Genomic DNA, 118,812 nt, shown 5'->3' with positions numbered 1-118,812 from the left:
AGAGTTGCAAGGTGGGTTTCCCCGAAGACAGTTAATAGGATCAGTTAAAGCTTTTAAACCAGCACCAGCTGGAAAAGTCTTGCCATACAGCAGCTCGCCCGAGTGACGTCAGGTGCCGTGCATGTGTGCACCCAGGGGGTAGGACGGGGAGAGCAAAGACACCACAGCGGCTCACAGGGATGCGATGCACCACTGCTGCCTAAATATATGATACGAATTGCCCCTAACACTAAACAGCCCTTCTGCTCACTCTCAGTCAGCCAAACAGAAAAGGAAATAATTGAATCTGGGTGCAGCTGCTCGGCGGGCTGATGGAGCTGCTCTTTGCGCTGCTCGCGGCCATGGCTGTGTGCAGTGAGCCTTCCTGTGCGTTTCTGATGCGGGTCCTCGGGATCAAAGTCCTGCTGGCTCATTTCTCCTGCTCACGCTGCTCTGGGTGCTGTGTCCTACCTGTAAGCACCAGGCAAGCTTCAGCAGGGACTCCTTTCTGGCATGCCACAGACCACATTTTTCTTATCACTGTTATTGAGCTATTTTCACTAACAGTACTGAGAGCCGCAGCCCGCTGGGTTCATCCTACTCCATAAGACTTCTCTTGCCTCCAGCTGGTGAGGCAGCAGGCCGCCAATCTCCAGGCAGCCCAGTTTTTGGGAACCCAGCACAAGGCTCGAGTGATCGTGGCATGGGGTCCCAGCTGGAAGAGGTGACAGTCCCCCCTTGGGTTTCGGCCATGCCTGCTGCATGGGCTCTGCGACAGGAGGGCTGGGCAGTGCCGTGGTGGGCAATATGTCAGGTGCAGGCTGGTATCAGGCTGACTGGGGGATCTCCAGTGGGATTTGGCAGGTTATTGCGGTTTGGTGCCAACGTGGAGATGCTTGGCAGGTCTGCAGTGAGCTGAGCACACGCAGGCATACCCAAGTGCAATTACAGCATCTAGAGGCAAATGACAAATTTTAAACTGCTCTTTGCAGTTTGGAAAGCCACAAGCTCATAGAAGAGTGTCAGAAGTCTAAGAAGTAACTAAAAGAAAGTAATTAATAAGCATATACAGTCTCATTTGCTGCACTCACACTGGGGGGGCTATAACAGTGCTTTCCCGTGAAATGTCAGTCAGGGGTCAACATCCCTTGAGGAGCAAAGCAATGCTTTAACTTCCCAGTCAGTGATTGCTAGACACTCCTTTGTGATGAAGCATTCTCATTAACTAGAATCAATCCATTGCAGAACTAAATCTGGACGTAACTTGGTGTGTTTGCTCATTACCATTTGGTGATAGTATATAGGTCAGTGGCAACGGACCTGCAGTTAGACAGAAGAGAAATTGGGAGAGAAGAGATCCCCAAAGAAAGAGCCTGTGCTTGTGCCCAGGATAGAAATATGATCCTTTGCTTCAAAGGAAGATGAAATAGGACTTTTAAAGCTTTGCCATCTTCCTGAAGGTTGCCAGTGAGGTACAGATAGGAGAAACAGCAAATGAGGCACAGATAGGGCAGAGGCACACAGCAGTTTGCATCACCTGATAGTCTGGTTGCTGTTTAAAAATGTGGACTTAATGCAGCCAAGTTCAAATCCAGACACCTGAGGAGACAGGGTGCAGAGCATCCTTCTGGGGGGAAGGGCACTGCTTCCTCCCAGGAAACTGCGGCAGACTGGAAAAGAGCTGGAGGCCAGGCTGAACACGAGCTGCTAACCCAGCCTCTGCCAAGTGATTAAAGGCAGGGGAATATTGTGTGGGAGTAAGTAGGATATATTACCTCCATGCTTGGCAGCAGCACACTGGCCAAATGAGTCCATTTCTAGTGTCAGCAATTCAAAGAGGATATTGAAAAATTGGAGGGGATTCAAATAAAAACTACCAGGATGACAAAAAAATGGAAAACATGAAGACGACTGTCATGGTTTAACCTGGCCAGCAGCTAAAACAACCACACAGACGTTCACTCACTCCCGCAGCTCCCAGTGGGATGGGGGACAATCAAAAAGAAAAAAAAAAAAGTAAAACTCATGGGTTCGTTGGTTGAGATAAAGACAGTTGAATAGGACAGAAAATGAAGATGATGTTAATCATGATAACAATAACAACAATAACAACAAAAATAACTATTATTATTATTATTAGCTATATATATATATACACACACAAAAGTGCTGCACAGCACAATTTCTCACCACTTGAAGCTGATGCTCAGCTAGTTCCCGAGCCATGATCCCGCCTCCTGGCTAGCTTCCTCAGTTATATACAGAGCATGACGTCATATGGTATGGAATATCCTTTTGGTCAGTCTGGGTCAGCTGTCCTGGCTGTGTCCCCTCCCAACTTCTTGTGCACCCCCAGCCCGCTTGCTGGTGGTATGAGAAGCAGAAAAGGCCTTGGCTCTGTGTAAGCACTGCTCAGCAATAACAAAAACATCTGTATATTAACAACACTGTTTTCAGCACAAATCCAAACACAGCCTCCTACTAGCTACTATGAAGAAAATTAACTCTATCCCAGCCAAAACCAGCACAAAAACTCAAGGAGAAGAGTCTGTTTATCTTATAAAAAACAAGGCTAACGCAGCCTGTGAATATCTACAGAGGAAATAAAAAATTATTAGCAGATACATCTTCAGCCAAATAGACAAATATATAGCGTCATCCATCAAGAAGAGCCAAAGACAGGAACACTTTAGATTAAAAACAAGGAGCAAATTTCTAACAATAAGAGTAATTAACAATTAACCTAATTAACAACCATGGTAGGCTGCATTTCATTCCTGCTGAAAGAGATGCTCTGGCTCCAACAGGGGTTCACATGAAACTCCGAGGTCCACGATCCACAAAATATCAAACTAAATGATCTCAGTCATGTTTTCTAGATCTGCCTTTCAATCTTGTAACATATTCTGTTTCTAATTCAATATGGGGAAAAGGTTTCATTTCAGTATCTTTAATTTCTACCAAATGCTTTTTGCATTCATCTTCCAGTGTTTTCGATTTCCTGTAATGAAATTTTGGCTGATCTTTAGGTCTGTGTGCATAAACATTGCTGGCAGATAATGGGTAAAGATTTGTTTCACAATCAGGCTGCAATATGCAAAGCTTCGTAGGAGCAGTCCATAACATAGCAAGTAATTATGAAAATAAATGATTAAATTATGAATCTGCTCCTGTGTCCTGAGGGAATTTCAGCTGAAATCCCACCCTTTTTTTTTAAAAAGAACAGTCAGGCATTTTACCAAGGGTTTGCAAAGTGAGGACTGAAAAAACAACTGGTTGAGCCCCATATATAAATGTAACCAACCTATAAACATATTTTATTGTAGTTGTATGTTGCAGATACATAATTTAAAAAAAAAAATGATTGCTGGTTTGTGTGAGATTTTAATTTTTCAGAGCCTTTAACTCCCTTTCTTGCAGTAGCCACATTTTTACAACACTGAAATTTCAACACAGTTTTCCAAAGCTGCAGGATTTCTATGATTCTGTGCTTCTGATCCAGACCGGTACCTGGTACTGCAATGAGCTGAAAGCGGGGTGCCATCAGGAGAAAGAGAGGAGCTAAAAGAGCAAGAGGGGATGACAGTAACAGCTGTGCTGGATACTGGTTTGCCTGCTGGCGCATCAGTCCTGCGAGTGCTGCAAGGGGTGCGCTGTGAAGGTCCCCACGGCTGCGGGAGGGCTGCAGGCACGCAGCAGCTCGCGGAGGCTCGTGACAGCACGTGGCATCAAGGCCTGGTGGCATTTTTTGACGTGACGTGACACCTTGTTTAAATGTGTTGCTTGCTGAAATCTATCTCTCTAACCTGGTTTTGCCTAGCCTTGTACACTGCAAAGTACGTGCCAGGTGGACGTTAAAAGCTACTGAGCTACAGGATTAATATTTTACATTTGTTTTCTGAGGGAGGAAGAGCAGGGCAAGTATCTGAGCTCGGTTATTCTACTGCTCACCACACCTCGTCTGTGCTTTGTGTTTAAGAGAACTAAAATTTCCTTTTTTGAGGGATTTCTGGCTTAGACCATTTGCTGGTTTTAGTATATCATTGTCACCATTTTATTACAATGACATTTTAATAATTATTATTGTAGGTATTACCCAAAGAGTTTACAAGGCCATGGCATGTGGACACATAATACATAGCATTTATATCACCATTCATTTATGATTTGACCATATGCATATGCTAAAGCAATCATAAAAAAGCAGCTGTGTTTAAGGAGATAATGTTGACAAATGCTGCAGGTAAAATCTGAGGAAAGAAGATTTTTATTTGGGTTAGTTCAAGGTGTTGGGTTAGTTTAAGATGTCTGTTCAAATTACTCGTACAACTCACTTTTCTACGCCTGACGTGAGGTAGTCAGAAGCTCTTCCAGTTTCCATTTTTAAATAGCCCGGTATGTGCAGACACAGATTGATAACACAAATCAGGCTGATGAATTGGGGCACTGAACTCGAACACATTTGCTCCCTGAATTTGGACGGTACAGGCTGTCGTGGTTTAACCCCAGGCAGCAACTAAGCACCACGCAGCCGCTCGCTCACTCCCCCCGCAGCGGGATGGGGGAGAGAATCAGAAGGGTGATAGTGAGAAAACACTTGTTTGACCAGTTAACTTTGTCATTTCTTCAAGCAAAGTGAAGAAAGTAGAGGGAAAAATCCAATGCAAAGAGCACAGATTACAGGCTAGACTTTGAGGGCACCGACAAAAGGATTTGTTATTTACAGGGGTTTAGATCCAGTGTTTCAGTGCTATCAACTCCATTATTAAAGTCAAACTTTGTTTTCGGATTTACCATGCACAAACACGCAGTTAATACAAACCCTCTGTGTTTAAATAACAATAATTTGAGGCACCAGTTAGCACAGACAAATTCTACTGAAAAACCTTCAGACTATTTTCCATGTTTGCTTTAGAAATCACCCCAAAGCCTTGGCTCAGACTTGCATTTCTGTTCCTCTGAGAAGCCTCAAACCTCACGTGTTCAAAACACGCACACCCTAAACTCAGAATTTGAGGGAAATTTGCTGCACAGACACGTGGGGGCTGAGATTGAGTCCTCTGCCAGAAAAAGATGAACAAGTTTGGTTTTGTTGGGTGAGTAGCCAGTCCGGTCTGGGTTACTCAGCCCTGTCATATGAAGGCAGACGTGGTTTTGTTGTTGCTTCCGTTTCCTTATTTTTGTTTCTTTTCTTTTTTTTTTTCTTCCTTTTTCACAAAAGGTCCCTCATGTCTACGGCTGTATTTCAAAGCAACACTCCCCACTACAGGTCATCAGTGAGAAAGAGGGAAAGCCACGGCCATCCTGTGAGGAAGGCAGGTAATGACTGGGAGTTCTTCATCAAATGTTCTTTCCCCTGAGATGACTGACACATTGGGGACTTAAAATAAAATAACTAAACCAGACAATTCTGTGCTCTTATAAATTAATAACCGAGCCAATATACTAGTAAACCTTTTCTAGGTCTAATTACTTAAACATTTTTGAGTTTTTAAGACTAAATTAAGGCTAAGATTTGGATGAGCAAGGCTACACAGCAGCATTAACAGGGCTAAGGGCTAAAGTCAATAACTGCCTGTGTTCGTTCTGTAATTCATCGAGTTTTAAATGCTGAGCTCCGCATGAGAAGCTGCTCATATTTCTGAATATGGAACTTGGGGAGGTGTAATTTCATTCTCAGCCTGCCTTCCAGCTGGCCTCCCTGCTTCTGGTCCTGGGGCAGTCAGCAGCCCTTTCAGTGTCCCTGTTACGGCAAGCGGCTTTACGCCGACCGCTTTTATAATCTTCATAATGCGATGATAAGACCCGCTTTGAATTTGAATGTATATGAGTCATTAGTCCAAAGCAAACATGTATTTGGCCGCTTGCATTCGGAAGAAGAAGAAAATGCCGGGATGGGCATTTCCGTAACTGGTTTTTGTATGTTCCAGCCACTGAAATGTGAAAGCAGGAAGAATAGCAGGAGCAAACAAAAATGCTGACCCAAGAAAATCCATTCTGAGAAACTCCTACAGATTAAAAATAGGAGTATTAATGATTGTATTTTTGAGGTATGACTTTGGACAAGACTTTGTTCTGCACACATGCAAGTCACTAAAATTCTTATCAAACTTTCTGCTGGAGACACTGTCATTTGCTGTGAGGGTACCCACAAGAGGTAAGTATTTCAGCCCCTTTAATTCAGCTGTATCTTCCTAAGACTTGTTAATATCTCATTTAGGTTAGATGTATACATGATGAAGGGGGGATTATTTCACCAGGGCTACCACTTACTAAAATGTCCTCTGTGAATCGTGGAAAGTGCATTTAATGCTCCCTGGTGCTTCACAAATTGGTGTAGGAGTATGAGAACCAAAGTAAAGATGCGGTTGAGGTTCTGTGTCCATAAAGATGTGGTTAAGCTGTTAGTAAGAGGGTTATACCTGTTAAAAACAGACAGAATTCAGAAACACGGCTTTGCTCTGTGTTTGTGTTTGTGTTGAAGGAGGCTGAGGTAATTCACAAGGAGGCTTTATTTATCCAGTAATGACTCAAGAAAAAACCCGATCTTTTAATTACACGTCAGTGACAGAAGAGTATGAAAGCACTATTCATGATACCCTGAAGACTGCATGATATCTTGGTGGCAGTTGTTCTGCCCAAACAAAATTATATAAAGGAAACTATTTACATTTTGTCTAAATACAGTCCTCTGAGGATTAATATTTACAGGGGCTATGAGAAAAATTGGTTTCATATCAATGCAGATTATTTAAATGAGAAACTGGATATCATAAATGATCCCAGAAAAAGGCAAGACCAGCAGCCCTGTTTGCTGGGAGAGGGAAATGCGGATGTTGGGAGTCAGCCTGGAAACCTGCCTCTCAGGGCTGGGTTTTAGCTGATGCTGCCCCGGGTGAGGATGCAGATGTGGTATAAGCAAAGGTGGCCAGACCCCGGGGAGATGAGGGACCGTGGCTACCTGAAAGAGGATGATGCTGGAGTTTTTGCAGTTGCTAGTTCAGTAGTGTTGCCTCATTCCTTTGTTTGAGAGAAATTAAGACATTTTGAATGTATATATCTGAAAACCTGCAGCTCAGAATTACTGGCCTGTCTGGCAGGGAGCTGCAGCAGCCCACAGAGATGGGCATTTGTTTTGTAACCGGCAGTTTTGGTCACACACAAAGCTGATTGTCATCATAAGAAAGAGAGGAAAAAAATGATCGGTGTTATCTTTTATGTTCCTTATTAGGTTTGCATCCTGCCCTCTGGGGGTTTTGCACCTTTTTTTGGCAGGACTGGTCCCTGCTGCAGGCAGGGCACTGCTCTACAAGGAAAACAGGGGTGAGCTATTTCGGTCATTTCCCATACTTAAAATGTATAGCTTTGTCGATGTGATTTTTTTTCTAAAGTCAAGGGGAGGGGGATAGAGACAACCACAGCCTTTCAAGGAAGGAAGGCCAGTGGGAATTTTTGGTGTGCTCCCAAGTCATTAATTAATATCAGCTGATGAGTCAGAAAAATGTGGCTGGCTGCTGACTTGTAACGTGTCTTAGTAACAAAACAGGTTCCTGTAGCAGCAGCTCACCATCACTAGTGCAGAGCCAAGCCCTCTGTCGGCCCCAAATCCAAATAAAGGGCTGCCTTTTGCTTCCCGTTTGCTTGTCCGATCTCTTGGTCCCCTACCGACCTCTGCGGGTAGCCTCATGAAAGCAGTGTTTCTACAAACATGCAGCATGCTGTATGTAAATATATATATGTTCAAACTGAATCAATAACGACATTAGATTGTGCCATATTCAGTATGTTTAATAAAATAGTATTCTCCATTTTTAAGACTGTTTGACCCTCAGTGCTGAAAACTGCAGGGGGTTTACAAAGCAGTTTCAGGTCATGCTTGCAGCAAAGCACTCGAGGCAGTTGCTGAAGGCATCCCTTACCCCCTGCATGACGTGCTCCCCAGCAGCCTAGCGCTGCTTCTTACTGCCCAGAGAAGAAAGCAGCTGCACCGGCTGGGATACACTGCTGCAGGGACCCGGCTGCGTCTGCTGCGAGACAGTTTGCTCCTCAGGGTCAGCTGTGAAGGAGCAGAACTAGGGAAAGGCAAAGGCAGATGGCAAATGGGCTGATCCTGCTCTGAGCGGGAGGCTGGGTTACAGCGATGACCTGCTGAGGTCCCTTCCTACCTGAATTAGCCTGTCATCCTCTAACCCACACCAGGACCCCTCAGGATCACGAGTCCTCACACCCACTTGCCTGAGTCAAGCATTTGGCTCTCTGGCTGGTCTCCAGCCTTGGCTTTTGGCCACACATTTGCATCTATATCATCAATTTGTGACTTAGAAATCTGCTTCCCTCCTCTACCAATTCTCGATGTGCTCCAAAAGAGCATTTGAGGTTACAGAAATTATCCAAATCCATGTTTTCTGGTGGATTTTTACAGCTTGAGATCCAGACTTGCTATCTCCTACCAAAGCTGAGAGACAGGATTGTCCTAAGAAACCTTAGGAACATGCAAGAGTCATGCAGGGAGCCTGAGCTGGCAGCCGCTGGCGTATTTGTCCTCTACGCTTTGCTGCCTGAGATACAAACAGTTGTGGCTACCCTCTCCTGACCAGAATAACGCTGTGGTAATGGTGCTGTGAGAGACCAGGCATGAAGGTCCTTGGGATCACAGCAGAGCTCCTGGCCAGCCTGGGGACCAGCGGCATCGCACCCTTCCCTCCGCGGTGGCTGGGAAGCTGCACAGCCTGCTTTGGCAGGATCCACCGTCTGTCTGGTCCAAGCTCTCGCTGCTTGTCCCACATGGTGGTTTCACTTGTCTTCATTCCTCTCTACGTGCTAGAAGTAACACATGAAATCAGGTAGGCAAAACTAGGAGAGACCACATGCACACAGTGTTGAAGGATCTCAGCACTGACAAAAAGCAAAGAGGAGGTCAGCCCCTTCGCGCTCAGGGGCTGGGATCAGAGGAGTACCCACTTCAGGTACAATGCAAGTCCATCACTCGTTCTCTTATATTCAAGTAAAACAAGATGACAACCTCTGCTTTGGCATCACTCCCAGCAGTCACAGTTCAAAAACACACTAGTGTTTGTTTTTCTCGCAAACAGAGGACTGAAAGGGGCTTGGGAAGGCACATACAAACGCATCGTTTCCTTGCAGCTGCTGGTTCATCTTCTCTGCTCCTTCCCCAGAAGTACCAGGATAGACCTTGTTGAGCAGATGGGCTGGTGCGTCTTCTGAGCCATTCCCCCAACACCAAAGTTGGCCAGCAGCTGTGCAGCTTGGGGGCCAAGAGCTCTGACTGCCCATCTCCAGACTGATGTAGTTGTTCCTCCTCCCAGTGGTTGCCTCACGGCCCTTGGCTGCTGGCGTGCTTGGTCCCCAGCGTGGTGCCTGCTGTGGAGAAACAGCAGCTGGGACTCACCAGGAATGGCCACCGTGGAACCAGACATCCCCACTCATGTGGGAGGACACAGTGCCCGCAGGAGTCTTGCTGCGGGAAGAGTTGGCATCCACATCCAACGGCTGCTGTGTTGTCAGGGGGATGAAAAATCTTATTTTCCTTTGCAAGTGACTTTTAGACATATCAGCATCAGGGACTGATGCTGACCTTTAAAGCCCTTTTTTGGGACAATCTCTGGAGGGCTTCCCACGGCTCCGGGAGGCAGTGGCTCTGCACTGATCACCGGCTGCTGCGGGAAGGGCAAGGGGAAGGGGAACCACCACCTGCCACCACCGCCCGTGCCAGGAGGCATCTGAACCATCCCCTCCTCATTCTTCCCGGCTCAGACACATCCCCACCAGTGACAAGGGCTGCAGGCAGCTCACCACCCATCACCCCATGCGTGCCCACTGTGCCTCCTCCTGGCCACCAGCCCACGGCAGGCTTGTGTCGAGTGGGGAGGGCTTCGGTCAGCGGCTTGTCTCTCTTAGCCCAACCCGACCCATCTCCTCGTGGAACCATGTTGCAAAATGAAACCACCTTGGCCGGAGTTTGATGGGGGGGAAAAAGGTATTTCTAAATGTTTGTCGACATGGTATGACCAGTAGTCTACAACATCTGTATTTCACACTGGGATTTTGAACTGCAGTGTCCCCAGTCAAACATAGGCATTGTAAATCCATTCACTCCTTCATATACGGTAATGACTGCATGTGAATTATCTAAATTAGTTAATAGCTCTGATCAAACATGTTTGTCTGTGGTAAATGTAGTAAATAATTGCTGGGCCACAGCACTGTATAAGTGATCGCTTAGCAAAGGTAGCTGGGTTCCAGGCACCTGCCAGTCATTGCTAATAGGGTTTTGAGACATAATTGACAAATGAAGTGTTTTTTTAAAGTGAACTGGGGTTTTTTTTGCTTGTCTGATTAGTGTCTGATTTTCTTCCTGGTGAAATCCTTGCTAGATGAAAACCAGTTAAGCTAAAAAATCAGCTCATGAGGCTGTTCTGTTTAGCTTTACAGGTTTATATCTTGCTTTTTTCTGGCTAGCTGCATATTTTTAATCATTCTTGTTTGACGATCTCAAAGCTAAGGACTTAACTGCCTTTTATTCACATTCAGTGGAAACTCAGGCACATTTCAGTTTAATCATGATCACTGAATCGGGCTTTGAGGAAAAAGGCTGCTCAGAATACGTACAGTGTAATGATATGTGCAGCATTTCCCACAAATATAAAGCAAACTAGGGGAGAAGGTAGGAGAGACACAAATGTTTTGACAGAAATAGACAGAAAAAGCATTTTTTCTAGTGGTTAATTTTTGAAATAGAAATCCCATGGGATTTCAGAATAGAAATCACTTCTACATAATTAAATCTTTTGAGAGGTTCATCTGCATGCTTGTCCCTGCTGTGGGACTGGTGGTTTGCTGTCCATAATTAGGCACAGTTGGTCCCTCCTGCAGCTCCCCAGTGAATTGGTGGTACGGTCAGCAGTTCCTGATGTGTTCGCGGGGGGACACGGCTGCAGCTCCAAGCCACCACGTGCCTGGGAGGGAAAGGGTATTGAAGATGACCGGCTAAAATAATGAGAGAAATTATCACATCCTCCAGGGGCCAGATTTTCAAAAGTAAGCATGCAAGTCTCATTTCCAACAGTGTTGCATGTGTAGGCAGTATCATCCACCCAGTCTTTCAACCTGGAAATACATTATCTGAATGTAAAGAAAATGGAAATGATGAGCTATTGCAGAGATTCATCCCTCTCTCTGCATGGACTCAGGGTGGGGGAAAAAATACGCCTGCAAACATGAGTAGTACTCCGCACTAAAGATAACAGGGTAGTTTTTGAGCAGACTGCTTTTGTATGTGCGTGTCTCCTGTTCCTTTCTGTTTCTGTCATTAGGCTCCACGGATTTCTCCACACAGCAGAGAACAACAGCCTGTTGTCTTTCAGAGTGCCTCCACGTTTAGGACCTCAGCTGCAGGTTTCTTGGACATAAATTATCCCAAAGGCACCATGCCCTGCAGAAGAAATGAAAATGTCCCTAAGCTGAGGAAAGCCGGTGTCGGGGTGAGGTGGGAAACTTCTTGCTCCCAGGGTTGGGGCGACTGCTGGCAGGCAGGCCTCATTCCCTCTGCAGGGAGGGGAACAGGGCTGAGATGTTTACAGGGGGGTGGCAGGACCCTACACAGCCAGCTTCCTGAGCACCCCGGGAAACACGTGCCATGCTTTGGGAGCGAGGTCAGTGCTTGCAGGGAGACTGGGGACAGGGGAAGCAGCCCCCTTGCCCAGCACACTCTCCTGAACGAGCCTCAGACTTGGGGTGAGCTGCTGCAGGGGAGATGGTGGCTTTATTTATGTAAAAATACACAAAGTGCTTCCTACTGTGCTGGCCATTGAACCTCCCTGAGTGGAGAAGGAGGGCCCAGATGCCACCGAGGTGCTGATGTTCACAGGGCTGTGCAGTTCTGTGGGGCAGGTGAACATCAGACAGCCATGGTGTTGGAAAGCTTTCCACCATGGGGACGCCCCAAAACAGTCCCGGCCCCCCTAGGTGTCTTTCCCTGGTGCAGCTCTGCCAAGGCAAAGCCCCACCAGCAGCACCACATGCTGGCTTTGCCCACTGCCCTCATGGGTAGGAAGGAGCTGCCTCATCTCCTCGCATCGAGGCAGGGCTGATTTTCACTGGTGCCTTTTACGTGCTCCGGGAGCTTAGGAGTAACAGATGGCAGCATTTATTGCATTGCAGTGGCGTCCCCTGCCAGCTTCGCATTGATCCAAGCCCAGCAGTACAGGACAATCCCCCTCATTCATAAAACCCTGGGATTCTTATTGTTCCTTTGCTGCCCTGAGATGCTTGGGTTTTGAATGATACTGATTTATGCCCCTGGACGTCTTAGTGATCTGTGAAAAATAACACGGTGGCATCAGGTCAGGGGCAGGGAGGCAAAACCATTTTTCTTTTTGTTCCAGTTCTCTCCTGAGCTGGGTGTGAACTATGTCCTGCAGTTAATGATGAAGTGCTGAGGCTGCCGGGACATTCTGCTTACCCAACAAAAGGAACAAAGCACATCTTTTACCAAAAGCAATATTTTTTGTATCTATCTGAAAGACCGATGATGCCCGCAAAGCACTGAGGCTTTGAAGTTGGTATTCGGGGGAAGGTTAAATGCATGCGGCAGTAAAGCTAACTGACAGCTTTAGAAGTAGGGACATCTAAAAACCTTCTCAAATAGAACAGCAATGCATATAAACTGTCCTGGATGGGGCTTTCATCTCTTCACATGCTATTATTTTACTGTTGTATTTGGATGTCAAGCTTACAAGGAACAAAATGACTTCTGCCACCATTGCTTTTCAAGCAGAAATTAAAGATTATATTAACCATGTGTACCAAGTGTGCATGCTCATTTCGAGTGTTTTCTCAGAGATTGCTTGAAAGAAAAACGTCCTCTTCCACAGTGCGTAGGTCTAATTCCTGCTCATAGCTGTAGTTACAGCTGAGAGTAAATGACTGTCAGAATAAAATGCTGTTATGGTGCGGTGTTTACATGATCGCTTAGGCAGCCACAGTACAGTTATAACCTAAAATCCTGGTGAAAGGGGACTGTAAATGTCAAGATCCTTTTGGTGATATAATACAATTTCTCAGTACTACAGCTGCGAGTCTGCCCTGGATTTCATAAACATATGAATTAGTATCTTCCGGCATGGTAATTCAGAGAAATTCTAGGCCATCAGGCTTCTCAGTGGGTAGTAGTAGCCTTGGATGCAGCTGGTGTCCCCTGACGTGCCCAGCACCTTGCAGGGAGGGGGACTCACTGCCCCAAAATGCCTCACTCCCCTCCAGAAGTGCCCTGCCTCAGAGGTGGGACAACTGGGAAAGCTGCTGCCCCCCACAACACGATAAATACCCGTGTCCTTCTCATTCAGCATCCTGCACGTGGTCCCTGCCATGACTGTCACTGCAGATCTGATCCTCTGCTAGCCAAGCGCTGTCCTCCCCCGTTCCCTCAGCACGCTGGGTCATGAATTTCATTACACGGCCTCAGGCAGGTGCAGCGGAGGTACACAGCACTGTAACGCCGACCATGGAGGGATAATAAGTAAAATTAAATACAATTTATGATTTAAACAAATATGCCATGTTGCTTACCAATTATTAAATATAACTTTCAATTGTACATTTTGTCAAACTCACATACTACTTTTAACTTCTTTTTTTTTTTTTTAAATAAGTATAGATTTGAAATTTAATTCACAGTCATGATGGTGTTTTTTAAGATTACCATAGGGTATTAAAATAGCATGAACTGAATAAACACTGATGGATAATATTCAAATAATACTTGTTTGCTCTCAAAGTCCTTGAGACAATTTGTGCTGTAGAAGAAGGAGATTAGCAGCTGACCACCTTGAACTGGGGTTTTACCAAGGAGATGTACCAGCTTTCAGCAGCAGCAGCCTTTTCTCCAGATACAGAAGGAATATCCGCATTGCTTTAAAATCCTTGACTATGGGTAAAGCTTTCAGTAACCACGCCATTCATTTCCAGTGAAAAATGTCATTTCAGAAGAGTAAATGATACATATGAAACAAATTTACCATAGTATTAAATTTCTGCACTTTCATTAAATCCCACTTTCCATCCAGAAACAGCAGGATGCAAAAATGCTTTGGGTCTTTCAGTTTTTATTTGCTGTTCTCTGTCATACAAAATGAATAAATAATAAGGGTATGTTAAGTTGTGTAATGGCTTAAATATGTTCACCATGTGTCCTCCTGCATAGCAAAGACAAACGCCAAATTCTGTGTAAAGACCATATACAACTCCAACGTATCTTCGTGGCTAGTAATCAGTGAGGTCTACCTCTCCCTTGCAAAAGAATCAAAAGAAGAAATGCAGAACAAGATTAAAATAAATTATTTAAAGGAAAGTGTCTTGCTGCTACTTTATATTGCAATTAAAGCCACTGATTATAACCACTTTGGTTGAAACGAGTCTAGTCGTGTGCCCCATCTTCTGAAGATGCCTCTCATTGTCTCCTGCAGCTAGAAGTCACAGATCTGGGTGGACAGAAACTTTGAAGAAAAAACAACTGCCTTTGAGCCCACTGTGGCAAGTGGAATAAATCTGAAGACCAAATCTGAAGCAGGACCTGATGGCTAGGAGAGGTAATGTTCTTGTTGCAGGAGAGGGCAGGCATAGCCTAGCTCTCTTCTCCTACTTTAAGGACCAGGCATGAAAATGTTCCTGCATCAAAATGTTGTCCCATTGCAATGTATGCCCTGACTTTACTTCTCTGAGGCAGAGATAAGAGCCACAGTCCCGCTGGAAGGGATGATTGAAGGGGTACGTAAAATGGCCTTGCTGCTCCTTCTCATGTGCTACACGAATTAATCATGATGTGGTATCTGCTCTAAGTTTCCTCATTCCCTGCAGAGATGTCACAGCCTGCTTGTTACCAAACACAGTCTCACAAATTATAAAGAGAGAAGTTTCCTCCTGGATGAGAAGGAATAAATGATGCATTGTGGCATTCAAAACAGGAGTCTTTGTAACCATGCCGAGCTTTGTCGAACGGGCAGGCGTTACCTCGCTGAGATTTCATAAAATCCCTCTAGCAACTTGGGGTCCCTTTTCTGACTTGCATTGCCTATGGAGAAACCACCCCACCCTGCTGCTTTGTTCACAAAAGACAAGGAAATGCCAAAGTACTCTGGAGACTTTCAAGTGATTGCAGAATACTGCTGGCTCTCAAGAAGACCATTTCACCTGACCTGCCAGTATTTCCCATGGCGTTTATCCCTCTGATTTTGCAGTCGCAATGACTCCTGATTCTCTGGGTGTCTGCCGTGAAACACGATGCTCTCCTGGAATTTTACCTGGGGCACCACGAGCTTTGCAAACTTATTCCAACTGTTGAATTGGTCACATCTGAAATCAGAAGAATTTTGCCTTGGTTTGGGAAGTAGAAGGCGCTTGTGAACATTTTGGATAAGGCTGTCTGTAGAAAGCCATGTTTCAGCCAAACTACTGAAGGAGAACTTTTAAAACTTAATTTTCCCTTTAAAACTGATGAGCTGAAACAGTCATCACTTACAGTTCCTGGTGAGCTGCTCCTTCGGATACTGAGGAAGCAGCAAGAGAGAAACTGCTGGGTTTTGTGACTTAATGGGAAGTGTTGCCTGTTTGCCAGCAGTGAATAAGGAGATCCTTAAGATAATAGGAGAGCATCAGTCCTAAAGCAATACAGTACTTTTCCCTGCACTACAATTTTCTTTTTTTTTTTTTGCCCATCCTTCATTCAGTTCTAAGGATTGTCTTATCTAAATAAACAGTTCAAACTATTTCACATCTTTATCCCATTCCCATTTACTCTTTGGTATAAGATATTTTACATGTTTAAGTATTTTTTATCAGTGATGTAGAGCTATCATTTAGCCATTCAGCTTCTATCATCTTTTGACCACCACCCAATTATGGTCTGATTATTAGATTCCTGCAGGGTAGATTTTGTTAAGTATGTTTGACTTTGCTCATTTGAAAAACAAACCTCTCTGCAATATTATCTTCCTTTTTTTTTCTTTTTCTTTTTTTTTTTTTTTTTTGGTGATGAAGCAGCCTGTGGTGTCAGTACAAATGCTGTGACATTTATAGCAGTTCAGCTGGGAACATGCTGCCTGCCTGTTCCTTTTATATCTAATTTGCTGATGATTTCCAACAGTGTAAGAGCACAAGCAAGCACTCTGTTTGATACCAGTGTCTGCCGGTGCCCTTTTTTTTTTAACCCTTATCTAATTTTGGCAGGACCACAGTTCCTGCTTTTGAACCTGATAACAGGATCAGCACACAGCCTAAACCTACTGTAGAAGGCTTTGAGGCCACTTAGGCAGGATGTCTTGGTCCAGCACGTGCTGAAACGAGGTCATTTCACCCATGAGATTGGCAGTGTCCTTCAGTCCCAGTGAGCTTGCTGGGTGCCCACGGACCTAATAATCCCAGCACTTGCTATTGGTATGTCTTGTCTTTCTTGCCAATCCCCTTTGTTTCCACTCTCCTGATTTGAAAATGGTTTCAAATCCTAAATAAGAAGTGCTGCTTAACCACAGTGATTTACAAGGACATTTTCTACCTATTTGTGGTTTCCATAGTGCAAGCCTTAATGTGCAGAGCAATGTGAGGAAAGAACTAGGAGGATCACAGATCCGAAGGCAAGAAAGGATTATTAGATGTAGTACAATCACCTGCAAGGAACAGATTGTTAAATTTTGTTTGAGTGTCCGTATATTGAAACTAAATAACTTGTGTTAGACTAAAGCATATCACCCAGAAAGGTATAAAATCTTCAGCTGATGCCATCAAGAAGTGGAGAAACCATTTATATTTCAACCCTTTGATAATCAGCCTTCTTTTTGAAAAATGTACTTGGGTAAAAAATGCATTTCTTAATATTGCTACCTAAACCTGATAATTATTATCTATTGATAATTTGAATATTATCACTGAATCCTTTATCTGAATTAATACCTTCTTAATACTAGGTATTGAGACCATATAGAAGCATTCTCTACAGATTTTGACAAGCAAATGACATTTTTTCTGGGAGCTTTTGCAATTTTCCTGTCTTCCAATTATTTGGAGGGTCTCTTCTGCAAGTTAATTTTATTCTGTAAGAAATGTAGTCGCTAACTTGGCACAGGTTTCCAGGATCACCTCACCAATGTTGTATATGAGCATTTGTGTCACTGTGTTGCTCACTATTTTCTTGCCCATATACCCATATATCTTTTTTTTCTATGTCACATATATCTTTTTTTTTTTTTTTGTCATATATCTATTTTTTTTTGTTCTGAGCACTTGTACTGCTTGTTCTCTTTTAATTCCCAAACACTACACAGAGTCATTTCTTTCCAGGGTCTTATTTCCCCCTGTGCGGATCCAGCCAGCACTTCTCTTTCCTAGATGTTTGGTTTTGCATTGCCTTGTGTTAAAATACTTCTTGTCTGGGTGATTTGAGCTGAGCGCGTGCCCCAGCTCACTCCGCATGACTGCCATATCATAGCCTATTTCCTTTGCAACCTGGGCATCTTCCACATATTGGCTTTGCAGTGTTCTTGTAATTGCTTCCAGGTGCTCAGCAAAAACACTGCCTTGGTCCTACACTGATTGAGTCAGAAATCTGGCAGTTCATTTCATGACTGTTCCTCATTGTTAATCAGCAAGGTCTTAATCCACTGGTTGTGTTCTGTATTATGTAGTGGGGTTTTTTCTTGATGTTGGTGGGGCTTTTTTGAGATAACACCCAGCTGGCCTGTTGCAATGAGTATGGGTTAGAAGTCTGTCATGTGTCCACAATTGCCTTTATCAGCCAAACTGGAAAAGTGAAAGATATGTTAAATAATGCCAGTTTGCTCTTATAAAACATTGGTGTCAGTGATTAAATGTACATCTTCTTGATCACTGAATTGCACATCAAGCTTCTCCATAGTTTCACCTAGGATGGAAATCAGCCAGCCAGTCTACAGCTTTCAACCAGTGACCTCCTACTTGTCCTGTTCGATTAGCACATCACCATCTTGCCTTAAATTTTCTGTAATTCCCTGGTACTTAAGAAGCTACTGAAAAATCATTCCTTTCTCAGCCAGCTGTTTTGGGACTCTTGGGATGCACAAGATGCACTCTGCTCCTGTTACAGGAGCCAGCATCCTGCATCTTCCAAAAGCAGAGAAAAAACACTTAACCGAATGCTTCAGCCCTTTCTTCATCTCATTTGAAACATACTTCTAGCTCCAGCTATTGGAGGTCCTCACTTACTTTCAGTTGTTGTTTTGAATATAATTACATTTAATAATTGTCCTTGAACAAATGGTAGATTCACACAGCAAGCAGATGCATCTGTCCTGCATTGGCCATGAGATGCACTAGAGCCACCAGGATGGGCTGTATTGTTTTGGTGATGCTCTGCATGGAAAGCTGTGTAAGGTCCCCCCTTCCCTATAACCTAGCAGTTGTATTAAAGGAGGCTGGAGCCTTCTGCACCCGCTGCCTGTCCCATGCCTGCCCGCTCACTCTACTACTCATTTTTCTTCGGAAGCTGCATCAGCAACTTTGTGCTTTACAAATGTGAGTTCATTTGAGAGATTTCCAAAGCACCCTGCAGCTTTTCCAACCTGCTCAGACTTGGAGTCTCCTGGTATGACAGCCATTTGAAATGGCCACAAATATGTTTTCTCACTACCCATTCATGTATTAAGTACTCATCTCAATGATGAAATGCTTGCCCGGGTCTCTCTTAACGAACAAGTGTCAGATGTTTAGCACCAGTAGACTTTACTGCTCAAAGGCACAGGCTTCTTGGAGCGACTCTCAGCCACTTCCAGCTCTGTCTGACTGAAAGTAACGGGGAGGGGGTTGAGGGAAAGGAAGAGGCTGTTCCTGTCAATGGGATTCCAGCTGGTTTGTATATAAAATCTTTCCAGGACACCCAAAATGCTTCATTCACCATTTGGACGTCACATCCTAAATAAAACCAATTATTTGGTTGACATCTACAACCCTGCTGAGGTATGTGATAATGGTGCCCCTTGTCTGCTAAGACAAACACACGCATTCTCCCCGCAGCAAGCAGCCAAGCGGCCCTCGCCAGCCTCGGCGGCGGAAGAATGCACCCCTATTCCCCGCCGCTTTCTCTCTCTGGCTGCCTGTCCTGGCGAGCCAAGCCTGTGAGAATACCCTGGCATAACTTCCTGGCAAGAACCATAATTTTTATGTTGCTTTTGGGTAAACTTCAATGACTCATCTTGTATTCATGCTCATCTATGGTTGGCTTTTTTTTTTTTTTCTTCTAATGTTCTGATCTGCCAAGCTGCAAGCAGTTTGCTTCACAATGTGCAACGCTTGGAGAACAGATGGGCTCTTTTCTTCCTCCCGGTGGCATGCAAAAATGAAATTTTATCAATCAAACTTCAGCCTGTGACATTTTATGTGAAATGGTTGTTTTAACAGCTACTTTGCCACCCACCAGCTCTGTTGTATTTCCTTCCGCATCGGATGTGTCTTTACGATAAACTCAACGTTCAGCAGCCAGCAGTCTGCGTTGCAGCTGTACCTCGCACAATATCATCTCAAATTGCCCTCCTGTACAAACACATACTTAGAGAAAGTTCCTGCCCTTGAAAATGTATAGTTTAGGCAAGGAAAGTGGTTGGTCAAGCTTAGTAGCAGCTCTTGTAATGGATACCCAGGTCCTCAAGCTCACTGTGGGGTTGACTACACTGTCTGACTCTCCTTTGTCAGGTCTGGTGCAAGCTTACTATTGTTCAACCTATGAACTCTACTTATACCCAGACAAAACATTTGGGGGAAATAAAGGTTTGCTTTTCCATATGCCATTTCATGAACAACTGACCAAAAAGATGAGTAGCGGGAGAAGGAATGCTTCACGCTCTGCTGCTCCACTTGTTCAGAGACCACCTTGCCAGAGGGTGGACTGGTATAATTTTTTTCACTGAAACTGTGTGCTACCATTAGGAAATAAAAAGAACATCAAATGCACCCTGCACAGCTACACAAAATACCGAGGGGAACAGCTAAAATCAGAGCTACCCTAGGACATCGCGACTGCTCAGAAAGTTAGGTCTGGGCCTGCCGTGGTGACTGTATTCCATACGCTCAGCCCAAATTGCTCTGGAAGCCTTTATTGCTATCTGTGCAAGAAGAAAGGGTTCACTTCTTGGCTGCCTGAAAGACTTATTTCCCTGTAAAAGAAAATGGATGTAACAGCTTGGACATTCTTATATGGAGCTGGCGGAGCTTGCGTTCTTGAAGCTGTTGATGACTGGCACAATGCTTGCCTAGAGCAAGATCAGCACATGGACATGCTAGGCTTTTGCAAGCTTTAAAGATGGATTAAAGCAGAATATTCACAAAGGCTAATTAAGCGACAGCAGCTGCTCTTCACAGGTTGGTCTGCAGGCAGTGGAGGGAGGCAAGCTCCCATGGGAGCAACTCAGAGCACCTCCCTACATTAACTATTGATCTGAATCACCTCCTGGGACAGCATTTGCTCCCCTCAGGGATGCCCCTCTCCACCATTTCACATCGTTCACCTTTCCAGCTGGGTCCCCTGGGCTCCTCTGCTGCCACTGGGGATCCGGACCAGGGGAAATTGCTGTAAAATCTATTGTGAGTGGAAGAGTAGCCATATTGTTAATGACTTCACAGATTCAAATGAGGTTTGATCTTTCCAATTCTGAAACACAGCTTGCTAAACCCAGGGTTTTGAAACACACTGCTAATATTTTAAAGTGAAAAACAATAACCAGATGGGATTTAGCAAGTCACAAGCCAGGTTATGATGAGCTGCTTGGTTTGTCAGTTCCCAGCTGCTACTTTGATAAATCACCAGGGGATTTCCTTGCTGGCTGGGCTGCTGGCTATCCTGGAGTGAATACAGAGAACAAGAGGTTTCATATTAGATTTTATGGGTTGGAGCCTTCAGCGTGTCGAATCCCCTCTGAGCCACATGAATGTGAACCAAGGACAAACACTGCTGAATCCCTGCATTTACGAGGAGAGAGCTCCCCATGGGCACAAAACTGGTGGAGACACTGTTCCAGCTCTGCATTTCAGACACGCGTCCTCTGGCACAGAGAGGTAGGAGGAAGGGAGATATGTGGGAATAGGGTTCCTCTGTGTCCCATCCTCTGCCTGCTGGTTTCCTCTGAGCCTGAGTTACAGCTACAGCAGAAGCTACAGGCTTATAGCTGCTCTTACCACTCCTAGGGCCAGCTGGCCGCCACCTACAGCTACACATAAGCACGTTTACTGATATATACATCTAACCAGGAGAAGAACCAAGGTCTTACGTGCTCTCTGGCACAGAAAGTGAGAGAGTGTTCTGGTGTGAGCCAGCCGACTGCTATCGTGCCCTTTGCCCAAGAAAGCCGTATCAGACTTTGTCCCTCGGTGTGCCAGGTGCTGTCGGCAGCAGTGAGCTTGCCTGCAGAGCCTGGACGGACTCAGCACAAGGAGCAGCCGTGCAGTCGGCTGTATGAAGCTCTGTATCTCAAAATTAATTTGTCTGTGGTTCTGCTGACACCTTCTGATTATGCTGCTATCCCAGTAAAAACAAGGGCATGCTGAAATCAATTTCCCACCCCCTACTCCACTGCAGATAGAAGACAAAAGATATATTGCTAATTAAAATGTTCTTATCTGCTGGAAAGCAGTTTGTAGGATTGATTTGAATAAAACTGATGATGCAGCCCACTCAGATCGCTGGGAAATGACCTCTCTATTATAACATCCCAGAATAACATAGCAAAGCAATCTTGATTTCCTAAAATCTATCAAAGGAAGAACTTCTCAGTTAGTTACAGCATATAATATGGATACTCCTGAAATGTCCTCTGCTTAATGAACAGCTGATATTGGCTAACCTCGTGGAAATAAGAGAGAATTAGTACCAGCTGCAAAATGCATTCACTGGATAGTGAAACTGGCAGTTGGTATTATGCCTGCTATAAATATTTTTAATTAAAAATTGTTTTCTGTCTCTTCAATTGGTATAATAGCGATGATGCTTTCTGAGAGTTACTGAAGATGTAATAGGATTCCCCTTCGTGCATAGCAGAGCTATTTATTCTGCCATAATTTTGCTATAGTGGAAATCTGCATAATAATGCCCAGATTCTAGTACAAGAGAAAAATAGACTGAGGGAGTGTTTTATCTATGAGTTTCACAAAAACACACATGATCATTGTTTCAAATTTCTAAAGAAAAGCTGTGCTCAAACTCTGGTTGCTCAGGTATGACTTGAAAATTATTTTAACAACCTTTTTTTTTTTTTTTTTTTCAAATCCCAGCTTCAATCCACAGCCCCATGGCACCATATGCCTTTGAGAAAGGTTCTGCTCTTTGCAGGTTTACAGGGAGCAGCACAGCAGATCCCCTTCTGCAGCAGAAGGGAATCTGCCCCTTCTCCTTTCCCCATGGTTCCCCCAGCACCCACAAGAGAGAGGCCAGGAGAGGTGCCAGTGGAGGGGACCTCAGGTGCTGCCCCAGCCACAGCAGACCTGTGCCTCCAGGTGACAAGGGACACCTCCCGCTTTGGGGAGTCAAGAGCCATTAGAGTAGCACTGCCCTGGCAGGCACAGCCCGTGTTAGGCATTACCTAAATTGGATGGCTACTGAGACAGCTGGAGAAATCTCTGTTAGCCTTCCCTGCTGCGCCTTTGGGAACGTGTGATTGCTCTCCGCACTGTGTGGGAGACTTTCTAAAGCAGACAGGAACGATTGCTTTCTAATCCCTGCTTGACTCCCTTCCCCTCAGAGGCTTTGGACCAATACTCTGATTTAGGCATTTCCTTCCACCGCCTTCCTCAGCCCCCTGCCTTCCTCCTCCCCGGCTTCCGATACATCTACCCCTGACCAGCACTCACCTTCACCCTCCCATTTTTATTATTCCGTGTATATCTCAGAGGTCCTGGTGCAGCTTGCCATGGTGAGGTGTTTGTTTTCTGACAACTCCCAGAGGCTCAAGTCAAGACAAAAGCCTCATTCTGTCAGTCACTGTACGAATACATGATGAGGCACATCCCCTGTTCCAAAGATCTTTTGATCTAAACCTGCTGCTTCGATTTCATAATGATACTAAATTCCTTTCCCAGTTTGGCTCTTGTCCCTTTCTTGTCCCCAAATTGACAATAATTTTATTGCAAGCAAGTCTTTCCCCAGACAAACCTTTTTTACCCATTGGTTCTTTCTTCAGGTTCTTTCTTCTTATCCCAGGTTCTTCATCTTTGCTTTGGTTTTCCAGCTAGTCCTTTCAGATGCTTTTATGGTTTGCAGTCCTCTCATTTTCCAGCTCTTTGTTCCTCTTAGGGTTCAGCACATGCCCTCCTCTCAACTCTCTTTCAAACGTAAGCCCTTGCTCTCACAAACTCAGCTATGCCTCAGCTGAGATCAATTTATGATGGCCACCGTGCCCTCTTCTTTATCTTTTCATGCCTAGCTTCACAAGCGTCTTCATGGTAGTTACATCTGAAAACTTTGCTATCGAGTCAGTAAAATTCCTCTCTATTTCTTGAAAAATCTTCCTGCTGTCTTTCCAGCCTCAAAATATGAATAGATATGTGACTGTTTGCTTTTTTACCAGGTTTTAACCCCACTAACAGTGAAGGTGAGTTGTTATTCTGTCATGTCCTTGTGCTAAGTTGCAGATTTGTTATCTGGTGGAAAGAGAGCTCAAAAGGATGGGAATTGGCATATGATCCTGTGACGATAGAATAAAGTCTCTTTCTTTTGAAATGAATGTTTTCAACTCCCACTTAACTGTTCTCACCTATAATGAACTCTGCCTGCCTGGGCATTTCCCCAGCTCTTCACGGAGAAGGCAGCAGCACCACTGTGGTGTGGTTCTTGCCTGACCAGGTTAGCGATGGGCACTGTTACCTCCATCTATCAGCATCTCAGCAGATCACTGGATTCGACAGCAAAGACAAGAACAAAACAAAAGCAGAGAAGTGACTTACACTACTGCCCAGAGAGAGAAAGGGAGAGGGAGGGGGAAAAGAGAAATAAAGACCCCAACCCCATCCGCCCAAGGGCGCAGAGGTCATGTTAACCAAATGGGGAATGAATCAAAGGGGACTTTTCTGGAGGTGGCTGGGCAGGGGGAGTTTCTGTTTGATTACTTTAATTCTGCCAGGCTACCTCCCAGTGTCGGGTCACTTAAAGACATAATTTTGTTCCAATAATGAAAGAACTCTATCTTAAGAGAAAAAGGACAAAATATTTGTGATTATTTTTTCTCCATCCAGTCCAATGAATAGGTTTTGGTGGCCAGTCTGAACTGTATTTTGATCACTTGAGATATTTTGTATGAAAGAGCTGATAATTTAAAAGCCAGTCACACCAAGAGCAGCTCTTGCTTGCCCGTGTGCCTGTTTCCTGCCCTGTTATAAACTAACAGAATTAAGAACACCCTAAGCCAATTAAGAACACCCTAAGCCAAGATAAATTTGAAATACAATTCTCCAGTTATTTGAATCAAAAGGCAGTATTGATTATTTAATTACGTAGAAATGATCCAGATGCTGAGCATTTACTACAGATTAATGACTGTCCCAGAGCAGTTAATGGTCCTTCTCGCTGCCATCAACACAAGCTGCTTATTAATCCCTGGAAAATGGCTTGCATAACAATCATAACCTGCTGTTAAAAGTTTATAAATAGATAAAAGTGTCACATGGATTTACGAGTGCTGAGGCTGAATGGGATCTGTGTGGCGTTTCTAGTGAATGAATGCCATGTGCATGAGCTCATCTGCTTGAATTATCACAAAATCCCAAGTTGCTCTTTTGGATGGGAAAATGGCATGCAAGAAAGTGCCAAGTGGCTGGAGTCCTATCTACTGACTGGGAAATAATTACTTTGCTGCATAATAAAGAGGCACCTTCATTCTAACAGCAGTGCTCTGCCCTTTTTATCATATAGCCTGAAACGCACGTAAGGGAGGCTGGGCAGCTGTGCTGTTTCATTCCTTTGCTTTGTTTTTAACAGAAGAAAACGCTTGCATGTATACACACTCACAGAGCTGACCCAGGTCCCTCCAAAGACCAGCAATGGGTTCAGCAGGCATAGGGGTCTTGCTAGGCTGGGATCTGTGCTATTCAGACAAAGGTCCTCAAAGGAGCCCTTTGCACCTGGGTCTCTCCATCCCACACTGGGCTCTTATAACAATGAACATGGTACGTACTGCCAGTGAAATCTGCTTTCAGAAAGCACGTTGCCTGTTGGTGCTGGCAGAGCTGGGAGGGTGCACAGACCCCAGAGGCTAGGATGGTTGAGGGCAGGGAATTGCAGCGGCGCTGTGTCCCACCGGCCATGGGGTTGCTGTGCCCTGCCACCACACAGGCTCTTGCCCTGCCCCTTCTGCCTGGGAGCTCAGCTGCCAAGCCAGTGTGCGGGGGACCCTGCTCCTGCGGAGACGCACCATCCCTGCCATGGCACAGCCCAGCGGCAGTCACCTGGGCACCAGCCTTCAGTCCCCCATCCTCTTGGCAGCCACGGTCCCCCCTAGTTAGCTGTCCTCACCCTCCTAACCCTGCCAGACGAACAGTGGCTGGTTATTGCATTTCAGTGGTGACTAATAAAAATTATATAAACATGCTGTTGTCTGGAGCCTGAGAAGGCTGCGCAGAGGAGCAGAGCTGGTCTGTGGGAGCATCCTGTCCCTACTAGGAATTAGGGAAGTGGCTTCTCCATATCCAGCCAGACCACAGATCCTGAGGTAAGAGGGAAGATGAGAAACTACTGTCTCCTTCAAAGAATCAGACAGGAGGGAACATGAGGGACCTTCCTGAATCACAGCTTCCAAGTCTGTTAGCACGACTGCCTCTGTTTCCCATTATTTTTAGTGAAGCTGTCTCAATTGGGCAAAGACGCAGTTCAGTGCAGCACTGCACTAAAGAGGGTTGTCCATCCTTTGAATTGGAGAAGTTGGGTGCCATGAGGCCCCAGTGCCTTGCCCCCTTACACCATGCACCGTGCACCTCTCTCCTTCTCCTGCTCAGAGGCTTGGAAGGCTCGGTGACCCCCATGCAGCAGCAGCCAATGCAGGAGAGGAGCGGGCACACGAGTGGGCTATCGCTGCCACTGCAGAAGTGTGAGATGTACACCCAGAGCAGGCGCACTGCCCAAGAGGTCTGCAGGTTGGAGAGAAAGAAGGTGTATCTCACCAGAGACCTTTCCTCTGACCTTCAAAACTGCTCATAGACAGAGAGTGCACTGCTGCAAAGATCCTTTGCCTCCCCCATCGCCTTGGCCATGCTGTCTCCCCCCCCACCCCCAACCTCTCCCTTGGGCTCCCGGTTCTCTCTCATGGCTGTAATTTGTCTTTGTGCTCTCAACGCTCCATGACCTGCAGTGTTTCTACATCTCCCCTCTCATCCCAGTCAGGAAGCTGATTCCCACTGCTGAGCGCTGCCAGCACGCCCCTTCCACAGCCCACTCCTGTGATTTTTTTGGTGGGCTGCATCCTACATGTAGGGGGAGCCAGGCTATAAACAAGTGCTGAACTAAACTAATTATCCTCCCTCAAACTCTTCCCAAATCTGCTTTGCTGCGCTTTCACAATACGTGGCCAGTTTTCAGGAGAGATGTGCACCGTGCACTTCATGCACTACCTCCCAGAGCAGAAACGTCTCCCTGGGACCCTCAGCCCTGCCTTTGCAACGAGCGGGTGCCTACACCCAGGCAGGACCCCATCCTATGCTCACAGGCTGCCCAGCGCAAAGGGACACCAGCCCAGTAGTCCCAGGAGACTTCTGCGCCCAAGAGCTCAGAGAAGCAAATTTGCCTCCCTGTGCTCGTTCAGGGGCACTGCACCTTTCTGTCAATCGCATACAGCATCCAAAGCTCGGCACCAGGCGAGGCAGGAGCAGGACCTCAGCCTCTCCAAGCAAGGCAGGGCTGCGTGGGCAGAGGGGAACGCGGTCCTCATCGCCTCCATCTCTCCCCCTCTCCTCCCTCGAGCAGAAACCACAGGGCGGACGGCAGCTCCGTCAGGGATGCTCCACTTAGCGCAGCGGTCACTGCCATCTAGCGGGGTCGGGGCTGGATAACCACCCACGCCGGACGGCCGGAGGGACCCACCAGCAGCCCTCTGAAATTAAAATAAATGGCTAAAAACATGCATTAACTGGACGGCAAACTTGCAGGCGGAAAGGATCATGGTGTCCTGTTTGTTGTGGGAGACGGAGCTGGCACGGGGCTGGCAGATGGAGCAGGCTGGGAAAGACAGCAAACAGTCAGGTTCAGAGAAAAGTTTGGGGGGGTCAAACCTGCTTTTTAAATTCATATTTTATGTCTAGATCACATGATAATAATATCTGTCTTGTCATGATGGTAACTAAACACACCAGAGTGCAGGCTTTTATGAACAGGTCTGACAAATACCTGCCAAGGACAATGCCATCCTGCCTCAGAGATGCAGGTGCTCCTGCTCTTACAGGTCTCTCCCAGTTTGTCACTCCATTGGCTTTTCACGGTCCGCATAAAAGAGAGTGAAGGAGGCACACTCTTCCTTTTTTACTGAAGAAAATACCCAGGTAGAGGGAGGGGGAGTGAGGACGATGCAGGGCATCCCCAGAGAACCTTAAATTACATTATTCAACTGAATTATTAGGTGCCATCAGGAACATGTTTTCTCTGGTTATAAGCACTGAAGTACTTAAAGTATTTATCAATATACTTCAGTTTACATTTTGATGATGCTGGTTCTTGTTTCCTTTGTGTTGCATAACACCGATAGAAAATTCAAAGCTGACGAATGTGGGTAGAAAAGATGTTTCACATGAAAGAGGAGGAAAGAAAGAAGACGCTTGGCATATGCCTCTCACCTCAACCGCAGCGTTAGATGTGTTAGCGCCTGTGCCTGTAACCACGGTAGAAGCGCAGAGTCGAAAAGGCTGCGGAGCCACTCTGGGGAAGTGAGCGAGGTCTCCAGCAGCAGCACCACCCGCCAGACCCTGTCGGTTTGAGGCACACTGGGACACCTTCACAGGAGCCAGTCACTCAGGTCCAGACACACCTTGAGATAAAGTAACCCTGATGGAGAGCTGCGGGAATTCTCTGTGTTCACAAGCAGCAATGAGATGTTTAGACCTGACGGGCGGCCTGCACTACCCCTTGCCTGAGCACCTTCACCGCCACCCACACAGCAGAGGCCGCCACTGCCCCTCGCTGGGAGGCAGCGCAGGCATCCCTGCCTGTTCGCGCCAGCTTCAGTTCCAGTTTTTTGCTCCCAGGGAAGGACAACGCCGTAGGAAAACAGCTCTGAACACAAAGGTCAGAGCCGCTCTCAAAGCCTTAGCACTCCTGCCCGCCGCCAGCACCCCGCCGCTCCCCTCAGGGTCTCCTCCGCCGGGACTACCGCTCCCGGCGTGCACCGCGCCATGCCCCCCTCCGGCGCACGGCGCTTCCGGCGCCGGGTGAGCGGTGGCGGCGGCGCGCGAGTTGACATGGCGGATTCTGCTGAGGCGGCTGAGGCGAAGCAAAAAGAAAAACAAAGAAACAAAACCAAAAAGAAAGCGGCGACAGGTGGGGGCGGGGTGAGGGTCCCTGCAGGGCCGGCAGCAGGCTCGCCGGGAAGCCCTCGGGCTGAGGGTCTCCCTTCCTCTAGCCGCGGGCCTGCTGTCCCGTCCCGGCGTCGGGGGTCCGCCCGGTTTCCTAAAACAATGGGGGGCTGAGGAGCTTGGCCGCGATTTCGTATGAGCGGAAAGTCAGCGTGAGGAAAGCAGGCTGCTTCCCGGCCTGCGGCAGGATAGCGGGGGCTGTTGGGTGCGAGGGGCGGGCGGCGGCGGTGCCTTGTGGTGCGCCCCTCCTCACAGGTGCCCCGCTGCTCGCCTCGGCCTCTTCTGTCGTGTTCTTGTGTAGCGTCCTGTCCACAGCGCACATGTCAGTTATGGAATTGTTTTGTTTTGTTTTTTTAAAAATAGCTTAAAGCAGTAACTTCTTTAAGGTCAGAAGAGATGCAGAACGCATTCAGGAAAGTATTAAACAGAACTTTGTGTCCCTGCTTTCACTTGCTGTATCTTTTGTAGTTAAACGAGGAGAAGGAATAGTCACTGATGACAGAGGAGGAACAAACCAACTTTTTTTTTTTTTTATACCTGTAACAGTTGATGAATCTGAACTTCTCACTGTGCCAGATGGATGGAAAGAGCCAGCCTTTACAAGAGAAGATAATCCCAAGGGGCTGCTGGAAGAAAGCAGTTTTGCAACGTTATTCCCAAAGTATAGAGAAGCATACTTGAAAGAGTGCTGGCCACTTGTCCAGAAAGCCTTGAGTGAACATGTATGCATACTTACTAATTGTGATACTATGATTTATCTTTTGGGAGATACAGTTGTTACTTAAGCTTATAAAAATTGTGCAAGTTGCTTTTCTGACACTGTATTCGTGTGTGTTTCTACTGTGCTTGCGTTTAGAATCGGTAGTGTCATTTTTTTTATTGGCATCAAAATCAGTGAAAGTCTGTGTCGCCAGACTTGCAGTTCTTTACAGATGTTGTCAACAAAGCTCTTTGCAGCAGTAAGCATCTCATCATCCAGATGCTGATGACTGTGTTGCGCCTGAATTCAAGGAGATGATGAAGGTGGTGTTTCGGGCGTTGTGACAACGATGTTCAGTCTTTTTTGTGCGTGTCTGTGAATTTCTTTAAGCTGAAAGTCACTTCAGGAATTTTGGAAAATGAATTTGCATTCAGTACATAGCATTCTGTTAGTTAACTTCTTACTGCCAAAGATGAATTCTGAGGTTCTTATTTAGAGATTGATTCACGCTTTCTTTTCAAATTTTGCAGTATCTGAATGCAACGCTGGATCTGATTGAAGGAAGCATGACTGTCACTACCACTAAGAAGACTTTTGATCCCTATGCAATCATCAGGGCTAGAGATTTAATAAAACTTCTGGCAAGAAGTGTTCCATTTGAACAGGTTTGTATTAAATCCTGGAAGTTTGTATACAATTCTATCAAAATACATATAAAATAGTATGTTTTCAAAATGGGGGATTTTCAAGTGAGTCAAGTAAAATAAAATACGTATTTAAAGTAAATGTGTCTGAAACTGAAGTGAGAAGAATAACCTGCAGTATGCTCTTGACTTCTGAATAATACATTTGCATTCAGATGATATTTCCTGCTTTATGTCTCTTTAGGCAGTTCGTATCCTTCAGGATGACGTTGCATGTGACATCATTAAAATAGGGTCTCTGGTGAGGAAGAGAGACACTTTTATAAAAAGAAGAGGACGACTTCTTGGGCCAAAAGGATCTACTCTGAAGGTATTTCCAATAGGTGCAGTAACCAGAAAATTCTTACACACAATTTTGTGTCAGGTCCTCAGCTTACACTTACTTAATTTCCTTTTTTTGGTGTAGGCCCTGGAACTGTTAACAAACTGTTACATTATGGTGCAAGGCAACACTGTTTCAGCTCTTGGACCTTTTAGTGGCCTCAAAGAGGTAAGGGAAAGCAGATGAGCAGTTCGTGTAGCATACTTCTCTGCCCAGCTTGAGGGCAGACAAGAGGCAAAATCTGGCAACCTCAGGAGTATCTCACTGACGTTTCAGCTATGTGTTAGTAACCTACATTCACATGAATGTCCATAGCAGATAAGATACTAACATTGAATGTTGTTTAGACTCTGAGATCTTTCTCTCTTGGAAGTAAAAAAGTATTTGTGAAATACTCTCTTTTTTGCAAGAATTTTTGTAGTTTCAAATAAGAGGTATAAGAGGGAAAGTAGTGCACAGTTAATGATATCTAACATTAAGGAACATCTGATGTTTTTAGTAACTACATAGGAGAAGGATGCTTGTCAAAAGCAAGAGTTTCTCATGACATCACACAATCCATAGTAAGATGAAAGTAATGTTTGTGGGGCATGCTGGAGTCTATTAGAAACATGACAATGCTTTTGATATTTCTGAAGTGGTGTGCCTTCTAGTTAGCCAAATGCGTTAGCTATTTAAATCAACCTACTTTTAGGGGCAGGAGGGAGAGGAAGCATGGTAGTATACCTAGTATTTTAATTGATTAGAATATTAAATACTTGCTGATTTTTATGGGGTTTTTTTGTTTGTTTGTTTGTTTTCATTAAATACAGGTTAGAAAAGTTGTTCTGGACACAATGAAGAATATACATCCCATATATAACATTAAGGTTAGCGTGGTCCACTGTGCATCTTTATTTATGAGAAAGTACTATTTCTTCTTAGAGAGTTGTATGTTAATAATTTACATGTTTCTGTGTGGTAATTTATTTTTCAGAATTTCTGTAGTGTGCTTCTTTAAAAAAACCTTGTCTTCAATATCCTCCATTTTACCTGGACACAGTGCCATAATACCATTAAAATTACCTAAGAAAACATCAAAGGAGAAGCGTTTATAATCTTTCCTCCATCTGATTGTTTGCTTGATACTTGCTCATTTAAACTGAGGTACCTTCTCCAGTGCTTTCTGTCCCCATTTGGAGACATACCTATCTTTCTGGTTCTGCAGTTAGTAATTAAACCCCCTCTACTCTTATTGAAGTGGGAGATGGAAGGTTCGGATATAGCATATTCACTGTAAGAAAGCCTAGTAAAACTTGTAGTTTGGAGGTTTTGGCTACTACTGCAATATTTTTTTTTTTAATAACTTCTTTGTGACATCCTAAAACTACTGAAGACTTTGATGATCAAAAGGGAATTATCAAAAGATCCTGAACTGAGGTCACAAAGTTGGGAAAGATTTTTGCCTAAGTTCAAGCGGAAGAACTTGAAAAAACGCAAGGAGCCAAAGAAGAAAAATACTAAGAAGGAGTACACCCCATTCCCACCTCCGCAGCCAGAAAGCCAGGTAAGCTGAAACCTTGTTTGGTTTTGCACGAATATAGCATGACTTGAAATTGTGTTCTTGTTAACAAGAGGTTGGAAGGCCTTTTCTGTCAAGTTCTGATTTCCTGATACTATACATGTGGCTTATAATGCATAGTTATCTAAAATTTCTCCGTACGTCTTACGCAGATTGATAAAGAATTGGCAAGTGGTGAATACTTCTTGAAAGACAGACAGAAGAAACGAAAGCAAGTGGAAGAGATAAAGGTAAAGTTGTTCTAACCCACTGTTCATTTAAAAAACATTTGACTGCTGACTTGGAATTATATTTTTTTTTTGTCCCTTTTGCCCTGCTATACTGATACTTGACCTTTTTGTTGGTAACTCTAGGCAAAGCAAGCAGATGCAGTTAAGAGAAGACAAGAAGAAAGAAATAAAGCTTTTATCCCACCGAAGGAAAAGCCAGTCGTGAAAACAAAAAAAGGTAACCTTCCCCCCCCGCCCCGTTCTAAAACCTTCTGCTGTTGATTCCTAGGCTGAGTGATTTTGCAGAGATACAACTGTAGGAAATAAGAAAGGTCATATGAAAAAATCCTAGTGGTTAGTTCCATGCCTGGAGTTGCCAGCATCAGTAGAAAGATCATGCAGCTCATAACTCTGTACCTATGAAACGACAATTCTCTGTAGAACGTTTTCCTGATGGAGATACTGGGATGGCCATCTCAATTGTTCTGGCTACATCAAGTTTTGGCTTTCAGTCTTGTAGCGAAGCTGCCATAACTTTTGCACTCAAATGTTTTTTTTTGTTAAGAAAAAGAAGTCCAAAAGCAATACTTACTTGGAAACTTATGCCACAAGTAAGTATTGGTATAAGATAGAATAAATAGCTTTTCTAAAAGTTAACTGCACTATATGCAGAATAAGAACTTTTGTTCTCAGATGATTTGGTTTTTACACACTAGAGAAACAAGTCTTCTGTTTCCTTGGATTCATTGATTATACTACATATTCATTCATTTTATTAGATATACACTGTACGTTTTGTATTAGATATACTACCTACATGTTATTACACTATACAGTGCACAGTTTCTTATGAACTGAAAAGTTCATGTTTTTTGAGAAGTGTATGTGTTCTGCAGCGTTGATGTAGAACTTTTTTGTGATGGCAGTAAATATTCAGTAATCCTGCTATTGACTGTACTGTATCTCAAATACTGTGCTTTTCTAGCTGCTGTGTGTTTTGACCTGAAGTCCTTCAGTCTTCCAAAAATAAATGACAGCAATAGTTTGTATGTAGAGAAGAACCAGGATCCAAGGACAGTTGGTACCCACTGTGAGATGTAGGAATGAACTGTGTGAGATAGGGGAGTGAGATCCAGACTCATGACTCATGCCCAAAAGAGAAAATACCATCACCTTGATGACCATAAGAGTAGGTTATTCGTGTTGCTCAGTATTAAGTGTTACTTAAGAACTCTGGTACTCTCTGTACAAATCTGTTACAAAGGTCTTCCTGTAGGGATCAGATCAAAGATCTGTATCATATCCCCTCAACCCACCCCACCTGTTCCTGGCCAGGCAAAGAGCATGAGGATGGGACAGGCACGTTTGGGATCTTACCACCTTAGTTACACACTGAAAGACAAAATACTATGAAAGCTTCCCCAGGTGTAAGAACTCTATAATTAATTTCCTCTCTTCATATGTGAGACCAACCAAGCCGATAGGCCTATGTTCAGGAGAGTGTGTGTGTATTAATTTCAGAGGAGTACATTTATAGTCTGAGACGTGGGTGTTATTAGTTTGTCTGTGTGCAGAGCATGGCGTCTGTGTTCAAACGCAGTTATATAGGATTGTTTATATGACTGTTCTCCTTTGAATTCTGCTGAAAGAGGTTTGTGAATAACACTAGTTTCAACAACAACGATTATCAGAATAGTTTATAAAATCATCAGTGAACGTAAAATGAGTCCTAACCAATGGCACAAGATGCAGCTTACTGTGTTTACATATGAAGTCATCTTGTAGACCATTACAATTTAGAAAAGGTGAAATTAATGTCTATTATCTTTGCGGTTTTTTTACTATGTAGTCTCCACTGAGAAAAAAATCGATATTGAAGCCATCAAGGAAAAGGTAAAGAATGCAAAGAAGAAGAAATTAGGAGCACTTCCTGTGGAAGAAGTCAAGCTAAAAATGGCCGCAGATGAAAAGAAAAAAAAGAAAAAGAAGTAATTCACCACCTGAGATGCTCACTTTTCTCCCACGTTAATGAACATTTTCACACTTGGAAGATTTGAGAGTTCTTGCTGTCAGTAGAATCTGGGCAAGAAACAACTAGGTAGAAAGGCCATTCTCTTTTCAGAAGTACACTTTAAATAGTGGACCTGAAGCAGCTATGCAAAATTGCCGAGGTTGGTAAAGAAAATCTGTGTTGCTATGTTGTTTGAGAAAGTATGAGAGTGTATTTGGATAATATCCATCTGTCTAAAGGGAAGGTTTCGTAATAGAAACATTTAGGAGTTTGATGCAGGATGTTAAAACACTGGGGTCAGAGAACTGGGTGGGAGTTTAAGGTACTTCTTACGTGATAGACTACCAGGCTACATGCAGCTTCAGTTATGGTGATAACTTCTGCAAAATGGGCAAGATTTATAACTGTATTACGCTTTTGTTTCTTAAAAGCTGATTATTTTTGTGTCTTGTCTTGGTCTTAATAAACTATTTTAATACATTGTTCTTAAATCCTTTAATTAGTCAGTTACTGCACAACCTACATCTTGTTTTCCAGGAAACAAGCTCACAGCTTCATGTGAGAATTAGATAAACCATAATCTTAATTGAATGCCATTAATAAACTGATTTATTAGCATTATGCTGGAGGCTCTTAGAATGTAGTACAAAGCAAGTGTCTTTCCACACGGAATGTGCTGCAGGGAAAGCATAAAGTCTGGTTATCTTTCTTTAAATATATTCTTAATTTATTTCTTGCTTGCAAGAAAGTCATAAGAAATTGTGTTCCTCTTTTTTTCTTTTTTTTCCTTTTTTCTTTTTTTTTTCCTTTTTTTTGAAGCCCTTCCTTTATTTAAAGGAAGTTTAAATGGTTTTAGTTTCCTGAAAATGCAAATTGTGATGAAATAAAATTCACCAGAAGAGATGCTGTTGCTTATTTCATACATCTGAGATTAAAGAAGCAAATGTAATTATTAGGACGTGATAGAGCCACACCAATTTCGTGATTGTGTTGGAGTGCTTTTGTGTGTGCAGTGAAATGATTATGCTAGAACATTGCAACTTGCTCCTCTTAGACTAGTGTCCTTTTATTTGAAACTAGTAAGCAAAACCACAGCCATTTCCTTTTGTGCATAGATAAATAAGAATTTAGACTATATGTGGTTAAATACTCAGTACATGTACATTGAGAAGTAGCCAAGATGCTTGCCCTTTAGGGTTGGGGACAACATTAGCCTTCTTTGCCTTTCAGTTATGTGATCACTATTTGGCACTTAATTGTTAAGGAAAAAAATGCTCTCAATCCTTTCAGGGACTGCATTGTTCATAAACAGTTTATTGCAAAATCAATCAGGAAAATACTACTTCAACAGATACTTCACTGCGAATACGGTAAGTTACAAACATCCATCTCAGAAACTGCAGCGAGCCGATGGGTTTAGATACCAGCACTATGAAAAGCTTTTTAGGAACACCAGTTGTTTAGCAGTTGATGGTGTGCAGGGGTGACCTAAGTTCAGTATCAGGTATTTCAGACCTCTCAGATAGAAAAGGGCTAATTTCAACAGGAGGCACTGCAATAGTTGAGTTTTAAATGCCTGTTCTCACAGTGTGATCCCACGAATGAGTGCTTCAACAGAAGAGCCTGCAGAGCTAGAACCCAGTGAGGAGAGGTCTGTAGCCCGGGAAGGAGTGTGAGTGTCGTAGGGGAGGGAGAGTCCTTGATTCCAATCTGGGCAGGACGAGACACCTTTCACTGCTGAGGATTGGCACAGGTGTTCCTCTGTTGTTTAAAAAGTTAAAAACAAACATGGGGTTTATTGCCCTGTGCTGGTCTTGCAGGGTGGCATTTCCTGTCAGGAACTTGACCTAGCTGAAAGCACCCTACAAACAACTGATTGTTTTGGAGCAGCACCAGCTAACTGCCTGGTTGCCTGAGTTGCAGTGCAGGACAACATAGCGCAGCTTGGTGGCAGCCTGGCCTTAGATTATATGTACTTCCATACAAGTGTGCATCCGAGGCGTCTGTGTGGCTCTTGCATCTAATCCCTATCCATGGTAAAACTCTTGGCCACCTGTTGTTATGTGGTGAAAAGGTCTGCATTATGTTTAAGCTTTTACAGTTGTGGTTGACGGGTCTCAAGGATGGTTGGTTGGACATTAATTTACTGGAAAATCAAGAAAGTCTACTCATATTCTTGTAGGCAAGTTAAACCAAAGGATTTGTCCACTTAGAGTCTGTTATCTGAATTGTAACTGGGTGCGTGGGCTCACTGTTAGTGCTTTTTGCACCTGTTTTCTCAGAGAATATGGCTATACAGTTCTAACGCTTGTATAAAAAGTAAAGAATTGAAAATGAAGTGGATTTGGAAGGGTGAACAAGTGGCTTTAGTATTTTCAAAACAGTTTAAACTATTACAAATTATGTCCTTAAACTTATTTTAGAGTTTACAGACTTGCAAAAAAGTACCTGAAGGCTGTATTTGTCACAAATGCAAAATTTATATATATGTGTGGTGGGTTGACCCTGGCTGGAGGCCAGGTGCCCACCAGAACCGCTCTATCACTCCCCTCCTTCTCTAGACAGGGGAGAAAAAGTATAACAGAAAGCTTGTGGGTCGAGATAAGGACAAGGAGAGATCATTCACTAATTATTGTCATGAGCAAAACAGACCGAACTTAGAGAGGAAATTCATCTAATTTATTACTAAGCAAAACAGAGTAGAGGAATGAGAAATAAAATCAAATCTTAAAACACCTCCCCCCACCCCTCCCATCTTCCCGGGCTCAACTTCACTCCCGGCTTCAACCTCCGCCCCCCTCAGCGGCACAGGGGGACGGGGAGTGGGGGTTACGGTCAGTTCATCACGCGGTGTTTCTGCTGCTTCTTCATCCTCAGGGGGAGGACTCCTCTCATCGTTCCCCTGCTCCAGCGTGGGGTCCCTCTCACGGGAGACAGTCCTTCACGACCTTCTCCAACGTGAGTCTCTCCCACAGGCTACAGTCCTTCACGAACTGCTCCAGCGTGGGTCTCTCCCACGGGGTCACAAGTCCTGCCAGCAAACCTGCTCTGGTGTGGGCTCCTCTCTCCACAGGTCCTGCCAGGAGCTTGCTCCAGCGTGGGCGTCCCACAGGCCACAGCCTCCTTCGGGTGCCTCCACCTGCTCCGGTGTGGGGTCCTCCATGGGCTGCAGGTGGAATCGCTACACCCCCTCATCCTTCCTCCATGGGCTGCAGGGGGACAGCCTGCCTCACCATGGTCTTCACCACAGGCTGCAGGGGAATCTTGCTCCGGCGCCTGGAGCACCTCCTCCCCCTCCTTCTGCACTGACCTTGGTGTCTGCGGAGTTTCTTACATCTTCTCACTCCTCTCTCTGGCTGCAAAAGCTCTCTCTAACTGTTTTTCTCTTTCTTAAATATGTTATCACAGAGGCGCTGATTGGCTTGGCCTTGGCCAGCGATGGGTCTGTCTTGGAGCCGGCTGGCATTGGCTCTGTCAGACACAGGGGAAGCTTCTAGCAGCTTCTCACAGAAGCCACCCCTGTAGCCCCCCCACTACCAAAACCTTGCCACGCAAACCCAACACAATATGGAATTCATGGGCATGTGCTATAAGATAAATGTGGACAACTCAAAGTGGTTTGATCATCAGGAGTTAAATATCTAGATTTTTGGATGTCCTTAAAATGAGATGCAATATTTATTTAGCTTTCACTTCAGGACTTTCAGGCTTTTTTGTTTGAAAGATACCTGTTGTAAAGTTTGTGTGGTGGTTTTTTTTTCCTAAGCCCCAGTGATTTACAGGTTTTTTAATGAAGCTTTTTCTATGGTATTTCCTTAGAGCTGATGTAGTATGCAGTTAAATGACAGTGCTGTGAATGTTTGAACTTCAAGGTCTCTGTGTTGTGTTTATTCTCCTGGAGACCAAGCATAGATTAAACTTAGCAGAGGAGAATTCCTGCTGAGCTCATTTTTGCTCCCTGGCAAAAGTGGCAAAAAGACAAGTGGGGAGGAAAATAGCTGCTCTTTTTAACAGGTAGACCCATGACCTTGCTTTTGCGATGTTTTTGGGTTTTTTTTTAACACTTTAATCTTGGACTTGGCAGTGTGAGGTTAATGGTTGGACTTGATGATCTTAAAGGTCTTTTCCAACTGAAACGATTCCATGAATCTATGATCTGCTGTGTTTGGAAAACAACTGAGTTTGTCTCTCTCACAAGTAGGACCCTGGGACCCTGGTCACTGGAGTGTGGAAAAGAAACTGCTCATCTGTTTCCAAGTGTGATGTCTTGGCTAGGGAGGTTCTGGTAGCCAACAAGCTAAGTATAAAGATATACGAAGGGCAAAGATGTATCAAGGAAGAAGTTCAGAATTCTGTCCCCATCCATATTTGCATTTTGGAAAAATGATTTATTCAGGAAATGCTGTGAGGCCGAGATGATTTGAGTGCAAGCAGTTAACTACCTGGAAGTATAATGTGAGAAACTTTGGGTCCTGGTTCCAGTGTTTTCAGTGCAGATCCACCCCAGCAGTGGGGCTGGGAGTGGATATGCAGGAACACTGACAGGTTCTGCAGGGGCAGTACCCCAGAAATGAAGCGGGGAGGAGAACTTCCCAGCCTCCTTTACAACTCTGTGTTTGTGCCCTGCAGAGGGGCATGCTGCACAGGCATCTAAACCAGCCTCTGAGTAGATAGAGATCGCTCTGGTACAGCTGTGAGCTTCTGCAGCTGTGCTCCTTCCTTCCAGCCTCTGCTCGAGCTGAGCAACTGCAGTTGGTAGAGGATGTGCCCAGCTGAACACAGCAGCTGTCCCTGCTGCCTTCTGCATGCTCCAGATGTGCAGGTGCCAGGAGACTCATCCCTTGGCAGCTGTTGATCCAAAGGCATAACTATGGGCACAGCATGATTTTATTTGGAGGTTTATGCTGTCTTTCCCAGCATCATGTTCCTCAGCATTGTACAGGTTGGAGCTGAACGTGGAGTTTTTTTGTGCACAAGCGGTTAAGCTTAAGATCATGTTGCAAATACATGATTGCCATACGTGGGAAGCAGGAAATAATGGTTTATTGTTTGAAACGGCAGTCAAAAAAGCTATGCTCAGAAAAAAGAAACAAAAAACAAACCAGGAAAGATTGCAGTAATAAATAATCATGTGTAAACACAGGTGAAACTGTATCTTGGCACAGACGATGTGTGTTTAAAACCAAATTCTAAGCAGAGAGACGTATCAGTGGCCCCAGCGCACTGTGAGACTGGGAAACACACTGCCTGCTCCAGCATGCAAATGCTAGAGCTCACAGGGGTCCCAAAATTCTTGAAAAAAATGTTTAAATGAAAAACCTGTCCAGGCTACTCTGCATCTTGCTGGAGGAGTGTCCAAGGAAGGAGTGCAATAGGAACGAGAGAGGTATGTGCTCTGTCTGGGGCCTCGGCTGGGGCTGGGGCCAGGCTCCTGGGCTGGGCACCCTCACCCTTCCTAAGCAAACGTCATGAGCAGCTGCCTGCGCCTCAGTGTGCTGCCTGGGTGGCATGCTCACTTACCCACTGGATCCCACTCACACCACTCCATTTTGAAAAAAACAAAAAACAATGAGTAATTTAAAACCAGTTACTGGTTCTGAGCAATGAGAAAGCTGCTTATCAGCTCTCCCAGCTGCTGCCTGCAATGAAGATGGTGTTTCTGTACTTCTAAATCACCTGTGGATGCAAACAATGTCTCTATGCAATCTTTGTGCTGCCAGGGACTTATGTGCAGGGAATGGATGTGTCGACGTAAGTGCTTTTGTGGTGTTCTGCACGTGTGTCACTCACTGGCAGGTGCTATAGACCAGTATTTTGGTAGGAGCCAGGTGGCCAGAATTGTCAGTATAAGGAGTAATGGCCTTAAAGCAATAATGGTGATGCAGTACTCATCACATGCAGGTCTGTCCCAGTCTGGACGCCACTTGGAATCACCTGTGAACAAAACAAATTACTTGTTTTCAAGTATAACTGCACCAAGGGCAACAAATGGAAGCAGTAATTCTGGTGGTACTTACTAATGACTTTGTCACGCTCTGCGTTTTCTGCAGAGATAAAAGAAGTAAACGTCAGCAGACTTATACATTGTAAACAATTTGAGTCTAAGCAAAAGGGAATGAAGCGTGAGCCTCACAATGGCCTTGCAAATGCAGCTATGGGGGCTGTGTTTCTTTCCAGGAAGAAGCAAAGACCTGCTGACTTTGGGAGAGCCCTTCAGCAACTCTCGGGGCTTTGCTGAGGAGCACTTGATCACACTGTGTTGACTTCTCCCCCCACCAGTGGCTGGCATAGAGAGGACTCGTCCCCCCAGGAAGGCCTCACAAGATCACTTTGGGTTTCGCCCAGCACCTTGCATTTAAGATCCTCAGCCTGTAGCTAACATTAAACGGCCCCGTGAGTCAGAGACTCCCTCTCGTTCCTGCTGGTGTTACAACGCTGCCTTCCCACTCTGTTAGTTCACCCAAGGTCGAGTGCTGGGGAGAAGTGTGACCGTACCCTCAGCTCCCCCTGGACAGACGTCCACAGCACAGTGCCTCGTCAGAAGGTCTCCTCTCCACCTGTCTCCATCTGGCTGTCGCAAAGCCAAGTGCAGGTGAATCGGGCAGGCTGCCAGGGGCTCAGGTGAGCACCACGTCCCTGTGAAGGGCTCTCACACCGGTGCGTGTGCATGTCAGCCTGGCTGTCTCCCGGTGCTTAGGGGAAAGCAGATGGCCTGGCCGATGTTCAGTGGAGCGAGCAGCTTTGGCAGTGCTGTGGCATCGTTACCCCCCCCCGGCAGTGGCACGGTGGGGACAAGGCTTGCTTGGACCTGCACCAGCTCAAGTTGCAGTTCATGTGCCAAGCGATAACCTGGAGCCCCTGGGAGAGGACGTGTAGCCCCTTCTGTGCTTCCCATTTCTGCAGGCAGTAACTTCTGGGAGGGTAATAGCACCTTAAACTGCAGCCAATGTATCTCCTGTATTTTACCCTCCAGCACTTGAAGAGCAGACCCCATCCCGTCACTCCCCAGGGTAGAAAACACTCTCTTTCCACCCTTCTCCCCTCTCTTTGTGCATCACTGCTCACTTGGCTTCTGACCGCAGTTTTTCAGACTATATTTAGGAACAGGAGAGTGGTGTGCCTGCCTCCTGCCAGGATCTTTTGTGTGCTCTTTCCCTTTCTACTTGTGCTTGGGTAGGAGGGCTGGTTGTCTTCTACTTACGACACAGCTGGCTGGCACACTGCTCGCCATTGCAGTCGCTGCACGCTGCTCCCGTCTTGTATGGGCGCACCGGGTAATTCCCACTGCGAAGGAAAGTACCGCTGCTCTCAAACCACCCGGGCTCTTGGCTCTTGGCCTGGTATTACCTGCCCACCTCTGATACTGCACCAAATGCAGCTCAGTGCTTCTGCTTTGCTTGGTGCACGGCCAAAGTGAGATTTGCAGCATGCCTCAAACTGCCCATAAACACGCTGAGAGGGATTTTATATGCATGCAGTCTCAGCAGTGCTTAAACTTTGTGGTAAAACCTCATTACTTTCAGCAAGGTGAGGCTTTCATTGCTTCATCTAAGCTGAAGAAAATCCTTTGAAGTATATTCACTTTAGGAATTGAAATTGCACATGCATCTTGCTTTGACCCTTGGCAGAGTTGCAAAGAGTTGAAAATCAGATAGATAAAGAACTTATGTTACTGCTTCTCAAAAGCAACAGCCAGAAATGACATTACCCCACTTTTTAGTATGCAACAGCCTGTTTGCGCCATCCTCACCCAGCAGGGAAGGGCCCAGCTTTAAAGCCCTCTCTAGAGCCCCTTGCCTCCCAGAGAGCACCCTTCCTGCTCTGCTGGGTGCTGCTGAAGGTTGAGGGCACCCCTCCCCTTCCCCATGGGGTCCCTGCTGATGCAGGGCAAGCAATCCGGCATGATTTTAGTTGTCTGCATGACACAGATACTGGCTAAGGGGCAGAAGGAGGAAGGTTTGGCTTGTGTTTTTGGGAGATCCAGGCATGAGGCTCAAGGGACAGAGAGCACCTCCTGGCAGCGCTGGCGTACTGCTTGCCTGCGCACAGGGTTTCTACACCATCTAGCATAGTGGGGTGCATAGCAAGTGCTGAGAAGGGAAAAGGGAGGCTGCCCTGGGTGATCAGTGGCTTTTGGATCAAGAACCAGCAGAGGCAATGGTCCCTCAGCCTGTTTGGTTGTGAGGCTTCTGGGGAGAGCGGTTCTGTTGCTTTGGCACAGCAGCAGCTGTGTCATTTCAAGGTATCTGGTCAAGGGTACAGATTCTTCAAGGATGAAGCATGGGCAACTGGAAAGCCAAACTTGCTCAAGTTCATGGGCTGGCATGGCCTTGGCCCAACATGGTATGCATGTAAAGCTTTTAAAGCTGTGTGTAGATTGTGGTGGCTTTAATTAGCTGGAGAAGGGTAAAAACTAGATGCAACAAATACCCTAGTGACAATGCATATGAAGGATCTCCAGATAAACTTTTGCCTTGAGGAGCCTCAGCCTCAGAGGCAGCCCTCAGCCCCAAACTCTCATGCTAAAGCTAAGACTGCAGCTGCAAGCGTTCCACATTTTAATATTTATCCAAACCATTGACCTAGAGGCTTAATTCTGCAGGCACATGTGTAAATATTTTCAGATTTTGGACTTGCACCTTGGCAACCGCCTGGGGCTGTCTTGGCACTCAGGAGCAAGGGATTGGTGTTCCAATGATCACTTTAGTATTTTCATTTTAGTATCTTAAATTTTACCCTTTCTACAAGTGCCACTGCTTTTTGGCTACAATACATAGCCCTCACCTAGCCCAGAAAAGCTGGTTGGACAAAGGTGTATCTCCTTCTCTATTTTGGGGACCGTTTCCTCCCACAAAACACATGAATGGATGGACTGATCTAATAAAGTTGCATGTGGGAGGGAAGGGATAGGACCCAAACCCTGTGAGATATTTATAAGGAAAAACCTTACGCCGGCCCATAGTTGCAGATGAAGTGTGCTGCGTTGGTTATGGAGGAGTACGCCACCCTGGGACAGAAGTGGACAGCACAGCCGACCTTGTAGCTTGTAGCCCAAACAATCTGCAAAGACAGACAGGTGCACCAGTGACAAAAGCTTTGCCTCAGCATCTGAAGCGTTATGGAGAAGACCTGCCCTCCTCTGTTTCACAACAAATTGGCTGAGGAGCACTCCTTGGGCAGGCTTTGTTGGGGAAAGCAGCAGCGATGGATCTTGAAATCATAATTCGTTCTGGAAAATGCCTGATTGTTTTGCCCAATTTACCACATATTTGTTGAAATGACTCTGAAAGAAGGAATAACTGGCTGTAACAGGTAGTTTTCCTTTCTTGCAAAGGAGAAGGTGAAGTTTGTCTCCTTTGCTTCAAGGTAATCCGTTAGCTTTCTGTCTTTCCTGCTGGGGGGAGATCAGATCAAATCTGTGCAGAAAAGGCTGCGTGATCTGCTACAGCTCCCATGAGGGCTGATTGCCCCTGTACTAAATCCAGCAGGGATGTATAGGCAAATTGCCAGAAGGCACTAGTGTTATGGGAGGAGCGGGAACAAGGAGCATGTCCGGGCTGCGGTCCTGCCTTTTAGTGTCACACCCATAACTAAAATAATCTAGAGGTGAGGGCATCATACCATCTAGAGATCCTCTGTCTACCAGGAGCCGTTCAGTTCGATCCAGCATCCTATATCCAGCTCAAAGACTACAGCGCAGCCAAATGCTGCAGTCCTGGAAAAATAAACCTCGTGACAGAAGCAGAGGGGTACCCGGGGGTGATACAACATTGCAATGACTGACGACGTGGGAGATGTGGAGACATCCCGGCAGCACAGGAGATGGAGAAACACACTCGCACCTCCACCAGCTCAAAGGGAAGGCCTGGCCGTTTCTGTCTGTGCCTGTTTGGTGCCAGCTCGGGGAAGAGGGGACAATCCTCAGGCCCCTGAGGGTGTTGTCAGTGCAGCGGCAGAGCAGAAGCTGCTCCCGATGTCAGCCATAGACAACTGCATCCCCCAGGATGGTGAAGGACCCAATGACAGGACCCTCCCCATCCCAGGCGGCCACTGGCTGAGGCATGTGCTGGGGATGTGGTTGTGGTAACTGCAGTAATTGCACCCAGGGGAAACTTCTCTTCTTCACAGGTGGGAAGAAGGGAGAGGAACGAGGGGTTCCCCGAAGGTGCAGTCCCAAGGATGCCTCCCAAAGCTGGCAGACACGCAGATTCTAATTACAGTCACTATCACCACTGATTCCAAGTAAGAATAATCTTATTTTCTCATTCTCCCCCATGCAAACACCTGGGCTGCACCTCTAGAAACAGCACGGCAAACAGCACCGCGCCTCAGTGCCAGGTAAGGTTTCCAGATGCTAACTCTTGCCGTGTCCTTGTGAGCAAGGTCAAAAAGCAACACACTGTCACCTCTCATCGCTCCTGCACCCAAGTATCTTCTCTGCACGCAAGTACCTGTGTGTGTCGTTCAGACACCCCACCAGCTTCAGCTTGTCTCTTCAAGTCCTAAATGCATACGTGTATCTCCGCAAAAAATATTAAATAGCCTCAGGTCAAAATGTAATCCCTAGAGCCACGGTTGCAAGCAGTCCTGCTCTCCCATAGCTGTGGTTAGCGATTGCAGGGTTGCACGCCAGTGGCACTCCTCTCCCTCACTTTGCCCCCTTTTTCTGGGAATTGTGGTTGGGAAAAATGTGCATGTGATGCTTGCAGAGCTGTAGACATCTCTTTATGTGCCAGTACTTCCCCAGCCCTTGGCATGCAGAGGCTGTCTGCCAGAGCTGGGACCTCGTCCCGCCATGCAGCCCACAGCCATTGCCGTTGCCTGGTTTTTGGCCACTGCTTGGCTAAATCTGGCTGCTGTCTTGTTTTCTTCCTGGGAAAAAAATACAACTAGCGTATTTAAAATAATAATGCAGTGACTCTTTTCCTCCCTAAAATGGGGACAGGATAACATCTTGTGCGCAAAGACATAAAACTACAGCACTTGGAGAACAGTTAATCGAATCTTCAACAGAATTATAGAGTTTCTGTGTCAAAATGGCAATGCTGGTTCATGGTTTAGATGGAGAAATGCAATGCCTACCTGCGTATAGTGGCCGCATGCTCCTCTGCACTTATTGGTGGCATAATTGTAGGCGCTGACCTCGTTGTACCAAGACGTGATGGCTCCTTGCACAGTAAACACAGAAAGTGAGCCAGTCCAGAGGTTTTCTCCAACAGGGGTAAATTTGGGGTGAGCCTGTCCTGGATCTTTGAGGTACGTATTATGTTTAAACAGGCACCTCTTTGCCCAGGCTTTCGCGGTCTTTGCCAAATCTGGATCCCAACTCTGCAAGATAAAGACAACTAAAAATCACTTTGGCATCTTAGCAATGCAGTAATTCAGAGCGACTTTCAGGAAAAGCTGGGTCTCGGTAGCGTACGTGCTTTGGGTTCATTTGGTTTTTGCTTCTGCTGAGACAGAGTTACATGGCAAATTGGCTTGTAGGTTCATTTCTGGTTTGAACTTAGTTACACATTAAACTTGAGGAAGTTTTTGGGGTGGTAGGTGATCTTGGCTGACTGGTTTGTGGAACACCAAGAGCTGTACATCAGTCAAATACAGTGTTTGAGGCTCAAGGTGGATTTCCAGGCTGTGCCGGCCATGAGAGAATGTTAATGTAATTTAAACAGCAAATTTACAGGAAATCTGGGGGTTGGGAGGTATGCTCACTGTACCAATCAGACTGGAGTCTCGTGCAGGCTCATGCTTTAAGGCCACGGCTTGCCAGTCAGTTCACAAGCACGCTGGGATTTTTGGGACAGTTTAAACTCAACCCCTTGCTCTGCATCTTTGTGTTTGGTGGCTTCAAATGTTTGTGGAATCACTCATTCACCTGCTGCTCAACCCTACAGAAAGTGGTTATTTAAGCAATTGTGTTATATAAACGTCTCTTGTTTGCACTGAAGGTGGTGTCTGGTTTTGCTGGGTTTTCTTATGCACACAACTTGATTCAGCAAATACAGTATTGTATCTCCTGGAAAACGCAGTATCAGGAGTGTATGCCTGTAGTTCTAGTTACACTTTGTGTCACGTAAATAAGGTTGTTCAGCATTGCTGAACTATCTTGGATTGGACTTTTTTAAAAAAATAAACTTTTTTTATTTGTCCTTTTCTATATGGATTAAAATATCTCAGCTGCTTGTGCAAACAATAGAATCACTAGAGAAATTATTTTGAATGGATCAGTAACAGTGACTAAGGAAAAGGTGTTTGTTAGATTTTGTGGCTATGTTTTACATAATAAACTTTTTTTGTACCATAGATAAGTCTGAAACAATTTGTGTATTGTTTATGCTACCAATAAGTAGTTAAAAATTGCAAGATCATACCAAAATATATCTACAGAGATTTGAAAATATTTTGTAACCTATGTCTTCCATTTCTTCCTATGGCTGACATTTGTGAGGGGGTGTATTTTCCCACAAAACTAATACATAAATAATTTTCCTAGGAACTCAGTGTATCGAATATTAAAGGTAAACTTGGGGCAGGGAGTCTTATTTCAAGTGAGCAGTTGATATTTCCTTAGATGATAACTTTTAAGGACAGTGAACAAAATCTGGCATTGTACAGAAGTTATATTCCAGTCCTAGCACTACTGCAAGGTAAGACAGAGGACATTTACATCTTTGGCAACGCTCCGAGGTCACAAGGAGAAGACCATGATGAAAGATGTATGACAGTGGTGGATGCACCTTAGTGCTTTACGATCTTGTTTTTCACATTCTGTTTTTCAAGAGTCTGCACATGTCTTTTCTCCTTCATCCAGAATAGTATTAATAATAAGTTTAAAGTTCCATAAAGGTATACATAATAATAATATTAAAGGTAAATTAGCAATTATAAATGTACTTTCCTTTTTGTGTGTGAATGCTTAAGCTGGCTGCCAGTTGAAAAAGCAATGTGCAGTAACAGTTCAGAATGATCTTTAATTTAACTATACTTGTACTCCTTATTTGCATATGAAACTGCACTTACGCAAAAAGATCAGACTAAACTACATTGGCAAAAATGCACAGGACAGGGAGGTTTGCACATAGATATCATTGCTGTTTGAGAAAATAGTAATTACAATTTTATTTTTTTTTCCCTGTGAACTATCTCTCAGTTTTGATTTTATAACTCAGATGAGTGGCTTGCTGATGCAGGGAGGGAAAATTGAATGTGTGGTAAGTGAAAAGTGATGCGAGGCAGCAGTAAGTCAAAGACGACTGTTGTGCAGCCCTGATGAAACTGGTGACACTCTTTCTGCTGGTTTTGAAGAACCTCGGAAGAGTTGTAAGCAATGCTTTGGGTGAATGGGAAAGGGATCACATTTGTCAAGTAATGTATTTTATAATAAATGTATTACAAATATAGATAGTCAGGCTTTGTTACTTGCAGTTAAAGGGGTTTCTGTCTTGTGTTTTCTGTTAAAAACTACTTTTCCAAAAGGTGGAAATGCCCTCATAGTATTCATTTTTACACATCTACGTGGACAGTTATCTACAGCAAACAGAAATTCCCTGTGAAATAAAGAAGTCATCTGCTTTTGCTCATTTTTGAAGTGCTACATGCCATTCAAAAATGAAGAAATATGCTGGTTTCAATTCCAATGCTTTTCTTTTCATAATAGGTTTTATTATGTATTGTACTGCTTTTTCCACATTAAATTCTTGCTGGGAGAGGTCATACTTAAGACTAGGGGGTTTGCAGTGTTTTAAAAGAAACTTACCATGATTTAGTTCTTGTTTTATCTGTAATAATCTTTGTTTGTTTGTTTCTTAAGCCATTTCTTTTTCAGATTTCAGTTCAAAAGGAAAAAATAGACACAATTTAAAAAGATGAATACTGCTCTTTTAGTACACCATAGCAAGATTTTGTTAGTGCAGGACCAGTAAGCAGGGAAAATAGAGTCTGGAGCAATATGTACTGGAAGTTCAGTATGTCTGGCTGAAGAAAGCTGAAGTAAAAGATAGATCTAGAAGAGGAACTAATTTGTTGCCTGTCAAGCTTGCAACTTGAGCTTGCTCACTTACTTAACCCTCCCTAATGGGCACATCTCTTCTAGTGTTTGACAACCAGAAATGGAGAATAAGTCGGTTGGTTTTGTTTGTTTGTTTGTTTGTTTGTTTTTTAAGAACTTTGGTTGGGGTGTTGCTAATTACAGACATGGTTATGTCCTCTTCTGGTGGTGACTATGTGAGATGATTGATAGTAAGAAAGAGGAGCAAAAGGAAAGAGATCAGAATTAGGACTGATCCATCTGAGAGATCTGTGGAGATTATCCTGAGAAAAACCATGCTATCGCAAGTATTACCCAGTCAAAGCACAAAAGGTGATGGATGTTGCAAGAGGCAGCTCCCAAGCTGCTGGAATTGTACGTCATCTCACAAATCAGAAATGGGCTTCTCAGCCATAAGCCCAGCTTTGTGCATGCATTTACAGCTTCCTCCTTGCTGGGTTTTCCGTGTGCCACCCAGCAGGCAGACAAGTGTCACGAGCCACCTGAAATGAGAGGCAGCCACGTTTGGGTACATTTTGAACCATGACAGGCTGCCTTTTGCACGGTGGCTGCAGATATTGCCCCCTGATGTGACCAGGGAGAAGGCAGGGGGGCAGAGCGGTGCGGGACCTGATGCCTCCAGCACTCGCTCCTGCTGCACTTGCTGCTTCTTGGCTTCCCCTGCAGCCCCAGCACCTAGGAACAGCTGCTCTCTTGGCTCAGTCCGTGAGAGCCTTGCAAAAAAAAAGCTTAGAGAAAGCTCTCCAACGTCGTTTGGCAACGGTCTCTGCCCTTGCCGACTCAAGTATGAAAGGTTGTGCTTAGGTCTGCACATAAATTACACCCCGGGCTGTTGAGCTGCGGTGCCTTGGAATGAGGAGGCTTTTCACAGCACAAACCAGCAGCATTAGGATGAGGTTTCAAATGAGGAAATTAAGCCAGGCAAAACTATACACGTACTCAATTGTATCAAGCCATCTGATAATCAGAACCTTTTTCTTTGCTTTAAAAAGAAGTATCTCTTATAACCACAGGAAGTCGTCAGGTTTTTCTTTTATCTTTTTGTTTTGTTTTGCTTCACATTTGAGCACAAAAACAATCTTTGAGAATCGTAAATGCCATCACAACGCTACACACTTGCACGTTTAGTTGTGAAGATCCCCTTACCATGTAGAGCATGTTGCTAGCTGGTGGATTCACTCCAGACCGGAATCTGTTATGGGTTTGCACACATTCCTCAATAAACTTTGGATCTCCAACGTCAGGCAATGTCGGTGGTTCATAGGAGCCAGCGGAACGACAGACGTGCAGTAAAGCCAGCATACAAGCAGAAAATCGGCTTGCCATGATTCTCAGCCTCTGGTCTTCCAGCTTTAAGAGCAGAGCGTTTCAGCTGTACGGGGTTGGTTTAGCTCAGGCAGCAGCGTTTTGCTTGGAAGGTTTGTGGGCTGGGCTTATCGCAGCCATGGTACTTGAATATGGCATTGGTCACAGGAAATGAGTCATATTTCAGGACCGTTTCTAAGAGAATAGGGAAATTAAGCTACAAATTCACATCAGAGCTGTGGCAGCTTTGTCTCTCTCTTTTTTATTCTTTCTCAGTTGTGGTGGGCAAGCTGCTTCTCTGCTGGCCTTTGGGCTTCTTTGGTTTTGTTTCTTTGGCCCCCACCATCCCATCCATAGCAATCACGATGGATTGCAGTAAAGTTTTGGATAAATTTTCTGCTTTTCATGAAAATAGCATTGCTGTTAAGGCTGTTACTCTGAGCCAAAATGCTGTGAGAAATAATTTATTTGAACTATGGCTTCTACTACAGTATGAACAGTCACTTTGGTTGTACTGGAGGGGTAAGTTTAGCTGAGAACTGCAATTTAAATATGCTGCAGTTATTGATGAGTTTTTCCTGTGATCACACACTTGTGCTATGTGTTCCTATCAATTTCTCCTTCCAGGCGTTAGCGAGTTGTAATTAATTCTCCACAACCCAAGCCCCCAGCAGAATTGGGTGCTATGAAGGTTGGTGCTGTCTCCTGCTGGGTGCCCAGCAGCCACGCTGGGTTTCATAGCCAGGATTTGGGAGCTGATGTCCCATGCATGTTGCTTGAGGTGCCCAACACCCCCTGCTCAGAGCCACCACCATCACTACCCTCTTCCTCACACTGCCCATAAATATCACCTGTCCACCAAGCTCAGGCCCTTTCCCACAGTCCCAGCCTGGACGTCTCTGTGGGAATGAGGTTGAGTTTCTTCCCACTCCAGATTTTGTTTTAGGAGTCTGCACCCTTTGAATACCTGGATGTAGGTCCCAGTTATCACTTCTGCACATGCAGTCCTGTAGGTGCTGGGGTTGGTGGCAAGGCCACATTCAGGTTGGTGGTCCAAGGGTCACACTGTGAGCCTGCAACAGCAGCCCCACGAGCACACATTAGGTCCTGTGGGTCACACACCTCCAGCTATTCATGAGGAGACTGCTTACAGGTGAGAAGGCCCTCTGAGGGAACCATGGATGAGAAACACCATGTTCACAACTCCCCTACAGACCACTTTTTAGAGCAGAATAATGTGGTGGTTGACTTCTGCCAGCAACCAAGCACCCACACAGCCGCTTGCTCACTTCCCCTTCCCCAGCAGGACGGGGGGGGAGAAAACAGGAAGAAGAAATGAGAAAATTCATGGGTCAGGATAGAGGCAGCTTAATATGTGTGGAAAGAGGAGGGGGGACAAAACCAAACAAAACCCCCAAGTAATGCAAAGGCAATCACTCACCACCCCCAATGGCAGACTGATGCCCAGACGGTCTCTGAGCAATGGCCACCCTGGAAGCCAGACCCCCACTTTTCTTCTTCTTCTACCCCAGGTTTGGGTTTTTTTGCTGAACACAATGTTATATGGTATAGAATATCCCTTTGGTCAATTTGGGTCAGCTGTCCGACCTGTGTCGCCTCTCAACCACTTGCCTACCCCCCAACCTACTTACTGTTGCTACATATAAAAAATGGCAGCAAACAAGAACCGACAACTGCGAAATTAAATCTTCTTGCATTGTGACATTTTGCAGCATATGACAAAGGCCCAAACATTTGGGGCTCATTCTTATTCTGTGGGATGCCATGCTCCTTCAGAGCTGCAATGTGGCTCAGAATTTGAGTCACTGTGTTCTCAAAATGTTAGGACTAAGATAAAGGAGGAGAAACAGCTTTAAATATTGATAGCACAATTATGCATTGCTAATATCAGCCAGTATCTCTTAGTTTGAAAGACAGGTTTGTTTCCCGTACTAAAATGTGTATAGGAACAATAGGGGTTGAGGGCTAAATGTCTCTAAAAACAAATGGAATTCATCAATGGTTTGCCTTTTTTAATGAGGCTGATATCTTCCATTTCTGAACCAGAATTTGTCCTGGGACCATTTAATCTTCTCTCTCCTGTTTTTCCCTCCTTGCTCCTCCCCTTCCCCTGCCTGCAACCTCAGGATGGCTGTCATCTACTCTGCATTTCAGATTTTGTCACCATCTCACATCCTAAAATTCAGGTCTCCCCACTGACACCCCATCTTAATCCTTGATCTATCAACTTTCCCTGATATTCTTCTAGCTATGCAGGACAAAGCTTAACTCTGAGAGAACAACAGAACAGTACGAGTGATGATAGAGTAACTTTAATGGAGACTGATACACATAGGCTAAACATGGGAAAGGATAAGCTTTACTCCTTCTGTTCATAAAAAGTAATACATACAGTTAAATATCCATTATCTGGGGAAAACGATGTCTGGAATAATTGAAGGTTAATGGCAATGAGTTATTGCTTCTTTTGGATACAGTGTGCTGCTTTAGACATGTCTTTGTGATATCCCAGGTTTCCAGGAGGCTCGTTAGCATAAATAGTAATATATAGTCTACGTGGTCCCTCTAGCAATCTACCCCTGAGCCAGAGCTAAGAGCCTTGTACTGGCATAGAAGCGTGTTGCAGCTACTGCCAATAAATCATACTAATTCTGTGCACAGCCACATCTATCTTGCCTTGAGTGAAGAAGCCACCTTTTCTATGCTGGATAAACATCACAAGGATAACAGAGAGATGACCAAGTGTTTTTTTTTTAAATGTGTGCAATTCTCTGAGAGTAATACAGAGGTAGGATCACTATCGGTATCTTAATTGATCATTACTTATTAAAAAATGTGTGTGGAAACCGCTGTTGTAGTAAAAGAACAGCACCAGTACTCAGTACCAAAAACAGTGGCCTTAAAATTAACACAATAATACAGTATTGGTCACAAGAGGGACGCGGATGCTCAGCAGGTGGGATGTACGGCGGTGTGGGAGGCCTGGGGGGACGGGGCTGTGTATCCCAGTCCGGATACCAGTAGGTATAATCTATAAAACAGCGAAGAAACAGGTGTTCAGACCCATCAAACTTAGCCATACTCATAGGAGAGCAATTAAGAACAATTTGATACGTACTTATCAGCTTCTCACGTTCTGTGTTTTCTGTAAAGAGATCAGAAGAGGGAATAAATGTGAGTATCATTCAGTGGTGGTGCTTAATGTAAAGAAGTAAGGCATCGCTGGTGCCTGGCTGATCGCACTGACGATACCAGTCCGTGCCTAGAGCATCCTGTGAGGGGGGAGCAGGCCAACAAAGGCAGGTCCTCAGCTGGTGTGGGGCTGATATTTTTTATTGAATTGAAAGAGAAGCAGAAAAGAAACAGCTGTATTAGGAAGAATTTGTGTCATGGGGAGGAGGGAATAGCAAACAAAAACAAAACATGGAAATTATTTAAAATTGATACACAAACCAACAGACAGACAGCCAAATATAACTACTAAATTTATCACAGAAGTACACCTTTACTAAGAGCTTTGATGCATTTGCAGGACTGCCTGTGTGCATCCAGTTGGAATTGCTCATGTGCTTATTTGCTCATTGCTCATACAGGAGAATATGGTAAAATGGGTTGTAGGTTCTAGCACTTAATTTTTAAAAGCTCTCTTCTTCCTCTCCCTCCCCTTGTCTTTGAGACGTTTCTACTTTTCCTGTGATGTGTCAGTCTGAGACTTCAAGATGAGTCAGCCAGAACATCACAGAAGGAAATAAGAATACCAAATGCTCAATTATTTCTACAGCTGAAGCTATCTAGAGCCTGGCTAGTAGAGACCATCCCCATTAAAACTCGGTATAAAATTCATATTTGATTTAAGACAGTGTTGCATGTCCTTTGATCTCTGTTGATTTAAAACACTATTTCTGACTAATTTAGGACTAGGTGTAGTGACATAACAGTCCACAGCTGCAAACTGCTGTGGATAAACAAGCTCTCACGGCTGTATTTCAGAAAATTGCGGAAGTTAGAAATAAGTGTGCTTTTCAGTGTAGTCTTATTATTGGTTCGGAACTTAAGGTTTCTGGAAAACGTGAGAGAACATACTAAACAAGGAAGAAAGCAGAAGTTAAATATACCATTTCTGCTAGGAAAGAAGAATCAGATGGGGAATATTTGTTGGGGCTAAAGTTTTAGATTTGACTTCCTGATCTCACAAAAGGCAGAAAGTAGTCAAACTCATACTTCTCTTCATCAGAAACTCTGGCTTCTACCTCTGAGAGCCTCCAACAGCAAAGTATTTCAATGAATTCCTTCTCATACTATTCTTACCAGGGTTTAGTATTGCTGTGTGGTGGGCTACAGACCCGCTATGTACTAAGTGCAAATTGACTCACTGTTATATTTCCACTGATAATTATGCCACTTTTATTTCTATGCAGTTTTCTTAGTTGATCACCACAGAGTGATCTTGGTCTTACCGCAGAGCTTGTCTATGCATTTCTCATTACTGCATCCACTGCATGGTTGTCCTGCTTTATATGGTTTCCTTGGGTAATTCCCCCTGCAAAACAGAGGAACAGTGTTTTGTTAGCTCAGTTATTTGAAAAGCAATTTAAATACATGGTTTCATTACATTGTTAGAATAATTTATCATAAAAACCTACTGGGAGCCAGGGGCAATCCCTTTATCCAAAAATTGGTAATTGCAATTGTTTGAAATTACTTTTAGATCAGATTAAAGCTCCCACTGGCATGAAGAGCAGCTACCTGGTGACTCTCACCACTTGAAATTGATACTTCTCAGGCAATACTGAAGATTCAGTGTAAGCATACTAGAATCTGCCTCTAGTCCCTCATTACCCACTTGTATTTGAAAAACAAATCTGCAAAACGTAAGTCTAGAAATTGCAAGGTATGAGATAAACTAGAGGGCTGCCTTCCTTTTATTTCTTCAATTAAATGTCTTGGTTGAAGTTTGGGTGGGGCCGTAGAGAGATATAATCTTTGTTAAGGGGAAAGCTTACACCTTCCCCACTTTTCCTGCAGAGACTGAAGTCAAAACAGATCTTATTCTACTATTCTTGGTTATGGTGAGTGCTCTCAGCTAGGATCTGCTCGCCTGCTTTTTTAGGAAGGGATTTTCTGCAGCTCCAACTATGTCCAGCAGCTTCTGCTCTCAATGGCTGCGGGAGGTTTCCCTGGGACCGGTGATATGTGGTCATGGCTTCTCCTGAAACTTGTTACGACTGCTCCCATCACTGTTGGCACCTGATAACCAGGTCAGTTACAGGATATTTAAAAAATAAAAAAATCTAAACCCCAAATGCCATAATTAACTTACGCTGGCCCATAGTTGCAGACAAAATGTGCTGCTCCGGAGACTCTTGGAAAATGTTCAACTGTATTGCAGAAGTGAACTGCGCAGCCAACTTTGTAACTCTCTGCCCAAACGACCTGAAGGGCAAAGGGAAATATGTAATGCACCTGCTCAAAGGCTGAAAAAGCAACAGCGTTAAGGGAGGAAGGAGAAGGAAGGATCTTGTGGAAGTTTAAAACAGCTGACACAGGAGCAACATCGACAACCCAAAGGGCAGCTTATGCAAACAACTGATTGATAGTCATTTTTGCATTTATTATCTGGCTCCCCTGGAAATATGAAATTGTCAGGGGATAACCCCTTTCCAACATTACTGAAAATAGGACTCAGACATCCCTGGGGCTCGGAGTATTTATTTCCAATCTCATGCAGCAATATACCAGTGGGTGAAAACCCTGCTGTAATTCCTGTTCCACAGCAGTCTGTTCCAAGCCTGTACTTGGATTTTCTGTGAAAGCATTACGTTATAAACCAGTGGGCATGTAAGACTCACCTGGGTGTAGTGACCACACATGCCAGAACATTTATTAGTGTGGAAATTATAGCTGCTGACTTCATTAAACCAGTCACTGAGAGCTGTGTCCACAGAGAAGATGGTGGCTGTGCCGGTCCAGATGTTTTCTCCCACAGGAGTAAAGGTGGGGTGGACCTTCCGTGGCACTTTAAGGTAGATATTGTGCTTAAACTTGCACTTCTTTGCCCACGCTTTGGCAGTCTTGGCTAAAGCAGCATCCCAGGACTGTAGAAAAGGAAGAAAACATAATGTGACTTAACTGAATTAAAACATTTTTAAACAGAAACTTGTAAGGATTCTTTTCCCCTTTCCTGCTTCCCATCCCTGCAATCAGTTGATTTCTGATATGACATTTCTATTCCCACAGGAATTTTTTTTTTCTTCTTTCTCCCTTAGATACTGCAGGACACGTAGTATCTACCCACTGTCCTGTGGTATCTGACTTGTTAAAATATTTAGAGCTGGCTTGCTGTCTTTAAGCTCCTACACCTGAGAGGAGGTAACTGGGTGAAACCTCCAGCCTTAGAGGGGCTTGAGGGACTTTATGCCTAGGAGCTGTTGGCTGTCCAGGGATTTGCACTTTGCAATTATGACTAGACCAGATAGGAATTCTGTTCTGCTGGCCAGGATGGAGAAGCAAAGAGTCACAGCTGCTCCCTTCCCCAGCCCCTTCTGCGTCTTTGCTCTTCTCCCTCCTCAGCGTGTGGCCAAAGCAAGTAAAAGGCTCACTCACCTCTGCTGGGCTGGTGAGGAACCGTTCCCATCCTGAGTGGCACAAGTGATAATTTGAGAAACTGGTCTGTGAGATTTGCAGAAAGATTTTATGCCACTGAATGACCAGGCAATAAAATGGCAGGTAAAATTCAGTACAGAGAAATGTATGTTAAGGTATGTGAGGGAAAAAAAAAATAAAAATTGACTTTGTGTTCATAATGACAGGTTGGAGATGGCTGTTACCGCTTGTAAATCAATGTTTAGTAGTAGTCTAAAAAGCAAATAAAGTGTTAGGAATTTCTTGAGAAGGAGTGGAGAATAAAACCATATATATAATTACACCACTGTGGAAGTCCTGTTAAATGCAGTGTGCAGCACCCCACTTTAAGAAGGGGAGACTAGAACTGGAAAGGGCAAGGAGAACATGGAAGAGGATGATCATCCTCAAATATCAAGGGCTTTCATAAAGCAGCAGAGAGTGCTCTGCAGCTTTGATCAGAGACAGCTGGACATCTTCTGTGAAGTAGGTAAATAAGTAATAATTGCTCCTTCCGATACAGAGACCAGAGAATCAAATGAAGCTAGGAATTAACAAATCAACTGCAAAGAGATACTTTCACATGACTTATAGTTGGGCTGTGCAGCTCTTGCCACATGGTGCTAGGGATGATACAAACTTGCATGAGCTCAAGACTGAAAAAAAATCATGCAAGAAAAATCCATCAAGAGCTTTTAAACACAATGCAACACTTATGATTCAAGAGGTTTCTCTATATTTGTCCTGCTCTTATTCCAGGCTTGCTGGATCTTTGATCTGAGCTGCTAAGTTTGCTTTGGGACCTGGCATTTTAAATTAAACATTGGTGGTTTTTTTTTAAATGGCAAAGAATTAAAATCATGAGTAGTCTGAATTTTGCCCCTTTAATATGAACTTCCTTTCATAGAAATGATTCAGGTAGTGCATGCAGTTAGGCATTTAACTTCCTTTCCAGTCATACGATGCTGCTGGAGGGCTCAGAGTAATGACATAAGCTGACTGGGGCTATCTCCCCCAGCTATCTACCTATCTATCTATCTATTGATCAATCTATCTATCTATCTGTCTATCTACCTTTTTCCTTATGTATTCCACCGAGCAAGCTGAGACCTACCCATGGCCTGTTCTGATATCCATTGTATTTATGGGAAGCTCTGCTTTCCAGCCCAGATATTAGCATCCCTGCTACAGCAAAAGAAGATCAGGTATCTAAATGGCTGTCCTGGCAAATCCCTTTCTTCAACACATGTTCTAGATTGGAAGAAACAAGGGGAGATGATAGATTTTCAACAAATCATGTTGTGCAGATTGCCTATTCAGGAACTTTTTCATACCAAACAGCTTCCCTGTATGAAACCTGGACTAACATAAAATAGATTACTATCTCTCTTAGAAAGAGGTAAATGAAATAATGCTGAGAACTGAACACTATTTTCTGCAATACAGCCTTTTGCTCTGGCTGAAGTTCAGAGTAGCAATCTGTCCCTAAACAAGGAACTCCCAATTATTAAAACTGAACAACACTGTAAAAATTAATGTCTTTTCTATTTCCTGTGAACTAACATATATAGTACAGAAATCATTGGCAGAAAGGGAAAGAAAAGCACAAAGCAAATGAATAATAAGATGGGCTAAATCAGCAGCACAATCTATATTAATTTTCAACCCGATCACGACCGCCTCCTTACCATGCGAAACATGTTGCTGGCTGGTGGATTCACTTTGGATCGAAACTTGTTGTGAGCTCTTACATAGTCTTCAATGAAAGCTGCATCTTCTGTGTCAGGCAAGGGATATTGTGGGTAAGCGTGACAGCAGGCGAAGAGATCCAGTAAGAACAACTCAGCAAAGAAAAAGGTGATTTTCATAATTCTTCAATGCTTTCAGTATTTTTTTTTAAGTTTTTAAAAGAAAAATCTTTTAGGTGGAGATAATACTGGCAAGTATCTCTTCAGAGATGTTCCTCTGGGTGTGAAAGCACTTGAAATTGTCAAAGAAACAGGAAATGAAATTGCTTCAGAAGGTACAGCTCTATCTGACATCATAGCTGGCTGTCAAAGGGTAAACTGTGAAACAGGCATCTGCCATGCATATTAGCAAGGAGCAACACTCCAGGTATACTTCTGCTTTTTCTTTGAGTGTGCTGCATTCTGGTTGACTGCCAAACCATTCTGTGATCATAGATCTTATCTGAAGAGATACTGCAGAACAGCTTTCCTAAAACCTGTGCCAGCCATAAAAATCGTAGCTTTGACAAAATAAAAATCCTCTGTTCAGCTGATTTTCCTACATGTCGTGGTTTTGCCCCAGCCAGCAGCTAAGCACCATGTAGACGCTCACTCACTCCCCCCAGCAGGATGGGGGACAGAATCGGAGGGTTAAAAGTGAGAGAACACGTGGGTTGAGATAAAACCATTTTACTAAGAAGTAGAAGCTGCGCATGCAAGAAAAGCAAAATGAGGAATTCATTTACCGCTTCCTATCAGTGGCTTGGTGCAGAACAGACCTTCTGACCTGCTTTGGTGCGTAACGAAAGTACGAACTGGAAATCCCAAGCTTGAGTATGTGTTGATTCTCTCCTTCCTTAGCCATTTGCCATTATCTGATAGCCTGATATCACTGGAGGAGCTTCCTGTGCTCCTGGAAAGAGGGCGGCTATCGGGTTAGCACTCCTGGTGTAACATTTCAAGTCTGATCACTTCTTGGGAAGGTGAGATGAGCTGTGTTGGAATTTGTGTTGTCTCACCAACTGCTCTACAAGCTGGTTGAATTTTTTCAAACCTAAACCAAATTGTATAAACATGCAAGAGCATAAGAACAACCCATATGTCTTAAGAGCTAAGGCCTTGAAACTCAGATTTAGGTAGGTTTACAGAGAAAATATGTTGTAGATTGAAAACAACATTCATGGGTTTGATTCCCTGCTCAGTTTTGCAGGTCAGGCCTCATCCTGCTAAACACGCGTGGGAATTATCATTCTGGTGTTGCCTTCTCTGTTTGTGTGATGGCTTTTCCCCCTTAAATAACACACTTGATTTGCTTCAGAGTCTTGTAACAATCTGTACACCTAATTCAGATAGGCTGAAGGAGCTGTAGCCCTCCAGCACAGTCACAGCTATACCTATGTAGGCTATTAACAGGAGGCATATAATTAAATATTTCTCTGTGTACAGATGTCTGCTCATTTCTAACTCTCCACACCCTTCTCCAAGCCCTGCCATGATTTCTTGACCAATTTCAGGAAGGTAGGGGCAACTGTAGGGGGCAACAAAGTGGAATAGGGACCTGCTGGTGTTTGGGAAAGAAACAAAAAGGTGGCCCACAATTATTCTCGTTGGACAGGCTTAACACAGCCCTTACCAATAAACAGCTCTCAGAGGCACAAGAGACCTAGACAGAGAGGGAACTGAACAAGTATTATCTTTTTTTCTTTTTTTTTTTTTTTTTAAATAATGATTGCCTGTGCTTTGAAACTCTCCCATTAAGATCACCATTTTTTTCTCTAATCAGTTACTTCTGTTTAAAGGAGACCAAGCTGAAGCAGTCAGTGAGAGGAGACCAGCCACTTTCCCTTTCTCTATGGGCACAAGAAGTTGGGTGCAAGACACTTTTGGTCCTGTCATGCCCTTGATGAAAAGATGCATGAGGCACTACCAGTCATCTCAAACCCTCACCTCCCTTGGCAAGTACAGGGAAGTAGGAGGTGAGGCACCCACCCTGACACAACCCCAGCCCAAGGCGGTAGTCACACCTGCAGCCCAGCCATTGGCTTTTAGCTCTAATTTCTTTACCTGTTCCTCTACCAGAGGTTGGCTGTGGCTCCATCTGCCTCCAGAACATGTATGCAATGGGCATGACCTCACCTACGTTTGCTAGATCCACCTGCTAACTCTGCCTCCTGCTGTGCCACCAACGGTGCCAAGGTTGCTTGTCTAGCAGATGTAGTTTCTGTTCTCTTCCACTCTCATGGTCTATCCCAGGAACTGTGGGTGGGCATTGGCAAAGGTGATAAGGCCCTCAGCTGTGGTGGAACATTTTAAAATGTAGGGGAGGATGGCCTTGTGCTGGCATTGGTCACTGCTGGGATGGTGAAGGGGATCTTGGGAGGGAGGTTTCATCCTGTGGCTGCCATTACCTTCTGTCCTACCAGAGCATAGAGGTTGGTCTCTCCTGTCAGCTGCTTGCTTCTGGGCTACAAAGACCCTCTGATCCACCACGTGCACTCCTGAAGTCCACAAGGTACCATCCATGTGCCACTGGCAGTATGGTATGTGTGTGGAACACCAGGTAATGGAGAGATCCTTTAATCAAACTATGACAGGTTAGATCATTATGGTGAATGGCCCTCTCCTCTGCTTCTAAACTGAACATAGAAGGCCTGTCCACTGCTTTGTTCCTTCCAAAGTCATCTTGCCTCTTTTCTAAACCAGGACCAACTGAGTTCAGTTTACAGCTGAATATTACCTTGAAACTAGAAAGCAAGTATGTTTCTTTTTCTTTTCTAATAATGCCCATGCAATCTATGAGAATCTAAAGCCTTTGGTCTGCTAATATAGAACCAGGATTATATTACAACTACATGCAATTTGCACAGAAATTATCATCACACTAAAACCTGCACCATTAATTTAGCAATGCAGCGATCTTGCAGTTATATATATGCATGCAGTTGAAATTCTGTGCTTGGAAACTGAACTGAGATCTTTATGAAGCTGGAAATTTTGAGATAGTCCAGGTTATAAGATGCTTTCCTGCAGAGATGACTCTGGCTCCATCTAGTGATTCTGCCTATAATTAAAGCAGAAGTCCAGCCTGCCCTCAAGCATCTATAGTGGATGTTTCCACAAAGTTATAATCGTTTGCCAGCATTAATCAGTGGAATGATGAAAATTAAGCTTTGGGATTTAGATGTCACATTGTATTTGTCTGGACAATACAAGCATTGCCTGTCCCTGCAGAGATTTCAAGTGAAATTCAGCACGACCTGGGTATGGGCCAGAAGCTGTACAGCCCAGTGGTTTTGAAAAAATCCCCATTTTTACATCTCCCTTTCTCACTTCCCACCTGTTTTCCATTTAAGATGTCTGGAAACATAAGACCTAAGAAACACAATTTTCTTAGTTTTCCCCTCATGGACGATTCCGTCAGAGGACTAACAGCTGGTGGATTACAGACCGTTACAGAAATCCAAGCTGCCTTGGCATCTGTAAAATTAATTTTGTCCTCAAATCATCTACTTCTTCAGACTACTGTTGTATTGGGGAGAAAATGTGTTCGTCCTTGACTTACTAGGTTCAGCTGAACAAACAGGGGTGGATCTGCTGGGTTTTCTTGTTCTGTCCACAGGATTAGGTAGCTGCAAGATTACCTGGCCTTCCAGACCTGGGAATAAACTAATATTCTGACATGCATTGCTACTTCTATTACACAATTTCACCTCAGGGCAGAAAACAGATGAATTCAAAGGATGGTGGTGGTACCAGATTTCCACAAGAATTATTTTGTAATAATGTATTTTGTGATTGTTCATTACAATTTTAAAAATTCTTCAATTATTTTGTAATAATGAGACTGTAAACAGTCTCACAATCAACAGGGGAGGCCATCACTCTGTGGTTGGACTGCAGGTAGTTTTACTGTAGTTTTGGTTAGGGGAACTTCTGCAGTGCTGCTTACTGCAACTATCCCCCTTGGCCTGCCTGCGCAGTATTGCGCTGCACCGCTTGCTGCGTTCTCCGAACAAAGCGCTGGGACCTCACGCAGACCAAATTACAAGCGGTTGGCAGGTGTTCTCCTCCTGTGGTGCCTACCTCCTGCCCGTCAGCACGGCCCCTCATCACATCTGCTTTGCCCCTCAAGGACAGCCGGTTTCACTCCCTCCTCTCAACCAAAGGGTAAAGGAAGTGTCAAACTCTTACCGAAGGCTGTCTGCTCCCGTTGGTGACACCTCTGCTAAAGACTCTGAGGGGGAGGTGGATAGGCAGTGGTAACACTGCACAAGACAGCCATCTCTTCAACCATATAAACACCTGAAGGGAAGGTGTATGTAAGACAGAACCAGGCTGTTTTCAGTGGTGCCCAGTGCCAGGACCAGAGGCCCTGGGCACAAATTGAAACACAGGAGGTTCCCTCTGAACATCAGCAACATCACGTTTTACTGTGAGGGTGACCGAGCACTGGCACAGGTTGCCCAGGGAGGTTGTGGAGTATCCATCCTTGGAGATATTCGGAAGCTGTCTGGAGACAGTCCTGCGCAACCAGGTCTAGGTGGCCCTGCTTGAGCAGGGGTTAGACCAGATGACATCCAGAGGTTCCTTCCAACCTCAACCATTTTGTGATTCCTTGATGGAGCCAAAGCTTCAGCAGGTTGTGCAGGACAAAGGATTCAGCATGATCTCAACAGCATAGATACAGAATAACAACACTGTTACAGAGTAGGAGTATTTGCCTAGCTGCAGAGGATGTCTGGTTATCTTCCTTGCCCTTCATATGTGATTTCTATTTCTTTAACTTAAACTACTATCATTTGTCACCTTTGTTTCTAAATTCAAGTAATTTGAAAAATGAGGCAGCTTTTCTGCTGTCCATCCTGATCATGTTTTCACAGGATAATGCCAGACATGGTTGGTGCATGGTAGCAGCATGATGGAGTGAAAGTTCAAGAACCGCTACAAACTATTAGAGTATTATGGAATAATACTCAGGAATCTCCTGAGAGAAGATAAAGCAAGCCATTACAGTCCACATCCATGCCAGGATCCCAAAAGGGATCTTGGAATGAATGGTCTTCTCAGCCGTTCCTAGATTTCCTCCCAAAGACACCAAATTGGGGAATGGGGCAAACTCTATGTATTTTGTGTGGACACCACAAGAACCAGCACTGAGGACAGAAACCTTGAATTGCAAGTTCAGGAAAGCAGAATGAAAAAACATTTTCGTGGATGGAAAATTGCTTCATTTATTGAAAGAGGATCTGATGGCATCACTATCTGCACATCATTCAGTGTTGCAAATTCCACACAGCTTAGCTCAGGAAAACCACTAAAACTACGTCTCAGATGAAAGGTCTACTATCATCCTGGCATAAATATGGTCAGTAGGAACCGAGGGTTTTCTAGAGCTTTGGGAGACTGCAGAGCTCTTTTTCAACTTGGCCTTCTCTGCAAGGCGTACTCATGATCATTACAGTCCTAACTGCAACGGAGTTACTAAATGACAAGAAGGACAGTCATTCTCAGGGATAGGAATTGCTGTGTTAGATACGAATTTATTCCAGACTATCTCACAGCTCCAAGTAGGAAAACTTATGTTTTAATAATGGAATGTAAATGGAGTGTGTGTATATGTGGGTGTTTGTAAAAAGGCAGCAACTTAAAACTATGCAATATTAACACTTTAAAACTTGAAAGAACTTTATTGTAGTATCAAATTTTGTATTATTTCAGGCACTAAGGAAATTTTTTTTTCCTTACTGACATCTGAAATATAGCTCTGCAGTAAGCTTTTCAACCCTAATGCAACAACTAAATAATGATTTTATCTTCAGGAATGGTGAATACCAGCAACTTCCAGGTAAACCAATGGAAATAGCTGCTGCTCAGGAACTTTCATACTGCACAATTTTGCATGTAGGAGCCACCTATTTATGGGTTTAGGTATAGAATATTAGGCTTCTAGATTTGAGAATTAAACCCAGTTTTAAATAATAAAATGTGTATTTCAGAAAGTCTGTTCAGTATTTTAGTAATTTTAGAATAGAAAACTTACAGAAGAAATAGCTAGCACATGCCTAATTTTAATCTACAATGAAAGCCTATCTTATTTCAAGACTTATAATAATATGAGTTCTGAACATTCAGAAAATAGCAGAATTTGTGGGGTTATTCACTCATTTTACAATAATGGTGAAACATTTAATAATAGCAATAACAATAATAATAATGAGCTTTCCTACAGTCATATTGGCATTCACTAGCAAAGACTACAATACCATCAGGAAAAAAAATCAAGTTTGCCATACTGGTAAGAAAAAAGCTTTGGATTCTTGTATAGATTTCATCTGTCTTTTGGAGAAAGTGGAATTAAAGCATTTTAATGAAAGACTTCATGTCTTGGATATATAAAAGTAAAATCTGTTTTGATTAAATGGACTTTAGCAAATTTCAAGACAAAATAAAGAAAATTTATTATTAAAACTTTACAACACTTACAAACCAGGAAATACGCTATGTGTAATTAATGGTACACGTTAACCCAAGGAATAAAAATATTAAAGTAAGCACAAGGTTTAGAGGGAGTTAGGAACAAAATACTTAATAATAAATCTAAAGCTTCACATTTTGAATGAGGAACAATAAATGCATTAGCTTACAAATACCAAGTTGTACTAACTTCACAAACATCAAGACTTCTAAAGAACTTCTATAAAATCTTCTTGCTTATACATTTTATTCAGAACATTGTATGACTCTAGGAAACAGGACTGAGTATATAATATGATGATAGCTCTCTCTCGGTATCTAAATTAAGCAATTGTGATTCCAAATACTGGCTTAGTATGAATTGTAATAGTTGTTTAATTGACACATACTTTTCTCCTTGAATTCCAGGAACAGAGTATGTCACAGTTTGGGGAAATTTTGTATTTAAAAATAAGGCTCCAAACCTTACCAGATACTATCTTTAGCTTAATATTTTCCCAATATGGGTTTTACCCACATATAATTTCACTTTTTTTTTGCATGTTAGCTTTCTTTAAGGAGCATAACATAATAGCAACAAAATTATTGTCAAAGAAAGTTGTCTTTAAAGTCATGTTAGTATGACTTTTTTGCTTAATTTACTAGCAAGTACCTTCAGAAGATAGTATATCTTTCAAATCCAGTTAGGTGGACATATGCATGTTTGTAAAGCGTTTTTTGATGAAATAAACAGCTACAAAAGCAAGAATCATCAGCAATGGTCTCAAAACTACAAGAGCGATACAAGCCTCATCACATACAATTCTGAACTCCCAAGGGGGGTGCCATCTTGAATAATCTATAAATAAGCATATAAATATAAGATTTATTGGGAGTACACACAGTTAAAGTAACTGAGGAATATAAGTAGCAATGTAAAATTGTAATACATACAGATAATTTTATCACGTTCTGGATTTCCTGGAAAAAGAAGAAAAAACCAAAAAAACCCATTTTTACCAGCCAGCCATGATTTCTCTCTCCTTAAATCTTTACTACCTAGCTAAAACAAACTCATCAGATTTACAATCAATGGAATTTAAAAAACTCTGAGAATTCCCATTGATAAACCTTACAAATAAAACAAAAGCTAAAATGTTTTGATAAAAACTCACCCAATACTTCATAATACTAATGTCTCCATAAGGCTATTACTGTTTGTAACAGTGACATGGATGGGGGAGAGAGACATATTATACAGCTGCTTCTTTTCAGTTTGAACCCTCTCTCCTTTGTCTTTCTCAAAATAATAAACTGTTTAATATTCAGAATATACATACGGGCTCGTAAACACAATTCTATGGATAAGAATGGGAGACAGACTGTTTCCTAAGTGGGGCCTAATCCTGGGATCAACTATAACCTGGTAAACCTCGTATTCCTTCTGTTTTTCAGAGGTGTCTGCTACCTAAAAATTAAGACCTACAGGGTTGCTGAATGTTTTTAAACCTATACTAACATATATATTGAGCAAATACACTAACTCTTCAACAGAAACCACAAGCCTTACTCCCAGTTTATTAAATGAAACTTAAAAGTATATGCCCTAACTTCAGCCAGAGGAAACTTCCAGCTTGTGACTTCCTAGCAGGTGGATGTTGTCAGGTCTAGAGCTTTCTGAAGAGAGATGGCCTACTGTCTCCTGATGTTTCACTCCATCAAAACATGAGGCATACTTAGCAATTAATGACTCTAATTAATTTTCTTGACAAAATAGTTAAAAGAATTACCTTGTTTAAGGAATGAATCCTATTCACCACGGGGAAAATACTTTATAGCTAGAGAATTAAGTCAGTATGCAGTCCCCTTTCCCAGGTGAGAAAGACAACATGCCTCTGTGAATAATTTCTTTTCTAACTCTAGAATGAATTCCCAGTTACTGTGACTGCTTACAGAGCGTATAAGCATCAGCTATACTGATGCTTGAATATAATTTTGCCGAGAACAGTCACAATAGACTCAGTAACTGCAATTTAAATATTTTAGTCTAAATACAACTGATTAGTAGCTCTGCATTTCTGAAGGCCTATGAGACTACTCAAGAGTTGCTGCTAAATGCTACTTTGAGAAGTATGTAGCTAGATGCTGATTTCTTTGGTATGATTAGTGAAGTCAGCAGAGTATCAGAGTGCAATAGAAATAATAATACATTTAACTACAACAATGAATTATACCACTCTATAATCATACGAAGACTTCATAATGATCACTGAGGCCCAGACGCAGTAAAACATGATCTTTTGTTTCCTGAATGTAAATTGCCTTAAGAACAGTTTTAAATTATATGTGAATAGGACCTGAGAGAGCACAATCAAGGAGTAAAATAAAGCTTGCAACATTCTTTATCAAGTAGGTGGTTGTATTATTTCCTTTCACATACTGCATTTTACATTTCCTTTTACTTACTACACAGTTTATTTTCACAGTTGTCCCCTTTTGCACAATTACTGCACCATTTTCCTTCTACATATGGTTTTCTTGGAAAATTACCACTACAAAGGAAAAAGAAAAGTTTCATACATAATTTTAAATGATTTGTTAAATATCTTAAATCATTTGTTGAAGTAAATACACTGAAAGTACACTAAATTGCTGACAATTTATTTAAAACATCAGAATAATTTTCCTTCTTTTAATTTTCATTGTTCTGTCCCTGTGAAAGAAAAGAATCTAAAAAAGCTATTATTTTTCTTACAGGAAAATACTCGGGCTTTTTATTCAAATTTTACATTGGTATATGAACTTCTAAAATACAATGTTTTGGATGGAGCTTGGCTTTAACTGAGGAAAAATGAGCATTTTAGAGTGGAAAATTTTAAAGCTGACATGCTCCCAAATAGCTTAAAAAAACCTGTTTAGCAAAAACAGAAATCTTGTGAGCTACCTACTGTTCAGTTAAAACCTTGAGAAACAAGACCTTCATTCCACAAAACGCAAACATGTAAGACTAAGTACGCAGTCTTAGTAAAGACAGTGGGATGCTTACATGCTCAAGTGCCTCACCCAAGCACAGCTGAACTGCTTAAGTATAAAGATTAACCTGCAGTACTTACCACTGCACATTCTCAGAAAGGCTCCTTATACAGATAACCTCTGAAAACGATAATGCAGATACCATCATCCTGGCTGCCCATACCGTACTACTACGTAATGGCAAACCCAGTGTCCGGTCTATGCTTCATCCATTCAAAAAGATGAAGCAATGCTATGTTTCACAGCTAATCCTGGGAACACGGGCAGATTTAGCCCCCTCAAAGAACTGTGGGCTATTATAGTTAGGTTTGTCAGTCTACTCCTCTCCATAGTGGACACTCCTCAGAGATAATTTGCACCAAGATCAGCGATATTTTTTCAGGATTCTAAGTCTGTATTTACACTATCATCTCTATTTAAAACAAACAAGAGCTACCCACCAGACATACAGATGCAAGAGTTGGTATAATGCTGTTGTACAAGATGGAGGGAGAAGAACATTTCAAAAGATTACCTGTGACTTACTTGCTACTATTCTTCTTTGAAACATATTTTATATACATTCACCCACAGGTATACTGTTGGCCAGAGTTTTATCCCAGCAGCATCTACAGCGGCATGTTGCAACCATATGCCCTAACATGCAGTCCAGGCAATAATGAAATAGATGGGGGATCTTCTGATCCCAAGAATTGAATATATGTTTTGAACTTGTCAGAAAAGACCAGGAGAGAGAGTTGTTTTTATATATATATGTATACATAAATATCTCAAAAAATAAAAGTTACACGTTAAGTAATATATCTTTCGGGTGACTGTCCATATATACATTCACAGCATGGGTGATTCCAAACAGTAGCCCACACAGTTACCTTAAAAAGGGTCTCCGAATCCAGAATAAGAAAGACTGAAGGACAAAGCATTGCTTCTGGAAGATCTGGCAAGAACATAATGCCTTATAAAGGTATGAAAGCAGACCCAACTTGGGTGACTGTGCATGTTTCAGTTGCAGGACTGCAACACAAAGAAGCCGCACGTTGCCTCAGCTGCAATTCAGCAAGTCTTTCCTGGTATCAAAGGTTTCCACTGTGATAATTACACTATTACTTCACATAGTTCATAATCCACTGTGAAATCCTCTTTGAGAAGACTGATGTAACTCTCAGCCACAGATCCAGAGACATAAAAGGCCTTGCCTTTTTCTCTGAGGCACCTTATCTTATTACAAATAAGAACATCTATGTATCTATTGACAGATTGATTAACACCTAAGTTGTAGAGTGATGCCTCACTGAGAAGGTGTAAAGAATGGGAAAAAAGGGCACAAATTAACTTCTGGAGGGAGAAAAAAAAAAAGTCACTCTTAAAAGGAACTTCAGGTGACTTATGAAGACTATGTGACTTAAATGGAATAAAATATATGGGAGACTAACATATGGGCTTTAATTTCACTAGTCTTGATGGTTTAGGCCATAGAAGCTAAAAGGCTCCATAAAAAGTGACATTATTGTGGTTTATGTTTTACTTTTGAAGAGTAATAATTTAATTCAATTAATCATTACTCCTTTTCATTTGCTTCTGACAGCTAGGGAGTACTGAGCTGACATTTTCCATGGTTTTATAGGTTACTGCCTTTTCCCCCCATGTATCACTTCGTATTTACCTACAGTGATTTTCATTTATCACTTTATTCACCAGCCACTGAGGTCCTCTAATATTGTAACTCCCGCAGCTTCTTCAGGAGAAATTGAGTCCTAAAAATTGCAGATACAGCCACCTATCAGGGACTGGACGTCACCTATATTTCTGAAGAGGTGGTGAAGACCTGGAAGGTCATATTCCTGCAAAGGTATGATAAACAAAAAGGTAATGAGGTGTTTTCTGTATTCCCAAAGGCACAAAAGTATCACAGATGATTATCTTTTTTTCTTACAACGGAACTGAGAGGCATTGAGTGAAGTTGGTACAAGGAGGTAGTTTTTCCACATCTGTGAAAGTCATGGCATATCTCTTGTTCTGAGGATGCCATGATCTGCCCAACAGGAAAAAAGGGATATCCTGTCCCTGCCAATACCCAGGACCTCTTTTGATGTGAAAAGGTGAAGTGACAGCATTTGGACTGACAGCGCTTAAGACTCACAAAATACAGGTACTACCTGTACGACAGACTTATAGGGATATGAAAGAATTCATCTTGCTGTTTAAAGATATCTTATTCAACAGTGTTGGGATAACCTCAACCACTACAAATCTTAATCTGTAACTGCAAATAAAGCTGTTCTAATTCTGTAAGATCTGAATATGTCACCATCAGAAATATGTCACTCACAACAGAAAGCAGTTATAAAAAGTCCTTTGCTCTAAAATAAGTGGAAACTTAACTGCTCCAAAACCAGCAGAGGTTTCCCCTTCTGCTAAAGTAGACTGAAGATAAAGGTCCCTAAAGAGCTTCCATTTTACACAGAAGCACAAATAAAAGCAACAGTCTGAACAGAACTGAATAAATCCTCTTGATATCTACAGTCCATCTATCTGTGATGGTATTTGGTATTTCTAACCACCTTGTAATACAGTCATCCTCATAATTCTGACATACAATTTCAAAATGTGCGAGAGAAAATTGAGCATGAAGATGGACACTTTCAGCTGGGATATCTGATTTGCACGCATTAAACTACTTTTCCTAGAAGTCAATGTATGATTAATCACTGTCTCCTCCTGTGAAAAACAAATGAAACAAACAAACTTTAAACACAAAACCAAAAATATTAGAAAAGGGTTTGGAATAGGAAGCAGAGCTGCCACATTACTAGTTTCTAAGAAAACATTGTTAAGTGTCTCAACAGAGACTTCCTCCATAGCACTGAGGGGAAACTATGTGATTTCAAAAATGACTTGAGCGTCATAAATATGCGGATATTGGTAAGTTTTGGAACAAGCCACAGCTTTCAAATGGAGGTATGGATGGTATGTCTCCATGGGGCTGGTGAGCGCAAACTCTACCTGGTACGTAAAAAACAATGCCAGCACCCAACCTGAGACACCAGTGATTCACTGGATCCACTGATCCAGTTCAGACTGATAGCTTGCCTTCACCCAGCAGTGAAGACTCCAGAAACTGTCAGATGACAGCAGTTTTCTGACATCTAAGGGTCCAAACCTGATGAAGGCGTCATGAAGGTCAAGTCAGAAAAGGCTGTTCCAGAGTATCCAGAGTGTGGTGATGATCGGTGGCAAGGTTAAGGTTTACCTATTTTTCCAGACGGTTTAGGAAGGGAAAAGGCTGTTAGAAGATGGTGTATCTGCTCTAACACCACTTGTTTCTGTGGTGACATAGAGATCAGCATTCTTGGCATCAAGCAGTTGACAGAAGAACAATAGCATGTTAGACCTCATCTTAGACAGCTATTCAGCTTAGCCATCAGTTCTCCAGGATGTGCAGAACAGCACAGCAAACCAACGGGGCATGTTGTTTCAGATTAGAAAAGCCTCAAGTGACCAGGCTTTACAGACCACTGTTGATGTCAATTAGTCATTATTCTGCACTGGCAACTGGAAACATTTTAGTTCAGATTTTAAAAAGAAAACAACAACGAAGTTCCATACCCCAGCAAGTTTAAAAATAACATTCAAGTACAAGTCCAGTTTTGTGCTACAGGAAAAGAGATGGGCAGGGCTCAATGAATTTTTTAGTTCAGGCTAATTGAACTCCACAATAGTGGCCCAGGTTTGCTGGAAAAAATGAAATAACAGTAGTCATGCAAGCTCATAAGCTATGTATATTTTAAAAATGACAGAGGTTGCATATGCACACGCTTGGTTATCAACTGTGCATTATTATGAGGCAAAATATATTATTTTAAATCTATCTGCCTCTGTGTTCTCAAACTCCTGCTTTAGGAACAGCACCAGCTGAGACCTGTTTTTTTCAGAGTTATCAATTTAAATGTAAAATCAGATGTTGCATTAGCTTTTTCTTGCATTGATAATTTACTGTTTTCTAATGCTTAAATAACATTTGGCATAACCACAGCTATTAAATAAGCAAGAAATGATAATGTAATTTTATTTTACTCAGTTACACAGAAAGGAAAAGCAACTGATCTAACAACTGTGCTATTATTTCTATCATTTTGAAGGGGAAAAAAATACAGTGTAAAAAGCTTAAGTGCAATTAAAAAAAAGTATATAACTGCAAGAGGTAATGCCAGCTCTGACAGCAGTTGCCTGCAGCAACTTCCTCATTTCTTCTCATTTCATATGAAAAAAAATCAATGAAGTGGAGCATGAGCTAAGTTTGTTTGCTTAAGACTGGCACAGAATGAGATTTATCAGTAAAGTCAACAGATTAAAAAACTAGGCAACTACACATTCTAATGCTTGCGGCTCTCTTGGTAACTGAATTATACTGCCACTGTCCTCTCCAATTGCATTTACAAGACTATCAATAAATAAAGAACCCAATTTACCTTCAGCTAAATGTCAATACAACTGCTTTCATTTTTTAAAAAATTTAAACCAGCAACTTACCTTGGTGAATAGTTGCAAATAAAATTTGCTGCATTTCGTATTCCTGCAATTTCCTTACATAGAGTAACAGCACAGCCTATTTTATATGAATAGTCCCAAACAACCTAAAAGAAAAAGGTTTTAAAATAAATTAAAAATTACACTCAACAGTAACCTAGTCCAGTATCTAGCAAATTTCCGTTACTTTCAGAGATCCTACATACTACTTTCATTTTGCAACATCTGATATTTTTACACATTTAAAAAAAAACTGCTGGTAAGCCAACTTTTTTGGATGAACTTATATTCACCTCTCAAGATGAGGTGAGCTATGCTGCAAGTTTCCAGTATCTTCTACGCAACAATTTCAGTGTGAGTCACTGACTTAATGATCCAGGGGTAGATTCCATGGAACAAAAGGGAAATCAGTGGCAACTACCCAACAGCTCCTTTAACTAATTTCAACATTCATAACTCAGGTCTGCAAGAAGGACTTCTCCTGTGTGCTAGAAGTGGCCTGGCTGATTACTACTGTAAACTTCAGTCTGAAGATTCAGACCTGCACATTTTTAGACTAACAAGTGTTATCTGTCATACTTAAGAGAAAATGGTTTACTATGACATTTTGGGCATCTGCCTTTTCTTGGGCGACCTTCTGCATATGACTAACCAAACTGTACTGAATTCAGGTAAAAATGTTTAACTATATACCTAGAACATACCTAGATCTGGGTGATCATACATTCCACTTCCGGAAAACTTAAAAGACATAGTGGACTTCCAGTATCTCCCCAGTACAAAGAGTACAGGCCTCAGACTGACAAACTAATTTGAACATCCCTAGAAGTTCCATCTCTTAGGTGGTAACTGCAAGAAGCTATTATGTTAAACAGACATAACCTTTCTTTGAAAAGGATCTTAATGTGGTGTTACCTGAATCCTGGATTAAGCACTAAGCATTTCAGGGGCCTTTATGTAACAGCTTTTTTTTTTTTTTTTTTTTAATTTGAGATTTCCACCATTTTGAGATTTCTGTGTCATGGTTCTCTTAGCAGGTCTACACAGCCTATCCATTTATGATTTGTAAATTTTATCCATTTTCAATTTTGTGTTTGAGCCTTCAAAACCATGATGGCTCCTGGATCATGCAGGGTCTTTGCTTATCAATTCTGGTAACATATATACTTTTACATGTTCATTGGTGTTTAACCCATGTACTCTGCTTGTTTTTTCCAGTGATAAGTTTCCTTTGTAATTCTGCCTGGACTACATGAACGTTTTGATATGACTTAACTATGTGTAACAAGAAAGGAGCAAGGAATATTCATCAGGGGAAAGAAAGCTTAGAAGTGAACATCGCTCCAAGAGAAATGTGCAAAACCACACAGAATTCTATGTAGACAAGGTTGAATAGTAAATTTTAAAATGCTAGGAACTATCTTGCTATGTAACTTTTTATAATTTATTGTGCCAGAGAAAAAATGAAAAATACTTTCCTAAGATACCTTCTAGTTCTAGTTTTCTAACATTTACTGCCCAATAAACAGCAAAACTTAAATCCTCCAGCCTTGCTTTTGAGTTTGTTACAGGCAGAACCAGGAGCAGGAAACAAGAATTAACACTTTAGGGGAAATAAGTGAGAAAAGACATAAAAAGAGGTGCAAAAAGACCCAAACAGAAAATGCTCTCTAAATTATTCTGGTGACTTCAAGTATTTTCATTTCAGAATCCAAAGTCTACTCAAAAAAACCCTCGCAGCTACTGTTGTGTCTGGTAACAGTTTCACTGTAAGTATATGTCACAGTATTTGCATCTGTAATTTGCACAGAGAGTAGTCTAAGCATCTCTGAATACTGAGAAGAGAAACTAGAGTTGCTTTTACTAGACAAGAACTACTTGACATTAAAATTATCACCTGGTTTAGATCAGTGAAATACTGTATTTGCTCATAGACAAAACTAATTCTACTGCAAAGCTTTTTAAACATGGGAATGAAAAAAAATCCATTTAAAATATTAAGTGTTCAAATAAAAGCTTTACTTTCTCAGAATTGTTTGTCAGAATTACCATGGAGAAATCAGAAATACATCATAAATTGCCTCTTTTGTTGTTGATGCTTTTCCCCTTCCTTTTTTACAAGATATGTAGAGAATACAATTTACTTTGATTGGATTTTCTCCTGTTAACAGCTCTACTGAGGAGTACCCAGCCATTCTGCAATTACTGTGATTATTTTGAAGAGCATCTCCAAACTTACTGTTTTTACAGAATTCAAAACTGTGTGGCTTCGCAGCTAGAGAATTTGAAATTATTACTATTTTATAAAGTTCACATAGTACTGATACAATAAAATGAGGAGTGAGGCTTTCAGTGAGGCCAATATTGTGAACAAGAAGAATGGATTATTATACAAGACAAAGAGGTGGACCAGTGTGGGGCTAACCAGCAGTACAGCTACTGCTTGAAATTACAAAAGACAGTAAGCTGCCAGTGACTACAAACCAGATATACAACTCTGTATTATTTACGGCCCCTACTGATTCATCTGGCAGGCACTACACAGGACATTTTACCGCACATAACTCTTACCTGAATGTAATGACTGCAAACCTTAGTACATTTCTGCGTTGCGATAGTATAGAATCTGACCTCATTGTACCATGATTTAATGGCATCAGCAACAGAGAATGCTTGATGACTTCCAGCCCAAATATTCTCTCCAATAGATGTGAAATTAGGATGGCACTGATGTTTCTTACTTAAGTGTACATTATGTTTAAAAATGCATTTATTTGCCCATGCCCTTGCAGTCCTTGCCAAAGCTGAATCCCAGGTCTGCAAAACATGAAAGGTGAAATAGTTGTGCAATGTTAAATTACAACCAGATCTCAAACAATCAGATAAAACCAGTCAGGCAATAAAGTACAGATAAATATCATATGATGGAGTTTCATAAAGAAATACTTTCTCTTATTTACGCAAGTACCCGTGTTTTATTTTCATTGACTTTTCCTGTGGCAGCACAGAAATATGAACTGATTTCATTAGACGAGATTTTTCCCCCGTCACTGTTGAAAATTAACTTTGTAAGAACACTTGCTAGCAACTGAAAAGATGTTTGAAATGCACTTTTATCTTCAGGTAATAAATTACTGTCACATTAACTAAACATGACTTTTTTTTTTTTAACAGATTATTAAGGATTTCTATTTGGTACCTAAAAAGTAAAAATGCACAGCTACTGTAGATTCAGATGTATAAATATTTCAAGTATTTTTAAGAGAGCGTCCAGAAACAAATATTTACTCTTCCTATGGTGAAGATTTAAATACATATTGAAGCATTTTACAAAGCCAGCTTCACAAGGTAAATATGCTGACATCTGGCCAATAACTTACTTCTTTGCAGTCTGCCACCATTAACAAAACTTCTGATTCCTAAACATAAATCATCTTTGGTATTTATCTTCCAGTCATGATTGGTTTTCAGCAAGTTTCTTCTACCATTGAAGTATCAAGTTTTATGTCTTATGTAAAAGATCCAGTGTTTTATTGCCTACGTTTCTTGGTGTTTGTACATTTCAGTTCACTCTTAGTCTCTATGTGGATCTTACAATAACTCCACTGGCTGCCAAGAACGTTTTTTTCCCTGAAGCTTTTAGTTTTTTCTAACTGTATTTCTCCATGCATGCCTTTGTTCATAATTTTTCCTGGTTTTCTTATTCCTGAATACTAAAACTGGGTGTGGTGTCTTGCACAAGCTTTTTCACTTCCAAGGTTATACCCTCTTATCTGCCATTCTGGCTTCAAACCCACCCAAACAAATGGCATTCTTTGCCAACAGTATCTGTGTATGTGCATGTTCCCAAGCCTTCCTGGGGATACACATCCTTTAGCTGCTCATTGCTCACAACATTTTCCTGTTGTGGCACAAAGTGCACTAAACATCAAACATCCACTTCTTCTTCATCTTCTTCAGTTTTGTTTAACCCTTTCCAGCAAAAATTTTCAGGCGCAATTTGTGTTGGTTATGACAGGCACAGGCTCTTCCTTGCCATCAGAAATCCCTTTCAGCCCCAGAACTGCAGTTCATATCCTTGCTTTTGATGGAGAGTCTAACTCATCTGGATCAGTCCTGCTGCTAGACCATTGCTTCTTCTTCCTAAGGAAAAATTCCTTGGGTGAAACGGGAACATCTTCAGCTGGCCTGTTTTGCATCCTTGTCCTGCACACCTCATGTTTCTAGACTCACCTGGCTACAACTGATTCAACTCATGGCAGTATTTCCTATCAAATAAACGTGATGATATTTGAACTCAAACCTGTGATGCCATCCCGGTCACCTCACCCAGGGACTACCAAGAGACCCCTGGCCCACTGTCCCATCCCCCGGCAGGGCTCTGGAGCCACCCATGCACCCACAGGCCTGTCCCTACCATGTACCGCATGTTGCTGGCAGCTGGCCGGACTGTGGTGCGGAGCTCGTTGTGGACGTGCACACAGTCCTCGATGAAGGTCTTATCCATGATGCTCGGTAAGGCGGGCACCTGCCTGGCCACAGCCCTTAGCACCAGCCACAAGGCCACCACTGCCACCCACCGCCTCATGACCCCAGCAGCCGCGGCCTCACCTCAGGGACACCCCCTCGTCGCTCCCCCCCCCCGGCCTCTTCCAGAACCTTCTTCGCCAGGGAACGGCCCGCCGAGCCCTGGAACGGCGTGGCGCGGGCAGCCCGCCGGGGGGCGCTGTGTCGCCGGGCGGGGAGCGGCGGGCGCCTGTCCTTCGCGCTGGGCGGCGGCTCGTTGGCAGGAAGGCGGCGGCCATGGTGCTGTCGGCGCTGCAGCAGGTGGTGGTTTCGGTGGTGTTGGTGCTCTGCGTCTTCGTCGTCATGCCTAGGATGTTCGGGGGAGGAGGCGGGCGGGCCGGCCGGTCTCCGCGGGGCGGCAAGGCCGGCCCCGGCCATTACGATCCCCGTCAGCACCGCAGAGGTAGGAGCCGTGGCGGTGCCTGGGGCCGCGCCGCGGTTGGCGTTCCGTGCGGGAGCTGCTCGGAGCCGGCCCCTGTCTCGGGCGGGCTTGAGGCGGGGGGGGGGGCCGGGATCGGAGAGGGCTGTGCTTCGGCTCTCCGTCTGGCGGGAGGCTCTGGGTGGTACACGGCCTGGGAAGGGGGAGGCCTTGTCAAGCGGCTCCGAGCTGGCCTGTGGGCTCCTCGCTCCTCGCCTTAACTTTCCGCTCCCCCTTTCATCTTCTGCTTTCCTAGTTCATTACCGTTTTGATTTTTGTCTGTCTTAAGAAAATTACTTTTAAACGCAGGTAGCACGCTGTAACTGGAAGCGTGTCTTATCGGGGCGATTTAACGAATACTGTGTGCAGGGGCACAGTTAGTTACTAACGGATGAGTAGCTGTGAGGTGTCACAGAGAGGACAATACTCACTGCGCGTGTTAGAATTGCAATAAGGGAGCCAGGTGTTACTGTTAGTACACATCAGCACAGAACCGTATGAAGTTTGTCAGGTAGTGTATCGGAAGGAGTCCATGGTGCTGGTTTAGAGAAGATATCACTGAATGGGCCAGAGAGCTTACTGCTTGTTAAAGCTTGAGTGCTGTAAATGTATGTTAAGACGTGTCCGTGTACATCAGCTGAGGATTTAGTTCAAGGTCCAAAGGTCTGCTTTCATTTTGGAAAATAACAGCTTGCTTTCTTGAGGTAGTTCTGTGATTTATTGATGATGCTTTCTAAGGCATTGTAAAACAAGAGATAGACAGTTAGTTAGTTGCTGTAATCCTCCAAATTATGTGTCTGTGCTTTTCTCCGGGAGTACCTTTCACAGGCAGAAAAAGTGAGGCTTGAGCTGCTACCGTGTTCTTCCCAGCTGATGTCAAACTTACTGTGCTTCATAAGCTCTGGCCTGGCCTTTTTTGCTTGATTACTTTTAATTTATATGGTAGCTGTCATTTCCTGTAGATCAAATTATTTTAAAACCAAACCTTAAAAAAAGCAATACTTCACATGCCTGTTCTACTGATGTATTGGCCCAGCACTGCGCGAAATAAATTTAAGGCAGATCTGCCGTTCTTACCTGAGTTCTTTTCTCCTGTTTGGCCTGTAACTCACTCTGCTGTTTCTTCTGTGGGATAAACTTGGTGCAGGACACTGGACTCTGTTAGCATCCAGCATCCCTCCTCTGTGTCGGGAAGGTGTTATTTCCCTTGACCGCGTTCTTACTTGTATGACTTCTGGAAATTTTTTCATCTCAGCTATTAGGTATTTTAGTAATTCTTCTCATTTACATTAAAACCAAATAGAACTGAAAGTAAAGAAAAAAGACTGCAAACTTAAAACTATTAATCAGTGGGAAACATTCTGAATGGAGGAAAGCTATATGTAAAATAAAACATGATTTCCATATTAGTTTAGTAAGTAAGCAGTTTTAGTAAGTCTAAATCTGCTTATGTTGGAAGGAGAATGTCTGCCTGAACTTGCATTAAATGGGTAAGGTAGCTTGAGTTCTGCCTGTTTCAGCTAGGGCATTTAATTTTTTGTGTAACTGTCAGGTTCTGAGTTCCAGTGAGCAAACATACAGATATAAGGTCTACTCCAGATGTGCATGTTGCAAACTGATCAATGACATGTAGAAGAACTTGCAGTAATGCCTGGCAGGACTCAAGTGCAGAGCTGATCCTAAACATTACTACAGTCAGAGTCATCCCTGGAAGTCTGAAAAACTTTTCTGGCTAACTCATTTTAGACAATTCTAAAACACTGTTCGAGATCTCTTATCACAAAGTACCAGCTTAGGTTAGCAGAATTAGATTCCTTTTTCTCTTGTATTTGGAAGAAGCTGTAGCCAAACAGTTGTCTGCTGGAACTTATGTTAATTTTTTTTTCTACCTGATTGTGATTACCTCTTGCACACTTGAGTTATGTTATTGTAAGTTCTTGAAATGCCACTGTTTCAGTATTAATTGGCAAGGATTGATTAGCATAATGGTCTTTTATTTGGGAGTTTTTATAGAACGTGTTAGCCATACTCAGTTCTGCTATATTAAATTACGATGAACTAAATGTTCAAAGGTATTTGAAAGTATAAGTCTAGGCAGTCAGTTGAGACATCAGTGTAAAACTTCACCACCCCCCAATCACCTGCTGTTTGTCTCTGCAAGCATCTGCATTCTTTAGCTGATAGCACTGTTTCTCATGTGCATGTCCCATGAACCCCAGATTTAACTACCAAATAACCTAATTCCTAAGTCGAGCAATGACACTGGTTGTTCTTTCATCTGCTCACTGTTCTGGCAGGCAAATTACATGCAAAAATACTTCAGACTTACAAGGTTGCATCTCTTTGCTATTGTGCAATCTTTTCCTGCCAAATATTTGATTTGCAATGGTACAGCACTTCTACGCCTGTGAGAATATCCACATAACACTGAATTTACTGTCAAAATCATGAAAGCAGAAACACAGCATGTCTGTTCCAACAAAACTTTTTTCTTTTGGTCTGGGACTAGATAATTCAGTTTCTACTGACCTCCTGCCTTTCTTACAGAGGAAGAATGCTAATTTGTAACTGTTCTCAGCATTATCAATAGTTTCTCTGAGTATGCTTTAATTTCAAGATGTAAGTTGTTTCTTGTTACACCTACCTTTCTGTGGTTTGCCATGAGTTTGCCAATGTTGCTGTGAAGGAAGAAGATTAAAACTTGTACCTTAAGGAAATGTAGAAATTTAGTTTGAGTCTTTGCTACCTGGATTTAACTTTGCATTCTATTCATGAAAGAGTGATTTTTTTTTTTTTTTAGTAACTTTATTTGGATACAAGGCTGACCATGCCATCTTAGAAGAGTAATGAACTAAGATGATCACACAAGAAAAGAACAATTCCATTCTAGTTGTGAAACTAATTGGACTCTTAATTTCCTTTCTAACTTTGTCGTCTTTGTCTCATTTTATTTTTTTAAGGTAGTCCTCAGACAGTTCATCACATTCACCTGAATCCAGGAAATTCTGACAGTAATACTTACCAGAGTATTCAGCAGATGAGAAATGCGATGGAAAAAGAGATAAAGAGTGAGAGAACAAGAGGAAATGGTAGAGAATTAGCATTCACCCTCATGCCATTGTATGCTCTTGGAGTGGGAGTGTTTGCAGCGTACAAATTTCTTAAGGTAAGCCATAAGAAAAACATTAAATTATTGAAATTAGAAGGAAATGTAACTGGTCTGATTTTTTTTTTTCCAATTCTGAGCCCATGTATATGTTTGTCCAAAAGCCATTTCTTTTTTTCAATGTGAGCTCCAAAGTTAGAATTATAGCATATCTGATTCTGACTTACCTTTTTTTTTTTTTTTAGACGATTAAAGAAGTGAGAATCTTACACTCTGCCTTCCTCCCTCCCTGCCTCCCCTTCCCCCCCCCGCAAGAATCTGAGAACCTAAACAGTGCTGTTACCTGAAGCTGTAACTTAAGCCTTATCAGTATTTCACTTCCTTTTCATTCTTGAGAGTGAGATTGAGTGTGGGAGGGAGATGGAGGACTCCTGCAGAGTAATAGTCTTAGATTAGCAATTAGATAGAATAGCCAGTAGTCTAGAGCTTTTATTTGAACTTCTCATTTGGTCATGCAGCTGCAACATAGACTTTCATCCATGAAATGTGATACCTTTTCTACCATCAGGTAATTAAGAAAGGAGAACACATGATCATTTGTGTTGGTTTTTGGTTTTTGTTTTTCTTTTTTTTTAATATCAGTCTTGATATGTATTATATATAGTAGGACATATTACAGCATTTGCAATTCTGAGAGTGCACCTGGTACATTGTTGCTTACCTTCAGGGAAAAAAATAAATTTAACCTGAACAGGACTGGAGACAGCATCTTCATTTCCATAGTCAGTTTCCTGTCATCTCCTACGTGAGAAATATACAACAGCATAGCAAAATGAGCATAGAGGCTAGCCAGTTTGGTTTTAAAAATAAATTTAATTAGGTTGTAAATAAGATTTAAAAATGATAAAAACAATACTTCAGGTGTTACAACTCTTGACACTTGGTGCTTGTGGGATTGAAGTGTAAATGTTTTTATAATAGCATCTTTATTACTTTAAGAAAGAAGTTTTACCTCCTAATTAATAGTAGCAGACTGGATCCAGTAACCTAGAAGGTTCCTTCTGTTCATTTTTGAAAACTGGAGTTGAAATAGCAACTGCTTTCTTTCACAGCTTTTGTCAGTCATGTTGACATTGCTTAAAATCAGAAGTGTTAGTTTAAGATGAGAAGAAGGCATGGAAGAAAAAAAGTTTCATTAAGGGAGCACATTTTTGTGGTTGCTATTTAATTTCAGTAAATTCTAAATGCATTTTTATTTTTAATATACAAATAGTGATGAAGTCTTTTAACATGTTTGTATTTATTAAAGATGAAGTCACATGAAGAAAGTCTCTCCAAAAAGGAAAAAAATACAGAAGACAAGGCAAAGGAAACAGGTACTATACCCATTCAGAATGCATGTGTTCACCAAAAATGCGCATTTCCTGCTGGAACAAGCTACATATTTTCATTGATGCAGTCTAGCTAAATGAGAACAATCTTTTAAGTTACTTACGTGCAGTTAGAAGCCTACAAAAAAGCACTGGTATTCTGTATATTTGAAACACTTGTTAGAGGTTTGTTGGAAAACTCCAGGTGGTAATATTCTTTAAAACAGCCATAGTAATACAGTATGGTTCTCTGCCATTTAATGTCTGATGTTTTTCTCACTTAAGACCTGTTTGATTTTCTTTGGTACAATAGGATGTTTAAATAGGATATAATACTCTTCAGAATTAATAGGGCATTTAAAAAGGATATAATGGTCTGCTTTAGAATTGAACTGTGTTGATAGTGGAACAGTATAGATAACCAGTTATAGAGACTGTTGAATTTCTGGGCTAGATTAGGGACCTGTTAAAAACATTAACTGTTCATAGAAGAGACAGAATAAATGATACCATATTTTTCTTCATCATACAGAGTACTGTTGACTCTCTGATTCAGTCTATTCTGCACGTGCCGAGGAATGGGCTTTCCTCTGGAGAAAAAGTTGTGGCACATCAAAGTTGAGCTGTTTTCATACTTTTTTTTTTTGCCCCTTGTATAGAAACATTCTAGTTAATTAAATAACTAGCAGCCTATTTTGGTGTCTCTGTACACCAGATCTGTAATCAGGTTCAAAAATGATTTACTACACTGCCTACTCCCCAGCCTTGTGTGTTGCATTCTTCTTTCTTCAAAGTTTAATAGTGTTTTAGGGGGAGTTATGCCTCTCAACTCTAGTGCGTTGTGTCACATAAATATATGTGAGGTGTGAGTGGGCAAATTCATGACAGCATATTAAGTATAAACACACTACTTACACCTCAGGAAGTCTTGGAACTGCATCGGTTTTTGAGCCTGGTAAGGTGAGTGCTGCATTCTCACTCAGTTTCTACCAAGGTGTCCCCTGTTTGGTCACTATTGGAGACAGGTTATTGGATGAGAAGGACTTCTGGTCACACATAGCAAGGCTTCCATTTTTACCCCCACCTCTCCCTTTTCATATTCTAGAATTTTATATAAAAAAAAAAACTTCCTATTTTTGAATTTGCCCAACCAAAAATATAAATTAATATCCTTTTGGTATTGTAAGTAGATTTCTTACAATGTTCTTTCTCTCCTGTCCACCCCCCTCTCTCCTCCTCCCTCTTTTTGCTTTTATTTTTTGTTAGAGCATCAGCTTTTAGAACTGGAGCAGCATCTAGCACAGACAGAGAAAATGTTGAATTCTTTATTGACTCAGTTGGATCCACTGTCAAACTGGTGAGTGTTTCTAAAACATCTCAGTTAGTGTTGTTTTCTGTAAATTGAATGTTTCCAAAATGTTAACAAACTGTTCTTAAACTGTTCCTTATATATAGGTAGGGAACAGCATTTAGGAACCTTCTTTAATTATTTATTGTTTCTGTAGCCTTTTGCAGGTAATCTCTTCTGCAATTTGCTATCTTTTCCACAGACACCTCCCATCTCTTGTTCACCAAACATAAATGCAAAAGCTCAGACTTACGATCACGTTACTGTGGCTTAGTCAACTTTAATATTGACCAATATTGACAAATACCGAAAAAATACTTAAGCTCAGTAGCATTTGAAGGCCCCTGTGGGAATTAGGTTTCTAGTAGAAGAAAGTTTCTTCCTTTTGGTATAATTAGAAGATAAAATTACTTATCAAGATATAACTGCTTATTTTTGTGTTTTGAAATGAGCCTGTTAAGTGATTGTGTGCATTTCAGGGAAATATAACTTCTCTGTTGTAGTGTAACAAGGGAATAAGTGAAGTAACCTTCTTGTAGTTTTAGAGATGTTATTTTCTTAAGAAGCTAGAGTCTTACCCATCTACTGGAAATAAAAATATCCATGCAGTCCATTTTGTGTAGACTGACATCCTTCATGAAGCCTAGTTTAAAACATGCAGAATTTCATGATTTGTTCTCTTAGTGTACTTCTGAACTTAAAATGTGCTGAAACTTAATAGTTTATTAAGCAGCAAATTCACTAACCAATTTGCCTAACAAATTTCTAGTAGTGATGGGGAGGAGAGAGAGTAAACAACATCTGAAATAAATGGGAAAAGCCTCTAAACTATGCAGTTCTGTATTAGGCATTGTTGCACTAAAAATAAAATTACTTTGGATAATTGTTTCTCTCAGTAGTCAGTACTCAAGCCTGGCCATTGGGGCTCCAATGTTAGAATTCAGTGACTAGATAGATCAGTAGGTGTTTGTGATGGGCTCCCCACTTCTCAAGAGACAGTTCTTAAAGAAAAGCTTGACCTAAACATGTTGCTAACTTCACTGTGGTATTTATCCACGGAAGGAAATATTGCAATCTTGTGCATTATGATTAAGCACTTACCTTCAAGGTAATCTTTCAGCTGTTGACATCCTTTTTTTTTTTCCCTAGTGTTAATGCTTTAGCTTGTGAGCAGAAAGATGAAATAATGACACAGCTCCAATCAATTAGACGACTGATGAAAGAAAGTGGATTGGATAAATCAGAAAACACGATGAAAGGTACTTAGATTTCCAGCGGGATAGATAACTAAGTAGTTTATATTTTAAAAGAATAAACAGATCTTACTATAATAATGTTCAGCTCCTACATCTTGGGTAATGTGGGTGGAATTAATTTTATTCTGGAGCAGTACCATTCTTCCTGTTTGAGGTGTATGTAATTTCAAATTTTTGATACATTAGGATTTTTTTTGAAGAATAAGTGCTAAAGGACATTGAACCGGGATAGACCACACAGTCACTTTCTGCTTTGTTAAAATGGGTTTATGAATTTGACTTCCTGACCAGTCTGTTAGTATTGGACTAACTAGTCTGAGGATTCCCAGATGGGGACTCTGAGGCTGTGGGTAGTGCTTGCATAGTATACTAAACAGTAAATTGTATATTAGTTTCAACTGGAGACTTCCAGGAGGTGTGTAATAGTCCAAGAGAAATCTTATATGTTAAGAATGGTTTGCTAGAAATTTGGGGAATTTTTGCATTAGTTGAGTCTTCATAAAAGAGAAATAAGAAATAAAAAATATTCAACTTCTAAACTGACCTTGAAATTTGGAGCCTTTCTAGTAATTTAAACTTTTATTTTGACTTTTTTTTTTGTGAACTATAAGATGTCAGCCACATTTGTAATGAGAAACTTGAAGATCTCATTCAGTCATTTGCTGAACATTCTCAAGAGAAAGAAATGGATGACAGAGAAGATGACAGTAATGAAGATTTTCTTGAGGATGTTGATAATGATGACAAAATAGAAGAGCATGAATTATATGATGAATGTGAAGTACATCATTTTGAGCCACATGTGGTCGAAGACCAAGAAATGATGAACGAAGATGTCATTGAATCAGAAGAGATGGGATTGAGGAGACGTAATAGATATGAATGAAATCTGCATATGTAAAACTTTCAAAAGCATATGAATTATTTTTTTTATAATGTTGTATGCACTTTAAACTGTTTTGAATGAAGTTTATGTGCACTGCTATATGCTTTAAAAAGAGGGGTGAAATACTGCCTGTGCTCATATCTGTGATGGTTCTGTAACTGACTTCAGTGGCAGGAGAATTTCACTTGGGATGTTTACATTTTTTTTCTATTTATTTTTCTCCTATAAAAATATTTCTGTACTCTGTATATAATGCACTGTAATTATATCTGATGCTTCACTAAAATATTAGAATATCTTATAATTAAGACTATAAAAAGTAGATGTTTCATAAATGTTTTGTAACTAGTAAGCATGGTGCCACTTGAACTGAGATTTTCTTGAGTTCATTAAAGAGCATGCACTGATGAGTTTAGTTCTTTGTGGAAAACTTCTCTATGGGGGGAATGAAAAGCAGTATGGGTTAAGTCTTAGAGGTGCATTCATAGTCCAGTTTCATAGAATCATAGAATGGTTTGGGTTGGAAGGGACCTTAAAGATCATCTAGTTCCAACCCCCCTGCTGTGGGAAGGGACACCCTCCACTAGACCACGTTGCCCAAAGCCCCATCCAACCTGGCCTTGAACACTTCCAGGGATGGGGCCTCCACAACCTCTCTGGGCAACCTGTTCCAGTGCCTCACCACTCTAACAGTAAAGAATTTCCTTCTAACATCTAATCTAAATCGACCCTCCTTCAGCTTAAACCCATTACCCCTTGTCCTGTCACTACACTCCCTCATAAACAGTTCCTCTCCATCTTTCCTGTAGGCCCCCTTCAGGTACTGGAAAGCTGCAATTAGATCTCCCCAGAGCCGCCTTTTCTCCAGGCTGAACAACCCCAACTCTCTCAGCCTGTCCTCATAGGAGAGGTGCTCCATCCCTCTGATCAGCTTCATGGCCCTCCTCTGGACTCACTCCAACAGCTCCGTGTCTCTCTTGTACTGGGGACCCCAGAGCTGGATGCAGTACTCCAGGTGGGGTCTCACAAGAGCAGAGTAGAGGACGTTCATTTTAAAATAATTTATGTCTGAGTTCGCTGTCTCCTCAGGAATGATGTATAGTTTTCTATGTCAGTAACCTTAATGCATTACACTGGAGCACTTGGTTACTTCCCTACCTGTCACTGGTTAAACTCAGCAGTTGCCTAATAATTGATCAATACCCATTAGTACTTTATGCACTATATTGCTGGTTTGTATTTATTTTAACACAATAGAATCTGGCCTTTCGATTAATTGTAATACACTTTTTCTTACATCGGTGTTACCAGATGTATTGCTATGTGTCATTCAAGAACTGTTCAAGAACTTTTCAATACGTTATGGCAATTTGATAGTGACTTTTTAGTTGAATATTAAGCATTTTTTCCTTTGCCAGAATAATTTTTGTCCATATCTTTATTTTCTATTAATTTGTAGATTTGTTTTTAGGGAGGAAATGTACTGTAGTTAAAGGGACCAAAACTATTACTGTCTCACTCACTGAAACGGAATGAATTGTTCATTCCTGTGTAGAAACATGGTACATCTTTGGTTCTAAAAATGCATCACACAGGCTTGGAAGTAGCAGCATCCAGAAATACATCCTTAGCGTCTGTGTATTACTAGTTTTGCAATAAGTGAGATTTTGCTTAACTTTGGAAAACTGATTGACCAAAAAGCCAGGGTTTCTCAAAAGGGGACAGATTTTTTTCCAACAGAATGGATGAATCGGAATTTTAAAAATAACTGATGTAGATGTGGTCATTCAGGACAACTGGAACTGTTTAAAAAGATTGCATAGAGGCAGTCCTCTGAGATGACTAATAAGGCTAATCAAAATGAACTGATCAGAGGAAGTGAAGGAATGGGAATCGAGTGTGCTGCACTGCTGTGGCGTTTGCTGTTGGTGGCTCCATCGCTCGCTCAGCTGTGAGAGCTGATGTGGCAGCAGGTCAGTGTTGCTGCCTTCCAGGCGCTGCCACTGTTGCTGGTGACCTCCTTACCTGCAGCATTTCAGTTCCTTGGGCAGTGTTTGAATCATCAGTGCTGTGGCTTTCACTAGTCTTTGGATGCTGCTGCTGGAAGCCTTTGTCCATACAGCTTTTGAGCTACTTTGAAGTACTTGCTGTATTTCTAACCTAGGGCTACAGGCTTTCACTGTGAGCCCTTTTGCTGCTATTTTGAAGTCTGATTCCAGCTGCCTGAGTTTGTTAAGGACACAAAGCTGTGCGACGCATAAGTGCCCGGCTTTTCTAGCAGGTGGCTGTGGGGGCTGCAGAGAAAGCTGGAGAGGGGCTGTTTACAAGGGCATGACCTGAAGGACAAGGGGTAATGGCTTTAAACTGAAAGAGGGTAGATTGAGATTAGCTATCAGGAAGAAATTCTTCACTGTGAGGGTGGTGAGGCACTGGAACAGGTTGCCCAGAGAGATTGTGGATGCCCCATCCCTGGCCAGGTTTGATGGGGCTTTGGGCAGCCTGGTCTAGTGGAGGGTGTCCCTGCCCACGGCAGGGGGACTGGAACTAGATGATCTTTGAGGTCCCTTCCAACCCAAACCGTTCTGCAAAAACAGAGCACTGGCTGGCAGACTTGCAGGTAAGGGCAGGGAGGGATGTTCAAGCAGGCAGCCGTACCCAGAGGAGGGTGTTTCCTCACGAGTGATAGGGAATTCGTCTTCCCCGCTCAGCTGAGGTAGTATCTCGCGAAACTTTCGTGAGACGCCTGGCTCACATTGGTCCCTCCGCGCCGCTGTATCTGGCAAGGCCCCGAGGCGGCCGCCCGCTCGCAGGCGGAGGCAGGGGCGGTGCCGCGGGACGCAGGCGCGGCCGGCCGGCGGCGGGCAGGTAGGGTGCGGGCGGGCGGGCGGGAGGGAGCCGCTGCCGCCGCCGCCGCCCCTGAGGTGGCGGGCAGATAGGGCGCGGGCGGCAGCCGTGACAACGGGGCTGCGGCGGGCGCGGTTCCCGTGGAGACGCACGGGGGGGGGGGGGGGGGGGGGGCCTTTCCCTCAGCCGTGCGCGGCCCGTCGGTGAGACCCCTCCGGGACGCGGGCGGTGCCCTGTGCCTTGCCTGGGCCCTGCCCCAGTGCGCTCCCGGGAAAATACGTCCTTTCCGTGGAGCTGTCTGAGCCCGTAATGTTTATTTCACGTTTTATAGCGTTGTTCTTTGCGATCAAGCTACTTTAGTGTATTAACCATTAAATGCAACAACACTCTGTTCCCCCTGTGCCTTCCATTGGGAGGATGCTGTGTTTCAGAAGGACCCTTGAGGTCGTACAGGGATGACTGCTCCTCCTCTTAAGCCGCCTGGGAAAGGGGGCACGGTGGGATGGCTGGCCAGTGGCCCAGCAACTGTGTGGCTTGGTAAAGGACATTTAGGAGTTAAAACCTGCTCAGCAGGTAGAAATGGCATCAGCTTTTGTGGATGGTGATTTGAAAATGGAGCATCTGATTTCTGGGAACTAAAGGATAGGCGTTTGGTTCCCAAACTGGCTGGGTGGAAGGAGAAACCAGCAGAGCAGGAGATAGCATACTGATAAAACATCACTCTGGAGCTGTTGGAGGCCGACTGCGCCCCAGGAGGGCCCTTATGTCTTCCTGAAAATACTTCATCCCAGGCTATGTTGCAGTTGAGAGGCAGCAGCTGTAAGTGGAGAGTAAAAAAGGCTGGGTGTAACCAGGGGGTAGCACGTCAGTAATGCTGGTATAGGAAGGTATCAAGAGAAGCATAAGGGAAAGAAAGAGGGAGTTAAACTTGAGGCAAAGAGGTAAATTTGAACAGGAATCTGGTTAAGCATTAGTAAGGAAGGTTTAAATTAAGAGCAGGTGAAAAGGGGAACCCAGTAACATTTCATAGATTGCTGAAAACAATACCCAAAGTATTAGTGATAGACATATTCTCTCTAATGCAATAATGTTTATTTGCAGAATGTAAAAAACCATATTATTTTCTTAATAGCTTTTTCTGATTTTCAGTTTATTCTGAAGGCTGTCATTGAATTTGCATGGATTTGGAAGTTAAAGGAGTTGCTGCGTCCCCTCAAAGGCAGACTCAGCTGTCATCAATGGGGAAGAAATGTCAGGTATGTTAATGGAAGGCTTGTGGTTGTTTTCCTTCCTTATTTTGATATTTTTACAAATATTTTAATCATACTTCAGCAGGTTTTTAGTTTGTGGTTGTAATCCATTCCGCAGAGAAGGAAACTGTTAAAGAGATTGTTTTTGTTAGAAAGTGATAGTTTAGTATGACAGCTTCTTAAATGAAGGAGATAATTTTCAATAAAAACAGCTGTCCTAAAATAACTGATGTTCTGGGTGCTTAGCTAGGATCTGGAGAACTCCGGAACAAACTAGTGCTTGCAATTAAGTTCAGCAGAGGCTTGAACTTGTTGCATGTGCTGTCTCAGGCTGTTGGTGAAACTGATAACAGCTATGTCTTATGTTTTTGTTTGCAAGACAGCAAGAAACTCCCAAAACAATTTCACTAGGTATGATTTCAGATTGATGTGTAAAATGAATCTTACTGCTTCACATTCATTATGAAGGGGGGTTTTGTTTTCCAGACATTCCTGATAGTCTGTGTTTTGGGCCAAGTTAGGTGTGCAACCCTTACAAGATCACTGTAGCAGAAACTTTCAGGCTTAACTTTTGAAAGCCTGATTAGTAAAAATATGATCTTGGATTCTGAGGGCCATTGTTTTCGTTATAACTAAGGTAAAAATTAATATTTTTTAGTAACAAAGTTATTAAACATAATCAACATAAGTTGATTTTTCTCACAGATACTGTGTACTTTATGCCCATGATGTAAAGTTAATTGGTAATCTTCCCTCAGCCCCCAAGCACCCATTTAACTTCCTTATTTGTTCGATGACCACATGAGGAATTCTTAGAGTTTGACTGCCAAGTTGGTGTTTTCCTTTTTTTGTTTAATTTGGAATGAAAAAGGACCTTTTGTAAACAATATCACATCAGTTTCGTAATGTTACCTTTCAGCCAGTCTTTTGAGTACGAAATACCTGTATACAAGAGCATTTGTGGCATTTAGTATAGGTTGTGAAAGAAAACAAATGTCCGTTTTTCTCTAATCTCTCATCCCTTTTTTTTCCTTCTTTCTCATGCCCCTTAGTTTTTAAATTTAGGCTCCCTGGTCCGTCTGATTCTTGGTGGCTTGCAAAAAAAGATCATAGACTAAAATTAGGTTGAAACTATATGCTTCATCCCGTAAATGTGGACAGACTTCAGGATGATTTTTGTTTGCTTTCTTCCTGGCTCGATAACTTCTGGAAAAGGAATTACATTAAGACTTTAACATTTAGAATGTGGTATGTTCTTTATCTTATTGCAGTTAAAATGGTACAGAAAAAATATGTACTTAGGATTTAATGCATTACACTTAGTTTTATGAATAAGACTAAATTATATTAGATCTCTTAACTTTTTTTTACATATTTGACCACAAGGTGGTGGTGTTTATTAAGTGCAACCTTACTGGAGGGAAACTTTCCTTCTTTTTCTAAATCTGAATACCCTCTTTTGAAAGCACTAGAGGGTAGTGTTGCTGAACTGTGAACTTCTTTTTAAGGAGCAGGCTACAAGGGTGTGCGGCAGGAAGGGACTTAAAGTTTTGTGACTGCTCTCAAATTGTGAAAGGTGTTAGGGCACTGCTGAAATACAATGTCTGCCTAGTTCAGACTGTGATGCTGAGATCTCTGAGCTGAAGGGCATGAAAACAAAGATGCTGGTCCTGGTGCAGAACATCTCTGAACTACATTTTTTTCCAGATTGGGAGGCCAGTTGGGGGAACTTACTACGTGCTTGCTCCACCTTCCCTAGGAATTTGCTGTTGGCTGTTTTTTTAGAAAGCCATAGTGGGGTAGATGGAGCTTTGGCTTCTGTCTTTGCTGCTCGCTATGTTCTTGCTTACTTGAGTTTGGGGATCTGTGTGGGACACAACCATGCAAAATAAAGTGTGAGTACACAAACTGCCTACTCATCATCATCATGTGCTGCTATACTAAAGCTGAGATGATACAGTTACACCAAATATCAAGGCTTCTTTGGGGTCTGAGCTAGCCCCATGTGAGCCAGCTGGCTGTCGGTGGGGTGGTTTTGGTTTAAGGGCTGGCTGAGTGGTTGGTTCCCAACAAATGAGGACCAAGTGACCTAAACCCTTCTGAAGACTGATTGTACAGAGTTTCACAAACATGGATTATTTTTAATGCATTATTAATAGCTGACATGGATACTATCTGGATTCTTAATGGCTGGAAATCTTTCTGTCATAATGAATATTCAGTCTTTTAGTCTCAAGATCTGTAAGAATCAACTTTCAATGAAAAGCTTTGGTTTTGTCCTTTTATTAGTAGCATCTAGGTCAAATACGTCAGACAGATACTTTGAGGCATTGGTTTTAAATATTCCAGGGGAAGTTGAAAGAGAGAACTGTATTTTAATCCTGATCCCTGCAGGTATGTAATAATGTGTCATTTTTTCAGGGCTGGAGACCAGATACACGGGCTACTCACGGTCCTCGCCCACCAGAGTAAGTCTGCTTCTATTTCTGATCAGTTTGTGTAATTGTGCATTATTAACACAATGCATTTGCATTTGTATTGGAATGCAACTCAGTGTTCCATGAAATTTATCATCATAGGTTTGTTTTCTGTGATTTATATTTAGAGTAGAATTTTTGATGCATTATTTATGTTGGAATTAAGTTGATTTACATTTGGTTGAGCTTAATGGTAGAGTTGTACTCAGGGCTTTCATATTTATACCTAGTCTTTCTTGAATATTTTGAATATAATAGCAAAAAGAGAAAAACTTTTTGTTTGTTTGAGTGTTAGCCTTCTTTGCAGGTATGACAGTAAAAGTTACAGAGGAACTGTTGTGCAGGGGTTTTACAAGCAAAGGGAAATTTTGTACAGTGACTATAAAATTTTAAAACCTTATAATGACTTCAGCAGATAAGCACCATCTGCTATTCCAGGGATCATGTTTGATAGCTTAGGGCTTCTGAAATGCCTTACAGCCAATGTATTTCTCTACGTTATTTTACAAGTATGTGTGACCATGGCCTTGTTTTGTTCATGTTAAAGTCAAAGAACTTCAATTTCTGTGTACCGTCAGTCATTCTCTAATAAAAAAAGATTGGAAATTAAGGAGCTGTCTTATTTCAAGAAGTAATCTTGTTATAATTCCAGAGTATACCTGGAGTAAAGGCCGAAGACACAGAGAACTGGGAGATGTTTTCATTTCTTTAGCACAGTGGAAGCCAACTATACTTCAGTATTCCATTCTGCTTAATCTCTTCCAAAATTTTGGAAGGTTTGCATCCCAAGGAGCTGTTGCTTCCCTCTTGCTGCTCTGGTGACTGATTACAGAGGGATATTGCCACAGACCTGCTGTGGAAGACAGGAATAAGGAATCCCTGATCTTGTTGCAGCAGCTCCTGTTGGGGAGTTGAAGAGAAGCTGGGATGGCCATGCTGGGAGTGCAGAAGGGTCTTGCAGGGGCCCTTTTTGGCTGCCAGGGTACTCTGCCACTGGGGAGGAGGAAAAGCTCACTGGCCAGTTCCTGAGCTGAAGCAAGAGGGGCTAATAGGGGTTTGCCAAGTAGACCACCTCCAGTTGTAGTGAAACTGTTCATAGCAGGGAAATTTTTGTGAAGGAGCTAATAATAATAACAACTAATAGGCAGTTTCCTTTTACTGTAATTGAAAAATAAGAGAATGTATTGCTATTAAAATTGTTTTAATTTCCTACAGGGTGCCACGCCTAGATCTAGGGAGGCTGGGAGACTCTGATGAAGAGGTAATTATAAATTAATTCTGTCCTGAATAGTTTTTAGAATTCATGTGTTGCAGGAGTTTATAAAAATATCACTCAATATAAAACAGTTACGATTGCTTGACCTTTTTTTTTTCTTCCTCTCCCTATAATTTTAGGATGGAGACTCATACATACCATACAGTGGAAGTTATCCTCGTACATGCCATCTACATACATCTTCAGATTGGAGAACATCATTACAAATGCCATATGCACAGCATCATCAGCCTCAACAGGTCAGTCTGTCACTACAAATACCTTTAAAATATGCCCCTTTACCAGTAGTTTAGAAAAGCGTACTTAGCTTCATTATACAAGTTCTCTTTATTTCTTTTGGTTAAACTCATATCTCAAAGTGCTATTGGTCCAAAATATTTTTGGCAAAGTACTTTTTCCTGAGAAACCTCTAGAATATGTTAAAAAATCTTTTTTCTTAAATACCTTAGCTCTTCTTTGTTGGTTTATACACTCATCCTGTCAAAGCAACTGAAAAATGTAATACTTTTGAGGTAGCATGTAACTTTGGGTTATCTTTCTAAACAAAGTGGAACTTACAAAAATAAGATCAATAGTAGTCAGTAAGTGCCTGACTGAAGAAAAAACCCAAAGTTACAAACAGTAAGTATTATTTGTATGGAAGAATAGTTACGTTTGGTGAAAAGGAGACTTTTGGAGTTAGGTGCAGCAATTTCATGGGGTTTTTCTTGTCTTTTGTCTTTAAAATAGAACTGTGATGTTAACTTCGGAATTATGTTCAATTTGTCAGAGCACTTCTATTATAAACATTTCCTGATCACATATCAGCATTTTTTTTCCCTGGATGACTAAGAATCTTAATCACCACTAATCTTAGGTGCTTTATAAGGAAAATCAGTAGTCCAGATGCTAACATTCTGGTTTATAGTACAGTACGGCACTTTTCAGGATCAGTATCCCCTAAAACATGTTTAAGAATTAATTTAATTACTCAACTATTACAGTTGTTCCCTGAATGCAGGAATAAATTTCCTTTGAACTCATATCTGAATTCAATTTGAAAAAATGAATGTGACAATTTTTTATTTGACCATTGGTATGTAATTAATTTCTCTTTTCCTTTAGTTTAAACAGGTGTCTAGAAAATCTTGTCAGGAGAAAATAGAGGTAAAGTAGCTAAAAAAATGTACACGGACAAAATAACATCAACAACTCAGTAGTAGAGTACTATAGTATATGGTTTGAAAATGTAATCTGTTTTAACTTCTTTTGTGTGACAGGAACTAGCTTATTGGAGAGACTATTTTTAATCTGCTGTCATTCCATCAGTATTTTGAATGTTTCAAATGTGATAATTAAAGGGAAAATGCTGAAGTACTGCAAACAGTAGTCTTCTGTTTGTAGTCCCTATATATTCAAGAGATTAGATATATAGAGCTTTAAACTAATTCAAGAATGCTACCTACATGATTATTTTCTGTCATAATGATGTACTATACATAATCATGGTAAAAATCTTACTAGCAGTAGAATGTTTTTATTTGTTTAGGGTACAGGAAATATCCTAACTTATCAGTGTTATCTCTTTTTGGAAGAATTGAAAAATACACTGTTTAAAAGTCCATTATTTCAAAAATATTTACCCTGTAAACCTAAGAAATATTCTAATGAGTGTGTTTAAAACAGAAGTATAGCTAGAGGGAAAACCAATTATTAATTAATTTGTACATAACCTGTGCCCCTTGAAACGAATAATACAGTGATTTGGCAGGAGTCCAAACTGCCTGGAGCTCAAGGTGAATCTGCCAAGATCATCATTTTATATGTTTCCCTATATAACCACATGGTTTCTCAATTAAAAAAAAATTGCATTTAAATGAAACCTGAAATGGTTAAGTGGATTTTTTTTTTTAATAACATACAAAGGATCTACTACTACTCAGAATGTCTATGTGCCCACATAGATATTTATGAATGTCTTAAGATGTGACTGTAAACATGTAACCATGGATAGGTTATTCTCTGTACCGCATTGTAAGTGTGCAGTGCAAACACTGAGTTGCTATACTCTTTTTAGGTCTGGATGCCTATAATTTCACTGCTTGCTTTACCTTTTTTTTTTTTTAAAATATAAAGTTCATACATATAATTCTGTCTAGCTGCGGGAAGGCTAATGGAAGGTTGATATGACTTTGTTTCTCAGGGTCTTCTCCCTTTCATCTCTACTTTCATTTATCTCTTGTTGCTTCCTTTCTGCCTTCACTATGTCTTAAATACTGAAGTGCTGAAGGTGCAGGAATGTATCTTCTGTTCACTTACCCTCTTTTTGCTCTCCCTCTCTCTCTCTCTCTTTTTGCTTGATTTTTTTTTTCCTTCTTTTTTTGTGGAGAAGATTTTCAAGCAATTCTAAAATATTTTAATGTATTCCTCTGAGCGGCCTTTATTTCTGCATTGCTTGCTTCTGGGGCCCTGACTGAGCATTCCTTTAGCAAGATGTATTCCAGCTTCTTCAATAACAGACTGTGTAAGTAAATCTTCCCCAAATAGGTCACTTTTGGAAGAATAATATAAATCTAGTCTTATAACAGGAATTAACCAGTGAAGGGATGTAGATCCTCTTTTGAAAGAGAAAGCTGCCCTTTCAAGAACATAAATCTTTTGGGGTTTTGAGAGATGGTTTTCTAGAACAGGACTGTTACACTGGTTTTGCAGAATGAGATGTGTCAAGTAGAGATGCTAGATAAGGCCGTCTTAGTTTTCTTAGCGTTGAAGGAATATTGCTTAAACATTGAAAGTGTTAGGTATTCAAGGAGAGAAGGAAGAGTGGAGTCTTGACCTTCTGTCATTGCTGCTGGTTTTGCTGATCCAGCCTCCATTGTGTAGAGCACTGAAATGGACGTAAAGTTAGGAAGGTACTTAGCTGGCTTCAGAGCCTTTTCAGCTGACGTTATTCTAGGGAAGGAAGTCCCAGGACTAATACTCATCTGCCATCTGAGAATATTAGAACTTCTGATTGAAAAAAAAATCCAGTAGCCCATTTTCAGCCATCCAAAATCAAATGTCAGAATTCCCAATTTAGTGATCTGTAACATAACTTATAGGACAGAACCACTGAATCTTGGCTTCTCTCTTTAAAAGTGATGTAAAACCATGTGGCTGTGCACTTTTTAGATTAAAAATGGCAGAATATGAAGAACTCAATGAAAATTAAGCCTGAATATGCAGTCATATGCGCATTTTTTCTTAATGTGAAGCACAGTGTCAAGAAGTTTCAGAAGTTATACTGGATGGGAATTAAAATAATGATGTTCTCATTCAATAGATCAACCAGAGGCTTTTATATTGATTACTCTTTGCTTTAGCATTCAGTTTTGGAGCAGAAGACAATACCAGAAAATCTGCCATCCCCAACAGACAGATATAAACTGAAGTATCGTCAGTATGAAGCAGATATGAAGGAAGAATATATGCAGTATTCTCAGAGAATTGCAGAAAAGAAAAAAGATCACCTCTGGTATCCAGAAGCTTCAGTAAAGGTAGTTGGCAAAGAAGTAATTGCATTTTTAAATAGTAAATGTATGCTGGTATTTCATTACAGTATTTGGAGAGGTTTGTGTGTGTGTGATTAATTTCTTCTGTGTTTTTATCTTAAATAAATAAAAACTTGTAATTTCAGCATCTGATGTTGAGTAGGAAATAAAATATAGGAAGCTTGTTTGAGTTGTTCCAGAGTGAGAAACTGAGGTGCTCTGAGACTCTAGGTATGCTTGTATTCTCTGGTAAGAAATGCAACATTTGCCCTCGTAGTGCACTCTAGCCTGAGCATGAAGAGTAGCATGATTAATAGGGAAGAGTTTGCAGCCTAAAATGATGAAAGACAACAGAAAGATCATGGTAAAATGTTATTTCCAAATATAGAAATGCATTAAAACTTTTTTATTTTTTAAATATAGAAGTATATTAACTGTTATTCTATTAAATTATGACTGTATATAGGACTTAAAAAAGGACAAGTGAAAGATGTAATCTGTACCTTAGAGAACTATTAACACTGAAAATGGAAGGGAATTTGGGGTTAAAATAATGAAAGATGTTGTCTGTACTTTTTGCTTTGACATTGTATAAGATCCAGTACAGTTGGACTGCAAGCTGTATTAATTCTGCCAGGTTTCTTTTGTGTTTTTAAATTAAAACTAAGATGCAAACAAGGGAACATCAGTGGAGAGAAACTGGAAAACAAAGAGGTGAAAAAAACCCAACTTTCCTCTTGTTCTGGAAGAAATAGTGGAGAAGGGTGGTTGCACAGAGCAAGATACATCATTGTAGGTGTAAGGAAACAGGAAACAAAAGTAAGCAACAGCTGTGAGGACTGGTCAAATGCTAGGCTGTGCTGAGGGCTGATAACCATTTAAGAATCTTAATGAAAAGTTAAGTATGCAGATGTTGAGGCAACATAGTGTGCTCATTGCTTTTCAGAGAAAAGGTTTGAGATGAATAACAATGAGTTTACTGATTTTACTTGCTTAATGTTCAGTAGAATGAAAAGAGAAGGTCTTACATAAGACAAAGATCGTGTTTCACATATCGTTACTGTTTTATGCATATTGTTGATAGTTTTAAAGGGGCTTTCTCCTCCTATAGTCATGCTTCTAGTGTTCAGATAAAACTTGGGGAACCTGCAAATACCTATAAGTAAACATTCTGTGAGTAAAAGAGTTGAGTGAAAAAAAATTCTATTATTTTGTTAAGTTTAGTTTTATGTTTGGTGGCAGTTAAGATTATCAGTTCTGGGGATTTGTTGTAATATAACTCTTTTTTTTTTTTTTTTTAATGGTTCCACTCATATGCACTAGTCTGACACCATCATGTCATCTGATTTCCAAGGAGTTACTCCTTTATATGCTGTACTGCAAGCCCATCAAAAGGGTATTTACAGGAGCAGCCAAGTTAATCCAAAACTGAAGAAATAGGTGGCAAGTGTATGCTGGGAGAGAAAAAGCAGGACTGGCTTATTCTGGTGATTTTGGGTTCCAGAAAGATACTTGCTAAGCACTAGAAGCCATGTGTATCGGTTCTTAGGGCAGATTTTAATATAATGTTTAACAGAACGATTTTCTGTGTTAGATATTATCACTACTTGATTAAATTAATAAATCAAAACTTCTTTAGATTTCAATATACTTATTACCTGATTAGTGGAACTTGTAATAACTTTTCTTCTCTGAAAAGAAGCTGCTTCTAGAGGAGCAGGCTAACAAAACCTACTCTTTTGATTTCTTTCACATGTTCCTTCCTGCCCGACTTCTGTAACCACAGTCTCCTGTGTCAGTTTTCTTCATATCCTCCATGTAGGAGATATTTCCCTAATACCCTTGGACTGATTTACAAGTCTGTTAGACCCAGTTCAGCAGTATGCTTTGGCTTTTCCCTGCCTGGACTATATTTAACTTCTTTGCTGGTCGAAAAGCAGCATCTCTGCAATGGTGAACTTTGAGCTATATGCATAATGGCAAATCTGCTGCTTTCTCTTGGCTGTTCTTGAGTAGGACAGAGAAAGGGTGAGTTCTTGTCCTCTTCAGAGAGGTACTAACAGTCTGCCTTATCTGACTTGCTGCTGATATTGCACAAAGCTTGTAGGAACACAGTATTTTTTAGATTTTTTTTATTTCAATACTGTTGAAAGCTGGTAAGGATTCAAAAGCTATAAGGAAAGACTAGATTTGTCAGTTCAATTTCTATAGAAAGCTAGGCTTAAAAAATTCTTTTCTTTTTCTGATTAGGATGAAGTGGAAGAAGTCAACACTTTAAAAATAAAGAAGGAAGAAGGAAAAGTAATTTTAAATAAATTGTTGAGGAAAATGTGTGGTGATTTCTTTGTTTTTTGTACAGTTAATTAAATTTGATTTGTGAAAAGAATGTATTTTTGTATAGGGTGCACAGCTTGAAGATGGACATAACAATGATCTTACAGCTCTTGATGAGAAAGCTCTCCTGCAGCAATGGTACACGAGCAAGCCGTATAATATGCAGCACAGTATAAGGAAATCAGAAGCTGTAAGTATTTTGGCTGATACTATGCTGTTAACTGTCTAGACTTGTAGAATGACTTCCCAGATGTTCAACAGAAGTTAGGCCTTTGATGATTTGGTCCTAGGATGTAATTGCACCCATTGAAGTCATCAGAGTTTAAACATTTGTTTCAAGGAGAGCTGAACTGAACAATCCAGTCAGCATTTTTTTTAATATTATCTGAAATGCTTGTATTTTGTGCAGTAATGCATATAAATGAGAATGCAAATTATGAATAATAAACACAAATATATACATACAACTAAGATTAACTGAGTTGTGTGAACCTGAGTATAGTGTTACATTTCGTCTGATCTGTAGCTTGTACCTGAGCCTGTATTCCGTGATCCATGGATTCCATCAGCTCTTACTCTGTAAGTAGAGTTTGTAGAGTAAACAGGCTGTTTTCCCTCATCAACTCCTGAAATGGAGTATGTGATGAGAGCTGGCTTTGTAAGCTGTGTGGGCTCTGCTGTGGGTATTAGATCAGGTCAGCCACAGCTTTGGCTGACTCTTCAAGCTCCAAGGGTGGAGTTTCTACAGCATCTCTAGGCAACATCTTCCTGTGATACACTACTCTCCTTGTGAAGAAGTTCTTCCTATTATCCATACCAAGCCTCCCAAGGCTCAAGTTGCAACCTTGGCCTCCTGTTATACTGTTGGCTGCTGTCAAAAAAAGTGGTTCTGTCTTCTTTGCAACTTCCCTTTGGTTGTAGGATGTTTTCAGAATGCATCATAGCTGCTACTTCTGCAAACTAAACAAACCCAAGCTCCCTTGGCCTCTCCTTTCGGTTGTTTTGGTTCTGATCCTCTGTTAGATCCTTTTTCAGATTCCTCTCATCCCTATTGATCTTGGGAAGGAGGGACCCCCAAAACCTGAAAACAAGTATGGCCTCACTAGCATACATAGAGGGGAATTAAAACTTTTCTTATATGAACGTGCCCAATATATTTCTTTAATTTCTCACATAAAAAGAGTAAAAATCATGTCTAGGAGGACTGGACAATAGGAGTCTTGCCCATCTAAGGCTAAGCCTTGAATTTATGATTATTTACAGTGATGAACCACCTTGCGATTTGATATTGCATGATTCAGTATTTACATATGCAGAGTGATGGCTTTCAAAACTGTTTTTTGAAGGTATTGTTGAACAGAGGTAACATTCTAACTTTCTCATGGAATACTAAGACATGAGAAATTTTATAAGATTGTGAAAGTAAGTAAGAATTTTAATTTTTTTTTTGCTCATCTCTATGCATTGAATTTTGCATCATTGCAAACATTTGATTTCTAGTAATGTCAAAGTGAATGTGGATGTTGCACTGCTGAAGTCACTATTCATTTTCAGGATAAGAAATCCTTTTCAGAAAGTACTTTTGTGAAGAACTTGAAGAACTTCCTGTTTGTTATTTTTAGAATAAATTTAAAAATCTGTACTATAGGGTGAAGATAATGGAAAAAAATTTTGAAGTGTCATTAGAGTAACTACTTAATGCTAAATCAAATAAGCTGAAAACACTGAGAAAGGGAGCAGTGCAGGACCACATAACAACAGGTACACTGCAGCTGGTATGCTTTAAAAGGAAGTCAGCAGGCATCTGAGCAAGGTATCACGGGGACCTTTAGAAGTACTTTTGTTATTGATTAGCAGTCGTGGTTGCACAGGCTGGCTGTCTCTTTCTAGGGGTATCTCTTAGGTTCTCTCAGGTTCAAGCTTCTGATAGTGACAGGAATAACAGAGAATTAGGAAGTAGTAACTGCATACATATTAATGCCATTTGGTATACGTTGCCTCAACTGTAGGCATTTGATTTTAAGATGTTTTAAAGACTTGCTTAAGAATACACGTTAAAACTTCCTTTACTGTAATCATTACCAAAACCTCTAATGTTAAAGTAGAATTTCTTTTAATTTTTCTATAGTTTAGGATGAAAGTTCCCTTATTCAAGACAGATTGTAGTACATGTGTGATTGCCAATAGATGCTATATATAATAAAATTAGATTTTTTTGGAAGAAGGTTGGTTTTCTCTGAATAATCGTATTTTGTGAACAAGAGTTACTACTTTTTAAACAGTGAGAGCTGCTGCAAGTTCAATGTTTGCCTCAGCAATTTTATAAATTCATAGTAGAGCTTTTGTCTAAGAGCTAAATGGAAGATGTTCCATGGAAGACAGCATTTAGTGACCTAGTATTCAACTGAAATTCCATGTGTAAGGTTTCTTTTTTTAAAAATCAAGTTCTTTTCAGCATGCTAGCTGGTTTGGCTCTATAAGCTGGGGTCTATGGAATATGTTGTGTTTTAACAAAGACTGGCTCTGTATTGTCACTGTGTCCTCCTTTACATAAAGCTTTTTAGTACATCTGTTGTGACAGTTAATGGGCAAAGATTCATTAATTTGGAATAAAGCACCTATAGTTCTGGTAAGTGCAAAAATGAAATACGAAAGCAAACTAAAAAGCCCCCTATCTCCTATAATTCAGAAATCTTTTGAGGCTTAAAATCAGTTCAGAATAAACACCAGCTGGTCTGATGTTACATTGTTCATTTGGGGTTTTTGGTTGGTGATTTTTTGTGGAGTGGTGTTTTTGGGGATTTTAGTTTGGTGGGGTTTTTTTGGTTTTGGTTTTTTTTTGGTAGTACCAATCAGTATTTACCTGAAGGTTGTGAATTATACCTGTAACATCTCTGTGGAATTAGCAATTATCCCTTACAGTTACCTAGTGTCTGGAACCAACTATTGATTCTTTTTCAGCCATGGGAAGGCTTGATCTATCTAGAATTTGGTTTGCACACAAGAATTATTGCATAAACCCCCTCAGTAGCAATAATCTCTGTTTTCTCCTATATGAAAAATTAATTCTTTGGAAAAAAAGGCAAAATTAAGTACAGTGAAAAAGTTCAGAAATCTGGAAGATAAACCAAAGAGGTGCGTGGTTGTTGCCAGTGGCATCTATACTGCCCTGGGGCATCCTCTTGTGCTTTGGTTTTGCTTTCTATGAAACAAATGCTGATCAATGCCTGAGTACTTTATGGTGAATGGCACAAGGTTATGGTTCAGTGTTACTCTAAAAATAGTAATAAGATAATGTTCAATCCCCTTCCCCTGTAGGATGATCTTTCCTGAAAGGTTTTTCAGATTGGCCTGTCTCAGCAGAAAATTATTGTGGCACACAGCAAATAAAAATTGTGCGTTGAGACTAAGTTGTAAAAGAATTTTTTTGACTAAATATTGCTGGAGGTAAAGTTTCATTCTCTGAGTTGGAATCTGTGTCAACCATGAAACCTAGACTAGTGTGAGTTTCCTCAGGCTCTATTGTACGTACAGAATTTATTGGAAACAATACAGAGATAAGGATGCTGCCTGTCAAAAGAAATACTAGAATTCTCATATTCATTGACAACTAATATGCATAGACAATTTGAGTGTGTAGCAGAGAATATTATTTGTCTTATTTGTTATGCAAATAGAACTCTATTCAAAAAGATGGGGAAAAAAAGATTAATTATGACATTGGTAAGATTATGACCTCTGAATGCTATCTTAAAGGGTAATTTATTATTTGAAGTGTCTGGTGTTATATATTTGATTTTCTTAGTTTTTCATTGCAGGAGGATGTTGCCGCAGAGAGGAGAAAACAGGCTGTCGTAGAACAAGTGATGGTGGATCAATTATCTAGGTAAGTGAATTTATAATGTAAAATTTCAGTTTTCCCTACAGAAGAATTTAAATCTGTGAGCGTGTGGCTTTTCTTGCCTAGGAGGTCTTTTTATTATCTCGTTCCAAGTCTTATGCATTCTTATGTAGTGTTATTATTTGCAAAAATTCATTTCAGTGAAAATTCTTTTTAATTTATATTAAAAGATGCAGTTAAAGTGCTATGTAAGATCATTTTTTTCTGAGAATAATTTTTAATTTTATACTTGATCCTAACTGAAGAGCTTTACAATAGCACTAATTCTCAGAAACAACCTTCTTGCATCTCAGCCAAATATATGGATGCCTGCTCTTACAAATTATATTTCTTTAGTATTAATTTTGTTTTCTAAGTTTCTAAGTTTTTAGTTTTATTACTGTTCCTTTATTAATATTGACACAACGTCCCTCTGGAGTAAAGGAATGTTATACCAGTGTTGGGCAGGTAGGAAAAAAGGCACAGTGATGAATCAAATTGATAAAAGTTGTACAGGAAGGCTCTCCTCACTTCATTGCTGTCCCTTTAGCTCCAGAAAAGCATTGCTTCTATGTAGAAAGATCCCTTTTTATGTTAAGGGGGAAAAAAAGTGACTTACAGGTAAACATCAGTATAGTAAAAACATCTTTCCTTATTATTATTCCCATAAACTTGTTCTCATTTTTAAGCATGCTTTAATAATTCAGGGCTTTATCTGAGTTGTCTGGTTATGGCAATATAAGATGCTGCAAGCTAGTTTAATATAGTTTCATGTTACCTTACACTCGTTCAAAATTATCTGTGGGTAGCTCTACAGTATGTTGCATTCTGTGCTTAGTTTACAATCTCTGTAGTCATCTGCACTGATATGATAGCCCATCAGATCTTAAGACTTTGAGGTTGACATGTTGTTGAACTTCACAATTTTATTTTTTCTTGGTTTCCATTCCAACTTCAGTTTAAATGACCTATATTGTTTAAAAGTCTATTAATGCTTTTACACTATTTAAAGCTGAGATATCCAGAAAGTTGCATGAAGGGAACAAGACTGTGTACTGAAACACAGTGTTAAATTCCAAGCGTCATTGTAGCAGGATTAAAAATAATGAAAAATTCAGTGCTGAAATCACCAATTTTCAAAGAAATGCTTGGCCCACATCATATCTCTACAAAGATGTAGGTAAAGCAGATGATTACAGGGATTATCTTAAAAATGCACTGGTTGTCTTGAAGTGTTTCGATTCCACCGATGTTGGATTAAACATACAAGTTTGTGCATCTTGGATCACAGATGTTTATTCTGTGCTTAACCTCCTTCAGCTGCTTTGCCTTATTTTTTCCATATATTCCTTCTCCTACTCTGAATCTGTCTATTGACAATGTCAAAACAATATTCAGTAGTGCTGCAGCTGCATCAGGATGAACTTTTAATTTGAAAAATCTCTCTGTTTACATTCCAAATATAACTGTGCCAGTACTGCCAAACAAATTGGTATCAGAGAGCAGGATGTTAATCGGGGAAGATAAGTTCAAAACTGTTGCATGAAAAAAAAATCTATTAAAGGAAACACAAAGGTGTTTTGATTGATTATTTTTTTTTTTAGTAGAGCCAATCTTGCAGTTAAATCTGTGTAACCGATGTGCGCAAAGACGGATCTGCATAGATTAGAGAGAAAGTTTATGAAACTATATTAACTGTGCAAAATTACTTTTTCCTTCTGATTTTGAGCCATTTCAATAACATAAAAAGAATCTAATGTATTTTTAAAGGGTCTCTTCTTTTGTTTACTTGTTAAACTGATGCAGAGAATATCGAAATGTTTGCAAACCAGTTCATCTATTTCTTGTCTGCTTAATGGGACTTTGAGATCTCATGGGTTGTGTAGTCAGTGCTTTGGAGAGGAAATGCCAATGTATTTGTTGGGTGATGTCACTGGCCAGTATTAGTAACTGCTGTCACTGATTTTGGAGGGAGCCATGGATAAAGAATATCACTGATGGAATATTTACAGAAATAGTGGAAAAAAAACCCTCAAACCCTTTGTAATCCTAAGATTTATTTTATATATACATATATAAAATACACTTTAAATAATACTTATATATGTAAAGTTACTATGTAGTAATGCACTGCCAGAATAATATTGCATATATTTGCTTTTGAGTAATCGACTTCAAAATTTAAAAAAAAAAAACAAAAAACCAAAACCGAAAAAAGCCCCACGGATTTATGCAAACTTAATGGATAACTTCAAGATTTTATTGCTGTGTTATTCTCAGATGTTTTCTTTTCTGAGTAAGAATATGTAAGGTCTGAAATTCAGACTGATTAATAGTCAGAGGTCTTGTTCCTGCTCTTTCTGGTCAGAGCTGTTATAAGTGACCCAGAGCAATCCATGCGTGCTGATGTTTACAAGGAAGCTCATGGACTTCTGGGACTTGGGACAGCACCAATGCGTTTTAGAAGAAGAACGCTGCATGAAACAAAGTAAGTTTTCTCTAGTGGTCATTTTTTTTAGAAATACGTTTTCTGCTATATTTTTTATTATTTTGGGCACTGTGAAATCTATTTGCCTTTCCAGATGTTTTATTTCTGGCTTGGATCCACCAGCTTCATGTGAGACCTTTTTTGTAGCCTCCCCGTGCTTATAATTGCCTAGTGGGACCTTTTTATGTGGATTCCCTGTGTATAATCATTGATTCGTAGAACCTATAAAACCTGGGAAAACATTCTTAAACTTATATTGATATTGTTCATCACAGGGTTTTGCCGGCCTTTTTGGAGCTGTTGAATGCTTACAATCTTGTCAAATCCTTTTAGAGATTCCTATCCTGAGGTGCATAAAATTGCATGAATGTACATCCATAAATGCTAATGTAGATCTTCACAATATAATCACACTTTTTTTTCATGTTTTGATTTCTGCTGCAATAATTAACCATATTGGCATTGAAGTTTCATTCCTGGCCTGTGAGCATTGAAATAGTAACTCTAAGGGCTTAAGAAAAACTGAGAAAACATTGTGATCCATAAAATTAAATGAATCTGCAGGTCCGTGTTTTGTTCTGTTAATCTTTCTCAACATACAGGCAAACGTCTCTACTTTGTGCATTTTAACATCCTGCTCTAAAGTCTTTCTCAGCAAATGTCATCTTTGTATTCTTAAAAAAAAAAAAAAAGGCAACTGAACCAGTCTCAATCTCTTACACCCATCACATGGACAAATCTCCATTTCTGGAACTAGTAATATGGACAATATAAAATATCTAGGTGGGTAAACAAGCCCCGACCTGGGTATTTTTGCCCAGGTATTTTAAACGCATTGATTTGTGGATGTATGGTGAGTGCTAGAGGTTTAATTCTTGATATAAGTGTATGTAAACAAAATATGCCATTCATGTCTGTGCCTTCTGTGAATCTACTCTCGTATTATATAATTACAGAACACCTTCCACATTACAACTCTGAGTTGCTTTCTAATTCAACTATTAGGGATCATCTCCTCAGCCAGTTGCCAAGGATACCATATTTCACGTTTTTTGCTGTTTTGAAACAGCTGATTTTTATGTAACATTTCTCTGTGAGCATAGAGGTATCATTAACATGCTGCATTATTTTCACAGAATAAGGACTAAATCAGGATTAACTGAAAACATGCTCTCTAACAAGCTACGCTTTGATAGCAGGATTATATCGAGGTAATCATAAATTTTGTGAAGCTTTTCAATCCTATGAATTTATGAATGATGATCTTTACCCTCTTGAAATAATTAATTGCATTGAACCTTTCTGTTCCCTGTATTTAGGAAAAAAGTATGTGCTGTATGGGTATATGCATACATGTATAATACAAATTGTGACATGGCTGATGGATAGCGGCTTTCCAGTCCCATTGTGCAGTGTTAAGATGCCCAAGTAAGCTCTGTGCAGGACAGTTAGCACAGGGACTGCGTAAAATAGTGCTCTTGGCCATTGCATTTCAGTTGATCAAAAATTGTTTTAGCCTTGTCTTAATATGTGGTAACCACTCTGGATGGAAAGGATAGCTTTGTGTCTTGTTTGCAGCTCCTTATGTATTAAACTTGCAGGTTTAGGGCATCTTTGAAATTGTTCTGAATTGAGTAGCGGTGACATAAACGTATTCTTCAGCTCTGGAAGTGGCACTTTTCTGAAGCAGTGAGCTGTACACTTGTTAGACATAGCTGCGGATTCAGCTACACAACTTCATATAGCATAATGAATGCAATACTCCTGGTGTAAGTAATCCTTTAGTTAATGAGTGAAAATTACATTGCTATACTAAAACATGAAGCTTTGAAAGGTGTTTTTAACATTGCGGAGAATGGAATATTGCATAAAAGTATGTGTCCAAATCCAGAAGCTGAATTTCGTGGTGGTTTAGAGAAAATAGTCAGATATCTCTTTCAAAGAAAAAGATTGTACAATATGCAACATAGAAATAAAATGCGTATTCCAAAATAGAAATGTTCTTTATGTTTGGGTTGAATTGGATTTCTGTGGATGCAAAACCATAAAGATGCTTTTCAATTTTCCTTCTAGAAATGGTCGCGATGCTTGTAGAGAGTTGATTGGATTTTTTTTTGCATGCGACAGATCCCTTACTGTGTACGAATTTCGACAGTTTGGAAATAATAGGTAAGATAAATTACTTTTTAAAAGGTTTTTGAAAACATCTTCCACTGTATCAAAGAAACTTAAATAAATGAAATTGTTTTAATATCAGTTTTTAATTATTTCACAGAAGAAATGCCTTGCCTTTCATTCAGAAGGGAATTTATCAGCATCAACGTGGACAAAAGAAGGGAAAAGCTTATGATATTAGTGACTTCTATATTGTAAGTATTCTTCTGTTGAATATAGGTCAATTTTGTTGGTGATTTGGAAGTAATATTTAGATATTCCAGTTGAAAATAATGATCTAGCTTTCAGGTAAGACCAAAAGTCTTTCCCTTCAGTAATGCTTTTGAATTAAAGATTTTCAGAAGTCTGGATTATTTTGCTGTCCCACATTTTAAAGAGTCCTTTTTTGGCTTCAGATTGAGCTGTAGTTTGTAATTTTCCCACTAGAGGCCACAAGACTGCAGACAGCGTAGACCTTTTTGTAGGCAAAATTAACAACTCGGGATGGACAGTCCTGAAGATGAAGTAGACTAAAGTACTTGTTAAAAATTAAGAATCTTTGTAAGGTCTGCTGGCATTTTTGACACTAGGCAATGATTAAATATTTTTAAACATAAGGAAATTGCGGGTTAATTGGTTTTAATCTAAAGTTTGAAAATGTTTACCACCAGCTGTTTAGAGAGAGCTTTTGAAAAAATGGTAAACTTCATCTACCAGTTAATCTGATGAGTGACTACAAATCATACTGCATCTTCTGTACTGCTGTACTTCTGTACTGAGTTAAGTGTTCCTGGTTTATAAATACTTGAGCAATTTTTCAAGTGCAGAGTGTTTTCACTGAGTTCTTCACATTCTCGTGCAAATCTTAAGGTCAGAGCAAAAACCATGTTTGAATAAAGTGCTGAAAGTAGAAGAGGACAACATTCATTTTTAGAGTGTTTCGTCTAATCACCTGCCTAATCCTAGCTGTTTACATGTGGCTATGATACAAGAGTTTCCAAGATGAAATAGATGACTGACTTTATGGTATGGAGGCTGAAGCTATTTTTTAGAGATTTTATTTTTTTTTTAATTGTCATTTGGATCTTTTTAACCTGCAGACAGAAATGTGTGCTCAGTAAAGATGCATCTTAAAGCCATCCAGAAAATGTACTGCTACTGAGTTCGATAGCTCTTTGGAATGATGTCATATCTGTGAATCTCTATATCTGCAAACTGGGTTTCTGGTTAAGATATACAAATCTCTCACAAAGTCCAAATGGTTGAGACGTTTGCACAATAACAGGGTCTCTGTCTCCTTCCTAATTTATGAGTTTTGGAGGCTTTATAACTCAGCCTTGCATGGATATTACGGTTAGGGCTACTGCTTTATTTGATTCTTCTCAGCATTCTTTGCTCCTTTTCTTTCTCTCCCCTCTTCTCTCAAACTAAAAAGCATCTTTGATTTGGCAGAATAAATGAGGTGTACCCTCTGTCCCCAGCTTGGAGGAATGGGGAATTTGTAATACTCAGAAGAGACTATACTGGGTAATAGAACTCTATACTACTGAGAACATGTTTGTATTCAATATTTATTAGTGAAATCTAGCAATTTTAAAAAAAAAAACTCTATAATTAAACGCTGCAGGAATGACTTGGACTTTGGGAAGGCTACTTTTTAGTTCTTTGTTTATTTCAAGTATGATTTTAGGTTATTAAAAATAACTATAGAAGGTTTTTTGTAGTCAGAGAACTTTGCTCTCATGGAGTCGGTGTGGCACCTTATATGACTCTCTTCTGTGGTCCGGTGAGTTTTGGATCCTATAAGAATGAAGGGAGAAGAAAAATTGAAAAGTAGATCCTTGCTGAGGGAACAACAATCTGTAGTCTCATGTTTCTGAACTGTAGATTAAGCAACAGTAGACCCTCTTACTAGACAAACCTCAGTGCAGAGGATAATGTGTCACATTGGAGGCTGCAGCTGTTTTTGTTTAGTACTAGAAAGGCTCCATTAAGAAGGTTAACTGACCTTAGCTACACCTTTTTATCATTTCATACCACGGCTTTTAACAATCACACTTCTTGAAAACCTTGCAGAATGTATCTTACAAAATACACAACCTATTTGTAAATCATTGTATGCTTTACCAACAGGGAGCTAACCTAACTTTCCGAAGTGTTAATCATAACCTTCCAGAAAGTGTTAAGCAGAACCCAGTTCTCACTCTTCGTGTGATGAGCATTGATGAAGCAGCTATGGATTTTCTAAAGTAAGTGCAGCTACCTGTTTTTCAAATTACCTTTCCTTCCTTACGCAAAAAGATTCTTTAATGAGAGCTTCTAATGTCTTATTACTTATACTGCTACAAACAAATAAATCTGTATTTAGGCTGTTGTTAGGAGAAATTAGTAATCGATGTTAGTGGATGTTCTGTAATTCAGTAACTTTCTAACGAGTAATTTTAAAATAATTAATTTGCTTTGTTTGAACTCAGATGTTTTTATATACAAATCACACACTGAAACTTTTCTTATGTGATGAGCTAACATACTATGTTTGAGGGAAAAATGCTTTTTTTTGTGATCAGCGTTATTATTATTGAATCTTTTGTGAAGCTTATGTTAAAAATTTTTATCAGTCATGACAACACAAGTGTTTGAACACAGGCGGGGGAAGGATTGGAGATTTCTCTCATTTGTTGGTTTTTTGTTTGTTTTGGTTTTTTTTACATTTTCTTTTTCCTTCCTCTTCCTATCCCTTCATTCTTCCAGATGTTGGCATATGTTGAAGACTTCAGGCACTGGGACAGGATTTCTGCACTTATTCTTTCAAAATAGATTTTAGTAAATTATGTTGTTTCATAGTCTGAAAGATGGGAATTTCTAACAACTTTTTCAAATGATTAGGTGAATGGTTAGTCTTTGAGTATGCGTTATTTTTGAAGGTAATATTCTCATCTCAGTATCTATACAGAAGTAAACTGTCTAGGGAATGAAGCATCTTTCTCTGGGGTTTCTGTCTTTTATTGTGAATATACTGTTTCTTAGCACAAATAAAATCTTGGTATAGAATTTATCACACTGCTGTCTTGCCTGAACACGGAAGTTACTTAACAGTGTTGGAAATATAGTCAGAGTTTGATTACTCAAGTTTTGGTGAGGACTGTTAGCCAACAGCAGATGTTACAAGGTAGAAATTTTCATAAAATCATGGAATCATGGAAAGGGACCTCAAGAGGGTCTCTAGTCCACCCCCCTGCTCAGAGCAGGGTTTACTACAGCATGTTGCTCAGGGCTGCATCCAATTGGGTTTTTCAACATCTCCAAGGATGGAGACTCTGCAACCTCTGTAGGCAACCTATTCCGATGTTCGATCACTCTCCCAGTACAAAAGCGTTTCCTAATGTTCAGAGGGAACCTCCTGTGTTTCAGTCTGTGCCTGTGGCCTCTTGTCCTGTCACTGGGCTCCACCGAACAGAGCCTGTCTTAGTATACTCTACTCCCTCCTGTCAGGTATTTATACACACCGATAAGGTCCCTCAAGCCTTCTCTAGGCTAAACAGTTCCAGCTCTCCCAGACTCTTCTCATATGTCAGATGCTTCAATCCCTTCTTGACTAGGAACAGCAATAACAGAATCTCAACTAAATACATCCACTATCTAAAGACTACTTTTGTTAGCATAACTTAACTGACTATTATTTTTATTTCTGCAAGTGTTTAGATACATGAAGCTTGTTCTCAGTTACAGTAATATAACTTTAAGGTCCCTTTACACTGAAAGTTTTGCAAAGGAGCCATAGTGAGTATGGCATAACAGTACATAAAACAGTAAACTCAAATGTAATTGATTATATAAGTATACAGTTGTACGATGCTTAGTGCTAATTGTTTGCTCTCTGCAAGCTTTCCATGAAATAAAACACAATATAGTTTAATTTCAGATAGTTTATGTAAGACATTTTATATCTCAGGAGCCTATCATTCTGGTAAACAGCTTTTTGTTTCTTTTGTTGCTAATCTTGTACCTGCAAAATTTGGGGTTGATCCAATGTTATCTCGAAAGGCTTCAGAAAGAAGACCTGCTCACTGGGTTATAATTTTGGATTTTCTGCTACCTGTGGTGGAACAGATTGTTTCCTTTTTATACTCTCTCTCTGTGTTCTTTCCATTAGTGACTAAATTTCAGATTGTGAAGTCGGTCTTTTTCTGCGGAATGGGGGTGTTAGTGAACTCAGTATTCTCTGGTGCAAAACTTTTGAATTTAGTGCTCTTACCTCCATTACTGTCTCACAGAGAGTCCTGCTCAGGTACAGTCCAAAAGGTCTATTGCAGGTTTTCAGGAGCAGCTGTGCCCTGCTGTCACAAGCCATGAATCTTTTGCTTTACATGTGTTTTGGAGAAAGTACTCTGTCCTCTGTGGGTGGTTGTCGACTTTCCAGTTTAGGTGGTTTGATATAGACAAGCTTTTAGGGATTTCAGAATGGGAGATACCTGAAGTGGAGATGAAAAGTCCTAATAGACAGCAGAGAGGTAAGTCTTTGGCCTCAGAAAGCAGGAGTATTCCTCCATGGCAAAGCACTGGTGAGCAAGCAGCTCATAGTTGACAGTTCTGCTTTTGCATTTGTCTTCCTGTTCTGATTAAAAGGATTCGTGGACTTTTTTTCTTTTCTTTTTTTTTTTTTTTTCCTTCCAATAGGTTCTTCCATAGTACTTTGTATCAACATTTGTAATAATTTCTGAAGGGGATTTTCCCCTCTCAGAAGGGAATCACTTGCCAGAAAAATGACAAAATTTAACCATAATTCCTAGATCATACCTAAAACAACCTGATTCAGATTTTGGTCTGCAGCCTTGCTATTTCTCTTCTAAATAGAGATTTATAGCTACTTCATGTTATTTTCTTACTGGTATCTAAATGTAGTTGCTTTAACAAACTCTTCCAGTGGCCTGAGCTGAAGATTAGGACAGTCTTGAAATAAATTTCTGGAGATTTCACACACAAGAGGAATTATCCACGATTAATGCATTAGTAGATGAGCTGCTAATGGAATATTGTCAGAAAGGAATTTCTGCAAAGACTATTTGTGCTATCTCAAACTCAAGCTATTGAATACTATGCTTGTAAGGGTAGTATAAGAATTAAATGTAAAGTTCAGTATGTTTTTTGCTACAGTTTGAGTTCAGTAATATTACATGTAATTTTACCAATCAAGATGAATTTTGATTATTTTAGAGCTTCTTCTATGGAATTCAAGCAAGAGCATTCCAAGCAAGTAGTTGATGACAGCAAAGTTTTCAAGAAGATCCAAGGTTTGTGTCTACCAGAACCCATTTAATTTTAATTTCTGTATCTCTATCTTTACAGCTCAACACAAAGAACAACAGTAACATTATAAATTAAATTAAATTAAACAAAAGTTAGATATTTATCAGAATATTATTAGAATCTGATACCAGAATAAATCAATCATAAGAATACTTTCTCCTCTCTCTTTAAATAAACAGTCTGGCTAAAGATTGTGGAGACAGTACAGAATAATCATGAATGTAATCAATGAAATGTTAATCTCTGTGTCGACATAATCTCTGAAAAAATGCTGAAGCATAATGCTGATCCTATGTTAAATTGGGGTTAAATTGGGATTAAATTTGAAAAGTTATTGGCAAAATGTACAAACACAGTCTCATTTCTTAATTTGGTGCTAGATACTTCTTTGGGCCATTTTTATATACTGATAAGTTGTTTTTTTATAGTCTTTTAATGTTATGCTTATTAAAATGCATGAGTACAATTGAGTAGTATAATCTGGAATATGTAATTAAATTTTACCAGGTTTCTACCTACAGTTTTTAGGACAAAGGCATAGCTTTATGTTTAAAATTATGGAAAGATGTTTATGCAGTGCTGTGTGTTATCTTTGTAACGTGTGGTCAACAAAAACTGTTGAACTGAACAGCTTCCAGCTTGTAGAATCTCCAGTATTTACTGTCATTAGCTGAACCTTTTTTAAGTAGGCACTCTTTGGTTACTGAAATCTGCTTGGGCATTTAGAAAAATTGTTGGAACAATAAATTAGGGATGTTTTTTAATCTTCTAGTTATTACATGTTTTCCCTCGCATAACAGACACAAATTGATTTCTCAATTATTTGATTGCATCTAAGGTTTGCTGGTGTGGCTTGGAAGAAAGTTATGTTTCTATACTTCAAGACATCTTTTAACTTATGTCTGAATTTGAACTTTACTGGAAAAAACTTTCTTCTTTCACCGCCCCCCCTATTTTGCTTTAAATTTGTAGCTACACGTAATCTGAAGATAGAATATGATAATAGCAGATGACTTCGGTTAACAGGGTATGCTTAAAAAACTCAGACATCCCTAAAGTAAACCTGCTACCTAGAGATTTTAAGGCTGACATTTTTGCCATAGAAATAGTTCTCTCTATATCATTTTAGAACGATTCTGCAGAATTACTTATATTTGTTCTTATTTCTACATGTATTTAACATGTTTGTACAATGAAGGAGCAACTGTGTGTCCCATAGAGGAATGTTTGTATTACCAAAGTAGTGTTCCTAAATTGCTTTGTACATTGAATCATGGTATATAATCAATTCCAGCAGAAGTACGCAGTTTTATAATCTGAGCACACAAAGGGCGATATCCATTCTTCCTTTCTTTCTGTGATCTCTTTAAATGTTTTGTTACATGTCGGTTGCTGCTTTATTTGATTTCTACTCAAATGTTAAGTAACTGATAATTTCATTTTGAACTGACATTCTCTCATCAAAGATAAGGGAGCCTGGATGTGTGGATGTGTCATTTTAACCAGCAGTATCGTAAGTAGTTGGGGTTTACTTTTATATCAGCTCTATAGCACATGGCCAACTTCAGGTAAACATTGTGTCCTTTATTTCTCTAAATCCTCAGGTATGTTCAGAGAGACACTAAGTAAAAGAGGAGTTCGGGTTGTAACAGGCTTAGGAAAGTATTTCCGACACGTAGACAAGAACAGAAATGGTTTTCTCTCTCAGGCAGACTTTAAAGAGGCTCTAAAAGTATTCCATTTGGAAATACCTGAAGGGGTAAGTCTAGCTGAAACTGTAATCATGGCTATTATCTTGCTTTAATTTATGCAATCGCTTCCTTTCTTTGCTTAAATCTATAGTTCAATAGCTATTTTTTGCAAGGTTTTTTTTTTCCCCCCTTGTTGTATATTGGCATTTCTGCATTCAGTCCTATGTGAAATTCTTAAAAAATAAAAAAAAATTTAAAATGTGCAATCTTTTTACGTCATGAAGAAGTGAGTGGGATTGCAGTCCATATTTTTTTCTTTCTTGGCCTTTTAAAAATAATTTATATGACGCTATTTAATTATCTTTTTTTCTGGGTTATATAAATTATGTTTTAAAAACAGCCCACAGCTATCAAAACTGCAAATAATGTGAATTATGGTCATCAGTGACCGATGATGACTTGCATTATTTTGACAAATCTTTGAGTCAGTTTTGATTTGGAAGTTCGGTTTTTTGGGGTTTTTTGTGACAATACTGTAATTTCCTATTATAACAATTGTTTAATTCTAGGGCATAGTGAAGAACTTTGGCAAAATATTTTTAAATTGCAGGACTTTGAATCCTTATGGCTTATTCTTGATGATTGCAAGAGTGATAAGGTTGACTATGGAGAATTTACTCGTGCCGTATTTGGAGAAACAAATGAGTATCGAAAAGCATTTGTAAGAAAAGTAAGTTTTGTTGCAGATACTCTAGGTCTAGATATTTTTGCAGTCTAACTTGCTTGAAGCTGATTATTCATCATGTTCTTGTTGGTTTTGTTGTTGTTCTTGAATTGAGCATCTGGTAATAGATCTTTTAAAATTCCAGCTCAGTTTAATAAAATAAACATAAATTGGAAGACTGCATGCTGTTCCATTGTTGAATTAGTTAATTTTGAACTCTAGAGGTAATTCCTGTATTATTTTGAGTTTATGTGTATGCGTGCTATTCTTACAGTTCAGTCCAGTGCATAAAGAATCTAGCACCCTGAAACTATCACTTCCAGAAGTCTGTTTCCTTATTTTGACAGATCACTGTATCTGTGTGCAGATTTTTTTTTTCCTCAATGTCTGAAATAGAGGCAATAATACATGCCTCCTTTGAGACCTACGATTAGAGTCATTATATTTGTGAGAGTTACTTATATTTGAAATTCCATTTGTTATATGTCTATAATGTAATGCGGAGCTGTTTGCAGTAGGAAATACTGATTACAAACCAGCCAATAGAGTAGCGACTGGATATTGAGATCACGAAAAATGACACATGCTTTCATACTTTTAATCATGGAGGATCTGACTTTCCTAGCCTTATGTATCGAGTATGCGTATTTGAGTAAAATGAAATGAAAATGAAGCTGCTGTTAGCAGTGCTAAAGAGGCTGTGTAGAGGCCTGTCAGAATGACGCAGGAGTCTTAGTAATTGGAGGAGGCAGAAGGGAAGCAGCTTAACTTCTGATTCTAAGGATGAGCTAGAAATTTTGGAGACAAGACAATTTTTTTTTGAGTTGATGAGGGGACCACATTTAATGTGAAAGCTGTTGAGATAAAATAATCATGAAATTCCATAATCTAGAATAATTTTCTGGTATCTGGTGCCCTACATAAAATAGGTAAGTTGACATAATTCATTGCACAAGATCTAAAAATATGTGCTAGATAGTTAAGTATATTTGATCTTTACGTCTTTCTACTTGTGTTTGGTTTTTTTTTTTCTCTTTTCCCTTATATGCTTTTTTTTCCCTTTATAGGCTTATATGAAACTAGATTTCAACAAAACTGGGAGTGTGCCTATGGTAGATATCAGAAAATGTTACTGTGCAAAGAAACATCCTCTAGTATTGTCAGGTAATTGACATGCAGGAAAAAAAATTAGAATCTGTAACTACTGAAGTCATCTTGTTAGCAGAGATACCAGATCCAGAAACTAGTTGCAAATACAAAGTTTTTGTACTGGCTTAGACTCGAGCTGTTAAAGAGATCTTTTTTTCCTCTGATGACCTGTAATGTGTCTATCTGGAACATGACTATAAATAGTAATGGTGTTCATGTACATAATTTTAATACTTGCTTTTTATCAAGCTGTAAATAGTGCATACATGCAGAGTAGCTCCTTTCCCTACCTGTGTAGGACTACATTTAAGCAGTTATTTCTGAGCTTTGGTGTGCAAGTTATCTGTGACGCATATGATATTAGTAAACTCTCATTTTCATATTACTGTTTTTCTTCCATCAAAATATGCAAGGTTTCCAACTGACACTGAATGTACTCAGCACTTGAAATTCCTTCTGAATAAATTATTCATTTATTTCTGGGACAGGATTGTCATCCTTTAGAGAGGAAGTATGGGTATCTTCATTATTTTTTCAGGATTCTCAAAAATGTTTAAACTCTGCCATTTTAAAAATAGGAGTTTAAATATTTGTATGTCAGTTTCTAAAATAACACTTCCATGTACCAAACTAGTCATTGTGAAAGTCTCCCTAGTGTCCTGTCCATTTCTGTTTTTACCTGCAGAAGAGACAATGTTGTATTGCCAGTGATTTTAATGGTAACACATGAAGACACATGGTGGTATTGGAATGTTACAGTTGCGATTTTTTCCAATGCTATAATGCTATATTTTTTCCATTTTTTTTCCTCGATGCTATGAAATCATCTTGAGTGTAGTCTTTATTAAGTCAGTAGAACACACATGTCAATTGCAGAACACTTTTCAAATGCAATCTTGCATCTTTGAGGTTTTCCTAGAGCTTTGAACTTGTATTATGTTAAACTTATGTGTTATTACAAGATAACTTCTGAATTACCAAAATTTTACTACAAATACATGATTTAGTTTTTGCAGTCACTTGAAGAAAAAAAATCTTCCTGATGTCATAATTCATTGAAATTGATGGTGGCCTCATGTTTCTGTTGATACTTAATGCTATTAAGTGCTATTCAAGTAAGATGATTTCTGCAGCTGGTATCAAGTGAGCCAGTGATTTAATTCTGAAATCAGAATATTGAATTTTTTCAAGGAAAAAATACTTGCAAGCTAAAATTTGAAAGTTTCTTGCATGAAATATATTAAATGCTATATATTCACTGTTCTTGAAAATATATTTAATGGAAAAAATACACTTTCACAGGCAAAGCTACTGAAGAAGAAATTCAATTGTCGTTTCTGGAAACATTAGGAGAATCCTGCAGCAATCCCAATGAAGTGGCCTATTCTGAGTTCGAAGATTACTATGAAGGATTAAGTGTTGGAATCATGGATGATGATGATTTTGTTAATATCTTAAGGAATTCTTGGGGAATTTAGAGTGGAGGATGACAAAAATGAAGGAGATTTTAAACAAGGAGTGAGCTAAATAAGGGAGGTTTTAGTCTTGATGTGCATTACTTCATAATTAGTGTCTTAAACTGATTTCAGGGAAATTTTAGATGCTTTCAGAATATTACATGGCATATATCTCAGACTGTTGAGCTATGCTAACCACTTCTTTAATATAAATACTGTTCATTCCTTTTCATCGGAAATAATAAAGGCTGTTCTTCATACCAAAAGGCATCATTTACTTGATATTAGAATAAAGTGGCCTAATTTAAAAGAAGAGGGAATTAGAATACTAAAATGCATGAAGGGGTATATGCAAGACAAAATTTAGTTTTATGATGCTTTGTGAAAAGCTTTAGATTTTATGGTGTAAATATCAGTGGTAGCTTTTCTTCAGAGTTTTCTTCTTATAAAAATAGTATGTTTATTCATATAACAGTCTTTGGCTTGTTTCTTGTTTCTTAGCCTGGTACTTAGCCTGAAAGAGAGCAGGTCATCCTTTTCCAATTTTGAGGATGTCTGCAGTGCTGGAAGTACAGAGATGTTCACACCAATTAGCCTTTGAACTAGTATGCGGACCATCTTGACTGATCTTGTTTTCTCGTCTTGGTCAGGCGTCTAAAGCTAAGCATTGAATCCCAAAGGCTTTAACAAGCACACATATATTTTGTAATGCACTTCCTCCTTTCCTGTATTTTGCTAAGTGGTTTTCAAAACAATTTTTATTTAAATTTCAGATTTCTGTACTTTCTATTGCTGTGATTTTTTTTTAACTAAAATTTAGCAATGGTGTCCTTTGTCAAACTGATGTATAACATTTCCTATCTACTCTGAAAGTATAAAACAGAAAAGTATAAGAAAAACCCCAAACAAACAAGACAACAAAACCAAAACAACCACCTCTGTCACAACAAAAATTAAACCATGAATTAAAATATTCCTTGCTACTTCACATATTCAGCCAGATGTGCTTTTCCATGTTATACATCTTGTTAATTCTGTAAAATTCTTTGTGTTACGAAATAAAAAATGTGTTATTAATTACATATATAGAGAGATAGATAGCCTTTGGTTTCAATATACCTGTCACCAAAATTAACTGTATGTTGAACTGCATTTCTTAAGCCTATGCACTTAAAATATATTAGTTTCCTCTGTGCTTGTCTGCCTGGTTTTGAATTTATAGTCTGTGATTAATGGAACCTTCCTCCGAGACAGAATTTGTGTTTCGTAGGAATTTAAGGGCAGTGCTGAAATGAGGGACTTAGTCCCTCTGTGGCTGACTGCTTTATTCTAGATAGAGCACTTTGGTGTTCTAAGAGCTTATGCATTGTTGTGTTTTGATTGTTTGTACCCTGTCGTCACTATTAACTAGAATTGCAGTTTCCACTCTAAATTCTCAATTGAAGGATTTTGAGGGGTTCTTTTGGGGCTGTAAAAGTCTGTATGTGTTGGTTTACAGAGAAAGGTAAATTCTGTCAATGCTTATTC

The 118,812-nt window shown here is 40.9% G+C and overlaps 6 protein-coding genes and 1 long non-coding RNA gene across 12 annotated transcripts in view; 4 read left to right on the top strand and 3 right to left on the bottom strand.

The window, feature by feature from the left end:
* LOC142600676 (uncharacterized) overlaps window positions 1-8,470 on the top strand; it is a 9,013-nt gene extending 543 nt beyond the window's left edge. Inside the window, exons 1-3 of one of the 2 annotated variants that reach the window (XR_012834259.1) lie at window positions 1-11; window positions 5,201-5,298; window positions 7,211-8,464. The exon at window positions 1-11 is cut by the window's left edge and continues 543 nt beyond it. This is a non-coding gene — a long non-coding RNA (uncharacterized LOC142600676). Of the gene's footprint in view, window positions 12-5,133; window positions 5,299-7,210 lie in introns of those variants that run through there. The other variant, XR_012834260.1, reaches the window with a different exon arrangement.
* Window positions 8,471-28,389: 19,919 nt separating this feature from the next.
* Window positions 28,390-34,552, top strand: KRR1 (KRR1 small subunit processome component). Its single transcript, XM_075747039.1, has 10 exons — window positions 28,390-28,519; window positions 29,101-29,276; window positions 29,785-29,919; window positions 30,143-30,268; window positions 30,365-30,448; window positions 31,093-31,149; window positions 31,656-31,826; window positions 31,994-32,071; window positions 32,195-32,288; window positions 33,900-34,552. The coding sequence occupies exons 1-10, from the start codon at window positions 28,441-28,443 to the stop codon at window positions 34,040-34,042; spliced, it is 1,143 nt and encodes a 380-aa protein (XP_075603154.1). The 5' UTR covers window positions 28,390-28,440; the 3' UTR covers window positions 34,043-34,552.
* Window positions 34,553-39,082: 4,530 nt separating this feature from the next.
* LOC104639959 (glioma pathogenesis-related protein 1) lies at window positions 39,083-49,562 on the bottom strand. Its single transcript, XM_010308170.2, has 6 exons — window positions 49,255-49,562; window positions 45,144-45,389; window positions 43,012-43,121; window positions 41,263-41,345; window positions 40,079-40,105; window positions 39,083-39,995 (listed from the first exon to the last, which is right to left on the bottom strand). Exons 1-6 carry the CDS (start codon window positions 49,432-49,434, stop codon window positions 39,844-39,846), a joined length of 798 nt encoding a protein of 265 aa, XP_010306472.1. The 5' UTR covers window positions 49,435-49,562; the 3' UTR covers window positions 39,083-39,843.
* A 2,168-nt stretch (window positions 49,563-51,730) lies between these two features.
* Window positions 51,731-58,334, bottom strand: LOC104639960 (glioma pathogenesis-related protein 1). The gene is made up of 6 exons (XM_010308171.2): window positions 57,744-58,334; window positions 55,284-55,529; window positions 54,755-54,867; window positions 53,892-53,974; window positions 52,553-52,579; window positions 51,731-52,465 (listed from the first exon to the last, which is right to left on the bottom strand). Exons 1-6 carry the CDS (start codon window positions 57,921-57,923, stop codon window positions 52,254-52,256), a joined length of 861 nt encoding a protein of 286 aa, XP_010306473.1. The 5' UTR covers window positions 57,924-58,334; the 3' UTR covers window positions 51,731-52,253.
* Window positions 58,335-64,476: 6,142 nt separating this feature from the next.
* LOC104639961 (GLIPR1-like protein 2) lies at window positions 64,477-76,557 on the bottom strand. The gene is made up of 6 exons (XM_075747004.1): window positions 76,213-76,557; window positions 74,367-74,612; window positions 71,799-71,902; window positions 66,702-66,787; window positions 65,190-65,216; window positions 64,477-65,094 (listed from the first exon to the last, which is right to left on the bottom strand). Exons 1-6 carry the CDS (start codon window positions 76,381-76,383, stop codon window positions 64,940-64,942), a joined length of 789 nt encoding a protein of 262 aa, XP_075603119.1. The 5' UTR covers window positions 76,384-76,557; the 3' UTR covers window positions 64,477-64,939.
* Window positions 76,529-85,160, top strand: CCDC107 (coiled-coil domain containing 107). The gene is made up of 6 exons (XM_075746992.1): window positions 76,529-76,764; window positions 79,740-79,945; window positions 81,195-81,261; window positions 82,522-82,612; window positions 83,753-83,862; window positions 84,471-85,160. The coding sequence occupies exons 1-6, from the start codon at window positions 76,599-76,601 to the stop codon at window positions 84,743-84,745; spliced, it is 915 nt and encodes a 304-aa protein (XP_075603107.1). The 5' UTR covers window positions 76,529-76,598; the 3' UTR covers window positions 84,746-85,160.
* Window positions 85,161-86,623: 1,463 nt separating this feature from the next.
* Window positions 86,624-118,480, top strand: CAPS2 (calcyphosine 2). 5 transcript variants are annotated; one of them, XM_075746948.1, is made up of 19 exons: window positions 86,624-86,885; window positions 88,739-88,845; window positions 91,261-91,307; window positions 92,532-92,577; window positions 92,712-92,831; window positions 93,697-93,738; window positions 95,934-96,107; window positions 98,503-98,625; window positions 102,254-102,321; window positions 104,684-104,803; window positions 105,940-106,014; window positions 106,877-106,972; window positions 107,079-107,172; window positions 109,091-109,206; window positions 112,172-112,248; window positions 113,869-114,023; window positions 114,566-114,685; window positions 115,747-115,843; window positions 117,131-118,480. In XM_075746948.1, exons 2-19 carry the CDS (start codon window positions 88,768-88,770, stop codon window positions 117,304-117,306), a joined length of 1,824 nt encoding a protein of 607 aa, XP_075603063.1. In that variant the 5' UTR covers window positions 86,624-86,885; window positions 88,739-88,767; the 3' UTR covers window positions 117,307-118,480. The 5 variants fall into 5 exon arrangements, with proteins under 5 accessions (XP_075603063.1, XP_075603079.1, XP_075603072.1 ...); XM_075746957.1 differs by lacking the exon at window positions 86,624-86,885 and adding an exon at window positions 87,584-87,610; XM_075746973.1 differs by lacking the exon at window positions 86,624-86,885 and adding an exon at window positions 94,964-95,095.
* Window positions 118,481-118,812: the final 332 nt, after the last annotated feature.

The sequence above is a fragment of the Balearica regulorum genome, chromosome 1, assembly GCF_011004875.1.
Source record: "Balearica regulorum gibbericeps isolate bBalReg1 chromosome 1, bBalReg1.pri, whole genome shotgun sequence".
In the NCBI taxonomy this organism is placed as follows: Eukaryota; Metazoa; Chordata; class Aves; order Gruiformes; family Gruidae; genus Balearica; species Balearica regulorum.
Note: the sequence above shows the minus strand (reverse complement) of the source record. Positions and strands in the feature narration are given on the sequence as shown.

Excerpts from the sequence above, each read along its gene's own strand:
- KRR1 (XM_075747039.1), top strand. The coding sequence starts at position 28,441 with ATGGCGGATTCTGCTGAGGCGGCTGAGGCGAAGCAAAAAGAAAAACAA. Across the intron at positions 30,449-31,092 it reads CTTTTAGTGGCCTCAAAGAG|GTTAGAAAAGTTGTTCTGGA; the intron begins GTAAGGGAAAGC and ends CATTAAATACAG. Across the intron at positions 31,150-31,655 it reads ATCCCATATATAACATTAAG|ACTTTGATGATCAAAAGGGA; the intron begins GTTAGCGTGGTC and ends AAACTACTGAAG.
- LOC104639959 (XM_010308170.2), bottom strand. The coding sequence starts at position 49,434 with ATGGCAAGCCGATTTTCTGCTTGTATGCTGGCTTTACTGCACGTCTGT. Across the intron at positions 43,122-45,143 it reads CATGCGGCCACTATACGCAG|ATTGTTTGGGCTACAAGCTA; the intron begins GTAGGCATTGCA and ends CTGTCTTTGCAG. Across the intron at positions 40,106-41,262 it reads GTGTGCCAGCCAGCTGTGTC|AAAACGCAGAGCGTGACAAA; the intron begins GTAAGTAGAAGA and ends TTATCTCTGCAG.
- LOC104639960 (XM_010308171.2), bottom strand. The coding sequence starts at position 57,923 with ATGAAAATCACCTTTTTCTTTGCTGAGTTGTTCTTACTGGATCTCTTC. Across the intron at positions 52,580-53,891 it reads ATGCATAGACAAGCTCTGCG|AAAACACAGAACGTGAGAAG; the intron begins GTAAGACCAAGA and ends ATCTCTTTACAG. Across the intron at positions 52,466-52,552 it reads AGAACGTGAGAAGCTGATAA|ATTATACCTACTGGTATCCG; the intron begins GTACGTATCAAA and ends GCTGTTTTATAG.
- LOC104639961 (XM_075747004.1), bottom strand. The coding sequence starts at position 76,383 with ATGAGGCGGTGGGTGGCAGTGGTGGCCTTGTGGCTGGTGCTAAGGGCT. Across the intron at positions 71,903-74,366 it reads TTTGCAGTCATTACATTCAG|GTTGTTTGGGACTATTCATA; the intron begins GTAAGAGTTATG and ends TTTTTCTTTTAG. Across the intron at positions 66,788-71,798 it reads ATTTGCAACTATTCACCAAG|TGGTAATTTTCCAAGAAAAC; the intron begins GTAAGTTGCTGG and ends TTTCCTTTGTAG.
- CCDC107 (XM_075746992.1), top strand. The coding sequence starts at position 76,599 with ATGGTGCTGTCGGCGCTGCAGCAGGTGGTGGTTTCGGTGGTGTTGGTG. Across the intron at positions 81,262-82,521 it reads AGACAAGGCAAAGGAAACAG|AGCATCAGCTTTTAGAACTG; the intron begins GTACTATACCCA and ends ATTTTTTGTTAG. Across the intron at positions 83,863-84,470 it reads ATCAGAAAACACGATGAAAG|ATGTCAGCCACATTTGTAAT; the intron begins GTACTTAGATTT and ends GTGAACTATAAG.
- CAPS2 (XM_075746948.1), top strand. The coding sequence starts at position 88,768 with ATGGATTTGGAAGTTAAAGGAGTTGCTGCGTCCCCTCAAAGGCAGACT. Across the intron at positions 102,322-104,683 it reads ATGGTGGATCAATTATCTAG|AGCTGTTATAAGTGACCCAG; the intron begins GTAAGTGAATTT and ends CTTTCTGGTCAG. Across the intron at positions 112,249-113,868 it reads AGTTTTCAAGAAGATCCAAG|GTATGTTCAGAGAGACACTA; the intron begins GTTTGTGTCTAC and ends CTAAATCCTCAG.